At 43.9% G+C, this 144,179-nt stretch overlaps 4 protein-coding genes across 4 annotated transcripts; all 4 read left to right on the top strand.

Annotated features, from left to right (window-relative positions):
* The first annotated feature begins 13,978 nt into the window (after window positions 1-13,978).
* Window positions 13,979-49,782, top strand: LOC137346215 (zinc-binding protein A33-like). Its single transcript, XM_068009638.1, has 6 exons — window positions 13,979-14,411; window positions 29,787-29,882; window positions 29,975-30,208; window positions 41,678-41,700; window positions 41,799-41,914; window positions 48,186-49,782. Exons 1-6 carry the CDS (start codon window positions 14,004-14,006, stop codon window positions 48,734-48,736), a joined length of 1,428 nt encoding a protein of 475 aa, XP_067865739.1. The 5' UTR covers window positions 13,979-14,003; the 3' UTR covers window positions 48,737-49,782.
* A 7,803-nt stretch (window positions 49,783-57,585) lies between these two features.
* Window positions 57,586-81,017, top strand: LOC137346214 (zinc-binding protein A33-like). Its single transcript, XM_068009637.1, has 6 exons — window positions 57,586-58,016; window positions 65,729-65,824; window positions 65,917-66,150; window positions 71,204-71,226; window positions 71,324-71,439; window positions 73,632-81,017. The coding sequence occupies exons 1-6, from the start codon at window positions 57,606-57,608 to the stop codon at window positions 74,180-74,182; spliced, it is 1,431 nt and encodes a 476-aa protein (XP_067865738.1). The 5' UTR covers window positions 57,586-57,605; the 3' UTR covers window positions 74,183-81,017.
* A 6,445-nt stretch (window positions 81,018-87,462) lies between these two features.
* Window positions 87,463-111,685, top strand: LOC137346213 (zinc-binding protein A33-like). Its single transcript, XM_068009635.1, has 6 exons — window positions 87,463-87,919; window positions 96,611-96,706; window positions 96,799-97,032; window positions 102,092-102,114; window positions 102,212-102,327; window positions 104,529-111,685. The coding sequence occupies exons 1-6, from the start codon at window positions 87,512-87,514 to the stop codon at window positions 105,077-105,079; spliced, it is 1,428 nt and encodes a 475-aa protein (XP_067865736.1). The 5' UTR covers window positions 87,463-87,511; the 3' UTR covers window positions 105,080-111,685.
* Window positions 111,686-118,395: 6,710 nt separating this feature from the next.
* LOC137346212 (zinc-binding protein A33-like) lies at window positions 118,396-142,635 on the top strand. The gene is made up of 6 exons (XM_068009634.1): window positions 118,396-118,817; window positions 127,565-127,660; window positions 127,753-127,986; window positions 133,067-133,089; window positions 133,187-133,302; window positions 135,498-142,635. The coding sequence occupies exons 1-6, from the start codon at window positions 118,410-118,412 to the stop codon at window positions 136,046-136,048; spliced, it is 1,428 nt and encodes a 475-aa protein (XP_067865735.1). The 5' UTR covers window positions 118,396-118,409; the 3' UTR covers window positions 136,049-142,635.
* Window positions 142,636-144,179: the final 1,544 nt, after the last annotated feature.

The following is a 144,179-nucleotide window of genomic DNA, read 5'->3' as shown; positions in this document are numbered from 1 at the left end:
CTGCGATTTCTGCCCTCACGTCCCTCAGTATCCTTGGATGCATCTCATCTGGTCTGGGTTTTTTATCCACTTTAGGTACAGACAGCCTATCTAATACTTCATCTTTATCAATTTTAAACCCTTCTAGTGTCTGACTTAACTCCTCTTTCAACATCTTCCTTGGTAAAGACAGATGCAAAGTATTTAATTAATACCTCAGCTATGTCCTCTACCTCCATGTGTAAATCCGCTTTCTAGTCCATAATCAGCACCACTCCTTCTTTTACCATCCTTTACTCTTTATAAGCCTATACAAAACTTTAGGATTTCCTTTAATGCTAGCTGCCAGTCTCTTTTCATGCTCTCTCTTTGCTTCTCTTATTTGCCTTTTCACTTCCACTCTGGACCTGCTATATTTAGCCTGGTTCTCAATAGTATTTTCTAACTGGCATCTGTCATAAGCACACTTTTTCTTCCTTATCTTAATCTCTACTGCTTTTGGCATCCAGGGAGCCCTGGATTTGTTAAACCTACTTTTCCCCTAGAGGGAACATACCTTGACTGTGCCCGAACTATCTCTTCTTTGAAGGTAGCCCATTGTTCACATACATGTCTTTCTGCCAGCTTTTGACTCCAATTTATTAGCCCCAGCTCCATTCTTACCCAATTGAAGTTGGCCTTCCACAGTTAGTTATTCTTACCCTGGATTGCGCTTTGTCCTTTTCCATAGTCTGTCTAAACCGTATGATACAATGATCACTGTCCCCTAAAGGCTCTCCTGCTGGTTCTTAATCCACTTAACCCACCTCATTCCCAAGAACCAGATCTAGCAGTGCCTTCTTTCTCATTGAAGTAGCAACATACTGTTGTGGAAACTTTTCCTGAACACACGATCAGAACTCTTTCCCCTTACTGTCCTTTACATTACAGTTATCCCAGTATATGTTTAGATAATTAAAATCCCCTCCACACAGATTCCCTCTGCACGTTGACATTTTCATTGGCTGCTGCTTCCTACAGCTGGGGCATCTTTCATGTCAGGTCCATTCATAAACTTCCAGTGATTGGTCGGTCCTTAAGCTCTGGAAGACCCAGCACAGATGCTCTCGCCGAGAAGGACACATAAGCCGAGCCGTGAGACCTCGAGCCTGCACTTGTGCAGATTAAAATACTCAAGTTATTTTAAGGTGACCAAGACAACAATATATTAATAAGGGGGTGAGGATTGTCTCAGTGTGGTCTATCATAAACCCCTTCATGATTTCCTCTGGTCCTAGCGAAATCCTAAAGCCAATTGAAATACAGGCTACAAAGTATCTTCCGTGGCTCATTTAACATGTCATGACAGATGAATGTACCCTCCTCCCAACCTTCCGAGGTTTAATAGGGAGTTTGGCGCTGAAACTGCAACGAGACCAGCAATAAGTGAACGATTTTGTGATTTCCTCCTTTGCCTCCAAATTAACAACATTGTCAAAGAGTTAGAACACTCAACAGATGTGGAACAAATCCCCTTGAAACTGGGGTGAGAGATTTTATGCCTTGTCAACAATCTGAATTATTTATTAAATGCATTTTTGGGAGAATCACCGCCAAAATTAAATCTTTGCTGATTAACATGGTGTGGACAAGAATCTCAATAACTGGGGGTGGGAGGGAAAGTTTAGTCTGGTTGAATTGGATCTAGTAGATCGTGTACACAGGGATACATTCTCCTGCTTGCTGTGGGTAATGGATAATGGTCCAAAATGTGCACCAACAGAATTTGCTATTTGCTGAGAAAGATGTGGATGGAGACTGGTGACCTCATCACACCACTACCCACAATCCAATGCCAAAACCGAGAATGCCATCAGAAATATAAAACGGCTCTTCACAAAGTGCCAGGAGTCTGATTAAACTGTATTTCTAGCTCTATTAGATTGGTGCAACGTGATTGATAGTTCTGGGGAAAGACAGTCATTTCTATCACCGCCATTATGTGTCCCGCATTGTGTGTTACATCTCTGGTGCCAGGGCAAAGGGCATCATGGAGAGGGTGCAGAATATTCATGTCGGTACCAGTGACACGGTGAGGGCAGGTATTGGTCAGATTTTCACGAACTAGGAGGGAGGTTAAAATGTGGGACCTCATAAGTAGTAATCTCTGGATTAGTCCCAGTGCTGCGCGTTAGCAAGTAGGAATAGGAAGACAGGGAGGATCAATGCTCAACTTGAAGCATGTCACAGGAGGGATGTCTTCAGATTCTTGGGGCACTGTGACGAGTTCTGGGGCAGGTGGCACCTATTCAAAATGGACTGGTCGCACCTCCAAAAGGACTGAGGCCAATGTCCTCATGGGGAGGTCCACACGTATGATTGAGGACGGTTCGAAGTAAATTGGAAGTGGGATGAGTAGTGGGATATAGAAGTAGAGAAGAGGATAGTAGCAGAGAAGGATGTAGTACCATATTAGATAGGAAAAGACTAAGAAGGACAATGAGGAATCCAAAGTCAGGTTTAAAATGTATGTATGTAAACACAGAAAGTGTGGTGAATAAGGCTGGTGAGTTACAAGCAAAAATGGCCATGCGGGAAAATCATGTAATGGTACTAACGGAAAACTAACTTTAAAATGGTGAGGACTGGGTGCTTAATATTCAACGATACAAAGGTTTCAGAAAGGATTTGGAAGGAGAAAGGGGAGGTGGGGTGGCTGTACTGATTAGGAAAGTGAGGATGTCCTTGAGAGTGCAAGGACAGAATCCTCTTGGTTCGAGTTGAGTCGAAGCAAGGGATGATCTTGCGACAAGTGGCAGATGGAATTTAATACAGAGAAATGTGATGTGATGTATTTTGGCAGGAGGGCGTGGGAGAGGCAATATCGGCTTAATAGAACAGTTCTAAAGAGTTTGCAGTGGCCGGGGAGAGAGCGAGAGAGAGAGAAAGAGAGCGAGAGCGGGCAAACTTGAGGCTGCAATCGCCCAAGCGGAGACCAGCTCAACATACCGTGCCAAGCAGCAAGAGGCGGGGTAAATAGGGAACCCGAAAACCTCCTCAGAGTCCCGGGAGCGACCGGCTTTAGAAAACCCGAAGGCTCCAAAATCTGTCAAGGTTTCGGTTGCCACCGGGGGAACTTTCTCAATAACCAGTCCGCCTCTGGGGGCCGGAAGTTTGACACCCCTGATCTCGAGCCCTACGAAAGGGGATAAAGGGTCTCATAATGGGGATGTTTGACGAAATCTCTGGTAGCTCAGGGTCTACGAATATTCCGTTTACCAGATGATGTCACATCTCTTTCATTTACTTACTTTTTCAATCTATTTAATTACATTTCTATAAACGTAACTATCAGGTTGAACTTTATTTTTGCATGCTTTGCAAACAACATTTCTTATCAAAGTATTCAGTTAAACTAATCCAAACATATCTCAATCAACGCGTTTCACCAGCAGAAAACGAGGAAAGTATATATTCCAGCAAACAATTGTGACCAGTGAGGGGCCACCTTTCACTTTCGTTTCTTTGTGCTATAATTATATCTGACCGGAGAGTTGAGCGATAACCTCATTGCACTGCGCACGGGACTTGTGCTGTGGTTGACTGAAAATTGCCAAGTCCAAGACCAAACAGCCTCCATTGGTCACCGAACTGCAGCTTTGGCTGTTCTGTTATCTTTTGGATTTCCAAAAGTGCCGAACAAAGGCCCAACAGTACATCAATGCCCATATTATTTTAAACAGTTGTTCACCAATTAGAAACAGCAGTCGGCCATTCAGAGGCTGGAGTCTATTCAGCCGTTCAATTAAAACACGAGTCTCTTTGGCCTCCTTATCTCGAGAGACAATGGGTAAGCGCCTGGAGGTGGTCAGTGGTGTGTCGAGCAGCGCCTGGAGTGGCTATAAAGGCCAATTCTAGAGTGACAGACTCTTCCACAGGTGCTGCAGAAAAATTTGTTTGTCGGGGCTGTTACACAGTTGGCTCTCCTGTTGCGCTTCTGTCTTTTTTCCTGCCAACTGCTAAGTCTCTTCGACTCGCCACAATTTAGCCCTGTCTTTATGGCTGTCCGCCAGCTCTGGCGATCACTGGCAACTGACTCCCACGACTTGTGATCAATGTCACAGGACTTCATGTCGCGTTTGCAGACGTCTTTAAAGCGGAGACATGGACGGCCGGTGTGTCTGATACCAGTGGCGAGCTCGCTGTACAATGTGTCTTTGGGGATCCTGCCATCTTCCATGCGGCTCACATGGCCAAGCCATCTCAAGTGCCGCTGACTCAGTAGTGAGTGATCTAAGTATTAAATCCATATATCCGGACTATCAAACTCAGGATGCGTGTGTCTTATTTCTCGTATATACTGGTTTTAAAATCAGAAATTGTGCTTGATTTGCAGTAAACATATAAAAGCCATGTTTCAAACGCAGACTCCCATCGCCCTGCGGCCAAGAGCTCAGGAGAAAACCGTCCAAATCATTCGCTAACATTCGGTTCATGTGGAGTAGATTGTCTAGCAATGTTCTGGGCAGATAATTGCGGCCTGTTGGGTTGTAAGGAACACAGACCAGGATATGCACAGAGATGCAGTCATTCGGGGATTAACGGAGGGCACTCAGCAAATGCAGGAAATTGATATAAATGTTCTACTTACTGGAGTACTTGCAGGATATCAATAGCTGCAAGGTTAACGATGGGGGCAGAGATCGAGATGTCGGAAGCACAGACCAACATGATACCAGGGATGGACCAGGATGATAACAGGAACTCGGGTCTTCAGTTACGTGGAGATTGAAGAAACTGAGATTGCTCTTCACAGAATCACAGAGAATCACAGGATTATTACAGTGCAGAAGGGCATGTCTACACCGGCTCTCCGAAAAAGCAATTTAATTATTCCATTCCCCCACCTTCTCTCCGTATGCCTGCACATTCTTCCTTTTTGTACAATTTTATAATTCGTTTTTGAATGCTTCAATCGAATCTGCCTCCACCACACTCTCAGGTAGCGCATTCCAGACCTTAACCACCCGCTGCGTGAAAACGTTTTTCCTTATGTCACTTTTGCTTCTCTTACCCATTACTTTAAATCTGTGCCCTCTCATTCCTGATCCTTTCATGAGTGGCAACAGTCTCTTTCTGGACCCCTCATGATTTTGAACACCTCTATCAAATCACCTCTCAGCCTTCTCTTCTCCAAGGAAAACAGTTCGAACTTCTCCAAACTATCTTCATAACTGAAGTTCCCCATCCCTGGCAACATTCTCGTGAATCTTTTCTGTACTCTCTCCAATGCCCTCACATCTTTCCTGAAGTATGGTGCACAGAACTGGATGCAATACTCCTGCTGAGGCTGAACTAATGTCTTATGTATGTTCAAGATAATTTCCTTGCTCTTGTACTCTATGCCCCTATTAATAAAGCCCATGATACTGTATGCTTTATTAACTGCTTTTCTCAACCTGTTCTGACACCTTCAATGACTTATGCACAGATACGCCTCTGATCCTGCACCCCCTTTAGAATTGTACCCTTTATTTTATATTGTCTCTCCATGTTCTTCCTACCAAATTCACATTTCTCTGCATTGAACTTCATCTGCCACCTGTCTGCCCATTCCGCCAACTTGTCTATGTCCTTTTGCAGTTCGACACTATCCTCCTCACAGTTCACAATGCTTCCAAGTTTCATATCATCTGCAAACTTTGAAATTGTGTACATTAATATGTATCAAGAAAACAAGGGTCCCAACACTGACCCCTGTTGAACTCCAGTAGAAACCTTCCTCTAGCACAAAAAAACATCCATTAACCACAACACTTTGTTTCCTGTCATGCAGCAAATTCCGTATCCATGTTGCTACTGTCCCTTTTATTCCATGAACTATTTGCTCACAAGTCTGTTTGACTGGCACTACAGCAAACGCCCTTTGAAAGTCCGTGTACATCACATCAGCAGCATTGCCCTCAAGAACCCTTCCTGTTAACTCCTCAAAACACTCTAGCAAGTTAATTAAGCATGATTTTCCCCGAAGAAATCCATGCTGGCTTTCTTTAACTAACCCGCATTTGTTCATGTGACTATTAATTTTGTCCCGAATTATTCTTTAATGAAGTTTTCCCACCACCGAAGTTAAACTGACTGGCCTGTCATTGCTAGGCTTATCTAAACACCCTTTTTGAACAAGGGTGTAACGTTTGCAATTCTCCAGTCCTCTGGCACCACCTCTGAGTCTAAGGAAGACTGAAAAATTATGGCCAGTGCCTCCATGATTTCCCCTCTCACTTCAGCAGTATCCTTAGATGCATCTCATTCGGCCCTGGTACTTTATCCACTTTAAGTACAGACAGTCTATCTAATACATCCTCCTTATCAATTTTAAAACTTTTTAGTGTCTGAATTACCTCCTCTTTCACCATTGCCTGGGTTGCATCTTCTTCCTTGGTAAAGACATATGCGAAGTATTCAGTTAACACCTCAGCTATGCCCTCTATCTCCATGAGTAAATTCCCTTTCTTGTCCCCAATCGGCCCCACTCCTCCTTTTTCCATCCTTTTACTATTCATATGTCTACAGAAAACTCTCCCCTTAATGCTAGCTGCCAATCTCTTTTCATGCTCTCTCTTTGCTTCTCTTATTTGCTATTTCAGTTGCATTCCGGACCTTCTATATTCAGCCTGGTTCTCAATAGTATTTTCGACATGGCATCTGTCATAAGTACACGTTTTCTTCTTTATCTTCATCTCTACCTCTTTTGTCATTCAGGGAGCTCTGGATTTGTTTACTCTACCTTTCCCCTTCCAGAGAACATACCTTGACTATGCCGAAACCTTGACTGGGCGGCACAGTGGCGCAGGGGTTAGCACCGCAGCCTCACAGCTCCAGCAACCCAGGTTCAATTCTGGGTACTGCCTGTATGGAGTTTGCAAGTTCTCCCTGTGACCGTGTGGGTTTTCGTCGGGTGCTCCGGTTTCCTCCCACAGTCAAAGACTTGCAGGTTGATAGCTAAATTGGCTATTGTAAATTGCCCCTAGTGTAGGTAGGTGGTAGGGGCAGTGTGGGAATGTGGTAGGAGTATGGGATTAATATAGGATTAGTATAAATGGGTGGTTGATGGTCAGCACAGACTTGGTGGGCCGAAGGGCCTGTTTCAGTGCTGTATCTCTAAAATAATAAACTATCTCTTCTTTGACTCCAATTCGTTCACCCCAGCTCTGTTCTCACCCCATTGAAGTGGGCTTTCCCCCAGTTAATTATTCTTACTCTGGATTGTTCTTTGTCCTTTTCAATAGTCAGCCTAAACCTTATGATACAATGATCACTGTCACCTAAATGCTCTCCTACTGCGCCTTGGTCTACTTGGACCATCTCATTCTCAAACACCAGGTTTAGCAATGCCTCCTTTCTCGCTGGACTCCTGTAGAAAATTTTCCTGAACACACTCGAGGAACTCTCATTCCTCACCACCCTTTCCACTACTTCTGTAATTTCCTTGCAAGTTTGTTCCTCCACATACTTCCCACCTGTTGGTGGTCTATAGACAGGGAAAAAGTGGGTCCCTTTAGGGATCAAAGAGGCAATCTGTGTGTGGAGCTGGAGGACATCGGTGAGGTTTTGAATGATTACTTTTTATCTCTGTTCACTATGGAGAGGGACGATGTAGGTGTAGTGATCAGGGAAGGGGATTGTGATATACTTGATCAAATTAGCATTGAAAAGGAGGAAGTATTAGCTGTTTTAGTGGGCTTAAAGGTGGATAAATCCCTGGGCCCAGATGAGATGTAACACAGGCTGCTATGTTAAGCAAGGGAGGAGATAGCAGGGGCTCTGACACAAATTTTCAGATCCTCTCTGGGCACAGGAGAGGTACCAGAGGATTGGAGGACAGTGAATGTGGTACCATTATTCAAGAAGGGTAGCAGGGATAAACCAGGTAATTACAGGCCGGTGAGTCTAACATCAGTGGTAGGGAAATTATTGGAAAAAATCCTGTGGCCTGGCTCCAGCATCACTCATGGGCCTCCCGTAGGTGCTGTTCTGGCAGCAGCCACTGCCTCAGCACTGCTCAGTCGAAGAGCGAGCAGTCTCTGACTGGCTGGCAGCTCTCCAGGGGTGGGAACTTTGGTGATGGGGTCCTCCATCCTGTGGAAGGCCCACCAGTGTCCACTTAAGTGCCTGATTGGCACTAGATTCAGCAGACCTTCCGAGAAGAGGCTATGTGAGGTTCTCAGCATCATTTTTTTCCGGAACTCGAGATCCCTGTCACCAGATAACATCCCGGCCTGTTTTTCTATCAATTAAGCCAAGAATCCCATCTGCATTTTCAACAACCTTCTCAACTTTCAAAGCTTTATGTACATACACCTTCAGGACTCTCTGCTCCTGAAGCCTCCTTGAAAATTGTGACATTCAGTTTGTATTGCCTCCTTATTCTTCCCACCAAAATGTTTCACTTCACACTCATCTGTGTGAAATTTCATCTGCCACTTCACCAGTCTGTCTATGTCCTCCTGGAATTGGTTATTACCTGTACTAGTTTCTACACAGCAAAGTTTCATGTCATCTGATCAAGAAAGTTCTCTTGTATACATAGCAGGATTTCCTCCCCTCTTTGCTGTATACACTGTTACTATCCCAGTCTATATTAGGACAATATGAAGTCCCTCACTGCCATTACTTTATAGATCTTGCATCCATCTGTAATTTGCCTGCATATTTGTACCTCTATCTCATTCCCACTACATGGTGGTGTATAGTATGTTTCCAGCAGCCAGGAATTTTAAATTCCCAATCTTCCACTTCTTTGAGTGAGGTCTCTGTCATTGCCACTTGAGCACAGTCCCATGATGGAAAGGCTTAAAATGATGAAATGATGGGAGAGAGTAGAAGAAGCAGAATGTTGCCAGTGGCTGAGGGGTCAAGAACAAAGGGCAATCGATCAAAGATTAAATGCAATATATTTAGAGCAGGTAAGAGGAGAAACCCCTTTACACAGAGAGCCATGAGGCTGGAGAATTCACTTCCAGGGACAGTGACTGAGGAAACAACTATGTCAACATTCAAGATTAGTTTGAAGAGAGAGATAAAGAAGTGTTGAAGGGATATGGGAAAAGGTGGGTTAAATGTGAATAGAATTACTTGTTTTGGTGGAGCGTGAATTCAGATATTGACTGATTTTGTCAAAAGGCCTGTGTCCATGTTGTAATGTCTATGTTTTTCTCTGTATACTCACTCAGGCTCTGTACACTTGGAAACATGTTGTGCTCAGTGTGTGGCCCAATACAAAAAAGGTGAAGTGTGTGAGGTGATGAGAAATTCTGTTATTTGTGGTAAGTGTCTGGTTATTCCCAGCAATAGACAACTCCTTCCTGTTCACAAAGTGCTGAGATGCAAATAAATAAAGTGGAGAGAGAAAGATTAATGGTTCATTAACAATCCAGTGCAGTTATTTTGACAGAATGATATTGGGCCCACAACTTAGCATTGTCTGCAATACTGCCTGTTTAACTCCACTTTCATTTATAATCTTCAATGATTTTACCTTTGAGGTAAATCTTGGGTGTGGAAATAAATAGAGCGAAATTGGCACTTGGAATTCATGGGCTAAGTATGGAAAATGCATGTCTGAGAGCAGTATAGATCAATTAGGTACCGGATATCTTCAGATATATTCAGGGATCAGTCCGTGTCGGGGGAATGGGTAGAGAGGTTGGTGTTTGGGTTGGGGTAAATCTTTGGTCAGACCACAGAGCTGACAGAGGTGGACTGTGCCTTCCCTATTCACCTGTTCTGTCTCTTCACTGGTCTTCTTTCGTGCACTTTTTTTATTCACACTTGCTCTCCAGATGTTTTCTGTTTCCCATTCCGACCATTTTCTCACATTTGTTTTCGGGCTGTCGCCTCTCACTGCCTGAGTTTTATATGTCCTTCGTTCATTTTGTGCCCTGAAGTTTTCTTTTGGTGTTTCCAATGTATGCAAATGAATTTGAGCAGAAACTTGAAATGAAAAGAATTCTTGTTTCGCCACGGTCATCGGTTGTGTCAAAAATGCGAAAGTTTGGGCAATGTATTTTATTTAATTCTATTATTTGTCTGAGGTGATACTTCCATCATCCAGCAACCACTCCATGTGAAACTATTCCACCCATCGGGAAAGTGACAGGGTCCGAGGTAATGCTGGTTTTATACTCACCGGATATTACTCTCCAATTGATTCAACAGATAATAGTATTCGGCGAGGTGTAAAACCTGTGTTCCACCCAACCCCATGGGTTTCATGACCAGTAAATTAGGTTAAAGGCACCCCCAAGATTCTGCGATAAGTATCGGGATGATGGGATGAACATCATATGGTCAGCAGGTGTGGCCACAACCGAGAACACATTCATTGGAGAGAGAGGGAAAAAGCCAGTCTTGCATCTCAGCCAATGAAATACTTTTTGAAGTGTGCTCACTGTTGCAATGTAGGAAACGTGGCAGACAATGTGCACACAGCAAGGCCCCACGAATAGCCATGTGATAAATGGCCAGATAATGTGCCTTTTTAATTATGTTAGTTGAGGAATAAATATTGACCAGGACAGTAGGGAGAACTGCCCTGCTCTTCTTTGAAATTGTGGCCATGGCATCTTTTATGGGACCCGAGAAGGCAAGCCCGGCTTGGTTTAACTGAAAGACAGCACCTCTGACAGTGCAGCACTCCCTCAGTACTGCAATGGAGTGCCTGCCTCGATTTTGAGCTCATGTCCTTGGAGTGGGATTTGAACCCAATACTTTCTGATTCAAAGGAGAGAGTGTTAACACTGATTTAGCAACTTCACTGGAAAGCTTTCCCACCACATTTATAATGTTGCCGGCACATTAAGGCCAGAGAAAGTCCTGTCCCCTATTGTTTAGCTCACAATTCAGACTCTCTTGCTAATCAGTGTGTTATTAATCAGGACATAACTGCAGTAAAAACTACAAAGTACTGGAACAGAATATACAGAAACATTTTATTATAAATACATCCTTGCTAATTACACTGAGAGGGGTGTTAAAGTCATCCGTGCATCTTGACAGTTCAAATTCTAATCGGTTTGTGCAATGTACAATATAGAATGATCACCATTCACTTTCCAACATAACAGAACAAAACGGGTCTAATCCACTACACACTCTAAAGTAACAGTTTGTACAATCTGACACAGCATGAGTCAAGTGGCAAATAAGACTCTTTCAGAATGATACAGACAAGACAGTCATAACATTCTCTAAATTATAATGTGTGGGGGATAATGGTTTGATTTGCCGTTGTAATCGGACAACAGGCCCACACAGATCAAGAAGGCAGAGAGGAGCAGTGGAACTGTGATAGCTGCAGCTCCCATCCTTTGTTAAATAGACCACAGGGTGAAATTGGACTTGGGCTGGGGACGGGCGCAAATCAGACAGAATTGCATTTGGTGCAGTTCTACCGCTCGGCTGAAATTCAGTGACATTGAAGTCAACGGAATTGAATATCCGGCTGGGCACATGACGGGTGACAGACGCCAGACCGCCCGTTTTACGCCTCCGCCCACATTTCAATTTCCATCCCGCCAACGGCTGGATCTTATTCAAGTGGTTTAAATAACGCCGCTTCAGTTCTGAAGACCTGTGTTGCATTAGCAATGGATTCCCTCCGCATGTTAACATTTACATTGGCTGGTGCTTCCTCCAGCTGGGGCATCTTTCACCTCCAGTGATTGGTCGGTCCCCGGCGCTGGAAGACCCGGCACAGATGCCCTCGCCGAGAAGGACACATCAGCCGAGCCGTGAGACCTCGGGCCTGCACCTGTGCTAACTAAAATACTCAAGTTATTTTAAGGTGACCAAGACAACAATATATTAATAAGGGGGTGAGGATTGTCTCAGTGTAGTCTATCATAAACCCCTTCATGATTTCCTCTGGTCCGAGTGAAAGCCTAAAGAGATTCTGTTTTGAAGGTGTTGGCAATGCCAATTGAAATACAGGTTCCAAAGTATCTTCCGTGGCCCATTTATCACATCACGACAGGACAATGTACCCTCCTCCCAACCTTCCGAGGTTTAACAGAGAAATTGGAGCTGAAACTGGATCGAGACTAGCAATAAGTGAACGAGTTTGTAAATCCCTCCATTACCTCTAAATTAACAACATTTTCAAGGAGCTCGAACACTCAACAGATTGGAACAATTACTCTTGAAACTGTGGCGAGAGATTTTATGCATTGAGAAACTTCCCTTGTCGACAACATGAATCATTTACTAAATGCATTTTTGGGGGAACAAATGAACCAAATGTCTATGGGAGAATACCTGTGTCGGAATGATCATCGTATCATAAGGTTCAGATTAGTAATGGAGAAGGGAAAGGAACAATCCAAAATCGAATGTTTAAATTGGAAGAGGGTTAACTTGAATGGGATGCGAAGAGATTTAGCCAGGGTAAAATGGAACTGAAGACTGACAGGACGAACTGTAACAGCAAAAGGTGTGATCTTTAAAGGGAGGCATGTGTCAGGTACAGATGAGATACATTGCAACGAGGGAGAAAGGTAAGCGAATCGAAGCCAGGTCTCCTTGGATGACGAGGGAGATACAGAATATGATGGAACAAAAAAGAGCATTGATGATGCATGTCAGATGAATTTCTCAAGCAAGAACCAGACCAAATACAATAAGTTGAGAGGGGAAGTGAAAGGGAAAATAATACTGGTGAAGAGAGAATGAAAATCAAATGGCATTTAGCATAAAAGTAAACCCAAAAATATTCTAATGGCACGTAAATAGTAAGCGGAGAGTAAGAGGTGGGGTGGGACATATTCGGGCCAGAGAGGGAAACACATGCTTAGAGGCGTAGGGCAAGACTCGAATACTCAATGAGTATGTTGTATTGGTGTTTAATAAGGAATAGGATGCTAACATGATATTGGTAGAAGTGGTGATGATCGAGGTAATGGACGGGGTGAAAATTGATAGACAACCAATCCAGTACATCCTATCTATGCTTAGAGTGGTTAAATTGCCTGATGTGGATGGTTTACATCCCAGGTTGATAATGGAGATTGGGGTGGAGATAGTGGAATGGATTACCATAATCTTCCAAGCTTCCCTAGATATGGGGGAGGTGCCAGATCTTGGGCTTCATCAAAAGCAGGGAGGTTAAACTGAGCTCTGGTTAGCCCAAACTGGAGTATTGCATCCAGTTCCGGTCACCACAGTTTCGGAAGGATGTGAGGATGCAGAGGAGATTTACCAGAAGGGTGCTTGTGGGATTTGATTGTTTGAGGACTGTCCAAGCGCTGTTGTAGCGCGGCGGTGCCGGTGCACCTTCAGTTACAGTGAATCAGCACAAGCAGTTTGGAATTTGCTTTCCAGCCCACCCGATGCTTCCTCCTCCCTGGCAATTCACCAAAACCCCTCCAGGTCTGCCCGGCTCTCACTCTCAAATTGTCAGAAAGTGAAATATGACCAGAACTGTCTCCCAATCGGAAAACCCGCACTGAAAATGTTGAACAACATAACGTCACATCTGCTCGAAATTTATATATTAGTATATTATGTCACAATTATAAATAAAATATTATAAAATAATTTCAAAGTGTGAAGGATAGTGCAATAAATATTTTAACAAATCCACAATAATTGTCACAAATAGTTTCTGACATATTCACTCTGCTGGAAAACATTTGAGATCAGAGCAATTATTTCAGCACTTTTTGAGCGTGTTTCCTGGCTCCAGACAACATTAAACTGATACACGGAGTAAATCGGTTTGTTTAATGCAGTCCTTCACTGAACATAAAGTAAACACACGGGGTTCCCGGAACAAGAGCTTTTACAGAAAACCGACAAAAATACCTGGTTCAGAAATATTGTCCTGTAGTGACATCTATTGATGGAATCCAGCAGGAGTTTAAAGGAGGGAGTGAATTCCCTGAGTATTGCAGTTTACCTGATCGGGAAATCACTGAACCGAATGTGTTCGGCAGCACTCGGATATCGAAACTGAAAGCGGTTTGAATCAGGAAGTGCTGAGTGTGAACATGACTTCCAGACAGCAGCCCGAGAGTTGGACCGAGGAGGTAACTTGTCCCATTTGTCTTGATTTCTTCACCGATCCGGTTTCACTGGATTGTGGACACAACTTCTGCCGCTCCTGTATCACACAGTGTTGGGAAAAGGAGAGAAACTCCTGCCCGGAATGTAGAGAGGAATTTCCGGACAGAAACTTGAGGATCAGTCGGGCCTTAGCGAGTCTGGCGGAGAAAGCTCGGAAATTAAACCTGAATCCGAAAGAGAAGGAAAGTAAACTTCAGTGTGAGGAACATCAGGAAGAACTGAAGCTGTTTTGTGAAACTGACAAGAAACTGATCTGTGTGATTTGTAGAGATGCGCGGGAACACAAATCTCACAACTTCATACCGATTAAAGAAGCTGTTGTGATCTACAAGGTAAAGTGGAACAGATTTTATCACCTGATTATTTTAACGTATTTCTACAGTTTACAACAACACCAAGTTATTTTAATATAGCACCTGTCAAATTATAAAAACGTCCCCCTTACAGGACCGTTATAAAACAAAATTAGACACGGAGCCACACAAGAGGACAGTAGGGGAGATGCTCAAAAGCTTGGTTAAAGAGATAGATTTTAAGGAGGATCTTAAAGAGGGAAATAGAGGTCGAGTCTCGGAGAGGTTTCAGGATGGAATTCCAGAGTTTGGGGCCCAGGCAAATGAAGGCACGGCCACCAATGGTTTAACAATTCAAATCGGGGATGTTCAATCGGTCAGAATTAGAGGAGCACAGATGTCTCGGAGAGTTGTGGTGCTGGTGGGGATACCAGAGATAGGGAGGGGCGAGGCCATGGAGAGAATAGAAAACAAGGATGCAATTTTTAAAATCAATTAATTTGCCACCCTATAAAGCCTTTCAAAATCTTATGTGTCTCAATTAGATTGCCTCTCATTCTTTTAAACTCCAGAGAATATAGGCACAATTTACTCAGCCTCTCATCATAGGAAAACCCCCTCGTCCCAGGGACCAATCTAGTAAATATTAGCTGCACTGCCTTCTTAAATGTGGAGACCAAAACTGCACACACTATTCCAGGTGCAGTCTCACCAAAGCCTGTACAATTTTAGTAAGACTTCTTTATTCCTGTACTCCAATCCCCTTGCAATAAGGGCCAACATGCCACTTGCCTTTCTAATAGCCTACTGCACCTGCATATATGAGTACCCTCAAGTCTCTCTGAATACCAACACTTACCAGTTTCACAGCTTGAAAAAATATTCTGCTTTTCTACTTTTACGACCAAAATCACACTTCTCCACATTATACTCCATTTGCCATCTTGTTGCCCACTCACTTAACCTGTCTATATTTCTTTGCAGCCTCTCTACATCCTCCCCACAGCTTACCTTTCCACTGAGCTTTGTATCATCAGCAAACTTAGATGCATTAGTCTCTGTCTCTTCATCCAAGTCATTAATATAAAGTGTAAATAGCTGAGGCCTCAGCACTGATCCTTGCGGCACTCCACTACTCACTGCCTGCCAATTCGAAAATGCCCCATTTACGCCAACTCGCTGCTTTCTGTCTTAATCAGTCCTCTGTCCACGCTAATATATTACCCCCAACACCATGAGCCCTTATCTTGTCTAGTAATCTTTTATGTGGCACTTTATCGAATGCCTTTTGAAAATCCAGGTATACAACATTTACTGGTTACCCTTTATCTATCCTACTAGTCACATCCTCAAAAAACTCTAATAAATTTGTCAAACAGGATCTCCCTTTAGTAAAACCATGCTGACTTGTTCTGATCATATTATGTTTCTCCAAGTGCAAGTTAAGACTTTTTAAATAATTGTTTCCAGCATCTTCCCAATGACTGATGTCAGGCTAACTGGCCTGTAGTTCCTTGTTTTCTCTCTACCTCCTTTCTTGAAAGGCAGCATAACATTTGTCAACTTCCAATCTGAAGGGACCATTCCTGAATCTAAGGAATTCTGGAAAATCATAGACAGTGCATCCACTATTTCTGCAGCTATCTCTTTTAGAACCCTCGCATGTAGGCCATCTGGTCCCGGGGACTTGTCAGATTTTAGTCCCTCAAATTTCTCCAATATTTTTTCTCAATTGATATCAATATATGCTAGATGGATAAAGAACTGGCTGGGCAACAGGAGACAGAGAGTAACAGTGGAAGGGAGTTTCTCAAAATGGAGACGTGTGACCAGTGGTGTTCCACAGGGATCCGTGCTGGGACCACTGTTGTTTGTGATATACATAAATGATTTGGAGGAAAGTATAGGCGGTCTGATTAGCAAGTTTGCAGACGACACTAAGATTGGTGGAGTAACAGATAGTGAAGGGGACTGTCAGAGAATACAGCAGAATATAGATAGACTGGAGAGTTGGGCAGAGAAATGGCAGATGGAGTTCAATCAGGGCAAATGCGAGGTGATGCATTTTGGAAGATCCAATTCAAGAGTGAACTATACAGTAAATGGAAAAGTCCTGGGGAAAATTGATGTACAGAGAGATTTGGGTGTTCAGGTCCATTGTTCCCTGAAGGTGGCAACGCAGGTCAATAGAGTGGTCAAGAAGGCATACGGCATGCTTTCCTTCATCGGACGGGGTATCGAGTACAAGAGTTGGCAGGTCATGTTACAGTTGTATAGGACTTTGGTTCGGCCACATTTGGAATACTGCGTGCAGTTCTGGTCGCCACATTACCAAAAGGATGTGGATGCTTTGGAGAGGGTGCAGAGGAGGTTCACCAGGATGTTGCCTGGTATGGAGGGCGCTAGCTATGAAGAGAGGTTGAGTAGATTAGTATTATTTTCATTAGAAAGACGGAGGTTGAGGGGGGACCTGATTGAGGTGTACAAAATCATGAGAGGTATAGACAGGGTGGATAGCAAGAAGCTTTTTCCCAGAGTGGGGGATTCAATTACAAGGGGACACGAGTTCAAAGTGAAAGGGGAAAAGTTTAGGGGGGATATGCGTGGAAAGTTCTTTACGCAGAGGGTGGTGGGTGCATGGAACGCATTGCCAGCGGAGGTGGTAGACGCGGGCACGATAGCGTCTTTTAAGATGTATCTAGACAGATACATGAATGGGCAGGAAGTAGAGATACAGACCCTTAGAAAATAGGCGACAGGTTTAGATAGAGGATCTGGATCGGCGCAGGCTTGGAGGGCTGAAGGGCCTGTTCCTGTGCTGTAATTTTCTTTGTTCTTTGTTCTATATCCTTAATATCCTCACTCTTATTATGATCACTCTTTCCCAGTGGATCTTTTACTATGACATTGCTTATTAACCCTACTTCATTACACAATATGAGATCTAAGATAATTTTATCCCTAGTCAGTTCTAAAACATATTGCTCCAAGAAACTGTCATGAAAGCATTCTAAAAATTCATCTTCGAGACCATTGTTGCCAATTTGATTGTCACAGTCTATATGCAGATTAAAGTCTCTCACAATTAATACATTACCTTTTTTACATGCTCCAATAATTTCCCATTTAATGTTCTGTCCAATAATATAACTACTTTTAGGGGGCCTGTAAACTACTCCCGTCAGTGTTTTCTGACTCCTGCTATTCCTAATTTCCACCCAAACTGATTCTACGACATGATCTTCTGAGACCAGATCCCTTCTTTGTAATGTCCTATGCCATCCTGCACTATCAGGGCTCCTCCTCCTCCTTTGTTATTCTGTCTGTCTGAAATATTGTATACCCTGCAATATTCATTTCCCGGCCTTGATCTCCTTGTAACCATGTCTCGGTAATAACAATTAGATCCAGATCATTTATCTCTATTCCTGCAACTAGTTCATTTATCTTATTACAGATGCTTCATGCATTCAGATAAAGGAACTTCAGTTTCATTTTTTACCTCTATTCCTGCAATGACCTTTTTTGCAATTTTTGTTAAACTCTCTGTCCCTTCCTGTCTGATTTTGTTGGGAGTCAGCAACATCACCATCCTGCTCCGATGCCCTGACTCCTCTCTTTAGATTTCTAAATTTCTCTTTATCCAAACCCTTCCCCCCCCCAACCCCAATCCCCTCCCGACCACTCCCCCCCCCACCCCCCACTCCCCTCCCGACCACTCCCCCCCCAACCCCCCACCGTTAGTTTAAGCCCTGTCCACAGCCCTAGTTATGTGATTGGCCAGGACACTGGTTCCAGCCTGATTTCAGTGAAGCCCATACCAACTGAATAGCTTCCTATTCCCTGAATACTGATACCAGCTTCTTCCCACACCATTCTTTGAGCCGCGCATTTAGTTCTCCAATCTGCTTGACCCTGTGCCAATTTATGCATGGCTCAGGTAACAATCCAGAGATGATTACCTTTGATACTCTGTGTTTTAGTTTGGACTCTAACTCCTCAAATTCTCTAAGCAGAACACCATCTCTCTTTCTACCAATGTCATTGGTTCCCACATGGACCACGACAACTGGATCCTCAAGCTAATATCTGAACAGTAGTATCAAAGCACAACAGCATTACCATTACGCCCTGGGTAGAATTGTGCTCTCAAAGACGGTTGCACAGTGGTAATGTCACTGGGTTAGTAATCTAAAGTCCAGACTAATGCTCTGGGGGCATGGGTTCGAATCCCACCACAGCAAATGAAATTTGAATTCAATTAATAAATTTAGATTTAAAACATCGTCTAATGGTGGCCATGAAACCATTGTCGATTGTTGGAAAAACCCACTCAGTTCAAGGGCAATTAGGGATGCCCTGCCACGCCCACATCCCACAAAACAAATAAAAAAAGTGACTACATTGATACCTGGAATGAGCCTGTGATCTTATGATGAATGGTTGGACAGACTGGGCATGTTCTCACTGGAGTTCAGGAGAGCGAGGGGAGATTTGATTGAAGTTCATAAGATGCTGAACGGGGGGGGGGGGGCGGTCTTGACACGGTGAATGTGGAAACGATGTTTCTTCTTGTGAGTGAGTCCAGAACTAGGGGGCACTGTTTTAAAATTAGGGGTCACCCTTTGAGGACAGAGATGAGAAGAATTTTTTTCTCTGAGAGTTGTGCGACTTTGGAACTCTCTGCCTCAGAAGGTGGTGGAGGCAGGGTCATTGAATATTTTTAAGGTGGAGGTAGATAGATTCTTGTTAGGCAAGGGAATCAAAGCTTATCAGGGGTAGGTGGGAGTGCGGAATTTGAGGCACAACCAAATGAGCTATGATCTTGTTGAATGTTGCAGCAGGCTAGAGGGGCCAAACGGCCTACTTATGCTCCTGATTCGTATGTTCATATGTTTGTTCGTATGCACCCAATGGTCGTGCCCCTGGTACCAGCACATTAGTCAATGTGCCATTACACCTCTGGTTCCTCCACTATCCCATTATTCCTTCCACAAGTGTTCGTCTGTGGGATGACACCAAACCTATTTTGGCCAAATACTTCGATACCTCACGTTCTTAGATCACCCTTTCTTGTTATCTTGCTGCAGCAGAGCCTATAGAGATCAATTTGAACTGGTTAATTAATGTCCATTAGGGAAGGTAATCTGCCATCCATACCTGGTCTGGCCTACATGTGACTCAAAACCCTCAGCAATGCGGTTGACTCTTGAATGCCCTCTGAAATGGCCTAGCAAGCCACTCAGTTGTACCAAACTACTGGGGAAAAATGTAAAAGGCATGAAACTGGACAGAGCGCCTGGCATAGACCTAGGCACCATAACCGACAATGGCAAACCCAGCCCTGTGGACCCTGCAAAGTCCTCTTGAATAATATACAGTCATACAGTCGTACAGCATAGAAACAGGTCCTTAGGCCCACCACGTCCATGCTGACCATAATGCCTATCTATACTAATCCCACCTGCCTGCATTAATTTCATATCCCTCTATGCCTTGCTCTTTCAAGTACCTGTCCAGATGCCTCTTAAATGTTGCTACTGTTCCTGCCTCCACCACCTCCTCTGGCAGCTCATTCCAGATACCCACTATTCTTTGTGTGATCCCCTTTAAACCTCTTCCCTCTCACCTTAAATCTATGGCCTCTAGTTTTAGTCACCCCTACCATGGGAAACAGACTCTAGCTATCTACCCTATCTCTGCCTCTCATAATTTTATATACCTCTATCATGTCCCCTCTCAGCCTCCTTTGCTCCACTGAAAACAGACCCAGCCGATCCAATCTCTCTTTATAACTCAAACCCTCCAAACCAGGCAACATCCTTGTGAATCTTTTCTGCACCCTCTCTACCTTAATCACATCTTTCCTGTAGTGCGGTGACCAGAACTGCACACAGTACTCCAAGTGCAGACTAACCAACGTTATGTACAACTGTAACATGACGTCCCAACTCTTGTATTCAATGCCTTCTTCACCACCCTGTCTACCTGTTTTGCCACTTTCAGGGAACTATGTACTTGCACCCCAAGGTCTCTCTGCTCATCAACACTCCCCAGGGCCCTGCCATTCACTGTATATGTCCTGCCCTGGTTTAACTTCCCTAAATGCATGACTTTGGACTTGTCTGCATTAAATTCCATTTGCCAATCCCTTGCCCACTTTCCCAGTTGATCTATATCCTGTTGTAACCTTAGACAACCTTCTTCACTGTCCACTATACCACCAATTTTGGTGTCATCTGCAAACTTACTAAACATGCCTCTTACGTTCTCATCCAAGTCATTAATATATATGACAAACAACAGAGGGCCCAGCACCGATCCCTGCGGCACACCACTGGTCACCGGCCTCCAATCTGAAAAACAACCCTCCACTACCACCCTCTGCCTCCTATCACCAAGCCAATTTTGTATCCAGTTGGCTAGCTCACCCTGGATCCCATGTGTTCGAACCTTCTGGACCAGCCTACCATGTGGGAGGCCTTGTCAAAGGCCTTGCTAAAGTCCAGATAGACAATGTCCATCGCCCTGCCCTTGTCAGTCCTCTTGGTCACCTCCTCAAAAAACTCAATCAAATTTGTGAGACATGATTTCCCACGCACAAAGCCATGCTGACTATCCCTAATCAGACCTTGCCTTTCCAAATGCATATAAATCCTGTCTCTCAGAATCCCTTCCAATAACTTTCCCACCACTGATGTAAGGCTCACTGGCCTGTAGTTCCCTGGCTTATCCCTGCTGCCCTTTTTAAATAAAGGCACAACATTATCTATCCTCCAGTCTTCCGGTACCTCACCCGTGGCTAACGATGATACAAAAATCTCTGCCAAGGCCCCAGCAATCTCTTCCCTTGCTTCCCATAGCATCCTAGGATACACCTGGTCAGGCCCTGGGGATTTATCCACCTTAATGCACTTCAAAACCTCCAACACCTCCTCCTTTGGAATGTTGATATGCTCCAAGATATCGCTGGTCCGTCCCTTGAACTCACTAGCTTCCATAACCTTCACCACGGTAAATACAGACGAGAAGTATTCATTTAAGACCTCGCCCATTTCCCATGGCTGTACATATAGATTACACACTGATCTTTACGGGGACCTACTCTCTCCCTAGCTACCCTTTTACTCCTAATATACTTATAGAATCTTTTCGGATTCTCCTTTATCTCATCTGCCAGGGAAATCCAATGGCCCTTTTTCGCCCTCCTACTTTCCTTCTTAAGTGTACTCCTACATCCCCTATACTCCTCGAGGGACTCACTTGATCCCAGCTGCCTATACCTGACATATGCCTCCTTTTTTGTCCTGACCAGACCCTCAATATCCCTTGTCAACCAAGGTTCCCTAAAATTGCCAGCCTTGCCCTTCCATCTAACAGGAACATGCTGGCCCTGAACTCTTCCTATTTCACTTTTAAAAGCCTCCCACTTGCCAGACGTCCCTTTACCTGTAAACAGCCTCTTCCATTCAACTTTTGAGAGTTCCTGTCTGATGCCATCGAAATTAGTCTTCCCCCAATTTAGGACTTCAACCTGAGGACCAGTCCTGTCCTTTTCCATAACTATCTTGAAGCTAATAGAGTTATGGTCACTGGTCCCAAAATGCTCCCCCACTGACACATCAACCACCTGCCCAGCCTCATTTCCTAAGAGAAGGTCGAGTGTAACCCTTTCTCTCGTAGGGCCATCCACATACTGCTTCAGAAAACTATCCTGAACACACTTAACAAATTCTTCCCCATCTGATCCCTTAGCACTAAGGCAGTCCCAGTCAATATTAGGGATGTTAAAATCACCTACTATTACAATCCTATAATTCCTACACCTATCTGTGATTTCCCTACATATATGCTCCTCCAATTCCCTCTGACTATTGGGGGGGCCTATCGTATAATCCCATCAAAGTGATCACCCCGTTCTTATTTCTAAGTTCTACCCATATGGCCTCTCTGGACATTCCCCCTGGGATATCCTCTCTAAGTACTGCCGTGATGTCCTCCTTAATCAATAGTGCAACTCCCTCTCCTCTCTTACCTCCACCTCTGTCACGCCAGAAACATCGCTACCCTGGAACATTGAGCTGCCAGTCCTGCCCATCCTCAACCACGTTTCCATAATAGCTATAATATCACAATGCCATGTACCAATCCATGCTCTGAGTTCATCTGCCTTACCTGTAAGGCTTCTTGCATTAAATTAAATGCAGCTTAACCTAGCAGACCTTCCACGCTCCCTGTCCTGCCCCTGCCCGGCCTGACTACTGGACTTGGTTGCTTTAACCTCTACATTTGCCTCAACTATCTCATCGGAGAGACTACTACTTTGGGTCCCACCCCTCTGCCGGACTAGTTTAAACCCTCCCGAGTAGTACTAGCAAACCTCCCCGCAAGGATATTGGTCCCCTTCCAGTTCAGATGCAACCCGTCCTTCTTGTACAGGTCACCTCTGCACCAGAAGAGATCCCAATGATCCATGTAGCTGAAGCCCTCCCGCCTACACCAGCTCTTCAGCCACGCATTAATTTGCCTTATCCTCCTATTCCTACCCTCACTAGCAAGTGATTACAACCCCTGAGGTCCTGCTTTTAAAACCTCTGCCTAACTCCCGATATTCACTTTGCAGGACCTCATCTCTCTTCCTGCCTATGTCGTTAGTACCAATATGGACCACAACCTCTGGCTGCTCACCCTCCCCTTTCAGAATGCCCTGTGCCCGCTCAGGGACATCCTTGACCCTGGCACCAGGGAGACAACACACCATCCTGGATTCTCGCTCACGGCCACAGAAATGCCTATCTGTGCCCCTGACTATAGAGTCCCCTATCACTACCGCTCACCTACACTTTGACCTTCCCTGCTGTACAACAGAGCCAGTCATGGTGCCACTGACCTGGCTGCTGCTGCTGCTTTCCCCTGAGAGGTCATTGCCCCCCAACAGTATCCAAAATAGCATACTTGTTATTGAGGGGAATAGCCACAGGGGACTCCTGCACTACCTGCCTGCCCCTCCTGGTGGTCACCCATCTATCTGGCTGAACCTGCGGTGTGACCATCTCCCTGAACCTCCTATTTATGATACTTTCTGACTCCTGTATGCTCCTCAGTGAGTCCAACTGCCGCTCCAACTGATCCATGTGATCTGAAAGGAGCTGCAGCTGGACACACTTCCTGCAAACGTAGTCGTCAGGGACATTTGACTTCTCCCTGATCTCCCACATTTCACAGGAGGAGCATACTACCCCACTGACTGCCATTTCCACCCCTCGCATTACTTCTGGCTTAAAAGAAAGAAAGACAGAAATTGGGAATTAAAAACAAACTAAGCCTTACCTGGTCAATATTCACCCTCCTCACCGAAACCCGACGTACACCAAAGCCTGCACGTTGACCTTACCAGCAGCACTGCGACCTCGTAGCCCCTCCCAAAGATGGGCGCTCTTGATTCTTTAATCGCGCTTTCGGATTTTACCTCAGGGAAGAAGTCGCTGTCGATGCTGATGTCGATGTGAGTCGCTGACTCCGGGAATCTCCAGTTCGGGGCTCCGCCGATCCCGGGCCTGTAACCAGTCCTCGGGCCCACACACCCGTCCCACCCCTCTGCGATGCCTCTGGATGCGCAGCACTGGGCTAATCTCCGACTGCAGCCCCGCGCTGTGTTCCGGCCGGGGCGGGTAGGCCTCTCCGCGGGCACCAGCAACTGCTGCTGTTGGTGTAGCTCAACTACTGGCTGTCTGCAGGTAGTCCGATGCCGCTTCTCTAGTACTGAAGGTATTGTAAGTGCAGGAAGCCTCTCCGCTATGCCAGGGACCAGAGCCTGGAGACGGCACCGGGGCTGCTCCGAGCGGTGGACAATCCCAAACTTCCGGTGACAGGAAGCGAACATCTGGGGGTATGTGCCAAAATTGGGAGTGCTGTGCCACAGACCAGTTATGCCTGACATAGTCATACTCACAGAGTCATAATTTTCAGGCAATGTCCCAGACACCACCATCACCAAGCCTGGGTATGTCCTGTGCCACCAACAGGACAGAACCACCAGAGGTGGCTGCATGGTGGTATACAGTCAGGAGGGAGTTGCTCTTGGAGCACTCAGCATTGACTCCGGACCCCATAAATTCTCATGGCATCAGGTCAAACCTGGGCACGGAAACCTTCTACTGATAATCACCTACTGCCCTCCCTCAGCTGATGAATCAGTACGATGTTGAACACCAGTTGGAAGATGCACTGAGGATGGCAAATGCACAGATGTACTCTGGGTGGGGGACTTCAATGTCCATCACCAAGAGTGTCTCGGTAGCACCAGTACTGACCGAGTTGGATGAGTCCTAAAGGACATAGCTGCTAGACTGAGTCTGTGGCAGGTGGTGAGGGAGCCCACAAGAGGGAAATACTTACTTACCTCATCCTCGCCAATCTACCTACCATCCCCATATTGAGAATGCCCTCCACCCTGTTGTGTGGCACTACGACCGTGCAAAATGGGATAGATATAAACAGATCCAGAAACTCAAAACTGGGCAGCCATGAGGCGCTGTGGCCCATCAGCAGCAGCAGAATTGTATTCAACCACAATCTGTTACCTCATGGTCTGGCATATCTCCCACTCTACCATTACCATCAAGCCAGGAGATCAACCCTGGTTCAATGAGGAGTGCAGGAGAGCATGCCAGGAACAGTACCAGGTATACCTAAAAATGAGGTGTCAACCTAGTAAAGCTACAAGACAGGTCTACATGCATGCCAAACAATGCAAGCAGCATGTCATAGACAGAGCTAAGTGATCCCACAACCAACGGATCAGATCTAAGCTCTGCAGTCCTGCCACATCCAGTCGTGAATGGTGGTGGACAATTAATTAACAAACCGGAGGATGAGGCTCCACAAATATCCCCATCCTTAATGACAGGAGAAGCCCAGCACATCAGTGCAAAAGACAAGGCTGAAGCTTTTGCAACCATCTTCAGCCAGAGGGGCCAAGTGGATGAAACATCTCAGCCTCCTCCTGAGGTCCCCAACATCACAGATGCCAGTCTTTAGCAATTCCATTTACTCCACATGATGTTAAGAAACAGCTGAAGGCACTGGATACTGCAAAGGCTATGGGCCCTGACAACATTCCAGCAATAGAACTGAAGACTCATGCTGCAGAACTGGCCGCGCCCCTAGCCAAGCTGTTCCAGTACAGCTACAACACTGGCATCTACCTGACAATGTAAAAATTGCCCCGGTATCTCCTGTACACAAAAAGCAGGACAAATCCAACCCCGTCAATTGCCAACCCATCTCTCTACTCTCGATCAACAGCAAAGTGATGGAAAGTGTCGTTGACAGTGCTATCAAAAAGCAGTTACATAGCAATAATCTGCTCACTGATGCTCAGTTTGTGTTACACCAGGGTCATTCAGTTCCTGACTTCATTACAGTCTTGGACTAAACATGGACAAAAGAGCTGAACTGAAGGGGTGAGGTGGAAGTGACTGCCCTTGACATCAAGGCAGGATTTGTGTGGCATCAAGGAGCCCTAGGAAAACTGGAGTCAATGTAAATCAGGGGAAAACTATCCACTGGTTGGAGTCATACTTGGCAGAAAGGAAGATGGTTGTGGTTGTTGGAGGTCAATCATCTGAGCTCCAGGACATCACTGCAGGTGTTCCACAGGGTAGTGTCCTGGGCCCAACCATCTTCAGCTGCTTCATCAATGTCCTTCCTTCAATCATAAGGACAGAAGTGGGGATGTTGTTGATGATTGCACAATGTTCAGCACCATTCACGACTCCTCAGATACTGAAGCAGTCTGTGTCCATGTGCAATTAGACCTGGACAACATTCATGCTTGGACTGATAAGTGGCAAGTTACATTCGCACCACACAAGTGCCAGGCAATGACCAGTGCCAACAAAAGAGCATCCAACCATCGTCCCTTGACATTCAATGGCATTATCATTACTGAATGCCTCACTATCAACATCCTTGGGGTTACCATTGAGCAGACTTTGAACTGGAACAACCATATTAGTACTGTGTCTGCAAGAGCACGTCAAAGTTTGGAATTCTGTAGCGAGTAACTCATCTCCTGACTCCCCAAAGTCTGCCAACTATCTACAAGGTACAAGCCAGGAATGTGATTGAATAGTGTGCACTTGCCTGAAGAAGCTCAACACCATCCATGAAGAAAAATGGCCCGCTTGATTGGCACCCCATCCACCACCTTCAACGTTCACTTTGTTCACCTCTGACACACAGTGGCAGCAGTGTGTACCATCTACAAGATGCACTGCAGTAACTCAACAAGGCTCCTTCAACAGCACTTTCCAAATCTGCAACCTCTCCCACCTGGACGGACAAGGGCAGCAGATGCATGGGAATGCCACCACCTGAAAGTTCCCCTCCAAGGCAGAAGCCATCCTGACTTGGAGCTATATTACGGTTACGTCACTGCTGCTAGGTCAACATCCTGGAACTCCATTCCCAACAGCACTATGGGTGTACCTACACCACATTGACTGCAACGGTTCAAGAAGGCGGTTCACTGACAACTTCCCAAGTGCAATTAGGGATGGGCACAAAATGCTGGACGTGCCAGCAATGCCTGTGAAAGAATAAATAATTTCAAAAAATAGCCCTATCATTGCCTTGTTATGATTTGAGATGCCCAATTGCAAGAGACGTCATGTACGCATCTGCCCACCCAGGCCAGGTCAGTGTCTCATGATCCCTGACGTCATCTGTTTTTTTCACTCTCGGACTCTTATTAGCCCATTGACATTTCAATGCTAGTGCTTGGTCAATGCAGGAAAACATACTGGGCGTGATACTCAGTTGACTTGTTTGGGATTCAAGGCACTATTGTTTTCACTTCCCTCTATCTAGATTTGTGGGAACCTTTTAGTTGTCACGTTTGGTCAAGGGAGGCGCAAAGCACAGTTTTCCATCAAGTCACATCTCAGCCATTTTAAGTAGGAATAAAAATATAGTTCAGTATAAGCATTATGATCTCACCTCGTGAAAACTCTAATTTACAATAAGTTAGCATAGTTTTTAAGTTGGCTCTAATAAATTCACAAGAAAACCTGATGTAAGCACTTCCCAGGATTCTTACACAGGGGTAATTGTTAAATGGGACTGGGTGTGAGTCAGGTCATGGGAAGTTTTGAATGACCTCAAGTTTTAGAAGTGTGGAATGTGGGAGACCAGCCAGGAGTACATTGAACAGTCACATCTAGAGGTAATAAAGGCCAACAAGAGCAGGACCTGTTAATGCTTTATGTGGTCCGGCCAAATATGGCAGTGAATGGTTAAAACAGTTGTCCATCATAATCTTTCAAGTCTGTGTCCTTTGAACTTAAAGGAGTGGAGATGAGGGCTGTACCAGGAGAATAGGCAAGGTTTCATTGGACACTAGAGAACCAAAGGTGGAGCTGAGGGTACAGTTGAGCAAATCAGTAGCTCCAGAAATTCTGTGGTAAATGGAGGGCAAAAGGCTAGATAGTTGGGATTTCGAAGTACAGTGAATTGCAGATAGTTTTTTTCCAGGGCAGAATACTGATGTAGATAGGCTAGGGCATGTAAACAGGATGTAGGAGGAGCATGATACAAGGAAATGATCAGAGATGGCCTTGTCTGTGAGTGATACAATGGGAATAGCACGAACATGTGAGATGGCAAGGTCAAGGGAATGGCTGTGAATATGGGTTGGGGAGTATTCATGGAGGGAGAGCTGTAAGGAGAATAAGAGGGAAGTGAACATCGAAGAGAGAGATCAAGATGAGTTGAGATGGAGGTTGAAATCATCGAGGATGAGAAGTTGTTCACTGCAGAGAGTGAGAGAGGAAAGTAGTGAAGATACCATGGTGAGAATTTTTTTTTAACATACTTAGGAATGCAATAGGAATGAGGATTTTAAATGAGAGGTGAAAGGGATGGAAGAAGGTGAAATGTTTAAGGAGGAGAAAGTGTCAGAGGAGTTGGGGAGTGGAGCCAAGGTGTGACTTGCTGATAATCACCACAGCGCCACAGTGACGGTCTTGATGGGGCAAGTGATTGAACACATGGACATTGCAAAAGTCTTCATTTAGGGAGAAGGCGTCATCACCCCTTCGTGAAGTTCCTATTAAGGCCATTATGTCAATGCAGTCACCCACAATAAATTCATGGATGGCAAGAGCTTCGATCACTAGTGAACAGACATTTTGGAAGTTGATGTGTAGAGGGGTGGTAAGGGCTTGTTAGAGTCCACAGGGTCAGCAGTGGAAGGGGCAAGTTGAATGGGAAGGTAATTGCCAAGATTGGTTCCCAGCAGATGCACTGAGCAGGAAGTTCGGTGAGAGAGAGGATAGGGCAATTGGAGTAGCTGCTTGTAAGGAACCAGCACCGAGTGCCTCAGTGAGCCCATCGGAGGATGCTGAGAGAGAGAGACAGAAAGACGATGTAGACTTATTGAAGAGCGAGTCACACCTGGAATGGCAGTAAGAGAGCAGGAAGGTCGAGGAGTACTGAAGGGTTGGTGAAGGGAATTGGGAGGACAGAATACCTGAGACTGCAGAAGTCAAAGGAGGCATGACAACATGAGATAGCGGTGTAGGAGGGGTAAAGAGAAAATAAATAATAATGAGAAAGAATTGGAAATAGAGTGACAGTCTCGGATCCGGAGTGGCAGGTATAATGTTCACACAAAGCTCAAGTTACATAGGCCTCTTTACACAAAAATTAAATACATAAAAACCTGATCGTAAATGCGACATTGGAAATAGATCAGAGATAATAGGACGGAGTCCAGAGTTACAGTGAGCAGTCTTGTGGTGGAATAATGATGTTACAGGTAGGGTAGAGTCAGCATCGATAAACTGTTGTGTGTGCTTGGAGGCAGATGTTGTGAGTGAAATCCAGAGGCTGTGTGAGGGTCGAGTATCAGCATTGATGGAGGTATTTTCCTGGGAACGAGGATGCAGGGGGTGTACAGAGTCAGCTGCAGGTTCAAAAATATAATGGCGAAGATGGAGGACAACATAAAACCCAGAAGTAGATGTTTGCTCCATCCCAGGAGAGTGTGTTTCTGGTCAGTAGCAGACAAAAGCTGAAAAAAACAGTTTAACTAGTGGGCATTCACAGACTCAGCAGGACAGCCAAGACTCTCAATCACAACACTGGTGGGGGAAGGGCAGTAAACTGATCAAAGTTACTTTAAATATCACAAAAGAGCAGCAAATCAGAGACATAAGCTGCCAGTTTGGTCCAGAGCAGAAGCGAGGTCTTGATGTCGAGAGAAGTCTGGGAATTTGAAGCCAAGTTTAAGAGATTTAGATCTAGACTTTTTCCGAATCTTTTCCACAGCTCACAAAGTAAATAAAGCAGGAGATCAGAGACAGAAACAGAGTCTAACCCTTTCATTCTGTGATTTCCTATCCCTCTCAGGATCAGCTGAAAATATCTTTCAAATCTCTCACAGAGAAGAAATCGGTGTTTCTAGAAACCGAACTGAACCAGAAGCTGAAGATTTCTGAAGTTAGGGTAAGTTTTCCCTGTGCTGATTCTCTGGGATCTCAGTTAGTTTTGTTCCCTTTATCACGGTACATGATTATTTTTCACATTTCATTTGTTAGGAACAGTCGAGCAGTCTGCAAACCCACATCACATCTGAGTTTGCTAAAATGCATCAGATTCTCACTGAGAAAGAGCAGCGTTTAATCAGAGATCTCAGGGAACAAGAGGAGAGGATTCTCGATACAATGGAGAAAAACCTTCGAGAAATTCAAAAGAATTTAAATTCTATTGAGGAGGAGCTTTCAAAGTTGCTGAAACAGATGGAACAAGAAGACGGGCTGATATTTCTGAAGGTGAGGATTATATTGCGGCTTTGTTGCAAAATAAGCACCGACAATGTTGAAATAGAACCAGACAATCCAGTAATGGTGACAGTATGGAGGGAGGCCATTCAGCCAGCCATGAAAGTGTTGGCTCTCTGCAACCACAACTCAGCTCGTCCCACTCCCTCGTCTTTTCCCTGCAGCCCCGCTATTTTTTTTCTATTTAGATAATAATCCAATTCTGCTTTGAAAGCCATGGTTGAATCTGCTCCCACCACACTCTCAGGCAGTGCATTCCCAGTCCGAATCACTCACTGCATAAGAAAGCTTTTCCTTATGTCACCTTTGGTTCCTTTACCAATCCAGTTCAATCAAGGTCCTCTGCTTCTCAACACTTCTGCCAATAGAAGCAGTTTCTGCCTATCTACTCTGTCCTTTTTTTTTTAACTCATTCATGGGATGTGGGGGTCACTGGCTAGGCCAGCATTTATTGCCCATCCCTAATTGCCCTTGAGAAGGTGGTGGTGAACTGCCTTCTTGAACCGCTGCTGTCCATGTGAGGTAAGTACACCCACAGTGCTGTTAGGAAGGGAGTTCCAGGATTTTGACCCAGTGACAATGAAGGAACGGCGATATAGTTCCAAGTCAGGATTGTGTGTGACTTGGAGGGAAACTTGCAGGTGGTGGTTTTCCCTGCATTTGCTGCCCTTGTCCTTCTAGGTGGTGGATGTCGCAAGTTTGAAATGTGCTATTTAAGGAGTCTTGGTGCGTTGCTGCTGTGCATATTGTAGATGGTACACACTGCTGCCACTTTGTGTTGGTGATGGAGGGAGTGCCAATCAAGCGGGCTGCTCTCTACTGGATGGTGTTGAGCTTCTTGAGTGTTGTTGGAGCTGCACCCATCCAGGCAAGTGGAGAGTATTCCATCACACTCCTGACTCGTGCTTTGTAGATGGTGGATAGACTTTAGGGAGTTGATAGTGGGGGATTCAGCGATTGTAATGTCATGAATGTCAAGGGGAGATGGTTAGATTCTTGTTGGAGATGGTCATTGCCTGGCACTTGTGTGGCACGAATGTTACTTGCCACTTATCAGCACAAGATATTGTCCAGGTCTTGCTGCACTTCTACATGGACTGCTTCAGTATCTGAGGAGTCGTGAATGGTGCTGAACATTGTGCAATCATCAGCGAACATATCCACTTCTGACCTTATTATTGAAGCAAGGTCATTGATGAAGCAGCTGAAGATGGTTGGGCCTAGGACACTACCCCGAGGAACTCCTGCAGTGATGTCCTGGGACTGATATGATTGACCTCCAACAACCACAGCTATCTCCCTTTGTGCTAGATATGACTCCAATAGCAGAGAGTTTTCCCCATGATTCACATTGACTCCAGTTTTGTGAGGGCTCCAAGATGCCATACTCGGTCAAATGCTGCCTTGATGTCAACGGCATTCACTCTTATGTCACCTTTTGAGTTCAACTCTTTTTTTTCATGTTTGAACCAAGGCTGCAATGCGGTCAGGAACTGCGTGGCCCTGGCAGAACTCAAACTGAGCACCAGTGAGCAGGTTATTGCTAACTAAGTTCTCTTTGATAGCACTGTCGACAATACCATCACATTACTGGTAATTGAGAGTAGACTGATGGGTGGTAATTGGCCAGGTTGGACTTGTCCTGCTCTTTGTGTATGGGACATACCTGAGCAATTTTCCACATTGCTGGCTAGATGCCAGTGGTGTAGATGTAGTAGAACAGCTCGGTTAGGGGCGCAGCAAGTTCTGGAGCACAGGTCTTCAGTACTATTGCCGGAATATTGTCCACACCTCGATCAAATATGCTCTCAACCTTCTCTTTTTCAAGATTCCCAGCTTCTGCAATCTATCCCTGTGACTGAAGCCCCTCATCTCTAGAAACATAACATTCTCATAAATCTTTTCTGCACCCCTCTACTACCTTCACATCCTTCAGAAAGTGCAGTGCCCAGTTTGGGCACAAAACTCCAGTTGAGGTCGAACCAGTGTTTTACAAAGGCTCACCATAACTTCCTTGCTTTTGTACTCTATTCCTTGTATTCCTTGTTCAAACACACCCAAGACTCTTTGAACATCAACAATTACAAGTTTCACCCCTTTTCAAATTCTGCAGTGTGGAGCCAATTAGTTCAGGCGCAACAGCGGATCCGTCCCAGAATATATAAATTTATTTTTATAAATATTATATTTTTATAAATTATATAATTTATAAATATTTTTTATAATATTTATAAACCCCAGGATCCCATATGCCTTGTTAACCGCTTTCTCAACCTGTCCTGCCATCTGCACTGATTTGTGCAGATATACTCCCAGGTCCCTCCTGTACCCACTCTCGAATTATATAAGCTATTTTATATTGCTGTCCTTGTTCTTCCACCAGAATGTATCACTTCACACTTCTCCACATTAAATTTCATCTGTCACATGTTTGCCCATTCCCCCACGCTCTCTAAGTCCTCTTGAAGTCTATTATCATGCTTCTCACAGTTCACAATACTTCCAAGTTTTGTGTCATCTGCAAATTTTGAAACTGTGCCCTGCACACCCAAGTCAATGTCATCAATATAGATCAGGAAAAGTAGTGATCCTAATACTGATCCCTGGGGTCACTATATACCTACCTCCAGAAGGAAATCAACCATTCACCACTATTCCCTGTTTCCTGTCACTCAGCCAACTTCATATCCAACTTCGTAGCCCTTTTATTCCATGGGCTTTAACTTTGCTGAGGAGCCCGTTACGTTACACTTTATCAAATGCCTTTTGGAAGTCCATGTACACCACATCAACCTTCCGTTACCTCATCAAAAAACTCAAGCAAGTTAGTTAAATGTGATTTGCTTTTAACAAATCCCTGTTAGCTTTTCTTAATTAATCCACATTTGTCCAATAAATAGAGGATTTTTTGAAAAATTTGAATCAATTAGTTTATATATTCTGGGACGGATCCGCTGTTGCGCCTGAACTAATTGGCTCCACACTGCAGAATTTGAAAAGGGGTGAAATCTGTAATTGTTGATGTTCAAAGAGTCTTGGGTGTGTTTGAACAAGGAATACAAAGTTACCATGCAGTTACAGCAAAAAATTAGGAAGGCAAATGGCATGTTGGCCTTTATTAAAAGGGGATTGGAGTACAGGAAAAAAGAAGTCTTGCTACAATTGTACAGGGTTTTGGTGAGACCACATCTGGAGTACTGTGTGCAGTTTTGATCTCCATATTGAAGAAAGGATGTATGTGCATTGGAGGCATTGCAGCAAAGGTTCAGTAAATTGGTCCCTGGGATGAGAGGGTTGTCCTATGATGAGAGGCTGAGTAAATTGGGTCTGTATTCTCTGGAGTTTAGAAGAATGAGAGACAATCTTATTGAAACATACAAGATTCTGAAGAGGCTGTATAGGGTTTGTTGCTGAGCGATTATTTCCACTGATTGAAGAATCTAAAACATAGGGGCCATAGTCTCAGGATAACATGCTGATCGTTTAAGGCAGAGATGAGGAGACATTACTTCACTTAAAGGGTTGTGAATCTTTGAAATTCCCTATCCCAGAGCGTTGTGGCTGCTCCATCATTGAATATATATAAAGCTGGAATAGACAGATGTTTAGTCTCTCAGGGAATCAAGGGATGTGGTGAGCTGGTGGGAAAGTGGAGTTGAAGCCTAAGATCAGCCATGATTGTATTGAATGGTGGAGCAGGCTCGATGGGACATATGGCCTACTCTTGCTCTTATTTTTTGTGTTCTCATGCCATGTAGAGTCAGAGTCAATGCAAAAGAGGAGGCCATTCGACCCATGAAGTCCATGCCATCTCTCTGTAGAGCAATCCAATCCGTCCTGCTCCCCTGCTCTATTCCCGTAGCCCTGCAAGTTTATTTCCCTCAAGTGCCTATCAAATTTCCTTTTGAAATCATTCATCATCTCTGCTTCAACCACCCTCATAGGCAGCGAGTTGCTGCAACAAAATTTCTTCCTCACATTCCCCCATATGGGATTAGTGTAGGATTAGTATAAATGGGTGGTTGATGTTCGGCACAGACTCGGTGGGCCGAAGGGCCTGTTTCAGTGCTGTATCTCTAATCATATCTCTTACCCAAAATCTTAAACCTGTGTCTCCTAGTCCTTGTACGATCAACTAATAGGAACAGCTTTTCTTTGTCTACTTCATTTGAACCTGTCATAATCTTGTACATCTCTATCAAATCTCCTTTGCTCCAGTGAGAACAACCCCAACTTCTCCAAACTAACCTTGTACCTAAGGTCCCTCATCCATGGAACCATTCTGGTAAATCTCCTCTGCACCCTCTGGGACCCTCACATCTTTCCTAACATGTGTTGACCAGAACTGGATGCAGTTCTCGAGTTGTGGCCTAACAGAGCTTTTGAAAGTTCAGCATACCTTCCCTCCTTTTGTACTCAATGCCCTTATTTCTGAAGCCCAAATTTCCATATGCTTTGCTAACTAATCTCTCAATTTGTCCTGGCAACTTCAAAGATCTTTGCACGTGAAAGCCCGGGTCTCTGATCCTGCACAGTCTTTAGAAGTGTGCCATTAAGTTTATATTGCCTCTGCCTCTCCCTTCTGCCCAAATGCATCACCTAAGATTTGCCTGTAGACATTCCATCTGCCACTTGTCTGCCCATTCTGCTAGTTTATCTAAGCCCTGTGCAATTGATTTGCATCATCCTCACTGTCTGCTGCACCAAGCTTGGTATCATCGGCAAATTTTGAAATTTTAATTTGTACTCCAATATCCAAGTCATTTATACATATCAAGAAACAGTGGTTCGAGCACAGACCCTTGGGAAATACTACTGTCTACTATTCTCCAGTCTTTAACCCATTTATTTTTATCCAAGCTGACACTGATGCTCCTATTCCATGAGCTTGAAATTTGCCAACCAGTCTTTTATGTGGTGCTTTAGTCAAAATTCCTGAACATCCATATAGACAACATTCACTGCATTCCGGTCATCAACCTTCATCTTGCTCCATTAAAAAATGTTATTCGCTTAGTCAAGTACGATCTGCCATTTACAAATCCGTGCTGGCTCTCCTTAATTAATACAAACCACTCCAAGTGCTGGTTGACTTTTTCCCTTATTATTGTTTCTAACCTTACTCACCACTGGCGTTAAGCTGACTGCCTATAGTTACTAGGGGTGTCCTTACACCCTTACTTGAAAAAGCATGCCACATTTTCCAATCTCCACTCCTCTGGCACCTCTTCCCACTTCGGGAATATCGGAAGATTATGGCAAACCCTTCCACTATCTCCACTCCTACTTCATTTAGCAACCCGTGTTGCAAGCCATCCAGACCAGGCGAAATATCCACTCTTAAGATAGCCAGCCTTTCCAGTACATTTTTCCTACCAATTTGCACCCCATCCATTACCCCACTATCTCCACTTCTATGATATTTTGTCAGCATCTACTTTCTTAGTAAACACCAATACAAAGTACTCATTAATTCTATCCTTATGAACATATGAACTAGGAGCAGAGCTAGGCCATTCAGCCCCTCCAGCCTGCTCTGCCATTCACAAAGATCATGGCTGATCCGTTTGTGTCTCGAATTCCATATTCCCATGTACCCCTGATAACCTTTGATTCCCTTGCCTAACAAGAATCTATCTAACGCCATCTTAAAATTATTCAATGACCCTGCCTCCACCACTTTCTGAGGCAGAGAGTTCCAAAGTTGCACAACGCGCTGAGCGAAAAAAAAATTCTCCTCATCTCTGTCCTAAAAGGGCGACCCCTAATTTTAAAACCGTAACCTCTAGTTCAGGACTCCCCCCACGAGAAGAAACATCCTTTCCACAGCCACCTTGTCAAAACTGTTCAAGGTCTTATATACTTCAATCAAGTCTCCCCTCAGTCTTCTAAAACCCAGTGAAAACAAACCCAGTCTGTCCAACCTTTCCTCATAAGACAAGCCGCTTATTCTTGGTATCAATCTAGTAAACCTCCTCTGAACTGCCTCCAAAGCATTCACATTTATGCTTAAATAAGGAGACCAAAACTGGACACAGTGTTCGAGATGTGGTCTCACCAATGCTGAAGCACAACATCCTTACTTTTATTTTCAATTCTTCTTGTAATAATGGATAGGATTCCATTAGCCTTCTTTATTACTTGCTGTACATGCTTACTAACTTTTTGTGACTCATGCACCAGAACACCTAAATCCCTCTGCACTTCGGAATTCTGCAGTCGTTCTCCATTTCAGTAATATTCTGTTTTTTTTATTCTTCCTGCCCAAGTGAAAACTTCCCACTTTCCCACATTATACTCCATCTGCCAGATTTTGGCCCACACACATAAGCTATCTATATCAGTTTGCAAGCTCCTTATGTCCTCTTCACAACATACTTTCCTACCTATCTTTGTGTCATCTGCAAATTTAGCTACTATACCATTGCTCCCCTCATCTAAGTCATTGATATAAATTATAACAAGTTGAGACCCCAGCACAGACCACTGCGGGACTCCACTCGTCGTATCCTGCCAATCAGAAAAGGACCCATTTATGCATACTCTCTGTTTTCTGCCAGCCAGCCAATCTTCTATCCATGCTAATATCTTACCCACTACACTATGAGTTCCTACTTTACGTAATAACCTTTTATGTGGCACCTTGTCAAATGCCTTCTGGAAATAAAAGTACAATACATCACCGGGCTCCCCTTTATCCACAGCACATGTTACTCCTTCAAAGAACTCCAATAAATTAGTTAAACATGATCTCTCTTTCACAATGCCATGCTGACTCTTCCCGATTACCTTGAGTTTTTCTAAGTGCCCAGCTATAGCCTCCCTAATGATCATTTCTAACACCTTTTCCACCACAGACGTCAAGCTAAATGGCCTATAATTACCCATTTTCTGTATCCCCCACCACCCCCTCCCTTCTTGGAAAGAGGGATTATATTTGCTATTTTCCAGTCTATGAAACCTTTCCAGAATCTAGCAACTTTTGTAAAATTAACACCAATGCATCTACTACCTCATTGGCCATCTATTTTAAGACCCTAGGATGAAGCCCATCAGGGCGCAGAGACTTTTCAGCCTGCAGCTCCATCAGTTTGGTCAGGACCACTTCCCTGGTGATTGTAATTTCACCAAGTTCCTCTCTTCCTTCCAGCTGATAGCTGATTTACAGCTATCACCGGAATGTAGTTTGTATCCTCTGTAGTGAAGACAGAGCAAATTATTTGTTCATTTCATCCACCATTTCCTTATTATCTACCATTAACTCCCCATTCTCACTCTCTAGTGAACCAACACTCACTTTATTTACTCATTTCCTTTATCAATACCTGCAGAAACTCTTGCTACCCATTTTTACAATTCTAGCTAACTTCTTCTCATACTCTAATTTCTTTCTCCTTATTAACCTTTTCATCACTCTGCCGTTCTTTATATTCTGACTGACCATCTGACCTGCCACTCATCTTTGCGTCATTATATACCTTTTCCTTAAGTTTGATGCTTTCTTTAACTCCTTTAGTTAACCACGGATGGTGGGTCCTTCTCTTAGGATTTTTCTTTATAGTAGGAATATACTTATCCTGAATATTCTGAAATATCCCTTTGAATGTCTGTGACTGCTTCTCTATTGATCTATCCCCTATCCTTGCCCTGCGTCTCTAATCCTATATCATCTTCTTTATCCCTAAAAGGGTTCACCCAACCTCTTACTTACTATTTACATGCTTTTAGAAGATTTTGGTTCCCTTTTATGTTAATTGCCATTCCATTCCCATATTCTTTCTTTGCCAGTCTTATCTTGCTCTTCACTTCCCCCCTCAACTTATTGTAATTGGCCGGTCTGCTTGCACCATGCACCCTCTTTTTTATTTTATCATATTCTTTATCTGCCTCGTCATCCAAAGAGGTCTCGCTTTGGTTTCCTTACCTTTCACCCTTGTTGGAATGTATCTACCCTGTACCTGAAACATCTCCTTAAAAATAACCCATTGTTCTGTTACAGTTTTTCTTGTCAATCTTTGGTTCCACTTTACCCTGGCTAGATTGCCCCTCATCCCATTGAAGTTAACCCTTTTCCAATTTAGAAGTTCTACTTTGATTGTTCTTTGATCTTCTCCATTACTCAATTAAACACTGGGCGGCACAGTGGCGCAGTGGTTAGCACTGCAGCCTCACAGCTCCAGGGACCTGGGATCGATTCTGGGTACTGCCTGTGCGGAGTTTGCAAGTTCTCCCTGTGTCTGCATGGGTTTCCTCCGGGTGCTCCGGTTTCCTCCCACATGCCAAAGACTTGCAGGTTGGTAGGTTAATTGGCCATTATAAATTGCCCCTAGTATAGGTAGGTGGTAGGGAAATATATAGGGACCGGTGGGGATGTTATTGGAATATGGGATTCGTGTAGGATTAGTATAAATGGTTGGTTGATGGTCGGCACAGACTCGGTGGGCCGAAGGGCCTGTTTCAGTGCTGTATCTCTAAACTAAACTAAACTAAACTAAACCTTATGATACAATGATCAGTTTTGCTCAATTAAACTCCTGCAAGCACTTGGTCCACGTGACCCACTTCATTCCCCAGCACCAGATCCAGCAGTGCCTCCCTCCTAGTTGGATCAAGAATATGCTGGTAAAGGAAGTTCTCCTAAACACACTTCAGAAATTTATCCCCCTCCTTACACTTTACTCTAATAATATCATAATTGATATTTGGAGAATTAAAGTCCCCAAATATCACCACTTGCACATCTCAATGACTGCCCTGTAGATTTTCTCCTCTATCTCTCTCTCTCCCTATTTGGAGAAATATAAAATACTCCCAGTAGAGTGACTATACCCTTTCTTCTTCTTAACTCTAACCAAATGGGTTCTCTCTTTGTCCCCTCAAGAACACTACACTACAATGTCGCCACTGATCAGTCCTGCCACCGCTCCTCCCTTTTTTACTTTCCTATCTATTCTGAACACTTTGTATCCTTGAATATTAAGCTCCCAGTCCTCACCATTTTAAGCCACCTTTCTGTTATTGCTACGACATCATTTTACAACACAGCTATTTGTGCTTGTAGCTCAGCAACCTTACTCACCATTCTTTGCACTTTTACATACATGCATTGTAAATCTGTCTTTTTATTCCGTGTAGTCCTTCTTTGTCTGCTCCTATCTATTATGATGGTACTTCCTTTTCTAGTCCTACCCTAAACTTTCACAGCTTATGCACCTTATTCCTCTTTTCTACATCTATATGCTGGTGCCCAACCCCCTACTAATTTAGTTCAAACCCTCTCCAACCACACTCGTGAACCTCCCACAAGGACATTACTCCCAGTCCTGTTGAGGTGCAAAGTATCCCTTTTGAATAGGTGTCTCCTGCCCGAGGACTGGTCCAAATATCCCAAGAATCTGAAGCCCTTCCTCCTGCACATCTCCTCAGACCACACATTGCACCTCCCTACCTTCTTATTTCCACTTTTGCTAGTGCGTGGCACTGGGAGTAACCCAGACACTACTATCTTTGATGTCCGACGTTTTAACTTCCTTCCTAGCTCCTGACTTTCGGACCTCAATACCCTCTTTTGACTCTCTCTTGGTCATTGGTACTGACGTGTACCACAACGTCTGGTTCACTCCTTTTCCCCTGCAGAATATTCTGCACTCTCTCCGTGATGTCCTTACACTAGCACCAGGGAGTCAACACACCATGTGAGATTCACAATGACAGTTACAGAAATATCTGTCTGTCTGTCCCCTTAACTATGGAATCTCCTATAATGACTGTTCCTTTGCCCATTGGTGCCATGGTCTAGACTGCATTCCTTCAAGGCACCATCACTCCAGCAGTCTCCAAAGCTGAGTACCGGTTTGACAGTGGCCCGAAGACTCCTGTAACTCCTGCCTCTTCCTACTCTTCCGGATGGCCACCCATCAGCTACCCTGAACTCTCACTGTCTCTGGGGTGACCACCTCCTGCAACGTATGATCCAAAAACTCTCATCTTCCCTGAAGCTCTGTTTGGAAATGCTGAACTCTAGCTCAAGCAGCCAGGGTCATTTCCACATAAAGTGTCCTGAAGTTCCCACATGGGTCAAGAATTACAATTCAACAGGTCTCAAGTGCCAATCTGTGATTTAAGAAAAAAGTCTCTAATCCCTCTCTTAGAATCTAGTTACTACCTTGTTTAAACTATTCATTTTAATTAATAACTCTAGACCTGCTCAGCCCTAATACTCTTCATACTAATTCCCTTACTATTGGACATACCCCTTGACATTTTATGAATTAGTTTAAGCTGTTAAGCTCTAAATTTAATACAATACTTCATTGCTTCCCAGTCCTTGTTTGAACCACTGCCCTCATTGTTATTTTTTAAAAACCTAATACTCATCAAACAATTACCTACCTGCTGTTCTCTGACATCAGTCCTTGCTTTTGTGTCATCAAACTTTAATTTACTGAATAATTTTGAACCCTTTAGTGTTATTTAATTTCAATTTTATCCCCTAGATCTGATTAATTAATTGAACATTCGTTATAATTATATAAATTATTAAATTGCCTTTAGTTTCTACTAATTAATTGATCTAGTCTTATTTTATAGTTGATTCATGATGATTAAAAGTTTACCAGTATATTCACTCCACGTGACTCATCGACCTGTGACATAACCTCATGATTTATTTCCCTCCCATGTAATTCAGTCTCACAGTCAGTTCACCGATCACAATGCTGCTCCGCTCCTCTCTTGTACTACTTTTACGACTCCGCTCCATTCTTACCCAATTGAAGTTGGCATTACATTGCTCCGCTCGCAGCCTCCATTTATGCTGCTCCGCTCCTCTCCCTCATGCACTCGCCTGCTCTTGTCCTCGATACATAGTTTGTAATTATTGCAGTGTTCCCCAAGAGGATTTTGTTGTCCTGGAAATCATATTACATTCCAGTTACATTGTGTGAGCGAGCTTCTGTCTCAGGTATAGTGAACATGAGAGTCACTGGGCTGGATTTGAGTCACCCAAAATGGCAGCCCCACACTGATGCTCATTTCCAGAAGCCAGCAACACTTATTACATTTTTCATCTGCATCCTCACTCTAACAGATTTTTAATAAGGGTGCATGAAATTTCTGCAGTCTGATTTTGAAACATATCCTCCTCATATCTAAGTGGTTGTTATCTGTGTGACAATCCGATTCACAACAAGGGAGAATTTTCAAAGTTAACTAGTCACAGCAGCAGTGAATGGCAGTGAAATAACACACACAGATGAAGTGTTTTACTGAAATGAAACAACACAGATTAACCCTATTGAGTGCTGAATGTCTGCACGTTTCTTACCTGTCAAAATAATTATTTCATTCAATGTGAATTCTGAATTCTCAGCAGCTTGTAATAATGTGGGTCTAATTTCTGCTGTCCAGATATAACTGGTCAGTCTCTGTCAACTCAGATTTGTGTTTTATTTATTTCAGGAGGAAACGTGTCAGAGGAGGAGGTAGGACAAGATACTTAATGAAACCTGCACAATTTAGTGAAATTGTCTGGCAATCTGTCTACAGTCAATTTATAACATCAACTGTTTAATATTTACAGGACCAGTAAGAACTATAATAAACTAGCATTAGCAGATGACAAGCTGTCAATCCGATATTGCAATGGCCTTTTACAGTATACAGCCTGGAGAGAAATGATAGACGCCATTAACCCTGGTAAAACTCTTATATTACTTTTCCTGATCTATACACCCAGATGAGAAGATCCTACACTGACTGCCAGTCCTCAGATTAAATGATGACTGATAACCTTGTCTAGCCTAGTGATCAGGATCTTGGACAATACTTTATAGTCATCATTATGGAGTGTGTATTGTGACCAAGTGGGGATAATCTTACTGTTTATTGTCTCCAGTACATGTTGTATGAGATTCAGTTGGAGGGGAGAAAGTTCTGCTATTATAGCTTTGTAAAACTTGGTAGCGTGGCCTCGCCTGATGTGTTTGTCCTCGTTCTGTCATGTGTTTTCCATCCTCGGGTATCTGTGAGGAGATGAGCTTCACCTAGAGGTTGGCAGGAACTCTGAGGCATGTAAGAGGACAGGTTTGAAGCTCTGAGGTCTGAGTGGATGATAATTGGTACAAATCCTGTTGATCACATTTTACAACAGTTTAGGTGGGAAAGGCGATGCTGCTTCAGGAAGGAATATTCTATCCGGGAGTCTGTCTTCTGTAGGTTCATGTGGAAAGTCAATTCCTTCACATTGGGGTGTGTGCCTGTCATACATCCTGTAGGCCCAGGGCACTACTTTGATCTCGGATTGCTCCGGCTGTTTGTGTTCATGTCCAGTGGGAGCTTTGGGAACTTTGGGAATGAAGAGAACAGTTTATGTCTTCACTCATGTTTCCAGTGCCGTTCACAGAGAAAGTGTGAGGAATGTTCATGTGGGGAATTCTCATTCTGGACATGGAGCTGAAGCGTCGCTTTTGGTTCTGCTGTTTTTCAAATGTCATTCGATGGACCGAGCTCCTTCTCCAGGAATGTCTGTCTCCAGAGTAATGGGAAGGTTCCTGTTGATTAATGTGACTGTTCTCTACTCTTGGCTGAGGAGGAGGTGGTCAGCTTTTGTCCCACTCACTCACTCATAAACTTGCTGTGTTCTGAGGACGGTGAGGAGAGTGTTCTGTAGAAATGTCTCTTCCATCTGTACTTTAATGAAGAACAGTTTGGTTTTGTCTGATTGTGTGTTGGAGTCTATTGAGATTTCTGGATATAATGATGTGGGTTTGCTGTGTCCAGGCTGTTTGTTTCATGTTGTGTCTCTGAATCTGGTGACTACCCGGTTGTTTCAGTGTTTGTTGTGATCCTGGTCAGGTTGTTGGACAGATTGAGTTGTGGTTGTAGCCTCTTTGTCCATTTCTCTCATTCTCTTACTTCTACTTTTCTGTTTTCCCCCTCCTTGAATTCTTTCTCTCTCTTTCTTTTCCCCTGTGAATCTCATTTCCTCCCTTCCTCTGCTGAATTTCTTCTTTCTCTTCCTCTCCTGAGATGTTATTTTCATGTTAATTCCCCTCCTCCTCCTGGTTCTCTCTTCCCCTCTGCAGCAATTTCCCTGCTTTTGACTCATTGTATCACAGAAAGGGTAAGGCACAGAAAGAGACCACTTGGCCCACGTGTCTGTGCCGGCTGAAAAATGATCCCCCTATTCTAATCCCACCTTCTAGCATTTGGTCCGTAGCCCTGCAGATTACTGTACTTGAGGTGCACATCCAGACTCCTTTTGAATGAGTTAAGGGTCTCTGCCTCAACTACTCCTTCAGGCAGTGAGTTCCAGACCCCATCAGCCTCTGGGTGAAAACATTTTCCTCAACTGCCCTCTAATGTTTCTAACAATCACTTTAAATCTATTCCCTCTCATCACTGACCTCGCTGCAAAGGTAAATAGACCCTTCACCTCCACTCTATCCAGGCCCCTAAAAATTTTGTACATTTCAATCAGATCTCTCCTCAGCTTTCTCTGTTCCAAGGAGAATAACCCCAGTCTATCCAATCTTTCCTCATAGCTTCATTTTTCCAGTCCTGGCAACATTCTCGTAAATCTCCTCTGTACCCTCTCTAGTGTAATTACATCATTTCTGTTATGAGGTGACCAGAACTGCACACAGTACTCTAGTTGTGGCCTAACCAATGAGTTATACAGTTCCAGCAATAACCTCCCTGCTCTTGTATTCTATACCTCGACTAATAAAGGAAAGGATTCCATATACCTTCTTAACCACCTTATTTACCTGGCCTGCTACCTTCAGGGATCTGTGGACGTTCACTCCAAGGTCCCTCACTTCCTCTGCACTTCTCAGTATTTTCCCATTAATTGTATATTCCTTTGCCTTGTTTGACCTCCCCAAATGCATCACTTCTCCCAGTTGAATTCCATTTGTCACTTTTCTGCCCATCTGACCAGACCATCAATGTCTTCCAGCAGCCTACAGATATCCTCCTCGCTATCTACCACACGGCCAATCTTTGTGTCATCTGCAAACCTCTTGATCATGCCCCCTACATTTACGTCCGAATTGTTAACATACATCACAAAAAGCAGGGAACTTAGTACTGAGCCCTGCGGAACAACACTGGAAATATCCCTTCAGTCGCAAAACGACCCGTGAACAATTACCCTTTGTTTTCTGCCACTGAGCCAATTTTGTATCCACCTTGCTGCATTTCCCTGGATCCCCTTGTGGGACCTTGTCAAAAGCCACGCTAAAATCCATGTAGACCACATCAACTACACTACCCTCATCTATCTTCCTTGTTACTTCAAAAAATTCGATCAATTTCATCAGACAAGATCTTCCCTTAACAAATCCATGCTGATATTCTTGATTAACCTGTACCTTTATAAGTGAGAGTTTATCCTGTCTCTCAGAATAGATTCCAATAATTTGCCCACTACTGAGGTTAGACTGGCCTGTAAGTATTCGGTCTATCCCTCGGTCCCTTATTAAACAGAGGTACAATGTGAGCAGTTCTCCAATTCTCCAGCACTACACCTGTATCCAGTGAGGACTGGAAAATGATGGTCAGACCTTCCACTATTTCCTCTCTTGCTTCTTTTAACGGCATTTCATCCGGCCCTGGTGATTTATCTATTTCCAAGCATGCTAATCCCATTAATACTTCCTCTCTCCCTATATTTAGTACATCCAATACTTCAGACTACTCTTCCTTAACTACAATATTTGCATCGTCTCCTATTTCATGAAGGCAGATGCAAAGTATTCATTAAGAATAATACCAATATCTTCCACCCCCTACACGTAGGTTACCTTTTGGTCTTTATGGGCCCGACTCTCTCCTTAGTTATCCTCTTACTATTAATGTACTGACAAAACAGCTTTAGTTTCACCTTGGTTTTGCTTGTCAATATTCTTTCATGCCCTCTCTTTGCTTTCTCATTTCCTTTTTGATTTCACCCCTCCATTTCTATACTTCTCTCAGCTTCCTGTAGTATTGAATTCTCGGTGTCGGAATGGGCTTTCCTTTTCTGCCTTATCTTACCCTGTAGGCTCTTTGACATCCATGGGGCTCTAGATTTTGCTGTCTTACCCTTTTTCTTTGTGGGAACATGTTTATTCTGAACTCCTTGAATCTCCCCTTTGAATGCCTCCCACTGCTGTGACACTGATTGACAGTCAAGTAGCCGCTTCCAGTCCATTTTCGCTAAATCACTCCTCAGTTTAGTAAAATTGGCCTTGCCCCAGTTGAGAACTCTAACTCCTGCTCTATCTCTGTCCTTTTCCATAATTCTGTTAAAACTGACTGAGTTATGATCATTACCACCAAAATGCTCTCTCACTGCCACTCCTTCCACCTGCCCATCTTCATTTCCTAAAACTCCCTCAATTCCTTTCACACTAAAACTATCCCAGTTAATATTGGGGTAGTTAAAATCACCTACTATTATTGCCCTATTGTTCTTGACTTCTCAGAGATTTGCCTACATATCTGCTCTTCTATCTCCCTCTGACTGTTTGGGGGTCTATAGTACACTCCCAGCAGTGTGATTGCCCCTTTTTTGTTCCTTATCTCAATCCATATGGCCTAATTTCAAGAACCTGCCAGCATATCATCCCTCCTCACAGCTGTAATAGTTTCTTTGACCAAAATTGCCACTCCCCCGCCTTTCTTATCCTCCTCCCTATCGCATCTGAAAACCCTGTAACCAGGAACGTTGAGGTACCATTCCTGTCCCTCCTTAAGCCATGTATGATATCATACTGCCACGTGTCTATCTGTGCCCTGCGTTCATCTGCTTTATTTGCGATACTCTTTGCATTGAAATAAATACCCTTGAGCACTGCCAAAATCATTTTTAAAATTTTCTAACCTTTGCTTCTTTTGCCTTCCAGACTCAAACATTAATTTTCTGCCTTCCATTATCATTTCTGATTTTGTCCCAACTGAGTCTATCTTCAGGTCCCCAGCCCCCCTACCAAACTAGTTTAAACCGTCCCCAACAGCATTAGCAAAACGTCCCACATGGAACTCAGTCCTGGCTCTGTTCAGGTGCAACCCATTCAGCCTATACAGGTCCCATCTCCCCCACAGCTGGTCCCAATGTCCCAGGAATCTAAAGCCCTCCCTCCTGCACCATCTTTCCAGCCACGCATTCATCTGTCTTATCCTTCTATTTCTATACTTACTTGCACGTGGCACTGGGAGTAATCCAGAGATGACTACTATTGAGGTCCTGCCTGCTAATTTCTTACCTCGCTCCCTAAATTCTGACTGCAGAGCCACATCCCTCTTTCTACCTATGTCATTGGTTCCGATGTGGACCACGACTGCTGGCTGTTCACCCTCCCCCTTCAGGATGCCCTGTTTTCCCTGCTCTCTTTCCTTCTGATTTCTGTCTGTTTCCAAGCGACGCCGTAGCGTCTGGTGCCGATCCCTTGTGGATTTCTAAGATTCCAGAGGTCACTCTGCAGATGCTGAGAACAGCAGGAGACTGGGGGGGGAGGTCACAGAGTTCCTGATCGGGATCACAGGGTCAGAGCACCCCGGGAGGGTCAGAGAAGATTTCAATGACAGTCCGTCTCCGACACATCTGCTCTGATGATGCTACCTTCCATGACGGTGCTTCTGATATGTCTTCGCTTTTCCTCAACCGAGGATTTCCCCCCACTGTGGTTGACAGGGCCCTCAACTGTGTCCGGCCCATTTCCCGCACCTCTACTCTCACCCCTTCCCCTCCCTCCCAGAACTGTGACACGGTTCCCCTTGTCCTCACTTTCCACCCCACCAGCCTCCATATCCAAAGGATCATCCTCCGCCGTTTCCGCCACCTCCAGCGTGATGCCACGACCAAACACATCTACCTTCCCTTCCCCTGTCAGCATTCTGAAGGGATTGTTCACTCCGCGACACCCTGGTCCACTCCTCCATTACCCCCACCACCTCGTCCCCATCCCATGGCACCTTCCCCTGCAATCGCAGGAGGTGTAATACCTGCCCATTACCTCCTCTCTCCTCACTATCCCAGGCCCCAAACACTCCTTTCAGGTGAAGCAGCAATTTACTTGTACTTCTTTCAATACAGTAGTATACTGTATTCGCTGCTCACAGTGTGATCTCCTCTACATTGGGGAGACCAAGCGCAGGCTGGGTGACCGCTTTGCGGAACATCTCCGCTCAGTCCGCAAGCAGGACCCTGAGCTTCCGGTTGCTTGCCATTTCAACACACGCCCCTGCTCTCATGCTCACATCTCTATCCTGGGATTGCTGCAGTGTTCCAGTGAACATCAACGCAAGCTCGAGGAACAGCATCTCATTTACCGATTAGGCACACTACAGCCTGCCAGACTGAGCATTGAGTTCAATAATTTCAGAGCATGACAGCCCCCCATTTTACTTTCATTTTTAGTTTTTTTTCCTTTTTTCTTTCTTTTTTACATTTTTTACATTTTTTTGTATGTTTATTTTATTTCATCTTAGTTTGTTCAGTTTGCTTACCCACTGTGTTTTTTTCATGTCTGCACTTGCTGCTGTTCAATTTTCAGTCCAGTAACACCCTACCTGTACAAATGCGTTGTCTTTCAACACACCATTAACATATTGTTTGCCTTTGCTCCATGACCTTTTGGTCAGCTATTAAGTGGCCTTGTCCAGTTTACACCTACTCCTTTGTTATCCCTTGCCCCACCCCCGCTTTACTTGCTTATAACCTTTGCCAGTTCCGAAGAAGAGTCACTGATCCAAAACGTTAACTCTGCTTCTCTCTCCACAGATGCTGCCAGACCTGCTGAGTATTTCCAGCATTTCTTGTTTTTATTCCAATGACAGAACCTGGAGCCCTTTGAAAACACTGGAGTTCCCGGGGGGCCCCCGCATGTCCTCTTTAAGAAAGATTATTTGTTTTAAATATATTATTCAAACTAAATCACTGACTATGTTGTTATAACTTTCCCACTCCCCCATCCCCCACCAGCTCCAGCCTCTCTGACTCTCGATGTGAACACAGCCCATCCCCGGCTCATCGTGTCTGAGGACCGGACCAGTGTGAGAGACGGAGACAAACGGCAGGAGCTTCCAGACAGCCCGGAGAGGTTTGATTTCTTTCCCTTTGTCCTGGGATCAGAGGGATTCACATCAGGGAGACATTACTGGGAGGTGGAGGTGGAGAACAACACATGGTGGGGACTGGGAGTGACCCGAGAATCTGCCGAGAGGAAAGGGAGAATCGACCTGAGACCTGAGCTTGGATACTGGACTGTGTGGCTGGATCCTGATAGTGTTTATGTTGCCGCAACCTCTCCCTCTGACACCGTCCTCACCCTGAGTGCGAATCCCCGGAGGATCGGAGTATTCCTGGACTATGAGGCCGGACAGGTGTCATATTACAATGCGGACAACATGGCCCATCTCCACACTTTCGCCCACACTTTCACTGAGAAACTCTTTCCATTCTTCAGCCCGGGTCTGAATGACGGCGGGAAAAACTCAGCACCGCTGAACATCTGTGGGGTCAAAGGTCACTAACAGGACCATACCATAATTTCACACTATTTACCTGCCAGCTGTAAACTGTAAATTGCTTCAGCCCAAGTACTGATCCGTCCAATACCCAGTTAGCCTGTCAACCCAAAAATGTCCAGTTTATTCCTATTATCAGTTTATTGACCATTAATCAATCCCAAATCCATGAAAATCGATTACCTCCAATCCCATGATTGTGTGTAATTACCTTCTGTGTGGCACCTTATAATTTTTTTTTTGAGAATCCAAACACACTACATCTAATGCTCCCCCTTATCCATCTTACTTATTACATCCTCGACCATGAAGACAGATACAAAGTACCTGTTTAATGTCTCTGCCATTTTCTTTGTCCCCATTATAATTTCACCTGTCTCTGCCTTGAAAGGGCCCATGTTTACTTTCACTAATCTCTTCCGATGCACATACCTATGGAAACATTGAAAAATCTGTTTTTATGTCTCTCTCTACTCTCATATTCTCTTTTGTTTTTGTTTATCAATTCTTTGGTCCTCCTTTGCTGAATTCTAAAATCTTCCCAATCCTCGGATTTACTACTCTTTATGGTAACAATATACTATCCCGCATGCTGGTCTCTCCAGATAAGAGAAGTTCCTCATCCCTGGTAAAATTCAAGTAAATCTCTCCTGCACCCTCTCTCAGGCCTCAGCATCCTTCCTAAAGTTTGCTGTCCAGAATTGAACACAATATTGAAGCTGAGGTCCAACATGTGTTTTATGAAGGTTTAGCACAACTTCCTTGCTTTTGTACACTGTGGTGGAATTTTATGCTGTCTCCCGTGGCGGCTTTGGAGGCGGGGAGAGCATAAAGTTGGGTGGGATGTTGGCGGGGGTTCGTGCCATGTTCCCGCTTCTCCAAAAACTTAGTCCGGGGTGGGATGGCCTCTCAATTGAGGTCCCTGACTGGGCAATACATCCCTAATAAGGGCCTCATCCCACCACTATCGCAATTAGCCATGTGGCAGCATGGCACGAAAAACCATGCCTGCAGCTTCCTGGCTCTGGGGGAGGGGGAGGTGGTGGGGGGGTGGGGTGGTGGGGAGGTGGGGTCCCTCGTTAAAAGGCACTTAGTGCCTGAACAGGGGAAGCAGCATCACGAACGGGGGCCCACTGAGAGCCACCCCCTGTCCTTGCTAGCGATTGGCCGGCAGCTGTCCAAGGGCAGGACTTCCTGCAACGGGGTCCTTGATCCTGTGGAAAGCCCACTGCTGTCCACTTCAGTGCCTGATTGGCACTAGATTCAGTGGGCCTTCCAGGGAAGAGGCGACGCGGGGTTCTCAGCATCACTTTTTCCGGATTTCGAGACCCCCGTCACCAGCATAAAATCCTAACCAATGTTTCTATTACTAAAGCCAAGGATCCCATCTGCTTTTTCAACAGTCTGCTCAACTTGTCCATCCCCTTTCAAAGATTTAAATAAATACATCCCCAGGGCTCTCTGCTCCTGCAACACCCGTTAAAATTGGAGCATTTAGCTTGTATTGCCTCTCCTTATTCTTCCTACAGAAATGTATTACTTCACACTAACCTGTGTGAAATTTCATCCGGCGTTTCACCAGCCCTCCTGCAATCCATTAATAACTTTACCGGTTTCTACATTTCAAAGTTTCTTGTCTTCTGATCTTGTATACATTGCAGAAATTTCTCCCCTCTTTGCTGTATACACTGTTACTATCCCAGTCTATATTAGGATAGTTGGAAGTCCCTCACTGCCATTACTTTATAGTTCTTGCATCCACCTGTAGATTGTACCTCTATCTCATTCCCACTATTTGGTGGTGTTTAGTTTGCATCCAGCAGCCAGGAATATTAAGTTCCCAATCTTCCACTCCTTTGAGCGAGGTCTCTGTCATTGCCACCACAGCACAGTCCCATGATGGAACGGCTTAAAATGATGAAATGATGGGAGAGAGTAGGAGAAGCAGAATGTTGCCAGTGGCTGAGGGGTGAAGAACATAGGGCGATCGATCAAAGATTAAATGTAATAGATTTAGAGCAGGTAAGAGGAGAAACCCCTTTCCACAGAGAGTCATGAGGCTGGAGAATTCACTTCCAGGGACAGTGACTGAGGGAGAAACTGTGTCAACATTCAAGCTGAGTTTGAAGAGAGAGATAAAGAAAAGTGTTGAAGAGATATGGGAAAAGGAGGGTTCAATGTGAATAGAATTACTTGTTTTGGTTTTGGTGAATTCAGACATTGACTAGTTTTGTTCAAAAGACTATGTCCATATTGTAATGTCTATGTTTTTCTCTGTATACTCACTCAGACTCTGTACACTTGGGAATATTTTGTGCTCAATATGTGACCCAATACAAAAAATGATGAAATGTGTGAGGTGGTGAGAAATTCTGTTATTTGTGGTAAGTGTCTGGTTATTCCCAGCAATAGACAACTCCTTCCTGTTCACAAAGTGCTGAGATGCAAATAATTAAAGTGTACAAAGAAAGGTTAATGGTTCATTAACAATCTAGTGCATTCATTTTGATAGACTGATCATTTTTAAAAATTCATTCATGGGATGTGGGCGTCGCTGGCCAGGCCAGCATTTATTGCCCATCCCTAATTGCCCTTGAGAAGGTGGTGGTGAGCTGCCTTCTTGAACTGCTGCAGTCCACACTCATGGGCCCACACTCACCATTGTATACAACACTTCCCATTTAACCACTTTCATTGATAATCTCCCAATAATTTTACCTTTGGGGTAAATCCTGGGTGTGGAAAAAAATAGAGCAAAATTGGCACTTGGAATTCTTGGGCTAAGTATTGAAAATGCATGTTGGAGAGCAGTATAAATCAATTATCTTCAGATATATTCGAGGAGAAGGAGTGGGAGTGGGATTTGCCCATGTCGAGGGAAGGGGTGGAGAGGTTTAAGTTTCATGACGGGCAAACTGCGCTAAATTCAACCCCACGTTTCAGGGATAGGTATCGGAATGCTGGAATGAAGGTTGTATGGTCAGCAGGTGTGACCACAGCAGAGAACACAAAACAAACATGGACAAGGAAAAGGATGTTGCATTCATTGTTCCTCTTCGAAAGAGAGAGAGAAAGAAAGGAAGGGGGCGAGAGAGTGACAAAGCCAACAGTCTTTCATTTCAGCCAATGAAGTATTTTTGAAGTGTGCTCACTGGTGTAATGTAGGAAACGTGGCAGACAATGTGCACACAGCAAGGCCCCACTAATAGCCATGTGATAAATGGCCAGATAATGTTCCTTTTTCATGATGTTGGTTGAGGAATAAATATTGGCCAGGACAGCAGGGAGAAGTGCCCTGCTCTCCTATACAATTGTGGCCATGACACTTTTTATGGGACCCGAGAGAGCAGGTGCGGCCTTGGTTTAACTGAAAGACAGTGCCTCCGACAGTGCAACACTCCCTCAGTACTACAAGGCGTGCCTGCCTTTATTAGATCCTGTACACAGGGAATATTCTCCTACTTGCTGTGGGTAATGGATAATGGTCCACAATGTGAATGCACAGAATTTGCTGTTTGCGAAGAAAGGTGGGGATTGAGACGTGTGATGTCATCACATCACTACCCACAGTCCAATACCAAACACCGAGAATGCCATCAGAAGCATGAAGCGGTTCTTCACAAAGTGCCAGGAATCTGGTTAAACAACGTTCCTGACTCTATTAGATTGGTGTAACATGATTGATAGTTCAGGGGAAAGACAGGCATTTCTATAACCGTTATTATGTGTCCAGCATGGTGTGTTGCATCTCTGGTGCCAGGGTAAAGGGCATCATGGAGAGGGTGCGGAATATTCGCATCAGTACCAGTGACATGGAGAGGGCAGGTATTGAATCACAATATCACAGAATTGCAACAGTGCAGAAGGAGGCCATTCATCTGCACCAGCTCTCTGAAAGACAAATTCACTGAGTTCCACTCCCCCACCATCTCCCTATAACCTGCACATTCTTCCTTTTCATATAACAGTCTAATTTCCTTTTGCATGCTTCAATTGAACCTGCCTCCACCACACTCTCAGGCACTGCATTCCATACCTTAGCCCTAATCTGCGTGTAAAAGTATTTCCTCATGTCACTTTTGCATCTCTTACCAAATACTTGAAATCTGTGCCCTCTCACACCACCCCGAGTCTAAGGAAGACTGAAAAATTATGGCCTGTGCCTCCGTGATTTCCACCCTCACTTCCATCAGTATCCTTAGATGCATCTCATCTGGTTCTGGTGATTGTCCACTTTAAGTACAGGCAGCCTATCTAATACATCCTCGATCAATTTTAGACCCTTCTAGTGTCTGAATTACCTCCTCTTTCACCATTGCCTGAGTTTCATCTTCTTCCTGATAAAGACAGATGCAAAGTATTCATTTAATACCTCAGCCAAGCCTTCTGCCTCCATGCGTAAATCCCCTTTATGGTCCTTAATTGGCCTCACACCTCCTTTTACCACCCTATTACTATTTATATGTCTACACAAAACTTTGGGATTTCCTTTAATGCTAGCTGCCAGTCTCTTTTCATGCTCTCTCTTTGGTTATCTTATTGCTTTTTCACTTACACTCTGGACCTTCTATATTCAGCCTGGTTCTCAATAGTATTTTCTACCTGGCATCTGTCATAAGCACACTTTTTTTCCTTTATCTTAATCTCTATCTCTTTTGTCATCCAGGGAGCCCTGGATTTGTTTGCCCTCCCTTTCCCCTTTGAGGGAAAATACCTTGACTGTGCCCAAACTCTTTCTTCTTTGAAGGAAGCCCATTGTTCATCTCCTGGTTTACATACCAACATTTGACTCCAATTTATTTGCCCCAGCTCCATTCTTACCCCATTCAAGTGGGCTTTTCCCCAGTTAATTATTCTTACTCTGGATTATTCTTTGTCCTTTTCCATAGTCTAAACCTTCTGATACAATGATCACTGTCCCCTACATGCTCTCCTACTGATACTTGATCCACTTGGTCCACCTCATTCCAAGAACCAGGTCCAGTAGTGCCTCCTTTCTCATTGGACTAGCAACATACTGCTATCGGAAAATTTCCAGAACATAGTCTAGGAACTCTTGCCCCTCACTGCCCTTTACACTATGACTATCCCAGCCAATGTTTGGATAATTAAAGTCCCCCATTATAACTACCCTCTAAGTTTTGCACCTCTCTGTTATTTCCTTGCAAATGTGTTCCTCCATGTCCTTCCCACTAGCTGGTGGCCTATAGACAACATTGAGTAATGTAACTGCACCATTTATTGTTCCTTAGCTCTAGCCAGATTGATTCTGTCCTCAACTCCTCTGGGATATCCTTTTTCTCCAGCACTGCAATGTTCTCCTCAATCAATACCACCACCCTTCCCCCTTTTTCCCCTTTCCTATCTTTCCTGAACACCTTGTATCCAGGAATATTTACCACACAGTCCTGCCCTTCTTTGAGCCAGGTCTCTGTTGTAGCCACAACATCATATTTCCACGTGGCAATCTGCACCGGTACCTCACCAATCTTATTAACCAAACTCCATGCATTCACATACATGCACATGAACCCAGATTTAGACTTTATTACTTTCTCCCTTACTCTGACCCCAAATAATTTAATATTCCCTGCTCGACTGCCATCTATCTCCCCCAGTATTCTGTGCACTTTGGTATTGCTCTCTGATATTTTCTCCTGGTTCCCACACCCCAGCCAAGTTACCAGTTTTGCTTGCCTCCAATCTGTGCTCGTTCTCAGGTTCCCATCCTCCCACCAATCTAGTTTTAATCCTCCCCATCAAAACTAGCAAATCTCCTTGAGATATTGAGGTCATCTGGTCAGATTTTCAGGAACTAGAAGGAAGGTAAAATGTAGGACTTCAAAGGTAGTAATCTCTGGATTACTCCCAGTGCTACGCGTTAGCAAGTAGAAACACGGAGGATCGATGATCGACTTGAGGCATGGTGCAGGAGGGAGAGCTTCAGGCTCTTGGGGCAATGGGAGCAGTTCTGGGGCAGGATGCACCGATTCAAAATGGACGGGTTGCACCTCAAAAGGACTGGGGCCAATGTCCTCATGGGGATGTTCACTCATGTGATTGGCTTTGAAGTAAATTGACAGTGGGATCGGGATATAGAAGTAGAGAGGAATAAAGTGTCCAATGTGAGAGTATTGGATCATACTACAGAAGGATGCAGTATCATATTAGATTAGAAATGACTTTGAAGGACTATGAGGAATATAAAGACAGGTTTAAAAATGCATCTCTGTAAACACTCAAAATGTGGTGAATAAAGTTGGTGTCCGAAAAACACAAATGGGAAAATGATGTAATGGTAATAAGGAAAAGCTGACTTTAAAATGGTGAGGGCTAGGTGCTTAACATTCAAGGATACAAAGGGTTCAGAAAAGATAGGGAAGTAGAAAGGGGATTTTTGGTGGCTGTACTGATTAGGGAAGATATTGTCGTGATAGAAAGGGAGGATGTTCTTGAGAGGGCGAGGACAGAATCCTTTTGGTTAGCGTTGAGAAGCAAAAAGGGGATGGTCTTGCTACTGGGGTTATTCTCTAGGCCTCCAATTAATGAGAGAGTGATAGAGGAGCAAATCTGCAGGGAAATCACAGAGATGTGCCAGAATGAGAGTGGTGATATTGGGGGAATTTAATTACCCAAATATCAACTGGAATAGTATTAGGGTAAAGGGTAAAGAGGGGGATGAATTTCTGAAATGTATTCAGGAGACCTTCCTTGACCAGTATGTTCTTTGTCTCACTAGGAAGGAGGCATTTCTGTATCTGCTGCTGGGAAATGAGGTGGGACAAATTCAGAAAGTGTCTGTGGGGAAATACTTGCATAGGAGTGGACATTGTATCATAAGGTTTAGATTAGTAATGGAGAAGAGAAAGGAACAATCCAAAGTACAACTTCTAAATTGGAAGAGAGGGAATCTGGCCAGGGTAAAAAAAGAATTACAAACTGACAGGACAAACTGTAACAGACAAATGGGTTATCTTGAAGGAAAGTTATGTGCCAGGTACAGACTAGGTACATTCCAACAAGAGCGAAAGGTAAGAGAATCAAAGCCAGGTCTCCTTGGACGATGAGGGAGATAGTGAATATGATGAAACAAAAAAGAGCATCAATGATAAATGTCAGATGAATTTTTCAAGCAAGAACAAGACCAAATACAATAAGATGAGAGGGGAAGTGAAAAGGAAAATAAGACTGGTGAAGAGGGAATATGAGAATCAAATGGCAGTCAACATAAAAGGGAACCCAAAATTCTGCCAACAGCTTGTAAATAGCAAGCGGAGAGTAAGAATGGGGTGGGATCCATTAGGGCTAAAGAGGGGCATATATGCTTCGAGGCGCAGGGCAGGGCTGGAACACTTAATGAGTATGTTGGCTCAATATTTAATAAGGAATAGGATGCTAACATGATATTGGTTGAAGTGGAGATTGTCAAGGTAATGCAAACTGATAGACAGGATGTACTGGATTGGCTGGCTATACTTCGAGTGGGTAGGTTAGCTGGTCCAGATAAGTTGATCTGGTTGATAAAGGAGATGGGGTGGAGATAGCAGAATGGATTACCATAATCTTCCCTAGATATGGGAGAGGTGCCAGATCTTGGGCTTCATCAAAAGCAGGGAAGTTAAGCTGAGCTCTGGTTAGGCCACAACGAGAATGTTGCATCCAGTTCTGGTCACCACACTTTAGGGAGGATGTGAGGGTCCTTGAGTAGATGCAGAGGAGATTTACCAGAATGGTTCCAGGGATGAGGCAATTTAACTGCCAGGTTGGGGAAGATGGATGGGCTTGTTCTGCTTGGAGCAAAGGAGATTAAGAGATTTGATAGAGGTGTGCAAAATTAGGTTGAGATAAGGTAGATAAAGAAAAGTTGTTCCCATTAGCTGATGGGACAAGGACTGGGAGACACAGATTTAAGAGATGGGGGGATGTGAGAAAAAACTTTTTTACACAGTGAGTGGTAATGGTCTGGAAATCGTTGCCTCCCATGGTGTTGGAAGCAGAGACATTGAATGATTTCGAAAGGAAAGGGAAATTGAGGGAAATAAACTTTCAGATCTACGGGGATAGAGCCGGGGAATGGATGATAAGAGGGTTTTTTGGGGATTTGATTGTTTGAGAGCTGTTGTGGCGCGGCGATGCCGGAGCACCTTCAGTTACACTGAGAATCAGCACAAGAATGTTTTTTAAGCAGTTTGGAAGTTACCTTCCAGCCCACCCGATGCTTCCTCCTCCCTGGCAATTCACCAAGACCCCTCCAGGTCTGCCCGGCTCTCACTCTCAAATTGTCAGAAAGTGAAATATGACCAGAACTGTCTCCCAATCGGAAAACCCGCACTGAAAATGTTGAACAACATAACGTCACATCTGCTCGAAATTTATATATTAGTATATTATGTCACAATTATAAATAAACTGTTATAAAATAATTTTAAAGTGTGAAGGATGGTGTAATAAATATTTTAACAAATCCACAATAATTATCACAAATAGTTTCTGACATATTCACTCTACTGGAAAACATTTGAGATCAGAGCAATTATTTCAGCACTTTTTGAGCGTGTTTCCTGGCTCCAGACAACATTAAACTGATACACGGAGTAAATCGGTTTGTTTAATGCAGTCCTTCACTGAACATAAAGTAAACACACGGGGTTCCAGGAACAAGAGCTTTTACAGAAAACCGACAAAACTACCTGGTTGAGAAATATTGTCCTGTAGTGACACCTATTGATGGAATCCAGCTGGAGTTTAAAGGAGGGAGTGAATTCCCTGAGTATTGCAGTTTTCCTGATCGGGAAATCACTGAACCGAATGTGTTCGGCAGCACTCGGATATCGAAACTGAAAGCGGTCTGAATCAGGAAGTGCTGAGTGTGAACATGACTTCCAGACAGCAGCCCGAGAGTTGGACCGAGGAGGTAACTTGTCCCATTTGTCTTGAATTCTTCACCGATCCGGTTATACTGGATTGTGGACACAACTTCTGCCGTTCCTGTATCACACAGTGTTGGGAAAAGGAGGAGAGAAACTCCTGCCCGGAATGTAGAGAGGAATTTCCGGACAGAAACCTCAAGGTTAACCGGGCCTTAGCGAGTCTGGCGGAGAAAGCTCGGAAATTAAACCTGAATCCGAAAGAGAAGGAAAGTAAACTTAAGTGTGAGGAACATCAGGAAGAACTGAAGCTGTTTTGTGAAACTGACAAGAAACTCATCTGTTACACTTGTATTGATGCGCGGGAACACAGAGCCCACCGCTTCATACCGATTACAGAAGCTGTTGAAATCTACAAGGTAAAGAAGGACAGATTTTATCACCTGATTATTTTAACGAATTTGCATAATTTACAACAACACCAGGTCATTTTAATAGAGCGCCTTTAATATAATAAAACGTCCCAAGGCGCTTCACAGGCCTGTTAAAAATCAAAATTAGACACAGAGCCAGGAAAGAGGACAGTCGGGGAGATGCTGGAAAGCTTGGTCAGAGATAGATTTTAAGGAGGATATTCAAGGAGGAAAGCGAGATCGAGTGTCAGAGAGGTTTAGAGAGGGAATTACAGAGCTTCTGATGAAGGGTCACTAACCCGAAACATTAACTCTGCTTCTCTCTCCACAGATGCTGCCAGACCTGCTGAGTATTTCAAGCATTTCATGTTTTTATTTCCGATTTCCAGCATCTGCAGTATTTTGCTTTTATTACAGAGCTCGGGGCCTCGGCAACCAAGGCGCCTCGACCAATGGTTTATCAATTCAAATTGGGAATGCTCTGTCAGACAGAATTGGAGGAACACAGATGTATCAGAGGGTTGTGGTGCTGGAGGGGATTACAGAGATAGGGAGAGGTGAGGCCGTGGAGAGAATAGAAAACAAGGATGTGAATTTTAAAATCAAGGACCAACATGTGTCAGTGAACATAGACATTGGAATTCTACAGGCTGTCAGAGTCACTGAACCCTTTAACCCCTTCATTCTCAAATTTGAAATGATTGGTGACAATGGTGATATATTCAGTATAATTAAGACTGGACATAAGCTAATGTCTGAGCAGTAGAATCAAAGCACAACAGCATTACTATTACACCCTGGGTAGAAGTGTGATCTCCATGTGACTAATGCATTGGAGATGGTTCAGAGGAGATTTACTAGATTGATACGTGGAACGAGCAGGCTGTCTTATGAGGAAAGGTTGGACAGACTGGGCTTGTTCCACTGGAGTTTAGAAGAGTGAGGGGAGACTTGATTGAAGTTTATAAGATCCTGAACGGTGTTGACAAGGTGAATGTGGAAATTATGTTTCCTCTTGTGGTGGAGTCCAGAAATGGGGAGCACTGATTTAAAATTAGGGGTCACCCTTTTAGGACAGAGATGAGGAGAAATAATTTCTCTGAGGGTTGTGAGACCTTGGAACTCTCTGCCACAGAAGGTGGTCATTGAATATTTTGAAGGTGGAGTTGATAGGTTTTTCTTAGACCAGGGAATCAAAGATTATCGGGGGTTGATAGGAATGCAGAATTCGAGACACAACCAGATCAGCCATGATCTTATTGAATGGCAGAGCTGGCAAGAAGGGCCGAATGGCCTACTTCTGCCCCTAATTTGTATGTTTGTTCGGATGCACCCAACGGTCATGCCCTAGTGCCAGCACATCAGTCAATGTGCCGTGTACACTGCTGGTTCCTCCACCATTCCATAAGTGTTCATCTGCGGGATGGTCCCAAACCTCCTTTGGCCAAATACTTCAAACCTTAAGTGTTTAGATCACCCTTTTGTGAGGCAAAGCCTATGGAGACAGAATTGCTCTGGTTCACTAATGTTCTTTAGGGAAGGAAATCTGCTGTTCCTCACTGGTCTGGCCTACATGTGACTCCACATCCCTGGCAATGTGGTCGACTCGTAAATGCCCTCTGAAAGGGCAACTCAGTTGTACCAACCCACTTAGGAAAAATCTAAAAGGAATGAAACCGGACAGAGAGCCTGGCATAGACCAAAGTACCATAAATGACAGTGGCAAACCCAGCCCTATGGACCCTGCAAAGTCCTCTTTACTAACGTCTGGGGGTTTGTGCCTAAATTGGGAGAGCTGTGCTGCAGACTAGTGATGTAACAGGCTTACATAGTCATTCTCACGGAATCATACCTTAAAATGTCCCATGCACCAGCATCAGCATTCCTGGGTATGTCCGTTCCCACCGACAGGACAGACCCAGCAGAAGTGGCAGCACAGTGGTATACGGTTGGGAGGGAGTTGCCCTGGGAGTCCTCAACATTGACTCCGGACCCCATGAAGTCTCATGGCATCAGGTCAAACATGGGCACAGAAACCTCCTGCTGATTATCATCCACCGCCCTCCCTCAGCTGATGAATCAGTACTCCATAGAACCATAGAAAAATTTCAGTACAGAAGGAGGCCATTCAGCCCTTCATGTCTGTGCCAGCCAAAAACTAGCCACTCAATCTAATTCCACCTTCCAGCACCTGGTCCATAGCCTTGCAGGTTACAGCACTTCAGGTGCATGTCCATGTACGTTTTAAAAGAATTGAGGGTTTCTGCCTCCACCACCATTCCTGGCAGTGAATTCCAGACACCCATCACTACTCCATTTTGAACATGACTTTGAAGAAGCACTGACGAGGCAAATGGACAGAATATACTCTGGGTGGGGGACTTCAATGTCCATCACCAAGAGTGACTCGGTAGCATTATTACTGACTGAGCGAGCCTTGTCCTGAAGGACATATCTGCTAGACTGAGTATGTAGCAGGTGGTGAGGGAGACAACAAGAGAGAAAAACATACTGACCTTGTCCTCACCAATATACCTATGGCAGATGCATCTGTCCATGACAGTATTGGTAGGAGTGACCACCTCACAGTCTGTGGAGACCAAGTCCTGTCTCCACATTGAGGATACCCTCCGTCGTATTGTGTGGCACTACCGTGCTCAATGGCATAGATTTCAAACAGATCGAGCAACTCAAATCTCGGCAGCCATGAGGTGCTGTGGCCCATCAGCAGCAGCAGAATTGTATTCAACCACAATCTGCAACCTCATGGCCTGACATATCTCCCACTCTATCATCACCATCAAGCTGGGGGATCAACCCTGGTTCAATGAGGAGTGTAGTAGTGCATACCAGGGTCAGCACTGGATATACCTAAAATGAGGTGTCAACCTGGTGAAGCTACAACACAGGACTACATGCATGCCAAATAGCAGAAGCAGCATGTAACAGACAGAACTAAGTGATCCCACAGCCAATGGATCAGGAACAAGTTCTGCAGTCCTGCCACATCCAGTCATAAATGGTGGTGGACAATTAAACAACTAATAGGAGGAGGAGGCTCCACAAATATCGTTATCCTCAAAGATGGGGGAGCCCAGCACATCAATGCAAAAGACAAGGCTGAAACATTTGTAACCATCTTTACCCATAAGTGCTGAGTTGATGATCCATCTCGGCCTCCTCCTGAAGTCCCCAGCATCACAGATGCCAGTCTTCAACCAATTCGATTCACTCCGCATGATATCAAGAAATGACTGAAGGCACTGGATACCAATGGCATTACAATCACTGAATACCCCAATATGAACATCCTGGGGAGTACCATTGATGAGAAACTGTACTGGAGTAGCCATATAAATACCATGGCTACAAGAGCAGGTCAGAGGCACCCCACCTACAAACATTCACTCCCTCCACCAACGACTGACACACTGTGGCAGCAGTGTGTAGGATCTACAAGATGCTTTACAGCAACGTGCCAATGCTCCTTAAACAGCACCTTCCAAACCCGTGACCTCTACCACCTTAAAGGACAAGGGCAGCAGGTGTGTGGGAACACCACCACCAGCAAGTTCCTCTGCAAGTCACACACCATCCTGACTTGGAACTATATCACCATTCCTTCACTGTCACTGGATCAAAATCCTGGAACTCCCTTCCTAACAGCTCTGTGTGTGTACCTAACCCACATGGGCAGCAGCGGTTCAAGAGTGCAGCTCACCACCAAGTTCTCAAGGGCAGTTAGGGATGGGCAATAAATGCTGGCTTAGCTGATGCCCACATTCCACGAATGAATAAAAAAATGTATTGCAATGTACTGTAAATATTACCAGGGAATGGTAAGAGTCATGTGGCACCTCATGTTCAGTATTAAATGATAGAAGGATAATAGAAAGGTTATGGCACAGAAAGAGGCCACTTGGTCCATCGTGTCTGCACCAGCTGAAAAACAAGCCCCATCCTAATCTTATTTTCCAGCATTTGGTCTGTAGCCCTGTAGGTTACAGCACTTGAGGTGCATGTCCAGAAACCTTTTAAATGAGTTGAGGGTTTCTGCCTATATGATCCTTTCAGGCAGTGAGTTCCAGACCCCCAGCACCAGCTGAGAGAAAAAATGTTTCCTCATCTCCCATCTAATCTTTCTATCAATCACTTTAAATCTGTGCCCTATAGTCACTGACCTCTCCACTAAGGTAAATAGGCCCTTCACATCCACTCTATCCAGGCCCCTCACAATTTTATACACTTTAACCAAATCTCCCCTCAGCCTTCTCTATTCCAAGGAAAACAACTCCAAACTATCCAATCTTTCCTCATAGCTGCATTTTTCCAGTCCTGGCAACATCCTTGTAAATCTCCTTTGTACCCTCTCTAGTGCAATTACATCCTTTCTGTAATGAGGTGACCAGAACTGCACACAGTACTCAAGTTGTGGCCTAACCAATGATTTATACAGTTCCAGCATAACCTCCCTGCTCAGATATTATATACCTCGGCTATTAAAGGAAAGGATTCCATGTGGCTTCTTAACCACTTATCGACCTGTCCTGCTACCCTCAGGGATCTGTGGACATTCACTCCAACATCCCTCACTTCCTGTAAACCTCTCAGCATTCTTCCAGTAATTGTGTATTCCTTTGCCTCATTTAACCTCCCAAAATGCATCACATCACATTTTTCTGGGTTGAATTTCATTTGCCACATTTCTGTTTACCTGACCGGTCCATCAATGTCTTCCTGCAGCCTACAGCTATCCTCCTCGCTATCTACCACTGGGGCAATTTTTGTGCCATCTGCAAACTTCTTGATCATGCTCCCTACATTTACATCCAAATTGTTAATATATACCGCAAAATCAGGGAACCTAGTACCGAGCCCCGTGGAACACCACTGGAAACGGCCCTCCAGTCAGAAAAAAAGTCCATCAACAATTACCCTTTGTTTCCTGCCACTGAGCAAGTTTTGTATACATCTTGCTACAGTTCTTTGGAACCCATGGGCTTTTATTTTTTTTCAGACATGTGGAACCTTGTCAAAAGCCTTGCTAAAATCCATATAGACAACATCAACTGCACTACCCTCATCACCCTTCCTTGTTACTACTTCAAAAAATTCAATCATATTAGTCAGACAAGATCTTCGCTTATCAAATCCATTAATCATTGATTAATGTCACTTCTAAGTGACAGTTTATCCTGTCTCTCAGAATTGATTCCAATAATTTGTCCACTACTAAGGTTAGACTGACTGTCCTGTAATTATTCGATCAATCCCTCGCTCCCTTTTTAAACAAAAGTACATTAGCAGTTCTCCCATCCTCCAGCAACACACCTGTATCTAGTGAGGACTAGAAAATGATAGACAGACTTTCCGTTATTTCCTCCCTGGCTTCCTTTCGCAGGCTGGGGTGCATTTCATCTGGCCCTGGTGATTTATCCACTTTCAATGATGCTAATTCCATTAATACATCCTCTCTCCCTATGTTGATCACATCCAATACTTCACAGCCCTCTTTAACTACAATATCTGCATCACCCCCTCTTTTGTGAAGACCGATACTAAGTATTCATGAAGAACCATACCTACATCTTTCACCCCTAAACATAGGTTACCTTTTTGGTCTTTTATGGGACCTACTCTCTCATTAGTTATCCTCTTACTCTTAATGTATTGATAAAACATCTTTGGGTTCACCTTATTTTTGCTTGCCAACACTCTTTCGTGCCATTTCTTAGCTTTCATAATTTCCTTTTTGATTTCAGCCCTCCACTTTCTATACTCCTCTCGGCTTTCTGTAGTATTGAGTTCTCCATGCCAGACACAAGCTCTCCTTTTCTGCCTTATCTTACGCTGCAGGCTCCTTGACATCCATGGGGCTCTAGATTTGGCCGTCCCTCCCTTTATTTTTCCTTCTTTTCTTTTTCCTTTTTAAAAATTTTTTAGTGCATGTTATGACCAGGTGGGAAAGAGGTGTACGGGTTCCCTTTCAATCTTCACCTGGTCTTACTGTAACAGGGTTTAATTTTAAACATACCGTTTTTTTTCGCTCCTCCTTCGTGAATCCTGATTCACCACTTTCAAATGATAAGGCAAAGAAACCAGGTTTTCTCTGGTTTCAAGACGAAAAGTGCAATTTTATTAAACTTAAATCGTAATTCGGTTAACGCCTATGGATACACGACGTGCCCACGCTATCATGCACACGCGATACACACATGCAAATAGGGACAGAAAAGAGCAGACGCAAAATAAACTGAAAACTTCAGAGGCAATCTCTGAAGGGGGTTTCTTACTGTGCTTTGAGCTTGCTGTGTAGACTTGATTATAGGTAGTCTTGCTTTTCATTGGGGCCCAGTAGTCTTCTTAAACCGTGTTCAGTGTTGGAGCCTTTCCTCTCTTGGGGTTCATGTGTCTTTAGCGGGTTTTGGAGTTCCATGAGAAAGAGATGGGAGCAGGCAGAAGAGAGGTCTTCTCAGTCCAGGAGCAAACAGCTTTCCGAGTTCAAATTCTCTGTGGCAAGTTCAAAAAAACCTGCAACAGCCAGTTAGTCATGTGAGCAGCTGGCCTAACCAGTCCTGGTCCCTGTGAATTGTCTTGGCCTAGCAGACCTTGGAATGTCTCCTCTACACACAATATCTGGTGATCAAAGGTTCATTGTGGGATAAATTGGTGCAGGGAATAGCCTCTTTGTCCTTTCGAAGTACAGTCTGTTAATATGCAAAAATGTCTTTCCATTCACGATCCATTGTGGGTTTTTTTAACAAGTTCTTTGTTTACTCCAGTAACAGTTTAAAAATCAATGTTCGTATAATAAAAATTAATATGCCTCATTCTTGGCAGGTGGGAACCTGCATGACAGTACATTTTATAAAATGTCCAATTTGAATTGTTTTGTCACGTATTTTTAAAATTTTTATAATAATGTATATTTTTGGAAAAAACTCTCAAGGTGCAGCCACCAATGGTTTAGGAATTAAAATTCTCAATAGGCCAGAAATCGAGGAGTACAGATGTTCCAGGGATTACAGAGATGGGAGGGGTGAGGCCACGAGGGAATTGAAAACAGGATGCAAAATTTAAAATCAAGGCTTGCCTATGTGGGTCAGTGAGCATAAATTTTGGAAATCTAAGGGCTGTCAGAGTCAGTGAACCCCTTAACCCCTTCATTCTCAAGTTCCGAAATGATTCGAAGTAATATCCTTATTGGTGCCAGTGGTTATATATTATTCAGTATAATTAAGACTTGACACATGCTAATGTCTGAGCAGTCGTATCAAAGCACAACAGCATTACCATTATGCCCTGGGTAGAAGCATGTTCTCCATGTGACTGCACCCAATGGCCATGCCCCAGCTAGTTCAGTCAATATGCCATGTACACCTTTGGCCCCTCCACCATCCCATCCTTCCACAAAGGTTTCTGTGGGATGGTCCCAAAATGAAGTGCTTAGATCTCCCTTCCTTATAGTCTTGCTCCACAGTAAAGCCTTTCAATATCGCAAAAGAGCAGCAAATCAGAGGCATTAGTTGCCAGTGTACTCCAGAGCAGAAGTGAGGTCTTGATGTCGAAAGAAGTCGAGGAATTTAAAGCCAAGTTTGAGAGAATTAGTTCTAGACTTTTTCCACATCTTTTCACAGCTCATAGATTTAAAAAAGCAGGAGATCAGAGACAGAAACAGAATCTATCCTTTTCATTCTGTGATTTTCTATCCCGCCCAGGATCAGCTGAAAACCTCTTTCAAATCTCTCACAGAGAAGAAATCGGTGTCTCAAGAAACTGAACTGAAACAGAAGCTGAAGATTTCTGAAGTTAGGGTAAGTTCTTCCTGTGCTGATTCTCTGGGATCTCAGTTAGTTTTGTTCCCTTTATCACGGTACATGATTATTTTTCACATTTCATTTGTTAGGAACAGTCGAGCAGTCTGCAAACCCACATCACATCCGAGTTCACGAAAATGCATCAGATTCTCACTGAGAAAGAGCAGTGTTTAATCAGAGATCTCAGGGAACAAGAGGAGAGGATTCTAGATACAATGGAGAAAAACCTTCGAGAAATTCAAGAGAATTTAAATTCTATTGAGGAGGAGCTTTCAAAGTTGCAGAAACAGATGGAACAACAAGACGGGCTGATATTTCTGAAGGTGAGGATTATATTGTGATTCAGTTACAAAATAACCAATAACAATGCTGAAAAAGAACCAGAGAATCCTCGAATGGTTACCGTATGGAAAGATGCAATTCGGCCAGCTGTGTTTGTGCTGGCTCTCTGCAACAGCAGCTCAGCTAGTCCCATTCCCTCGCTTTTTCCCCGCAGTCCCACAATTGTTTTCTATTCAAATATCGAATTCCATTTTGAAAGCCATGATTCAACCCATCTCTACCACACATTCAGGCAGTGCATTCTAGATCCTAACCACTCACTGCATGGGAAGGTTTTGCCTCAAGTCTCCTTTGGTTCTTTTGCCAATCAAGTTAAATCAGTGTCCTCTGGTTCCCGACCCTTTTGCCACTGAGAACAGTTTCTCCTGATCTCCTCTGTTTAGACCCCTCATGATTTTGAACACCTCAATCACATCTCCTCTCAAATTTCTCTTGCCGAAGGAGAACAGACCCAGCTTCTTCAATCTATCCCTGTGACTGAAATCCCTCATCTCTGGAAATATTCTCCTAAATCTTTTCTGCACGATCTAGAATGGCTTCACTTCCTTCCTAAAGTGCAGTGCCCAGCATGGACACAATGTACTTGTTGAGGTCGAACCAGCATTTTACCAAGGCTCACCATAACCTCCTTGCTTTTGTACTCTATGCCTCTACTTATAAAACCCAAGATCCCATATGACTTAGTAACCACTGTCGTGCAGGGCTCCACCTGCCAAGAATGAGGCATATTAATTTTGCCACATGTAGGTTGATTTTTATAATGTTCCTGGAGTAAAGAAAGAACTTGTTATTTTAAAGAAAACACCAGATCCTTGACTGGAAAGACATTTGTATATTTACAGACAGTGCTTAAAAGGGACAAAAGTCCATTCCCTGACACATTCAATTCACAATGGACTTTTGATTACCAGCCATTGAAGGTGGAGGAGCTAGCATTCCAGGTTGACTGCTAAGATGGCCGAATACACAAACGGACGTGGTCACACTAGCTAGTCACATGACTAACCTGCTGGGCCACCTGAGTTTTTTAAAATTTGAACTTGCCACAGAGTTTTGAACTGGCAGAACGCTGGACTGAAAAGACCTCTCCTGGCTGGCTAGCCGCAGCTTCTCCTGCCTGCTTCTATCTCTTTCTCATGGAACTGAAACCTACTGAAGATACATGAACCACCAAGAGAGAAATGTCTCCGACAGTGAACAAGGTTTAAGAAGAATACTGGGCCCCAACCGACAAAAGGACTGTACAGTGAGCTCGAAGCACAGTAACAAAAAAAAACCCTCCTCAGAGATTGCCTTTATCTTTTCTTTTGTTCTTTTCTGTCTCTATTTGCATGTGCGTATTGCGTATGCATGCTAGCCTGGGGTGCGGCGTGTGTCCATAGGTGTTAACCGAATTAGAGTTTGTAGTTTAAGTTGAGGAAATTTCATCTTCTTTAAACCGAAGAAAGCCTGTTTGTGCTCATTTCTTTGCCTTATAATTGGAAAGCAGTGAACAAGGATTCACCAAAAGGGGAGCTCAAAACACAGTGTGTTTAGAAATTAAACCCTGTTACAGTATTACCAGGTGAAGGCTGAGAGGGACCCCTAGACACCTTTCTCATCTGGTTGTAACACCATTTTCTCAGTCTGTCCTGCCACCTTCATTGACTTGTGCACATATCTCCCCCGCAACCCCCTCCCCACACCCCAGGTCCCTCTGCTCCTGCACCCACTTTGGAATTATTTTCACTGTTTCATGTTGCCTCTCTTTGTTCTTCCTTGCAAAATGTAACACTTCATTCTCTGCATTAAATTTCATCTGTCATGTGTCTGCCCATTCCACAAGTCTGTCTCAGTCCTCTTGAAGTCTATCATAATGCTTCTCACTGCTCATAATATTTTCAAGTTTTGTGTCATCTGCAAATTTTGAAACTGTGCCCTGCACACCCAAGTGATGATTATCAATATAGATCAAGAAAAGCTGTGGTCCTAATACTGATCCCAGGCAAACCCAACTATGTGTTTGCCTCCAGATGGAAAACTGCCATTCACCACTATTCTCTGTTTCCTGTCACTCAGCCAATTTCATATCCAACTTCTTAGCCCTTTTATTTCATGGGCCTTAACTTTGCTCTTATGCCTGTTATGTGGCCCTTTATTTTTTTATTTAATTTAGAGATACAGCACTGAAACAGGCCCTTCAGCCCACTGAGTCTGTGCCAACCATCAACCACCCATTTATACTAATCCTACACTAATCCCATATTCCGAACCCATCCCCACCTTCCCTCAATTCTCCTACCACCTACTTATACTCGGAGTAATTTATAATGGCCAATTTACCTATCAACCTGCAAGTCTTTGGCTGTGGGAGGAAACCAGAGTAGCCGACGAAAACGCCACGCGGTTACGGGGAGAACTTGCAAACTCCGCACAGGCAGTACCCAGAATTGGACCTGGGTCGCTGGAGCTGTGAGGCTGCGGTGCTAACCACTGCACCACTGTGCTGCCTTTTGGAAGTCCATGCAAACCGCATCAACCACAATAGCCTCATCAACCCTTTATGTTGTCTCATCAAAAAAACTCAAGCAAGTTAGTTAAACACCTTTAACAAATCCATGCTAGCCTATCTTAATTCATTTACATTACTCCAATGGATACAGCATTTGCTGAAAAATGCAAGTTGATTGGTTCGTATATTCTGGGACGGATCTGCCATTGTGACTGAACTAATTGGCTCCCGCACTGTCTGAACAATTACATGAATGAGTTGGCATATAGCGTCAGAGAGTCATTGCAAACAGAGGGAGGCCATTCGACCCATCAAGTCCATGTCGTCTCTCAGTCCCATTCTCCTGTTGCACTCCCGTAGCCCTGCAAGTTTACTTCCATAAAATGCACATCCAATTTCCTTTTGAAATCATTCATCATCTCTGCCTCCACCACCCTCGTCGGCAGCGAGTTCCAGGTCATTAATATTTGCCGCAGAAAGAAGGTTCTTCCTCACATCCCCTCCATATCTCCTGCCCAAAACCTTAAATCTGTATCTCCGAATCCTTGTAACATCAACTAATAGAAACAGCTTTTCTTTGTCCACTTTATCTAAACCTGACATAATCTTGTACACCTCTACCAAATCTCCTCACAATCTTCTTTACTCCAAGGAGAACACCAGTTTCTCCAACCTAACCTTGCAGCTAAAATCCCTCATCCCTGAAACCATTCTGCTAAATCTCCTCTGCACCCTGTCAAGGACCCTCACATCCATCCTAAAGTGTGGTGACCAGAACTGGATACAGTTCTCTAGTTGTGGCCTAACCAGAGCTGTATAAAGGTTCAGCATAACTTCCCTGCTTTTGCACCAACTACCCTTATTTATGAAGCCCAAGATCCCATATGTTTTGCTCACTACTCTGTCAGTATGTCCTGCCACCTTCCCAGATCTATGCACATGAACACCCAGTTCTCTCTATCCCTGCGCACTCTTTAGATCTGTTTCATTAAGTCTATATTGCCTCTCTCTTTCCCTTCTGCCAAAATGCATCACCTCACACTTCTCAGTATTAAATTTCATCTGCCACTTGTCTTCCAATTCTGCTAGCTTATCTACTTCCTGTTGCAGTCGCTTGGTATCATCCTCACTGTCTGCCACATCTCCAAGTCTGGTATCATCTACAAAAACAGCAAAACTATCTACCATCCTCCAGTCTTTAAGCCATTTTTTTAATCCAAGCTGACACTGACAATCCTATTCCATAAGCCTCAAATTTGTTAACCAGCATTTTATGTGGTACCGTGTCAAACATTTCTTAAAATCCATGCAGACAATATTCACTGCACTCTCTTCATCAAAATTCTCTGTTACTTCATAAAAAAAATCAATTAGATTAGTCAAGCACAACAACTCTCCCCATTTTGGCACAAGCTCCCAGATGTTAGACAGGAGGACTTTGTAGGGTCGACAGGGCTTGTTTTGCCAATGTCGGTTCTGGTACCAAGGTCAATGTCAGGTGTTCCATCTGGTTTTATTCCTTTTCAACCTTTGTGTAGTGGGTTTTGTACTATTGAATGGCCTGCTAGGTTATTTTAGAGGGTCATTAAGAGTCAACCATATTCCTATGGGTCTGGAGCCATACGTTGGCCAGACTAGGTACAGAAGGTACCTTTCCTTCCCTAAAGGACATTACTGAACCAGATGGGCATTTATGACAATAGATGGTAGTTTTGTGGGCACTATGATTGAGACTAGCTTTTAATTCCAGAGTTCTTCAAAACTATTTAATGTATTAGTTAATTGAATTTAAATTCCACCAGGTGCCATGCTGCGATTTGAACCTGTGTCCCCAGAGTATTAGCCTGGGTCTCTGGATCACCTATCTGGACCACCAACCACCATTGTCTCCACAAGCGACCTCTCCTTTTATGCTCCTCCACCTCTCCCGGGCCTCTCCTTTTACGTCGTTCCACTCTTCCATCAGCCTCCACTTTTTTGCTGCTCCACTCCCCTCATTCATGTACTCACTTCCTCTCTTGTACTTGATACATAGTACATTATGTGAGCAAGTAGCTGTATCTGGTATGGTGGGCGAGAGAGTCACTGTGTCTCTGAGTGAGACTGATGCGAATTTCCAGAAGCGGACAACATAAATCACATTTTTCATCTGCATCCTCTCTCTATCAGAGGCTTTTTAATAAGGTTTAATGAAATTTCTGAAATCTGGTTTTCAAACATATCCTCTTTCTATCTGAGTGATTACTATCTGTGTGACAATCCGATTCACAGTCAGGGAGAATTTTCAAAGTTAACTAGTCACAGCAGCAGTGAATGGCAGTGAAATAACACACACAGATGAAGTGTTTTACTGAAATGTAACAGCACAGATTAACCCTATTGAGTGCTGAATGTCTACACGTTTCTTACCTGTCAAAATAATTATTGAATTCAATGTGAATTCTGAATTCTCAGCAACTTGTAATAATGTGAGTCTAATTTCTGCTGTCTGGATATAAATGGTCAGTCTCTGTCAACTCAGATTTGTGTTTTATTTATTTCAGGAGGAAACGTGTCAGAAGAGGAGGTAGGACAAGATATTTACTGAAGTCTGCATAATTTCATAAACAATTCAGCAATGTGTCGATGGTCAATCTATAACATCTGCTGTTTAATATTTACAGGACCAGTGAGGAATATTATAAACTATCATTAGCAGATGACAAGTTGTCAATCGGATATTTCAATGGTCCTTTACAATACACAGCCTGGAGAGAAATGATAGACACCATTAACCCCGGTAAATCTCTTATATTCCTTTTTATGATCTAAACACCCAGATGTGAAGATCTTAAACCAGCTGCCAGTCCTCAGATTAAATGATGACTGATATCCTTGTCTGGTCTATCAATCAGGACCTTGGAGAATACTTTATAGTCAGCATTAAGAGGTGTCAATGGTGACCATGTGGGGATAATCTTACTGTGCATCGTCTCCAGTACATAGTTTACGAGATTCAGTTGGAGGGGTGAAAGCTCTGCGATTATGGATTCATAAAACTTGGTAGTGTGGGTGTCAATTCATGTGTCTTGTTCCAGATCAGAGATCACCGTCAGAGACTCGTGCACACAGTGACCGTGTGAAATAGTTTTGATTTGATTTGATTTAGAGATACAGCACTGAAACAGGCCCTTCAGCCCACCGAGTCTGTGCCGACCATTAACCACCCATTTATACTAATCCTACACTAATCCCATATTCCTACCACATCCTCACCTGTCCCTATATTCCCCTACCACCTACCTACACTTGGGCAATTTATAATGGCCAATTTACCTATCAACCTGCAAGTCTTTTGGCTGTGGGAGGAAACCCGAGCACCCGGAGGAAACCCAAGCAGACACAGGGAGAACTTGCAAACTCCACACAGGCAGTACCCAGAATTGAACCCGGGTCGCTGGAGCTGTGAGGCTGTGGTGCTAACCACTGCGCCACTGAGCTGCCCCGTTCTGTCATGTTATTTCCTCCTCAGAGTATATATTAGAAGATGAGCTTCACCCAGAGGGAGGCAGAAACTCTCAGTCATGTAAGAGAGCAGGTTTGAGGCTCTGACATCTGAATGGAGGATAATTGGTACAAATCCTATTTATCTCATATTCCAACAGTTGAGTTGGGAATGGCGATGCTGCTTCAAGAAGGAATATTCTATCCGGGAGTGTGTCTTGTGTATGTTCAAGTAGAAGGTCTAATTCTTTCACATTACTGTGTGGGCCTGCCATACATCCTGTCGGCCCGCGGGCACTACTTTGATCTCGGATTGCCCCGGCTGCTGGTCCTTGTGTCCTGTGTCCAGTGAGACCTGGTCCCATTGTGAGTGAAGGAAACAATTTATGTCTCCACTCATGGTTCCAGTGTTATCCACACATGGGGTAAGTGTGAGGAATATTCATGCTCGGAATCTTCAGTCCGGACATGGAGCTGAAGCATCACTATCGGTTCTGCTGTTTTTCAAATGTCATTCGATGGACCGAGCACCTTCTCCAGGAATGTCTATCTCCAGAGTAATGGGAAGGTTCCTGTTGATTAATGTGACTGTTCTCTGCTCTTGGCTGAGGAGGAGGTGGTCAGCTTTTGTCCCACTCACTCACTCATAAACTTGCTGTGTTCTGAGGACGGTGAGGAGAGTGTTCTGTAGAAATGTCCCTTCCACCTGTACTTTAATGAAGAACAGTTTGGTTTTGTCTGATTGTGTGTTAGAGTCTATTGAGATTTCTGGATATAATGATGTGGGTTTGCTGTGTCCAGGCTGTTTGTTTCATGTTGTGTCTCTGAATCTGGGGACTACCCAGTTGTTTCAGTGTTTGTTGTGATCCTGGTCAGGTTGTTAGACAGATTGAGTTGTGGTTGTAGCCTCTTTGTCCATTTCTCTCATTCTCTTGCTTCCCCTTTACCATATTTTTCCCTCCTTGAATTCTTTAACTCTCTCTCTCTCTCTTTTCACCCTTTGGATCTCATTTCCTCCCTTCTTCTACCGAATCTCTTCTTCCTCCTTCTCTCCTGAGATTTTATTTTAATGTTAATTCCCCTCCTCCTCCTGGTTCTCTCTTCCCCTCTGCAGCAGTTTCCCTTCTTTTGCTTCTTTTTCCCTGTTTTTCCTTCTCTCTTTCCTTCTAGTATCTGTCTGTGTCCAAGTGACACTGTAGCCTTTGGTGCCGATTCCTTGTGGATTTCTAAGTTTCCGGAGAGGTCACTCTGCAGATGCTGAGAACAGCAGGAGACTGAGGGGAGGTCACAGAGTTCCTGATCGGGATCACAGAGTCAGAGTGATCCCAGGAGGGTAAACCCCCGGGTCAGAGCAGATACCAATAACACAACCTGGAGCCCTTTGAAAACACTGGAGTTCCCGGGAGGCCCCCGAATGGGGTCTTTTTTTGTTTATAAATAAATTATTCAAATTAAATCACTGACTGTGTTATTTTAATTTCCCCCCAGCTCCAGCCTCTCTGACTCTCGATGTGAACACAGCCCATCCCTGGCTCATCGTGTCTCAGGACCGGACCAGTGTGAGAGACAGAGTCAAACGGCAGCAGCTCCCTAATACCCCGGAGAGGTTTGATCGCGTTGCCTGCGTCCTGGGATCAGAGGGATTCACATCAGGGAGACATTACTGGGAAGTGGAGGTGGAGAACAAGACATGTTGGAGACTGGGAGTGGCCCGAGAATCTGTGAACAGGAAAGGGAGAATCGAGCTGAGACCTGAGGCCGGATACTGGATTGTGGGGCTGCTGCCTGACAGTGTTTATGTGGCCCTCTCATCCCCCTCTGACATCCCCCTCACCCTGAGTGTGAATCCCCGGAAGATCGGAGTGTTCCTGGACTATGAGGCCGGACAGGTGTCATTTTACAATGCGGACAACATGTCCCATCTCCACACTTTCACCCACACTTTCACTGAGAAACTCTTTCCATTCTTCTGTCTGGGTCGGAATGAGGACGGGAAAAACTCAGCACCGCTGAACATCTGTGGGGTGAAAGGTCACTAACAGGACCATCCCATAATTTCACACTATTTAGCTGTCAGCTGTAAACTGCTGGGCGCCCGTCTCAGTCTCAGGTGGTGTGGATGGTTCAAATGTCACTTCAGGTCAGAGCGGGTCCATCCGAGTGACAATGTCTTGTTGATAGTTTTTGGATAATTTGTGCAGAGAAACAAACTCGTGGCAAGGTAATGGCATCAGGGAAGAACATGTTGTGAGGTGTGAGTAGTAGAGGAGACTCCAGTAGTGAGAGGAGCAGGGTGGATCTCTGTTACAAAAGGAGGACAGAAGTCGTGGCCGGGTGAAGAAAGTTAAGGAAAGATCCTCAGTTGTGATATTTTCTGAAATACAGCCTGTGCCATGTACTAGTGAAGAGGCAGAGGTGAATTAGGCAGATCACTGTGTGACTTGGAGTTTGGTCTAGGGAATCAGTGTTTCTATTCTTCAAATAGTGGGACATACAGAATCCTAGAATGATAAAGCACAGAAAGAGGCCATTCACCCCATCCTGTTTGTGCCAGCCCTTGGTAGAGCTATTCAATTAGTCCCAATACACTGCTCTTTACTCATAGCTCTGTAAATTTTCACTTGTAAGTCTTGCAAGAATTTGGAAGTTACTATTGAATCTGCTTCCACCGTTTCAGTCAGTTCATAGCAAATCGCTCCGTGAATTTTCCTCCCTTCACATAGTCTGTGATTCTTTTATCAATTACCTGAAACTTGTGTCCTCTGGTCACTGATCCTTAAACCACTGGAAATAATTTCCCAACATTGACTCTCTCAAAACTGTGCATGATTTTAAACAGCACTGTCAAAACTCCTCCTAATTTTCTCTGCTCCAAGGAGCACAAGCCCAGCTTCTCCAGGTTCCCGATATAACTGAAGTCCCGCTTCCCTTCGACCATTCCAGTAAATCTCTTCTGCACGTAATCTAATACCTTGACATCCTTCCTAAAGATTGGTGTCCAGTATTCCAGCTGAGGCCTAACCAATGTTTTATAAATGTTTAGCATGACTTCCTTATTTTTCTACTCGATGACTCTAGTAATAAAGTGAAGGATCCCATATGATTTTTCAACAGCCTTCCCAACTTGTTCAAAGATACATCTCCAGGTCTCTCTGTTGCTGCAGACACTTGAAAATTTGGAGCATTTATTTTGCATTCCCCTTCTCATTCTTACAACCAAAGTGCATCACTTCACACTTCTCTGTGTTAAATTTCATTTGTCATTTCACCAGTCTGTCCATGTCCTGTTGAAGTCTGTTACTATCTTTCCAATTGCTTTCAACAATTGGAGTTTTGGTTCATCTGTAAACTTTGAAATGATGCCCTGTGTACCTGTCACAGTCATTAATATATTTCAAAAACAGAAGTGGTTCTCGGACCAAGTTCCAGGGAACAACACTGTCTGACATCCCTCCAGTCTGAAAACAACCATTCATCACTACTTTCAGCGTTGTGTCACTTAACCAATTTCATATCCACACTGCCATTGTCCCTTTGATCTGATGGGCTTTAATTTTGATAACAGGATATTTATGTGGTACATTATCAAACACTTTCTGAAAGTCCATATACACAAGATCAATCACAGTACCCTCATCAGCCCTTTCTATTACTTCATGAATGAACTAAATCAAGTTCGTAAAAATGATTTCCTTTAACAAATCCATGCTGATTTTCATTTATTAACCCATACTTTTCCCACTGACAATTAGGTTTGTGCCTGGTTGGTGTTTCTAAATGTTTCCCCACAACCACCTTTAGTCTGATTGGTCTCATTACCGAGCTGAGCCCTCTCCTCGATTTTGCACATTTACATTCCTCCAGTCCTCTGGCACCACCCCAATATCTAAGGAGGATTGGAAGATTGTGGCCAGAGCCCCTGCAGTTTCCACCCCTACCACCTTCAGTAAGATATATCCCAATCAGATTGCGTGCCTTTTATACTTTTGAGTACTGACAATTTTTATGTAGCTTTTTATTCTTCTTTTAATGCTATCCAACATCACCAGTACTTACTTCTTTACATTGACAGCATCCTATTCTCTAGTGAAGACAGATGCAAAGTAGATATGAACAGAAGAAATAGGAGCTGGAAGTGGCCATTTGGCCCTTTGAACCTGCTCCATCATTCAATTAGATCATGGCTAATCGTCTGACTCAACTCCACCTTCCTGCACCAGGCCAATATCCCTGAATTCTGAAACATCTATTGACCTCGAATATACTTAATGACTGAACTTCCACAGCTCCCTGGGATAAAGCCTGGCTTCCCGAGCCGAACCCGACTGTGTGTCACATTCAGGTTGGGTTGATGTTCTGAGTCCAGCATTCGGGCTCTGGTCGGGTTGGGTTGGACAGTGCAGCCTCCGGGAACAGGCTCACCCATGATTCCCCACAACTCCATCTGCAGGAATAGCCTGCTGCCAGAACAGATGAACAGGATCACCAGAGTCATAGAGAGATATATCACTGAAACAGGCCCTGCGGCCCACCGAGTCTGTGCTGACCAACAACCACCCATTTATACTAATCCTACATCAATCCCATATTCTCACCATTCTCCTACCACCTACCTACACTAGGGGCAATTTACAATGGCCAATTTACCTATCAACCTGCAAGTCTTTGGCTGTGGGAGGAAACCAGAGCACTCAGTGGAAACCCACACAGTCACAGGGAGAACTTGCAAACTCTGCACAGGCAATACCCAGAACCGAACCCAGGTCGCTGGAGCTGTGAGGCTGTGGTGCTAACCACTGCGCCATTAGTACCACCATTTGGACAAGGTAGAGCACAATAACATGTTTGATATCCTTACATTTATTGCAATATTCGTGTCGGAACGGGCCGAGTCGGGCACGAAAAACATTAATGGGCTCAGGCCCGGGTTAGGTTCGGGTTGGCTGTTTTCGGATCGGGCCGGGTCGTTTTAAATTATATACCCGAGCAGGCCTTTACCCTGGGGTACAGAATTCCAAAGATTCACAGCCTTTGAGTGAAGAAAATTCTCCTCATCCCAGTCCTAAATGATCGACCCCTTATTCTGAGACAGTGATCTCGTGGGCTAGATTCCCCAGCCAGGGCAATATTTTCTCAGAATCTACCCTGTCTCGCCTTTAAAGAATTTTAATTCTTTCCATTTGACCACCTCTCATTCTTCTAAACTCTAGAGAATATTTGCTTAATCAACTCACTCTCTCCTCAGAGTACAATCTCCTCATCTCAGCAGCCAGTCTAGTGAACATTTGTTGCACTCTTTAGGGAAAGTATGCCCTTCCTCAAGTGAGGAGATGAAAACTGACCCTAGTACTCCAGGTGTGGCCTCACCAATGCCTGAAAAATTGTAGGATAACCTCTTTCCTCTTGTTCTCCAACACTTTTGTAACAAAATCTAACATGACATTTGCCTCCCTCATTGCTTGTATTTGCATGTTAACTTTCTGTGATTTACGTACAAGGACACCCAGATCCCTCTGAATGCAAACATTTCCTATTCTCTACTATTTTGCATTTTATTTTTCCTACCAAAGTGTATAACTTCTTACTTCACCACATTGTCCTGCGTCTACCATGTTCTTGCCCACTCACACAACCTATCTAGATCCCTCTTAGCCTCACTTACTTTCCCACCTCATGTTGTATCATCAGCAAATTTGGATACATTTCATTCACTCTCCTCATCTAATTGATTGATATAGATTGTAAATAGCTTCAGCCCAAGTACTGATCCTTGTGATACCGTGCTAGTTACAGCCCGCCAACACAAAAATATCCTGTTTTTTCCCACAGTCTGTTTACTGCTCATTAACCAATCCTAAATCCATAAAAATCAGTTATCTCCAATCCCATGATTCCTCATTTTGTGTAATAACCATCTGTTTGGCACCTTATCAATGTTTTTTTGAAAATCCAAATACCCTACATCCACTGCACCCCCTTATCCATCTTCCTCATTACATCCCCAAAAAACTCCAACACATTTGTCAAACATTATTTCCCTTTCATAAATCCATATTGACTCTGCTTAATCATATTATAATTTTCTAAGTTTCCTGCTGCAATGTTCCTAATAATAGATTCGAGCATTTAGCCTAATACTGATGTTAGGTGAACTGGCCTGTAGTTCCCCATTTTCTCACTTCCTCCTTTCTTAAATAGTGGGATTATGTTTGTTACCTTACAATCCTTGGGATCTGTTCTAGAATCTGAGGACTTCAGGAAGATCAAAACCATATATCCAATATTTATGCAGCTAATTCTTATAAAACACTGGGATTCAGATCGTCAGGTGAAGGGGATTTTTCTCGCTCTGTCCCATTAATATTTCCAGATCATTTCTTTACTTACACGGATTTCTTTCAGTATCTCATTCTCACGAGACCATTGGTTCCCCATTATTTCCAGAATGTTTTGTGTATCTTCTACCATGAAGACAGATACAAAGTATTTGTTTAATGTCTCTGCCATTTTCATATTCCCTTTTATAATTTCACCTGTCTCTGCCTCCAAAGGGCCCATTTTACTTTTACTAATCTCTTCCCATACATATACACATGGAAACATTGAAAATCTGTTTTTCTGTCTCTTCCTACTCTCGTATTCTCTTTTGTCATTGTTTATGAATTTCTTGGTCCTCCATTTCTGAATTCTAAAATCTTCCCAATCTTCAGATCTTTTTGGCAAGATTATACTATCCAGCTTGCTAGTTTCTCCGGAAAACAGAAATCCCTCATCCCTGGTAAAATTCTAGTAAATCTATCCTGCACCCTCTCTCAGGCCTCAGCATCCTTCCTGAAGTTTGGTGCCCAGAGCTGAACACAATATTCCAGCTGTTGTCCAACAATTGTTTGATAAAGGTTAGGCACAACTTCCTTGCTTTTGTACTCTATGGGGGTATTTTATACCCGCCTCTGCCAAAATTACACCCCAATTAAGGGCCTCATTCCACCACCATCGCAATTAGCCAATGGCGGGCAGCCCTGTCACCACACAGGAAGCACAGCAGAGAAAACCGTGGGGGCTGCTTCCCACCTCTGGGGGATTGGAGGGAAAGCAGAGGTTCACTTGTTAAAAGATACTTAGTGCCTGAACGAGTGACCCTGCATCGGGAAGTGATTGCCCACAGAGAGCCACACCCCGCCCGTTCCAGCAACACTCCTCTCCCCACAACCCCCACTCAGTGAGACCCCTCCTGCCCTGATCTACCTGTGGCCTGGGACCAGCGCCACTCCTGGTCCTCCAGTTGGTACCCCTCTGGAAGCAGCCACGAACTCTGCATTGGCGCTGCCAGTGGAAGAGCCACTGACCTCTGATTCGCCGGCAGCTCTCCAAGGGCAATGGGGTCCTTGATCCTGTGGAAGGCCGGCTGTTGTCCTCTTCAGTGCCTGATTTTCACTAGAATCAGCAGGCCTTCCGGAGGACAGGCGATGCGGGGGTCTCAGCATCACCTTTACCAGATATCGAGACCCCCATTACCAGCATAAAATCCCTGTCTATATTTCTATTAATAAAGCCAAGGAGCCCATCTGTTTTTTTTAACAGCCTTCTCAATTTGTCCTTCCCCTTTCAAAGATTTATATATATACACCCCCAGGACACTCTGCTCCTGCAGCCTCCTTTCAAATTGTAGCATTTAATTTGTTTTGCCTCTCCTTATTCCTCCACCCAAAATGAATCACTTCACACTAACCTGTGTGAAATTTCATCTGCAGTTTCACCAGTCTGTCTATGTCCCCCTGCAATCCGTTAATAACTTTACTGCTTTCTACATTTAATAGTTTCATGTCATCTGATCCAGTAAGATCTTGTGCAAATTGCAGAAATCCCTCTTCTTTTTGCTGTATTCACTGTTACTATCCCAGTCTTTATTAGGATAATTGGAAGTCCCTCACTACCATTAATTTATAGTTCTTGCATCCACCTGTAATGTGTCTGCAGATTTGTGCCTCTATCTCCTTGTCACTACATGGTGGTGTATTGTATGTATCCAGCTGCCAGGAATATTAAATTCCCAATCTTCCACTCCTTTGAGCGAGGTCTCTGTCATTGCCACTACAGCACAGTCCCATGATGGAAAGGCTTAAAATCATGAAATGATGGGAGAGAGTAGGAGAAGCAGAATGTTGCCAGTGGCTGAGCGGTGAAGAACAAAGGGCTTCGATCAAAGATTAAATGTAATAGATTTAGAGCAGGTTAGAGGAGAAACCCTTTTCCACAGAGAGTCATGAGGCTGGAGAATTCACTTCCAGGGCCAGTGACTGAGGGAGAAACTATGTCAACATTCAAGCTTAGTTTGAAGAGAGAGATAAAGGAAGGTGTTGAAGGGATATGGGAAAAGGAGGGTTCAATGTGAATAGAATTACTTGTTTTGGTGGAGCGTGAATTCAGACATTGACTCGTTTTGTCAAAAGGCCTTTGTCCATGTTGTAATGTCTATGTTTTTATCTGTATACTCACTCAGACTCTGTACACTTGGAAACATGTTGTGCTCAGTGTGTGACCCAATACAAAAAAGGTGAAGTGTGTGAGGTGATGAGAAATTCTGTTATTTGTGGTAATTTTCCTGTTATTCCTACCGATAGACAACTCCTTCCTTTCACAAAAAGCTGAGATGCAAATAAATAATTAAAGTGGAGAGAAAGGTTAATGGTTCATTAACAATCCAGTGCAGTCATTTTGACAGAATGATACTGGGCCCACAACTTAGCATTGTATGCAATACTGCCTGTTTAACTCCACTTTCATTTATAATCTTCAATGATTTTACCTTTGAGGTAAATCTTGAGTGTGGAAATAAATAGAGTGAAATTGGCACTTCTGAGAGCAGTATAGATCAATTAGGTACCGGATATCATCAGATATATTCAGGGAGCAGTGAAGTGGAGTGGGATCTGTCCGTGTAGGGGGAAGGGGTAGGGAGGTTGGTGTTTGGGTTGGGTAAATCTTTGGTCAGACCACAGAGCTGACAGAGGTGGACTGTGCCCTCCCTATTGAGCGGTTCTGTCTCTTCACTGGTCTCCTTTCATGCACTTGTTTTATTCAAACTTCCTCTCCGGATGTTTTCTGTTTCCCATTCCTACCATTTTCTCCCATTTTCCTGAGGGTTCTGCTCCTCTAGTTTTGTCTGTCCTTTGTTCATTTTGTGTCCTGGAGGTTCCCCTTGGTTGAGCAGTTTTTTTCAATATATGAAAATTTGTTTGAGCAGAAACTTGAGATGAAAAGACTTCTCATTGCACCCTCGATGGTCAATCGAACCAAAAGCAGGAACTCTGGGCAATGTATTTAATTTAATTCTATTATTTGTCTGAGGTGATACTTCCATCATCCAGCAATCACTCCATGTGAAACTATTCCACCCATCGGGAAAGTGACAGGGTCAGAGGTAATGCTGGTTTTATACTCACCCGATTTTATTCTGTATTAAACTCAGATAGTAATATTCAGCGGGCTGTAAAACCTCTGTTCCACCCAATCTCACGGTTTCATGACCAGTAAATTAAGTTAAATTGACCCCCAAGTTTCAGGGGAATGATGGGACAAATTTTGTATGGTCAGCAGGTGTGACCACAACCGAGAACAGGAAACAAGGAATCCAAGGAAAAGGATGGTGCATTAATGTTCCTCTTGCAAAGAGAAAGAGAGTGGGTGGGATGGGTGGTGGGAAACCAGAGAGTCTTTCATCTCAGCCAATGAAGTCACTGGTGTAATGTAGGAAATGTGGCAGACAATGTGCACACAGCAAGGTCCCACTAATAGCCATGTGATAAATGGCCAGATAATGTGCCTTTTTAATGATGTTAGTTGAGGAATAACTATTGACCAGGACAGCAGGTAGAACTGTCCTGCTCTTCCTTGAAATTGTAGCCGTGAGATCTTTTATGGGACCCGAGAGGGCAAATGGGGCCTTGGTTTAACTGAAAGACAGTGCCTCTGACAGTGCAGCACTCCCTCAGTACTGCATTGGAGTGCCTGCCTCGATTTTGGGCTCATGTCCTTGGAGTGGGATTTGAACCCAATACTTTCTGATTCAAAGGAGAGAGTGTTAACACTGATTTAGCAACTTCACTGGAAAGCTTTCCCACCACATTTATAATGTTGCCGGCACATTAAGGCCAGAGAAAGTTAGGTCCCCTATTGTTTAGCTCACAATTCAGACTCTCTTGCTAATCAGTGTGTTATTAATCAGGACATAACTGCAGTAAAAACTACAAAGTACTGGAACAGAATACACAGAAACATTTTATTATAAATACATCCTTGCTAATTACACTGAGAGGGGTGTTAAAGTCATCCGTGCATCTTGACAGTTCAAATTCTAATCGGTTTGTGCAATGTACAATTTAGAATGATCACCATTCACTTTCCAACATAACAGAACAAAACGGGTCTAATCCACTACACACTCTAAAGTAACAGTTTGTACAATCTGACACAGCGTGAGTCAAAAGGGAAATAAGACTCTTTCAGAATGATCCAGACAAGACAGTCACAACATTCTCTCAGTAACAATGTATGAGTGATAATGGTTTGATTTGCTGTTGTAATCGGACAACAGTCCCACACAGATCAAGAAGGCAGAGAGGAGCAGTGGAACTGTGATAGCTGCAGCTCCCATCCTTTGTTAAATAGACCACAGGGTGAAATTGGACTTGGGCTGGGGGCGGGTGCAAATCAGACAGAATTGCATTTGGTGCAGTTCTACCGCTCGGCTGAAATTCAGTGAACTTGAAGTCAACGGAACTGAATATCCGGCTGGTCACATAACGGGTGACAGACGCCAGACCGCCCGTTTTGCACCTCCGCCCACATTTCAATTTCCATCCCGCCAACAGCTGGATCTTATTCAAGTGGTTTAAATAACGCCTCCTCAGTTCTAAAGACCTGTGTTGTATTAGCAATGGATTCCCTCCGCATGTTAACATTTACATTGGCTGGTGCTTCCTCCAGCTGGGGCATCTTTCACCTCCAGTGATTGGTCGGTCCCCAGCGCTGGAAGACCCGGCATAGATGCCCTCGCCGAGAAGGACACATCAGCCGAGCCGTGAGACCTCGAGCCTGCACCTGTGCAAACTTATTGTCAGGTGACCAAGACAACAATATATTAATAAGGGGGTGAGGATTGTCTCAGTGCAGTCTATCATAAACCCCTTCATGATTTCCTCTGGTCCGAGTGAAAGCCTAAAGAGATTCTGTTTTGAAGGTGTTGGCAATGCCAATTGAAATACAGGTTACAAAGTATCTTCCGTGGCCCATTTATCACATCACGACAGGATAATGTACCCTCCTCCCAACCTTCCGAGGTTTAACAGAGAAGTTGGGGCTGAAACTGGATCGAGACCAGCAATAAGTGAACGAGTTTGTAAATCCCTCCATTACCTCTAAATTAACAACATTGTCAAGGAGCTCGAAGACTCAACAGATTTGGAACAATTGCTCTTGACACTGTGGCGAGAGATTTTATGCATTGAGAAACTTCCCTTGTCGACAACATGAATTATTTACTAAATGTATTATTGGGTGAATCACCTCTAAAATTAAATTTTTGCTGATTAACATGGGAGGGGCAAGAATCTCAATAACTGGGGGTGGGAGGAATGGTTTAGTCTGGTTGATGTGGATTTATTAGATCTTGTACACAGGGACATATTCTCCTACTTGCTGTGGGTAATGGATAATGGTCCAAAATGTGAATACACAGAATCCCATCACTACCCAAAATGCAATGCCACACCCGAGAATGCCATCAGAAGCATAAAACGGCTCTTCACAAAGTGCCAGGAATCTGGTTAAACAGTATTTCTGGCTCTATTAGATTGCTGCAACGTGATTCCATAGTTCAGGAGAAAGACAGGCATTTCTATAACCATCATCATGAGTCCTGCATGGTGTGTTGCATCCCTGGTACCTGGGTAAAAAGCATCATGGATGCAGAATGTTCACGTCGGTAGCAGTGACATGGTGAGGACAGGTATTGAGATCCTCTGGTCCGATATTCAGGAACAAGGAAGAAAGTTAAAATGTAGGACCTCCAAGGTAGTAATCTCTGGATGACTCCCAGAGTTGCGCGTGAGCGAGTAGAAATGGGGAGGATCAATGCGCGACTTGAGGCATGGTACAGGAGAGATATCTTCAGATTATTGGGACACTGGGACCTGTTCTGGGGTAGGAGGCACCTATTCAAAATGGATGGGTTGCACCTCAAAAGGTTTGAAGCCAATGTCCTCATGGGGAGGTTCATTCGTGTGATTGGAGATGGTTTGAAGTAAATTGGCAGTGGGATGTGTAGTGGGATATAGAAGTAGAGAAGAGGATAATACTAGAGAAGGATGTAGTACCATATTAGATAGGAAAAGACTAAGGAGGACAATGAGGAATACAAAGTCAGGTTTAAAATGCATGGATGTAAACATACAAAGTGGTGAACAAGGCTGGTGAGCTACAAGTTAAATGGCCATGTGGGAAAATGATGCAATGGTAATAATGGAAAGCTAACTTGAAAATGGTGAGGACTGGGTGCTTAATATTCAAGGATACAAGGGGCTCAGAAAGGATATGGAAGGAGAAAAGGCAGGTGTGGTGCCTGTATTGATTAGGGAAGACATTGTTGTGTTGGAAAGGGAGGATGTCCTTGAGAAGACAAATATCAATTGGGATAGTATTAGAGTAAAGGGTAAAGAGAGGAAAGGAATTTCTGACATGTTCAGGAGAACTTCCTTGACCAGTATGTTCTTGGTCCAATTAGGAAGGAGGTACTGCTGGATCTGGTGCTGGGGAATGAGGTGGGACAAATGGACCAAGTGTCCATGGGGGAATACTTGCACAGTATCATTGTATCATAACATTTAGATAATCAACGGAGAAGGGAAAGGAACAATGCAAAGTAGAACTTCTAAATTGGAAGAGGGTTAACTTAAATGGGATCTAGCCAGGATAAAATGGAACTAAAGACTGACAGGAAGAACTGTAACAGAAAAATGGGTGATCTTTAAGGAAGGTACAGACTAGATACATTGCAACAAGGGTGAAAGGTAAGGAAACAAAAGCCAGGACTCCTTGGATGACAAGGGAGGTAGAGAATATGATGAAACAAAAAAGAGCATTGATTATGCATGTCAGATGAATTTCCCAAGTATGAACCAGACCAAATGCAATAAGTTGAGAGGTGAAGTGAAAAGGAAAATAAGACTGGTGAAGAGAGAATATGAGAATGGAATGTCAGTTAACATAAAAGTGAACCCCAAAATCTTCTAACAGCTCGTAAATAGTAAGCGGAGAGTAAGAGATGAGGTGGGACCAATTAAGGTCAAAGAGGGGAATATAACTTAGGGGTGCAGGGCAAGACTAGAATACTTAATGATGATGTTGTAATGGGGTTTAATAAGGAATAGGATGCTGACATGATATTGGTAGAAGTGGAGATGATAGAGGTGATGGATGGGGTGAAAATTGATAGATAGGATGTACTGAATTGGTTGGCTATACTTAGAGTGGATAAGTCACCTGATCCAGATGGCTTGCATCCCAGCTTGATAAAGGAGACTAGGGTGGAGATAGTGGAATGGATTACCATAATCTCCAATCTTCCCGAGATATGGCGGCGGTGCCAGATCTTGGGCTTCATCAAAAGTAGGGAAGTTAAGCTGAGCTCTGGTTCGGCCACAACTAGAGTATTGTGTCCAGTTCTGGTCACCACACTTTCGGAAGGATGTGAGGGTCCTTGAGAAGTTGCAGAGGAGATTTACCAGAATGATTCCAGGGATGAGGGAATTTAACTGCAAGGTTGGGAAGGTGGGCTTGTTCTCCTTGGAGCAAAGGAGATTAAGAGATTTGATAGAGGTGTGCAAGATTAGGTTGAGATGAGGTAGATAAAGAAAAGTTGTTCCCATTAGCTGATGGTACAAGGACTGGGAGACACAGATTTAAGAGATGGGGGGATGTGAGGAAGAACTTTTGTACACAGTGAGTGGTAATGGTCTGGAAATCGTTGCCTCCCATGGTGTTGGAAGCAGAGACATTGAATGATTTCAAAAGGGAAGGGAAATTAATGGAAATAAACTTTCAGATCTACGGGGATAGAGCCGGGGAATGGATGATAAGAGGGTTTTTGGGGATTTGATTGTTTGAGGTCTGTACGAGAGCTGTTGTGGCGCGGCGATGCCGGAGCACCTTCAGTTACACTGAGAATCAGCACAAGAATGTTTTTTAAGCAGTTTGGAAGTTACCTTCCAGCCCACCCGATGCTTCCTCCTCCCTGGCAATTCACCAAGACCCCTCCAGGTCTGCCCGGCTCTCACTCTCAAATTGTCAGAAAGTGAAATATGATCAGAACTGTCTCCCAATCGAAAAACCCGCACTGAAAATGTTGAACAACATAACGTCACATCTGCTCGAAATTTATATTTCTTTTGGGCCTCCTTATCTCGAGAGACAATGGATACGCGCCTGGAGGTGGTCAGTGGTTTGTGAAGCAGCGCCTGGAGTGGCTATAAAGGCCAATTCTGGAGTGACAGGCTCTTCCACAGGTGCTGCAGAGAAATTTGTTTGTTGGGGCTGTTGCACAGTTGGCTCTCCCCTTGCGCCTCTGTCTTTTTTCCTGCCAACTACTAAGTCTCTTCGACTCGCCACAATTTAGCCCTGTCTTTATGGCTGCCCGCCAGCTCTGGCGAATGCTGGCAACTGACTCCCACGACTTGTGATCAATGTCACACGATTTCATGTCGCGTTTGCAGACGTCTTTATAACGGAGACATGGACGGCCGGTGGGTCTGATACCAGTGGCGAGCTCGCTGTACAATGTGTCTTTGGGGATCCTGCCATCTTCCATGCGGCTCACATGGCTATATATTAGTATATTATGTCACAATTATAAATAAATTATAAAATAATTTCAAAGTGTGAAGGATAGTGCAATTAAATATTTTAACCAATCCACAATAATTGTCACAAATAGTTTCTGACATATTCACTCTGCTGGAAAACATTTGAGATCAGAGCAATTATTTCAGCACTTTTGGAGCGTGTTTCCTGGCTCCAGACAACATTAAACTGATACACGGAGTAAATCGGTTTGTTTAATGCAGTCCTTCACTGAACATAAAGTAAACACACGGGGTTCCCGGAACAAGAGCTTTTACAGAAAACCTACAAAAATACCTGGTTCAGAAATATTGTCCTGTAGTGACACCTATTGATGGAATCCAGCTGGAGTTTAAAGGAGGGAGTGAATTCCCTGAGTATTGCAGTTTTCCTGATTGGGAAATCACTGTGTTCGGGAACACACGGGCAGCGAAACTGAAAGCGGTTTGAATCGGGAAGTGCTGAGTGTGAACATGACTTCCAGACAGCAGCCCGAGAGTTGGACCGAGGAGGTAACTTGTCCCATTTGTCTTGATTTCTTCACCGATCCGGTTTCACTGGATTGTGGACACAACTTCTGCCGTTCCTGTATCACACGGTATTGGGAAAAGGAGAGAAACTCCTGCCCGGAATGTAGAGAGGAATTTCCGGAAAGAAACCTCAAGGTTAACCGGGCCTTAGCGAGTCTGGCGGAGAAAGCTCGGAAATTAAACCTGAATCGGAAAGAGAAGGAAAGTAAACTTCAGTGTGAGGAACATCAGGAAGAACTGAAGCTGTTTTGTGAAACTGACAAGAAACTGATCTGTTACACTTGTAGAGATGCGCGGGAACACAAATCTCACAACTTCATACCGATTAAAGAAGCTGTTGAAATCTACAAGGTAAAGTGGAACAGATTTTATCACCTGATTATTTTAACGAATTTGCATAATTTACAACGACACCAAGTTATTTTAATATAGCGCCTTTAATATAATAAAACGTCCCAAGGCGCTTCGGACTTGAGGTTGTTTTCGTTGGAGAGAAGGAGGAGGAGAGGTGACTTAATAGAGACATATAAGATAATCAGAGGGTGGATAGTGAGAGTCTTTTTCCTCGGATGGTGATGGCAAACACGAGGGGACATAGCTTTAAGTTGAGGGGTGATAGATATAGGACAGATGTCAGAGGTAGTTTCTTTACTCAGAGAGTAGTAGGGGCGTGGAACGCCCTGCCTGCAGCTGTAGTTGACTCGCCAACTTTAAGGGCATTTAAGTGGTCATTGGATAGACATATGGATGAAAATGGAATAGTGTTGGTCAGATGGTTTCACAGGTCGGCGCAACATCGAGGGCCGAAGGGCCTGTACGGCGCTGTAATGTTCTAATTCTAAAAAAAAAGCCTGTATAAATCAAAATTAGACACAGAGCCAGGTCAGAGGACAGTCCGGGAGATGCTGGAAAGCTTGGTCAGAGATAGATTTTAAGGAGGATATTCAAGGAGGAAAGCCAGATCGAGTGTCAGAGAGATTCAGAGAGGGAATTACAGAGCTTCTGATGAAGGGTCACTAACCCGAAACATTAACTCTGCTTCTGTCTCCACAGATGCTGCCAGACCTGCTGAGTATTTCTAGCATTTCTTGTTTTTATTTCCGATTTCCAGCATCTGCAGTATTTTGCTTTTATTACAGAGCTCGGGCCTCGGTAACCAAGGCGCCTCTACCAATGGTTTATCAATTCAAATTGGGAATGCTCTGTCAGACAGAATTGGAGGAACACAGATGTATCAGAGGGTTGTGTTGCTGGAGGGGATTACAGAGATAGGGAGAGGTGAGGCCGTGGAGAGAATAGAAAACAAGGATGTGAATTTTAAAATCAAGGACCAACATGTGTCAGTGAACATAGACATTGGAATTCTACAGGCTGTCAGAGTCACTGAACCCTTTAACCCCTTCATTCTCAAATTTGAAATGATTGGTGACAGTGGTGATATATTCAGTATAATTAAGACTGGACATAAGCTAATGTCTGAGCAGTAGAATCAAAGCACAACAGCATTACTATTACACCCTGGGTAGAAGTGTGATCTCCATGTGACTAATGCATTGGAGACAATTCAGAGGAGATTTACTAGATTGATACGTGGAACGAGCAGGCTGTCTTATGAGGAAAGGTTGGACAGACTGGGCTTGTTCCACTGGAGTTTAGAAGAGTGAGGGGAGACTTGATTGAAGTTTATAAGATCCTGAACGGTGTTGACAAGGTGAATGTGGAAATGATGTTTCCGCTTGTGGTGGAGTCCAGAAATAGGGAGCACTGATTTAAAATTAGGGGTCACCCTTTTAGGACAGAGATGAGGAGAAATATTTTCTCTGAGGGTTGTGAGACCTTGGAACTCTCTGCCTCAGAAGGTGGTGGAGGCAGGGTCATTGAATATTTTGAAGGTGGAGTTGATAGGTTGTTCTTAGACCAGGGAATCAAAGGTTATCGGGGGTAGATAGGAATGCAGAATTCAAGACACAAACAGATCAGCCATGATCTTATTGAATGGCAGAGCTGGCTAGAAGGGCCGAATGGCCTACTTCTGCCCCTAATTTGTATGTTTGTTCGGATGCATCCAACGGTCATGCCCTTGTGCCAGCACATCAGTCAATGTGCCGTGTACACTGCTGGTTCCTCCACCATTCCATAAGTGTTCATCTGCGGGATGGTCCCAAACCTCCTTTGGCCAAATACTTCAAACCTTAAGTGTTTAGATCATCCTTTTGTGAGGCAAAGCCTATGGAGACAGAATTGATCTGGTTCACTAATGTTCTTTAGGGAAGGAAATCTGCTGTTCCTCACTGGTCTGGCCTACATGTGACTCCACATCTCTGGCAATGTGGTCGACTCGTAAATGCCCTCTGAAATGGCCACTGAGTTGTACCAACCCACTTAGGAAAAATCTAAAAGGAATGAAACCGGACAGAGAGCCTGGCATAGACCAAAGTACCATAAATGACAGTGGCAAACCCAGCCCTATGGACCCTGCAAAGTCCTCTTTACTAACGTCTGGGGGTTTGTGCCTAACTTGGGAGAGCTGTGCTACAGACTAGTGATGTAACAGGCTTACATAGTCATTCTCACAGAATCATACCTTAAAATGTCCTGGCCACCAGCATCAGCATCCCTGGGTATGTCTGTTCCCACCGACAGGACAGACCCAGCAGAAGTGGCAGAACAGTGGTATACGGTTGGGAGGGAGTTGCCCTGGGAGTCCTCAACATTGACTCCGGACCCCATGAAGTCTCATGGCATCAGGTCAAACATGGGCACAGAAACCTCCTGCTGATTATCATCCACCGCCCTCCCTCAGCTGATGAATCAGTACTCCATAGAACCATAGAAAAATTTCAGTACAGAAGGAGGCCATTCAGCCCTTCATGTCTGTGCCAGCCAAAAACTAGCCACTCAATCTAATTCCACCTTCCAGCACCTGGTCCATAGCCTTGCAGGTTACAGCACTTCAGGTGCATGTCCATGTACGTTTTAAAAGAATTGAGGGTTTCTGCCTCCACCACCATTCCTGGCAGTGAATTCCAGACACCCATCACTACTCCATTTTGAACACGACTTTGAAGAAGCACTGACGAGGCAAATGGATAGAATGTACTCTGGGTGGGGGACTTCAATGTCCATCACCAAGAGTGACTCGGTAGCATTATTACTCACCGAGCTAGACTTGTCCTAAAGGACATATCTGCTAGACTGAGTATGTAGCAGGTGGTGAGGGAGACAACAAGAGAGAAAAACATACTGACCTTGTCCTCACCAATATACCTATGGCAGATGCATCTGTCCATGACAGTATTGGTAGGAGTGACCACCTCACAGTCTGTGGAGACCAAGTTCTGTCTCCACATTGAAGATACCCTCCGTCGTATTGTGTGGCACTACCGTGCTCAATGGCATAGATTTCAAACAGATCGAGCAACTCAAATCTGGGCAGCCATGAGGTGCTGTGGCCCATCAGCAGCAGCAGAATTGTATTCAACCACAATCTGCAACCTCATGGCCTGACATATCTCCCACTCTATCATCACCATCAAGCTGGGGGATCAACCCTGGTTCTGTGAGGAGTGTAGGAGTGCATGCCAGGGTCAGCACTAGTTATACCTAAAATGAGGTGTCAACCTGGTGAAGCTACAACAGAACTAAGAGATTCCACACCCAACGGATCAGATACAAGCTCTGCAGTCCTGCCACATCCAGCCATAAATGGTGGTGGACAATTAAACAACTAACAGGAGGAGGAGGCTCCACAAATATCGTCATCCTCAAAGATGGGGGAGCCCAGCACATCAATGCAAAAGACAAGGCTGAAACATTTGTAACCAACTTTAGCCAGAAGTGCTGAGTTGATGATCCATCTCGGCCTCCTCCTGAAGTCCCCAGCATCACAGATGCCAGTCTTCAACCAATTCGATTCACTCCGCATGATATCAAGAAATGACTGAAGGCATTGGATACCGCAAAGGCTATGGGCCCTGACAATATTCCGGCAATAGTACTGAAGATCTGTGCTCCAGAACTTGCCGCCCAAGAGCCAAGCTGATCCAGTATAGTTACAACACTGGCAGCTACCTGGCAATGTGGAAAAGTGCCCAGGTAAATTCTATACACAAAAAGCAGGACAAATCTAATGCAGCCAATTCCCGCCCCACCAGTCTGTCTCATCAATAAAGTGACGGAAGGTGTCGTTGACAGTGCTATCAAGCAGCATTTGCTTAGCAATAACCCGCTCAGTGACGCTCAGTTTGGGTTCCACCAGGGCTACTCAGCTTCTGACTGCATTATAGCCTTGGTCCAAACATGGACAAAAGAGCTGAAGACAAGAGGTGAGGTGAAAAATGACTGTCTTTGACATCAAGGCAGTATTTGACTGAGTATGGCATCAAGGAGCCCTTGCAAATCTGGAGACAATAGGAATCGGGCAAAAACTCCATGCTGGTTGGAGTCATACCGAGCACAAAGGAAGATGGTTGTGGTTGTTGGAGGTGCCCTAGTACCAGCACATCAGTCAATGTGCCATGTACATTCATGCCATGCAAGTGCCAGGCAATGACCGTCTCCAACAACAGATAATCTCACCATCTCCCTTTGATATTCAATGGCATTACAATCACTGAATACCCCAATATGAACATCCTGGGGAGTACCATTGATGAGAAACTGTACTGGAGTAGCCACATAAATACCATGGCTACAAGAGCAGGTCAGAGGCACCCCACCTACAAACATTCACTCCCTCCACCAACGACTGACACACTGTGGCAGCAGTGTGTAGGATCTACAAGATGCTTTACAGCAACGTGCCAATGCTCCTTAAACAGCACCTTCCAAACCCGTGACCTCTACCACCTTAAAGGACAAGGGCAGCAGATGTCTGGGAACACCACCACCAGCAAGTTCCTCTGCAAGTCACACACCATCCTGACTTGGAACTATATCACCATTCCTTCACTGTCACTGGGTCAAAATCCTGGAACTCCCTTCCTAACAGCTCTGTGGGTGCACCTAACCCACATGGGCAGCAGCGGTTCAAGAGTGCAGCTCAACACCAAGTTCTCAAGGGCAGTTAGGGATGGGCAATAAATGCTGGCTTAGCTGACGCCCACATTCCACGAATGAATAAAAAAATGTATTGCAATGTCCTGTAAATATTACCAGGGAATGGTAAGAGTCATGTGGCACCTCATGTTCAGTATTAAATGATAGAAGGATAATAGAAAGGTTATGGCACAGAACGAGGCCACTTGGTCCATCGTGTCTGCCCCAGCTGAAAAACAAGCCCCATCCTAATCTTATTTTCCAGCATTTGGTCTGTAGCCCTGTAGGTTACGGCACTTGAGGTGCATGTCCAGAAACCTTTTAAATGAGTTGAGGGTTTCTGCCTATATGATCCTTTCAGGCAGTGAGTTCCAGACCCCCAGCACCAGCTGAGAGAAAAAATGTTTCCTCATCTCCCATCTAATCTTTCTACCAATTACTTTAAATCTGTGCCCTATAGTCACTGACCTCTCCACTAAGGTAAATAGGCCCTTCACATCCACTCTATCCAGGCCCCTCACAATTTTGTACACTTTAACCAAATCTCACCTCAGCCTTCTCTATTCCAAGGAAAACAATTCCAAACTTTCTAATCTTTCCTCATAGCTGCATTTTTCCAGTCCTGGCAACATCCTTGTAAATCTCCTTTGTACCCTCTCTCGTGCAATTACATCCTTTCTGTAACGAGGTGACCAGAACTGCACACAGTACTCAAGTTGTGGACTAACCAATGATTTATACAGTTCCAGCATAACCTCCCTGCTCAGATATTATATACCACGGCTAATAAAGGAAAGGATTCCATGTGGCTTCTTAACCACTTATCGACCTGTCCTGCTACCCTCAGGGATCTGTGGACATTCACTCCAACATCCCTCACTTCCTGTAAACCTCTCAGCATTCTTCCAGTAATTGTGTATTCCTTTGCCTCATTTAACCTCCCAAAATGCATCACATCACATTTTTCTGGGTTGAATTTCATTTGCCACATTTCTGTTTACCTGACCGGTCCATCAATGTCTTCCTGCAGCCTACAGCTATCCTCCTCGCTATCTACCACTGGGGCAATTTTTGTGCCATCTGCAAACTTCTTGATCATGCTCCCTACATTTACATCCAAATTGTTAATATATACCGCAAAATCAGGGAACCTAGTACCGAGCCCCGTGGAACACCACTGGAAACGGCCCTCCAGTCAGAAAAAAAGTCCGTCAACAATTACCCTTTGTTTCCTGCCACTGAGCAAGTTTTGTATACATCTTGCTACAGTTCTTTGGAACCCATGGGCTTTTATTTTTTTTCAGACATGTGGAACCTTGTCAAAAGCCTTGCTAAAATCCATATAGACAACATCAACTGCACTACCCTCATCACCCTTCCTTGTTACTACTTCAAAAAATTCAATCATATTAGTCAGACAAGATCTTCGCTTATCAAATCCATTAATCATTGATTAATGTCACTTCTAAGTGACAGTTTATCCTGTCTCTCAGAATTGATTCCAATAATTTGTCCACTACTAAGGTTAGACTGACTGTCCTGTAATTATTCGATCAATCCCTCGCTCCCTTTTTAAACAAAAGTACATTAGCAGTTCTCCCATCCTCCAGCAACACACCTGTATCTAGTGAGGACTAGAAAATGATAGACAGACTTTCCGTTATTTCCTCCCTGGCTTCCTTTCGCAGGCTGGGGTGCATTTCATCTGGCCCTGGTGATTTATCCACTTTCAATGATGCTAATTCCATTAATACATCCTCTCTCCCTATGTTGATCACATCCAATACTTCACAGCCCTCTTTAACTACAATATCTGCATCACCCCCTCTTTTGTGAAGACCGATACTAAGTATTCATGAAGAACCATACCTACATCTTTCACCCCTAAACATAGGTTACCTTTTTGGTCTTTTATGGGACCTACTCTCTCATTAGTTATCCTCTTACTCTTAATGTATTGATAAAACATCTTTGGGTTCACCTTATTTTTGCTTGCCAACACTCTTTCGTGCCATTTCTTAGCTTTCATAATTTCCTTTTTGATTTCAGCCCTCCACTTTCTATACTCCTCTCGGCTTTCTGTAGTATTGAGTTCTCCATGCCAGACACAAGCTCTCCTTTTCTGCCTTATCTTACGCTGCAGGCTCCTTGACATCCATGGGGCTCTAGATTTGGCCGTCCCTCCCTTTATTTTTCCTTCTTTTCTTTTTCCTTTTTAAAAATTTTTTAGTGCATGTTATGACCAGGTGGGAAAGAGGTGTACGGGTTCCCTTTCAATCTTCACCTGGTCTTACTGTAACAGGGTTTAATTTTAAACATACCGTTTTTTTTCGCTCCTCCTTCGTGAATCCTGATTCACCACTTTCAAATGATAAGGCAAAGAAACCAGGTTTTCTCTGGTTTCAAGACGAAAAGTGCAATTTTATTAAACTTAAATCGTAATTCGGTTAACGCCTATGGATACACGACGTGCCCACGCTATCATGCACACGCGATACACACATGCAAATAGGGACAGAAAAGAGCAGACGCAAAATAAACTGAAAACTTCAGAGGCAATCTCTGAAGGGGGTTTCTTACTGTGCTTTGAGCTTGCTGTGTAGACTTGATTATAGGTAGTCTTGCTTTTCATTGGGGCCCAGTAGTCTTCTTAAACCGTGTTCAGTGTTGGAGCCTTTCCTCTCTTGGGGTTCATGTGTCTTTAGCGGGTTTTGGAGTTCCATGAGAAAGAGATGGGAGCAGGCAGAAGAGAGGTCTTCTCAGTCCAGGAGCAAACAGCTTTCCGAGTTCAAATTCTCTGTGGCAAGTTCAAAAAAACCTGCAACAGCCAGTTAGTCATGTGAGCAGCTGGCCTAACCAGTCCTGGTCCCTGTGAATTGTCTTGGCCTAGCAGACCTTGGAATGTCTCCTCTACACACAATATCTGGTGATCAAAGGTTCATTGTGGGATAAATTGGTGCAGGGAATAGCCTCTTTGTCCTTTCGAAGTACAGTCTGTTAATATGCAAAAATGTCTTTCCATTCACGATCCATTGTGGGTTTTTTTAACAAGTTCTTTGTTTACTCCAGTAACAGTTTAAAAATCAATGTTCGTATAATAAAAATTAATATGCCTCATTCTTGGCAGGTGGGAACCTGCATGACAGTACATTTTATAAAATGTCCAATTTGAATTGTTTTGTCACGTATTTTTAAAATTTTTATAATAATGTATATTTTTGGAAAAAACTCTCAAGGTGCAGCCACCAATGGTTTAGGAATTAAAATTCTCAATAGGCCAGAAATCGAGGAGTACAGATGTTCCAGGGATTACAGAGATGGGAGGGGTGAGGCCACGAGGGAATTGAAAACAGGATGCAAAATTTAAAATCAAGGCTTGCCTATGTGGGTCAGTGAGCATAAATTTTGGAAATCTAAGGGCTGTCAGAGTCAGTGAACCCCTTAACCCCTTCATTCTCAAGTTCCGAAATGATTCGAAGTAATATCCTTATTGGTGCCAGTGGTTATATATTATTCAGTATAATTAAGACTTGACACATGCTAATGTCTGAGCAGTCGTATCAAAGCACAACAGCATTACCATTATGCCCTGGGTAGAAGCATGTTCTCCATGTGACTGCACCCAATGGCCATGCCCCAGCTAGTTCAGTCAATATGCCATGTACACCTTTGGCCCCTCCACCATCCCATCCTTCCACAAAGGTTTCTGTGGGATGGTCCCAAAATGAAGTGCTTAGATCTCCCTTCCTTATAGTCTTGCTCCACAGTAAAGCCTTTCAATATCGCAAAAGAGCAGCAAATCAGAGGCATTAGTTGCCAGTGTACTCCAGAGCAGAAGTGAGGTCTTGATGTCGAAAGAAGTCGAGGAATTTAAAGCCAAGTTTGAGAGAATTAGTTCTAGACTTTTTCCACATCTTTTCACAGCTCATAGATTTAAAAAAGCAGGAGATCAGAGACAGAAACAGAATCTATCCTTTTCATTCTGTGATTTTCTATCCCTCCCAGGATCAGCTGAAAACCTCTTTCAAATCTCTCACAGAGAAGAAATCGGTGTCTCAAGAAACTGAACTGAAACAGAAGCTGAAGATTTCTGAAGTTAGGGTAAGTTCTTCCTGTGCTGATTCTCTGGGATCTCAGTTAGTTTTGTTCCCTTTATCACGGTACATGATTATTTTTCACATTTCATTTGTTAGGAACAGTCGAGCAGTCTGCAAAGCCACATCACATCCGAGTTCACGAAAATGCATCAGATTCTCACTGAGAAAGAGCAGTGTTTAATCAGAGATCTCAGGGAACAAGAGGAGAGGATTCTAGATACAATGGAGAAAAACCTTCGAGAAATTCAAGAGAATTTAAATTCTATTGAGGAGGAGCTTTCAAAGTTGCAGAAACAGATGGAACAACAAGACGGGCTGATATTTCTGAAGGTGAGGATTATATTGTGATTCAGTTACAAAATAACCAATAACAATGCTGAAAAAGAACCAGAGAATCCTCGAATGGTTACCGTATGGAAAGATGCAATTCGGCCAGCTGTGTTTGTGCTGGCTCTCTGCAACAGCAGCTCAGCTAGTCCCATTCCCTCGCTTTTTCCCCGCAGTCCCACAATTGTTTTCTATTCAAATATCGAATTCCATTTTGAAAGCCATGATTCAACCCATCTCTACCACACATTCAGGCAGTGCATTCTAGATCCTAACCACTCACTGCATGGGAAGGTTTTGCCTCAAGTCTCCTTTGGTTCTTTTGCCAATCAAGTTAAATCAGTGTCCTCTGGTTCCCGACCCTTTTGCCACTGAGAACAGTTTCTCCTGATCTCCTCTGTTTAGACCCCTCATGATTTTGAACACCTCAATCACATCTCCTCTCAAATTTCTCTTGCCGAAGGAGAACAGACCCAGCTTCTTCAATCTATCCCTGTGACTGAAATCCCTCATCTCTGGAAATATTCTCCTAAATCTTTTCTGCACGATCTAGAATGGCTTCACTTCCTTCCTAAAGTGCAGTGCCCAGCATGGACACAATGTACTTGTTGAGGTCGAACCAGCATTTTACCAAGGCTCACCATAACCTCCTTGCTTTTGTACTCTATGCCTCTACTTATAAAACCCAAGATCCCATATGACTTAGTAACCACTGTCGTGCAGGGCTCCACCTGCCAAGAATGAGGCATATTAATTTTGCCACATGTAGGTTGATTTTTATAATGTTCCTGGAGTAAAGAAAGAACTTGTTATTTTAAAGAAAACACCAGATCCTTGACTGGAAAGACATTTGTATATTTACAGACAGTGCTTAAAAGGGACAAAAGTCCATTCCCTGACACATTCAATTCACAATGGACTTTTGATTACCAGCCATTGAAGGTGGAGGAGCTAGCATTCCAGGTTGACTGCTAAGATGGCCGAATACACAAACGGACGTGGTCACACTAGCTAGTCACATGACTAACCTGCTGGGCCACCTGAGTTTTTTAAAATTTGAACTTGCCACAGAGTTTTGAACTGGCAGAACGCTGGACTGAAAAGACCTCTCCTGGCTGGCTAGCCGCAGCTTCTCCTGCCTGCTTCTATCTCTTTCTCATGGAACTGAAACCCACTGAAGATACATGAACCACCAAGAGAGAAATGTCTCCGACAGTGAACAAGGTTTAAGAAGAATACTGGGCCCCAACCGACAAAAGGACTGTACAGTGAGCTCGAAGCACAGTAACAAAAAAAAACCCTCCTCAGAGATTGCCTTTATCTTTTCTTTTGTTCTTTTCTGTCTCTATTTGCATGTGCGTATTGCGTATGCATGCTAGCCTGGGGTGCGGCGTGTGTCCATAGGTGTTAACCGAATTAGAGTTTGTAGTTTAAGTTGAGGAAATTTCATCTTCTTTAAACCGAAGAAAGCCTGTTTGTGCTCATTTCTTTGCCTTATAATTGGAAAGCAGTGAACAAGGATTCACCAAAAGGGGAGCTCAAAACACAGTGTGTTTAGAAATTAAACCCTGTTACAGTATTACCAGGTGAAGGCTGAGAGGGACCCCTAGACACCTTTCTCATCTGGTTGTAACACCATTTTCTCAGTCTGTCCTGCCACCTTCATTGACTTGTGCACATATCTCCCCCGCAACCCCCTCCCCACACCCCAGGTCCCTCTGCTCCTGCACCCACTTTGGAATTATTTTCACTGTTTCATGTTGCCTCTCTTTGTTCTTCCTTGCAAAATGTAACACTTCATTCTCTGCATTAAATTTCATCTGTCATGTGTCTGCCCATTCCACAAGTCTGTCTCAGTCCTCTTGAAGTCTATCATAATGCTTCTCACTGCTCATAATATTTTCAAGTTTTGTGTCATCTGCAAATTTTGAAACTGTGCCCTGCACACCCAAGTGATGATTATCAATATAGATCAAGAAAAGCTGTGGTCCTAATACTGATCCCAGGCAAACCCAACTATGTGTTTGCCTCCAGATGGAAAACTGCCATTCACCACTATTCTCTGTTTCCTGTCACTCAGCCAATTTCATATCCAACTTCTTAGCCCTTTTATTTCATGGGCCTTAACTTTGCTCTTATGCCTGTTATGTGGCCCTTTATTTTTTTATTTAATTTAGAGATACAGCACTGAAACAGGCCCTTCAGCCCACTGAGTCTGTGCCAACCATCAACCACCCATTTATACTAATCCTACACTAATCCCATATTCCGAACCCATCCCCACCTTCCCTCAATTCTCCTACCACCTACTTATACTCGGAGTAATTTATAATGGCCAATTTACCTATCAACCTGCAAGTCTTTGGCTGTGGGAGGAAACCAGAGTAGCCGACGAAAACGCCACGCGGTTACGGGGAGAACTTGCAAACTCCGCACAGGCAGTACCCAGAATTGGACCTGGGTCGCTGGAGCTGTGAGGCTGCGGTGCTAACCACTGCACCACTGTGCTGCCTTTTGGAAGTCCATGTAAACCGCATCAACCACAATAGCCTCATCAACCCTTTATGTTGTCTCATCAAAAAAACTCAAGCAAGTTAGTTAAACACCATTTGCCTTTAACAAATCCATGCTAGCCTATCTTAATTCATTTACATTACTCCAATGGATACAGCATTTGCTGAAAAATGCAAGTTGATTGGTTCGTATATTCTGGGACGGATCTGCCATTGTGACTGAACTAATTGGCTCCCGCACTGTCTGAACAATTACATGAATGAGTTGGCATATAGCGTCAGAGAGTCATTGCAAACAGAGGGAGGCCATTCGACCCATCAAGTCCATGTCGTCTCTCAGTCCCATTCTCCTGTTGCACTCCCGTAGCCCTGCAAGTTTACTTCCATAAAATGCACATCCAATTTCCTTTTGAAATCATTCATCATCTCTGCCTCCACCACCCTCGTCGGCAGCGAGTTCCAGGTCATTAATATTTGCCGCAGAAAGAAGGTTCTTCCTCACATCCCCTCCATATCTCCTGCCCAAAACCTTAAATCTGTATCTCCGAATCCTTGTAACATCAACTAATAGGAACAGCTTTTCTTTGTCCACTTTATCTAAACCTGACATAATCTTGTACACCTCTACCAAATCTCCTCACAATCTTCTTCGCTCCAAGGAGAACACCAGTTTCTCCAACCTAACCTTGCAGCTAAAATCCCTCATCCCTGAAACCATTCTGCTAAATCTCCTCTGCACCCTGTCAAGGACCCTCACATCCATCCTAAAGTGTGGTGACCAGAACTGGATACAGTTCTCTAGTTGTGGCCTAACCAGAGCTGTATAAAGGTTCAGCATAACTTCCCTGCTTTTGCACCAACTACCCTTATTTATGAAGCCCAAGATCCCATATGTTTTGCTCACTACTCTGTCAGTATGTCCTGCCACCTTCCCAGATCTATGCACATGAACACCCAGTTCTCTCTATCCCTGCGCACTCTTTAGATCTGTTTCATTAAGTCTATATTGCCTCTCTCTTTCCCTTCTGCCAAAATGCATCACCTCACACTTCTCAGTATTAAATATCATCTGCCACTTGTCTTCCAATTCTGCTAGCTTATCTACTTCCTGTTGCAGTCGCTTGGTATCATCCTCACTGTCTGCCACATCTCCAAGTCTGGTATCATCTACAAAAACAGCAAAACTATCTACCATCCTCCAGTCTTTAAGCCATTTTTTTATCCAAGCTGACACTGACAATCCTATTCCATAAGCCTCAAATTTGTTAACCAGCATTTTATGTGGTACCGTGTCAAACATTTCTTAAAATCCATGCAGACAATATTCACTACACTCTCTTCATCAAAATTCTCTGTTACTTCATAAAAAAAATCAATTAGATTAGTCAAGCACAACAACTCTCCCCATTTTGGCACAAGCTCCCAGATGTTAGACAGGAGGACTTTGTAGGGTCGACAGGGCTTGTTTTGCCAATGTCGGTTCTGGTACCAAGGTCAATGTCAGGTGTTCCATCTGGTTTTATTCCTTTTCAACCTTTGTGTAGTGGGTTTTGTACTATTGAATGGCCTGCTAGGTTATTTTAGAGGGTCATTAAGAGTCAACCATATTCCTATGGGTCTGGAGCCACACGTTGGCCAGACTAGGTACAGAAGGTACCTTTCCTTCCCTAAAGGACATTACTGAACCAGATGGGCATTTATGACAATAGATGGTAGTTTTGTGGGCACTATGATTGAGACTAGCTTTTAATTCCAGATTTCTTCAAAACTATTTAATGTATTAGTTAATTGAATTTAAATTCCACCAGGTGCCATGCTGCGATTTGAACCTGTGTCCCCAGAGTATTAGCCTGGGTCTCTGGATCACCTATCTGGACCACCAACCACCATTGTCTCCACAAGCGACCTCTCCTTTTATGCTCCTCCACCTCTCCCGGGCCTCTCCTTTTACGTCGTTCCACTCTTCCATCAGCCTCCACTTTTTTGCTGCTCCACTCCCCTCATTCATGTACTCACTTCCTCTCTTGTACTTGATACATAGTACATTATGTGAGCAAGTAGCTGTATCTGGTATGGTGGGCGAGAGAGTCACTGTGTCTCTGAGTGAGACTGATGCGAATTTCCAGAAGCGGACAACATAAATCACATTTTTCATCTGCATCCTCTCTCTATCAGAGGCTTTTTAATAAGGTTTAATGAAATTTCTGAAATCTGGTTTTCAAACATATCCTCTTTCTATCTGAGTGATTACTATCTGTGTGACAATCCAATTCACAGTCAGGGAGAATTTTCAAAGTTAACTAGTCACAGCAGCAGTGAATGGCAGTGAAATAACACACACAGATGAAGTGTTTTACTGAAATGAAACAGCACAGATTAACTCTATTGAGTGCTGAATGTCTGCACGTTTCTTACCTGTCAAAATAATTATTTGATTCAATGTGAATTCTGAATTCTCAGCAACTTGTAATAATGTGAGTCTAATTTCTGCTGTCTGGATATAACTGGTCAGTCTCCGTCAACTCAGATTTGTGTTTTATTTATTTCAGGAGGAAACGTGTCAGAAGAGGAGGTAGGACAAGATATTTACTGAAGTCTGCATAATTTCATAAACAATTCAGCAATGTGTCTATGGTCAATCTATAACATCTGCTGTTTAATATTTACAGGACCAGTGAGGAATATTATAAACTATCATTAGCAGATGACAAGTTGTCAATCGGATATTTCAATGGCCCTTTACAATACACAGCCTGGAGAGAAATGATAGACACCATTAACCCCGGTAAATCTCTTATATTCCTTTTTATGATCTAAACACCCAGATGTGAAGATCTTAAACCAGCTGCCAGTCCTCAGATTAAATGATGACTGATATCCTTGTCTGGTCTATCGATCAGGACCTTGGAGAATACTTTATAGTCAGCATTAAGAGGTGTCAATGGTGACCATGTGGGGATAATCTTACTGTGCATCGTCTCCAGTACATAGTTTACGAGATTCAGTTGGAGGGGTGAAAGCTCTGCGATTATGGATTCATAAAACTTGGTAGTGTGGGTGTCAATTCATGTGTCTTGTTCCAGATCAGAGATCACCGTCAGAGACTCGTGCACACAGTGACCATGTGAAATAGTTTTGATTTGATTTGATTTAGAGATACAGCACTGAAACAGGCCCTTCAGCCCACCGAGTCTGTGCCGACCATTAACCACCCTAATTAACCATACTAATCCTCCACTTATCCCATATTCCTACCACATCCTCACCTGTCCCTATATTCCCCCACCACCTACCGACACTAGGGCAATTTATAATGGCCAATTTACCTATCAACCTGCAAGTCTTTTGGCTGTGGGAGGAAACCCGAGCACCCGGAGGAAACCCAAGCAGACACAGGGAGAACTTGCAAACTCCACACAGGCAGTACCCAGAATTGAACCCGGGTCGCTGGAGCTGTGAGGCTGTGGTGCTAACCACTGCGCCACTGTGCTGCCCCGTTCTGTCATGTTATTTCCTCCTCAGAGTATATATTAGAAGATGAGCTTCACCCAGAAGGAGGCAGAAACTCTCAGTCATGTAAGAGAGCAGGTTTGAGGCTCTGACATCTGAATGGAGGATAATTGGTACAAATCCTATTTATCTCATATTCCAACAGTTGAGTTGGGAATGGCGATGCTGCTTCAAGAAGGAATATTCTATCCAGGAGTGTGTCTTGTGTAGGTTCAAGTAGAAGGTCTAATTCTTTCACATTACTGTCTGGGCTTGTCATACAACCTGTCGGCCCAGGGCACTACTTTGATCTCGGATTGCCCCGGCTGCTGGTCCTTGTGTCCTGTGTCCAGTGAGACCTGGTCCCGTTGTGAGTGAAGGAAACAATTTATGTCTCCACTCATGGTTCCAGTGTTGTCCACACATGGGGTAAGTGTGAGGAATATTCATGCTCGGAATCTTCAGTCCGGACATGGAGCTGAAGCATCTCGATCGGTTCTGCTGTTTTTCAAATGTCATTCGATGGACCGAGCACCTTCTCCAGGAATGTCTATCTCCAGAGTAATGGGAAGGTTCTTGATGATTAGTGTGACTGTTCTCTGCTCTTGGCTGAGGAGGAGGTGGTCAGCTTTTGTCCCACTCACTCACTCATAAACTTGCTGTGTTCTGAGGACGGTGAGGAGAGTGTTCTGTAGAAATGTCCCTTCCACCTGTACTTTAATGAAGAACAGTTTGGTTTTGTCTGATTGTGTGTTGGAGTCTATTGAGATTTCTGGATATAATGATGTGGGTTTGCTGTGTCCAGGCTGTTTGTTTCATGTTGTGTCTCTGAATCTGGGGACTACCCGGTTGTTTCAGTGTTTGTTGTGATCCTGATCAGGTTGTTGGACAGATTGAGTTGTGGTTGTAGCCTCTTTGTCCATTTCTCTCATTCTCTTGCTTCTCCTTTACCATATTTTTCCCTCCTTGAATTCTTGAACTCTCTCTCTCTCTTTTCACCCTTTGGATCTCATTTCCTCCCTTCTTCTACCGAATCTCTTCTTCCTCCTTCTCTCCTGAGATTTTATTTTAATGTTAATTCCCCTCCTCCTCCTGGTTCTCTCTTCCCCTCTGCAGCAGTATCCCTTCTTTTGCTTGTTTTGGCCTGTTTTTCCTTCTCTCTTTCCTTCTAGTATCTGTCTGTTTCCAAGTGACACTGTAGCCTTTGGTGCCGATTTCTTGTGGATTTCTAAGTTTCCGGAGAGGTCACTCTGCAGATGCTGAGAACAGCAGGAGACTGTGCAGGGGTGGGGGGTCACAGAGTTCCTGATCGGGATCACAGAGTCAGAGTGATCCCATGAGGGTAAACCCCCGGGTCAGAGCAGATACCAATAACACAACCTGGAGCCCTTTGAAAACACTGGAGTTCCCGGGAGGCCCCCGAATGGCGTCTTTTTTTGTTTATAAATAAATTATTCAAATGAAGTCACTGACTGTGTTATTTTAATTTCCCCCCAGCTCCAGCCTCTCTGACTCTCGATGTGAACACAGCCCATCCCCAGCTCATCGTGTCTGAGGACCGGACCAGTGTGAGACTCGGAGACAAACGGCAGGAGCTTCCTGATACCCCGGAGAGGTTTGATCGCGTTGTCTGTGTCCTGGGATCAGAGGGATTCACATCAGGGAGACATTACTGGGAAGTGGAGGTGGAGAACAAGACATGGTGGGGACTGGGAGTGGCCCGAGAATCTGTGAACAGGAAAGGGAGAATCGACCCGAGACCTGAGACCGGATACTGGATTGTGTGGCTGTTGCCTGACAGTGTTTATGTTGCCATCACATCCCCCTCTGACATCCCCCTCACCCTGAGTGTGAATCCCCGGAAGATCGGAGTGTTCCTGGACTATGAGGTCGGACAGGTGTCATTTTACAATGCGGACAACATGTCCCATCTCCACACTTTCACCCACACTTTCACTGAGAAACTCTTTCCATTCTTCAGCCCGGGTCCGAAATATGGCGGGAAAAACTCAGCACCGCTGAACATCTGTGGGGTGAAAGGTCACTAACAGGACCATCCCATAATTTCACACTATTTATCTGTCAGCTGTAAACTGCTGGGCGCCCGTCTCAGTCTCAGGTGGTGTGGATGGTTCAAATGTCACTTCAGGTCAGAGCGGGTCCATCCGAGTGACAATGTCTTGTTGATAGTTTTTGGATAATTTGTGCAGAGAAACAAACTCGTGGCAAGGTAATGGCATCAGGGAAGAACATGTTGTGAGGTGTGAGTAGTAGAGGAGACTCCAGTAGTGAGAGGAGCAGGGTGGATCTCTGTTACAAAAGGAGGACAGAAGTCGTGGCCGGGTGAAGAAAGTTAAGGAAAGATCCTCAGTTGTGATATTTTCTGAAATACAGCCTGTGCCATGTACTAGTGAAGAGGCAGAGGTGAATTAGGCAGATCACTGTGTGACTTGGAGTTTGGTCTAGGGAATCAGTGTTTCTATTCTTCAAATAGTGGGACATACAGAATCATAGAATGATAAAGCACAGAAAGAGGCCATTCACCCCATCCTGTTTGTGCCAGCCCTTGGTAGAGCTATTCAATTAGTCCCAATACACTGCTCTTTACTCATAGCTCTGTAAATTTTCACTTGTAAGTCTTGCAAGAATTTGGAAGTTACTATTGAATCTGCTTCCACCGTTTCAGTCAGTTCATAGCAAATCGCTCCGTGAATTTTCCTCCCTTCACATAGTCTGTGATTCTTTTGTCAATTACCTGAAACTTGTGTCCTCTGGTCACTGATCCTTAAACCACTGGAAATAATTTCCCAACATTGACTCTCTCAAAACTCTGCATGATTTTAAACAGCACTGTCAAAACTCCTCCTAATTTTCTCTGCTCCAAGGAGCACAAGCCCAGCTTCTCCAGGTTCCCGATATAACTGAAGTCCCGCTTCCCTTCGACCATTCCAGTAAATCTCTTCTGCACGTAATCTAATACCTTGACATCCTTCCTAAAGATTGGTGTCCAGTATTCCAGCTGAGGCCTAACCAATGTTTTATAAATGTTTAGCATGACTTCCTTATTTTTCTACTCGATGACTCTAGTAATAAAGTGAAGGATCCCATATGATTTTTCAACAGCCTTCCCAACTTGTTCAAAGATACATCTCCAGGTCTCTCTGTTGCTGCAGACACTTGAAAATTTGGAGCATTTATTTTGCATTCCCCTTCTCATTCTTACAACCAAAGTGCATCACTTCACACTTCTCTGTGTTAAATTTCATTTGTCATTTCACCAGTCTGTCCATGTCCTGTTGAAGTCTGTTACTATCTTTCCAATTGCTTTCAACAATTGGAGTTTTGGTTCATCTGTAAACTTTGAAATGATGCCCTGTGTACCTGTCACAGTCATTAATATATTTCAAAAACAGAAGTGGTTCTCGGACCAAGTTCCAGGGAACAACACTGTATGACATCCCTCCAGTCTGAAAACAACCATCCATCACTACTTTCAGCTTTGTGTCACTTAACCAATTTCATATCCACACTGCCATTGTCCCTTTGATCTGATGGGCTTTAATTTTGCTAACAGGTCATTTATGTGGTACATTATCAAACACTTTCTGAAAGTCCATATACAAAAGATCAATCACAGTACCCTCATCAGCCCTTTCTATTACTTCATGAATGAACTAAATCAAGTTAGTAAAAATGATTTCCTTTAATAAATCCATGCTGATTTTCATTTATTAACCCATACTTTTCCCGCTGACAATTAGGTTTGTGCCTGGTTGGTGTTTCTAAATGTTTCCCCATAACCACCTTTAGTCTGATTGGTCTCATTACCGAGCTGAGCCCTCTCCTTGATTTTGCACATTTACATTCCTCCAGTCCTCTGGCACCACCCCAATATCTAAGGAGGATTGGAAGATTGTGGCCAGAGCCCCTGCAGTTTCCACCCCTACCACCTTCAGTAAGATATATCCCAATCAGATTGCGTGCCTTTTATACTTTTGAGTACTGACAATTTTTATGTAGCTTTTTATTCTTCTTTTAATGCTATCCAACATCACCAGTACTTACTTCTTTACATTGACAGCATCCTATTCTCTAGTGAAGACAGATGCAAAGTAGATATGAACAGAAGAAATAGGAGCTGGAAGTGGCCATTTGGCCCTTTGAACCTGCTCCATCATTCAATTAGATCATGGCTAATCGTCTGACTCAACTCCACCTTCCTGCACCAGGCCAATATCCCTGAATTCCGAAACATCTATTGACCTCGAATATACTTAATGACTGAACTTCCACAGCTCCCTGGGATAAAGCCTGGCTTCCCGAGCCGAACCCGACTGTGTGTCACATTCAGGTTGGGTTGATGTTCTGAGTCCAGCATTCGGGCTCTGGTCGGGTTGGGTTGGACAGTGCAGCCTCCGGGAACAGGCTCACCCATGATTCCCCACAACTCCATCTGCAGGAATAGCCTGCTGCCAGAACAGATGAACAGGATCACCAGAGTCATAGAGAGATATATCACTGAAACAGGCCCTGCGGCCCACCGAGTCTGTGCTGACCAACAACCACCCATTTATACTAATCCTACATCAATCCCATATTCTCACCATTCTCCTACCACCTACCTACACTAGGGGCAATTTACAATGGCCAATTTACCTATCAACCTGCATGTCTTTGGCTGTGGGAGGAAACCAGAGCACTCAGTGGAAATCCACACAGTCACAGGGAGAACTTGCAAACTCTGCACAGGCAATACCCAGAACCGAACCCAGGTCGCTGGAGCTGTGAGGCTGTGGTGCTAACCACTGCGCCATTGGTACCACCATTTGGACAAGGTAGAGCACAATAACATGTTTGATATCCTTACATTTATTGCAATATTCGTGTCGGAACGGGCCGAGTCGGGCACGAAAAACATTAATGGACTCAGGCCCGGGTTAGGTTCGGGTTGGCTGTTTTCGGATCGGGCCGGGTCGTTTTAAATTATATACCCGAGCAGGCCTTTACCCTGGGGTACAGAATTCCAAAGATTCACATCCTTTGAGTGAAGAAAATTCTCCTCATCCCAGTCCTAAATGATCGACCCCTTATTCTGAGACAGTGATCTCGTGGGCTAGATTCCCCAGCCAGGGCAATATTTTCTCAGAATCTACCCTGTCTCGCCTTTAAAGAATTTTAATTCTTTCCATTTGACCACCTCTCATTCTTCTAAACTCTAGAGAATATTTGCTTAATCAACTCACTCTCTCCTCAGAGTACAATCTCCTCATCTCAGCAGCCAGTCTAGTGAACATTTGTTGCACTCTTTAGGGCAAGTATGCCCTTCCTCAGGTGAGGAGATGAAAACTGCCCCTAGTACTCCAGGTGTGGCCTCACCAATGCCTGAAAAATTGTAGGATAACCTCTTTACTCTTGTTCTCCAACACTTTTGTAACAAAATCTAACATGCCATTTGCCTCCCTCATTACTTCTATTTGCATGTTAGCTTTCTGTGATTTACGTAAAAGGACACCCAGATCCCTCTGAATGCAAACATTTCCTATTCTCTACTATTTTGCATTTTATTTTTCCTACCAAAGTGTATAACTTCTTACTTCACCACATTGTCCTGCGTCTACCATGTTCTTGCCCACTCACACAACCTATCTAGATCCCTCTTAGCCTCACTTACTTTCCCACCTCATGTTGTATCATCAGCAAATTTGGATACATTTCACTCACTCTCCTCATCTAATTGATTGATATAGATTGTAAATAGCTTCAGCCCAAGTACTGATCCTTGTGATACCGTGCTAGTTACAGCCCGCAAACTCAAAAATATCCTGTTTTTTCCCACAGTCTGTTTACTGCTCATTAACCAATCCTAAATCCATGAAAATCAGTTATCTCCAATCCCATGATTCCTCATTTTGTGTAATAACCATCTGTTTGGCACCTTATCAATGTTTTTTTGAAAATCCAAATACCCTCCATCCACTGCTCCCCCTTACCCATCTTCCTCATTACATCCCCAAAAAACTCCAACACATTTGTCAAACATTATTTCCCTTTCATAAATCCATATTGACTCTGCTTAATCATATTATAATTTTCTAAGTTTCCTGTTGCAATGTTCCTAATAATAGATTCGAGCATTTAGCCTAATACTGATGTTAGGTGAACTGGCCTGTAGTTCCCCGTTTTCTCACTTCCTCCTTTCTTAAATAGTGGGATTATGTTTGTTGCCTGACAATCCTTGGGATCTGTTCTAGAATCTGAGGACTTCAGGAAGATCAAAACCATATATCCAATATTTCTGCAGCTAATTCTTATAAAACACTGGGATTCAGATCGTCAGGTGAAGGGGATTTTTCTCACTCTGTCCCATTAATTTTTCCAGATCATTTCTTTACTTACACGGATTTCTTTCAGTATCTCATTCTCACTAGACCATTGGTTCCCCGTTATTTCCAGAATGTTTTGTGTATCTTCTACCATGAAGACAGATACAAAAGTATTTGTTTAATGTCTCTGCCATTTTCATATTCCCTTTTATAATTTCACCTGTCTCTGCCTCCAAAGGGCCCATTTTACTTTCACTAATCTCTTCCCATACATATACACATGGAAACATTGAAAATCTGTTTTTCTGTCTCTTCCTACTCTCGTATTCTCTTTTGTCATTGTTTATGAATTTCTTGGTCCTCCATTTCTGAATTCTAAAATCTTCCCAATCTTCAGATCTTTTTGGCAAGATTATACTATCCAGCTTGCTAGTTTCTCCGGAAAACAGAAATCCCTCAGCCCTGGTAAAATTCTAGTAAATCTATCCTGCACCCTCTCTCAGGCCTCAGCATCCTTCCTGAAGTTTGGTGCCCAGAGCTGAACACAATATTCCAGCTGTTGTCCAACAATTGTTTGATAAAGGTTAGGCACAACTTCCTTGCTTTTGTACTCTATGGGGGTATTTTATACCCGCCTCTGCCAAAATTAAACCCCAATTAAGGGCCTCATTCCACCACCATCGCAATTAGCCAATGGCGGGCAGCCCTGTCACCGCACAGGAAGCACAGCAGAGAAAACCGTGGGGGCTGCATCCCACCTCTGGGGGATTGGAGGGAAAGCAGAGGTTCACTTGTTAAACGATACTTAGTGCCTGAACGAGTGACCCTGCATCGGGAAGTGAGTGCCCACAGAGTGCCACACCCCGCCCGTTCCAGCAACACTCCTCTCCCCACAACCCCCACTCAGTGAGACCCCTCCTGCCCTGATCTACCTGTGGCCTGGGACCAGCGCCACTCCTGGTCCTCCAGTTGGTACCCCTCTGGAAGCAGCCACGAACTCTGCATTGGCGCTGCCAGTGGAAGAGCCACTGACCTCTGATTCGCCGGCAGCTCTCCAAGGGCAATGGGGTCCTTGATCCTGTGGAAGGCCGGCTGTTGTCCTCTTCAGTGCCTGATTTTCACTAGAATCAGCAGGCCTTCCGGAGCACAGGCGATGCGGGGGTCTCAGCATCACCTTTACCAGATATCGAGACCCCCATTACCAGCATAAAATCCCTGTCTATATTTCTATTAATAAAGCCAAGGAGCCCATCTGGTTTTTTAACAGCCTTCTCAATTTGTCCTTCCCCTTTCAAAGATTTATATATATACACCCCCAGGACACTCTGCTCCTGCAGCCTCCTTTCAAATTGTAGCATTTAATTTGTTTTGCCTCTCCTTATTCCTCCACCCAAAATGAATCACTTCACACTAACCTGTGTGAAATTTCATCTGCAGTTTCACCAGTCTGTCTATGTCCCCCTGCAATCCGTTAATAACTTTACTGCTTTCTACATTTAATAGTTTCATGTCATCTGATCCAGTAAGATCTTGTGCAAATTGCAGAAATCCCTCTTCTTTTTGCTGTATTCACTGTTACTATCCCAGTCTTTATTAGGATAATTGGAAGTCCCTCACTACCATTAATTTATAGTTCTTGCATCCACCTGTAATGTGTCTGCAGATTTGTGCCTCTATCTCCTTGTCACTACATGGTGGTGTATTGTATGTATCCAGCTGCCAGGAATATTAAGTTCCCAATCTTCCACTCCTTTGAGCGAGGTCTCTGTCATTGCCACTACAGCACAGTCCCATGATGGAAAGGCTTAAAATCATGAAATGATGGGAGAGAGTAGGAGAAGCAGAATGTTGCCAGTGGCTGAGCGGTGAAGAACAAAGGGCTTCGATCAAAGATTAAATGTAATAGATTTAGAGCAGGTTAGAGGAGAAACCCTTTTCCACAGAGAGTCATGAGGCTGGAGAATTCACTTCCAGGGCCAGTGACTGAGGGAGAAACTATGTCAACATTCAAGCTTAGTTTGAAGAGAGAGATAAAGGAAGGTGTTGAAGGGATATGGGAAAAGGAGGGTTCAATGTGAATAGAATTACTTGTTTTGGTGGAGCGTGAATTCAGACATTGACTCGTTTTGTCAAAAGGCCTTTGTCCATGTTGTAATGTCTATGTTTTTATCTGTATACTCACTCAGACTCTGTACACTTGGAAACATGTTGTGCTCAGTGTGTGACCCAATACAAAAAAGGTGAAGTGTGTGAGGTGATGAGAAATTCTGTTATTTGTGGTAATTTTCCTGTTATTCCTACCGATAGACAACTCCTTCCTTTCACAAAAAGCTGAGATGCAAATACATAATTAAAGTGGAGAGAAAGGTTAATGGTTCATTAACAATCCAGTGCAGTCATTTTGACAGAATGATACTGGGCCCACAACTTAGCATTGTATGCAATACTGCCTGTTTAACTCCACTTTCATTTATAATCTTCAATGATTTTACCTTTGAGGTAAATCTTGAGTGTGGAAATAAATAGAGTGAAATTGGCACTTCTGAGAGCAGTATAGATCAATTAGGTACCGGATATCATCAGATATATTCAGGGAGCAGTGAAGTGGAGTGGGATCTGTCCATGTCGGGGGAAGGGGTAGAGAGGTTGGTGTTTGGGTTGGGGTAAATCTTTGGTCAGACCACAGAGCTGACAGAGGTGGACTGTGCCCTCCCTATTGAGCGGTTCTGTCTCTTCACTGGTCTCCTTTCATGCACTTGTTTTATTCAAACTTCCTCTCCGGATGTTTTCTGTTTCCCATTCCTACCATTTTCTCCCATTTTCCTGAGGGTTCTGCTCCTCTAGTTTTGTCTGTCCTTTGTTCATTTTGTGTCCTGGAGGTTCCCCTTGGTTGAGCAGTTTTTTTCAATATATGAAAATTTGTTTGAGCAGAAACTTGAGATGAAAAGACTTCTCATTGCACCCTCGATGGTCAATCGAACCAAAAGCAGGAACTCTGGGCAATGTATTTTATTTAATTCTATTATTTGTCTGAGGTGATACTTCCATCATCCAGCAATCACTCCATGTGAAACTATTCCACCCATCGGGAAAGTGACAGGGTCAGAGGTAATGCTGGTTTTATACTCACCCGATTTTATTCTGTATTAAACTCAGATAGTAATATTCAGCGGGCTGTAAAACCTCTGTTCCACCCAATCTCACGGTTTCATGACCAGTAAATTAAGTTAAATTGACCCCCAAGTTTCAGGGGAATGATGGGACAAATTTTGTATGGTCAGCAGGTGTGACCACAACCGAGAACAGGAAACAAGGAATCCAAGGAAAAGGATGGTGCATTAATGTTCCTCTTGCAAAGAGAAAGAGAGTGGGTGGGATGGGTGGTGGGAAACCAGAGAGTCTTTCATCTCAGCCAATGAAGTCACTGTTGTAATGTAGGAAATGTGGCAGACAATGTGCACACAGCAAGGTCCCACTAATAGCCATGTGATAAATGGCCAGATAATGTGCCTTTTTAATGATGTTAGTTGAGGAATAACTATTGACCAGGACAGCAGGTAGAACTGTCCTGCTCTTCTTTGAAATTGTAGCCGTGAGATCTTTTATGGGACCCGAGAGGGCAAATGGGGCCTTGGTTTAACTGAAAGACAGTGCCTCTGACAGTGCAGCACTCCCTCAGTACTGCAATGGAGTGCCTGCCTCGATTTTGGGCTCATGTCCTTGGAGTGGGATTTGAACCCAATACTTTCTGATTCAAAGGAGAGAGTGTTAACACTGATTTAGCAACTTCACTGGAAAGCTTTCCCACCACATTTATAATGTTGCCGGCACATTAAGGCCAGAGAACGTCATGTCCCCTATTGTTTAGCTCACAATTCAGACTCTCTTGCTAATCAGTGTGTTATTAATCAGGACATAACTGCAGTAAAAACTACAAAGTACTGGAACAGAATATACAGAAACATTTTATTATAAATACATCCTTGCTAATTACACTGAGAGGGGTGATAAAGTCATCCGTGCATCTTGACAGTTCAAATTCTAATCGGTTTGTGCAATGTACAATATAGAATGATCACCATTCACTTTCCAACAGAACAGAACAAAACAGGTCTAATCCACTACACACTCTAAAGTAACAGTTTGTACAATCTGACACAGCATGAGTCAAAAGGGAAATAAGACTCTTTCAGAATGATCCAGACAAGACAGTCACAACATTCTCTCAGTAACAATGTATGAGTGATAATGGTTTGATTTGCTGTTGTAATCGGACAACAGTCCCACACAGATCAAGAAGGCAGAGAGGAGCAGTGGAACTGTGATAGCTGCAGCTCCCATCCTTTGTTAAATAGACCACAGGGTGAAATTGGACTTGGGCTGGGGGCGGGTGCAAATCAGACAGAATTGCATTTGGTGCAGTTCTACCGCTCGGCTGAAATTCAGTGAACTTGAAGTCAACGGAACTGAATATCCGGCTGGTCACATAACGGGTGACAGACGCCAGGCCGCCCGTTTTGCACCTCCGCCCACATTTCAATTTCCATCCCGCCAACAGCTGGATCTTATTCAAGTGGTTTAAATAACGCCGCCTCAGTTCTAAAGACCTGTGTTGTATTAGCAATGGATTCCCTCCGCATGTTAACATTTACATTGGCTGGTGCTTCCTCCAGCTGGGGCATCTTTCACCTCCAGTGATTGGTCGGTCCCCAGCGCTGGAAGACCCGGCATAGATGCCCTCGCCGAGAAGGACACATCAGCCGAGCCGTGAGACCTCGAGCCTGCACCTGTGCAAACTTATTGTAAGGTGACCAAGACAACAATATATTAATAAGGGGGTGAGGATTGTCTCAGTGCAGTCTATCATAAACCCCTTCATGATTTCCTCTAGTCCGAGTGAAAGCCTAAAGAGATTCTGTTTTGAAGGTGTTGGCAATGCCAATTGAAATACAGGTTACAAAGTATCTTCCGTGGCCCATTTATCACATCACGACAGGATAATGTACCCTCCTCCCAACCTTCCGAGGTTTAACAGAGAAGTTGGGGCTGAAACTGGATCGAGACCAGCAATAAGTGAACGAGTTTGTAAATCCCTCCATTACCTCTAAATTAACAACATTGTCAAGGAACTCGAAGACTCAACAGATTTGGAACAATTGCTCTTGACACTGTGGCGAGAGATTTTATGCATTGAGAAACTTCCCTTGTCGACAACATGAATTATTTACTAAATGTATTATTGGGTGAATCACCTCTAAAATTAAATTTTTGCTGATTAACATGGGAGGGGCAAGAATCTCAATAACTGGGGGTGGGAGGAATGGTTTAGTCTGGTTGATGTGGATTTATTAGATCTTGTACACAGGGACATATTCTCCTACTTGCTGTGGGTAATGGATAATGGTCCAAAATGTGAATACACAGAATCCCATCACTACCCAAAATGCAATGCCACACCCGAGAATGCCATCAGAAGCATAAAACGGCTCTTCACAAAGTGCCAGGAATCTAGTTAAACAGTATTTCTGGCTCTATTAGATTGCTGCAACGTGATTCCATAGTTCAGGAGAAAGACAGGCATTTCTATAACCATCATCATGAGTCCTGCATGGTGTGTTGCATCCCTGGTACCTGGGTAAAAAGCATCATGGATGCAGAATGTTCACGTCGGTAGCAGTGACATGGTGAGGACAGGTATTGAGATCCTCTGGTCCGATATTCAGGAACAAGGAAGAAAGTTAAAATGTAGGACCTCCAAGGTAGTAATCTCTGGATGACTCCCAGAGTTGCGCGTGAGCGAGTAGAAATGGGGAGGATCAATGCGCGACTTGAGGCATGGTACAGGAGAGATATCTTCAGATTATTGGGACACTGGGACCTGTTCTGGGGTAGGAGGCACCTATTCAAAATGGATGGGTTGCACCTCAAAAGGTTTGAAGCCAATGTCCTCATGGGGAGGTTCATTCGTGTGATTGGAGATGGTTTGAAGTAAATTGGCAGTGGGATGTGTAGTGGGATATAGAAGTAGAGAAGAGGATAATACTAGAGAAGGATGTAGTACCATATTAGATAGGAAAAGACTAAGGAGGACAATGAGGAATACAAAGTCAGGTTTAAAATGCATGGATGTAAACATACAAAGTGGTGAACAAGGCTGGTGAGCTACAAGTTAAATGGCCATGTGGGAAAATGATGCAATGGTAATAATGGAAAGCTAACTTGAAAATGGTGAGGACTGGGTGCTTAATATTCAAGGATACAAGGGGCTCAGAAAGGATATGGAAGGAGAAAAGGCAGGTGTGGTGCCTGTATTGATTAGGGAAGACATTGTTGTGTTGGAAAGGGAGGATGTCCTTGAGAAGACAAATATCAATTGGGATAGTATTAGAGTAAAGGGTAAAGAGAGGAAAGGAATTTCTGACATGTTCAGGAGAACTTCCTTGACCAGTATGTTCTTGGTCCAATTAGGAAGGAGGTACTGCTGGATCTGGTGCTGGGGAATGAGGTGGGACAAATGGACCAAGTGTCCATGGGGGAATACTTGCACAGTATCATTGTATCATAACATTTAGATAACCAATGGAGAAGGGAAAGGAACAATGCAAAGTAGAACTTCTAAATTGGAAGAGGGTTAACTTAAATGGGATCTAGCCAGGATAAAATGGAACTAAAGACTGACAGGAAGAACTGTAACAGAAAAATGGGTGATCTTTAAGGAAGGTACAGACTAGATACATTGCAACAAGGGTGAAAGGTAAGGAAACAAAAGCCAGGACTCCTTGGATGACAAGGGAGGTAGAGAATATGATGAAACAAAAAAGAGCATTGATTATGCATGTCAGATGAATTTCCCAAGTATGAACCAGACCAAATGCAATAAGTTGAGAGGTGAAGTGAAAAGGAAAATAAGACTGGTGAAGAGAGAATATGAGAATGGAATGTCAGTTAACATAAAAGTGAACCCCAAAATCTTCTAACAGCTCGTAAATAGTAAGCGGAGAGTAAGAGATGAGGTGGGACCAATTAAGGTCAAAGAGGGGAATATAACTTAGGGGTGCAGGGCAAGACTAGAATACTTAATGACGATGTTGTAATGGGGTTTAATAAGGAATAGGATGCTGACATGATATTGGTAGAAGTGGAGATGATAGAGGTGATGGATGGGGTGAAAATTGATAGATAGGATGTACTGAATTGGTTGGCTATACTTAGAGTGGATAAGTCACCTGATCCAGATGGCTTGCATCCCAGCTTGATAAAGGAGACTAGGGTGGAGATAGTGGAATGGATTACCATAATCTCCAATCTTCCCGAGATATGGCGGCGGTGCCAGATCTTGGGCTTCATCAAAAGTAGGGAAGTTAAGCTGAGCTCTGGTTCGGCCACAACTAGAGTATTGTGTCCAGTTCTGGTCACCACACTTTCGGAAGGATGTGAGGGTCCTTGAGAAGTTGCAGAGGAGATTTACCAGAATGATTCCAGGGATGAGGGAATTTAACTGCAAGGTTGGGAAGGTGGGCTTGTTCTCCTTGGAGCAAAGGAGATTAAGAGATTTGATAGAGGTGTGCAAGATTAGGTTGAGATAAGGTAGATAAAGAAAAGTTGTTCCCATTAGCTGATGGTACAAGGACTGGGAGACACAGATTTAAGAGATGGGGGGATGTGAGGAAGAACTTTTGTACACAGTGAGTGGTAATGGTCTGGAAATCGTTGCCTCCCATGGTGTTGGAAGCAGAGACATTGAATGATTTCAAAAGGGAAGGGAAATTAATGGAAATAAACTTTCAGATCTCCGGGGATAGAGCCGGGGAACGGATGATAAGAGGGTTTTTGGGGATTTGATTGTTTGAGGTCTGTACGAGAGCTGTTGTAGCGCGGCGATGCCGGAGCACCTTCAGTTACACTGAGAATCAGCACAAGAATGTTTTTCCTGCAGTTTGGAAGTTACCTTCCAGCCCACCCGATGCTTCCTCCTCCCTGGCAATTCACCAAGACCCCTCCAGGTCTGCCCGGCTCTCACTCTCAAATTGTCAGAAAGTGAAATATGATCAGAACTGTCTCCCAATCGAAAAACCCGCACTGAAAATGTTGAACAACATAACGTCATATCTGCTCGAAATTTATATTTCTTTTGGGCCTCCTAATCTCGAGAGACAATGGATACGCGCCTGGAGGTGGTCAGTGGTTTGTGAAGCAGCGCCTGGAGTGGCTATAAAGGCCAATTCTGGAGTGACAGGCTCTTCCACAGGTGCTGCAGAGAAATTTGTTTGTTGGGGCTGTTGCACAGTTGGCTCTCCCCTTGCGCCTCTGTCTTTTTTCCTGCCAACTACTAAGTCTCTTCGACTCGCCACAATTTAGCCCTGTCTTTATGGCTGCCCGCCAGCTCTGGCGAATGCTGGCAACTGACTCCCACGACTTGTGATCAATGTCACACGATTTCATGTCGCGTTTGCAGACGTCTTTATAACGGAGACATGGACGGCCGATGGGTCTGATACCAGTGGCGAGCTCGCTGTCCAATGTGTCTTTGGGGATCCTGCCATCTTCCATGCGGCTCACATGGCTATATATTAGTATATTTTGTCACAATTATAAATAAATTATAAAATAATTTCAAAGTGTGAAGGATAGTGCAATTAAATATTTTAACCAATCCACAATAATTGTCACAAATAGTTTCTGACATATTCACTCTGCTGGAAAACATTTGAGATCAGAGCAATTATTTCAGCACTTTTGGAGCGTGTTTCCTGGCTCCAGACAACATTAAACTGATACACGGAGTAAATCGGTTTGTTTAATGCAGTCCTTCACTGAACATAAAGTAAACACACGGGGTTCCCGGAACAAGAGCTTTTACAGAAAACCTACAAAAATACCTGGTTCAGAAATATTGTCCTGTAGTGACACCTATTGATGGAATCCAGCTGGAGTTTAAAGGAGGGAGTGAATTCCCTGAGTATTGCAGTTTTCCTGATTGGGAAATCAATGTGTTCGGGAACACACGGGCAGCGAAACTGAAAGCGGTTTGAATCAGGAAGTGCTGAGTGTGAACATGACTTCCAGACAGCAGCCCGAGAGTTGGACCGAGGAGGTAACTTGTCCCATTTGTCTTGATTTCTTCACCGATCCGGTTTCACTGGATTGTGGACACAACTTCTGCCGTTCCTGTATCACACGGTATTGGGAAAAGGAGAGAAACTCCTGCCCGGAATGTAGAGAGGAATTTCCGGAAAGAAACCTCAAGGTTAACCGGGCCTTAGCGAGTCTGGCGGAGAAAGCTCGGGAATTAAACCTGAATCCGAAAGAGAAGGAAAGTAAACTTCAGTGTGAGGAACATCAGGAAGAACTGAAGCTGTTTTGTGAAACTGACAAGAAACTGATCTGTTACACTTGTAGAGATGCGCGGGAACACAAATCTCACAACTTCATACCGATTAAAGAAGCTGTTGAAATCTACAAGGTAAAGTGGAACAGATTTTATCACCTGATTATTTTAACGAATTTGCATAATTTACAACGACACCAAGTTATTTTAATATAGCGCCTTTAATATAATAAAACGTCCCAAGGCGCTTCGGACTTGAGGTTGTTTTCGTTGGAGAGAAGGAGGAGGAGAGGTGACTTAATAGAGACATATAAGATAATCAGAGGGTGGATAGTGAGAGTCTTTTTCCTCGGATGGTGATGGCAAACACGAGGGGACATAGTTTTAAGTTGAGGGGTGATAGATATAGGACAGATGTCAGAGGTAGTTTCTTTACTCAGAGAGTAGTAGGGGCGTGGAACGCCCTGCCTGCAGCTGTAGTTGACTCGCCAACTTTAAGGGCATTTAAGTGGTCATTGGATAGACATATGGATGAAAATGGAATAGTGTTGGTCAGATGGTTTCACAGGTCGGCGCAACATCGAGGGCCGAAGGGCCTGTACGGCGCTGTAATGTTCTAATTCTAAAAAAAAAGCCTGTATAAATCAAAATTAGACACAGAGCCAGGTCAGAGGACAGTCCGGGAGATGCTGGAAAGCTTGGTCAGAGATAGATTTTAAGGAGGATATTCAAGGAGGAAAGCCAGATCGAGTGTCAGAGAGATTCAGAGAGGGAATTACAGAGCTTCTGATGAAGGGTCACTAACCCGAAACATTAACTCTGCTTCTGTCTCCACAGATGCTGCCAGACCTGCTGAGTATTTTTAGCATTTCTTGTTTTTATTTCCGATTTCCAGCATCTGCAGTATTTTGCTTTTATTACAGAGCTCGGGGCCTCGGTAACCAAGGCGCCTCTACCAATGGTTTATCAATTCAAATTGGGAATGCTCTGTCAGACAGAATTGGAGGAACACAGATGTATCAGAGGGTTGTGTTGCTGGAGGGGATTACAGAGATAGGGAGAGGTGAGGCCGTGGAGAGAATAGAAAACAAGGATGTGAATTTTAAAATCAAGGACCAACATGTGTCAGTGAACATAGACATTGGAATTCTACAGGCTGTCAGAGTCACTGAACCCTTTAACCCCTTCATTCTCAAATTTGAAATGATTGGTGACAGTGGTGATATATTCAGTATAATTAAGACTGGACATAAGCTAATGTCTGAGCAGTAGAATCAAAGCACAACAGCATTACTATTACACCCTGGGTAGAAGTGTGATCTCCATGTGACTAATGCATTGGAGACAATTCAGAGGAGATTTCCTAGATTGATACGTGGAACGAGCAGGCTGTCTTATGAGGAAAGGTTGGACAGACTGGGCTTGTTCCACTGGAGTTTAGAAGAGTGAGGGGAGACTTGATTGAAGTTTATAAGATCCTGAACGGTGTTGACAAGGTGAATGTGGAAATGATGTTTCCGCTTGTGGTGGAGTCCAGAAATAGGGAGCACTGATTTAAAATTAGGGGTCACCCTTTTAGGACAGAGATGAGGAGAAATATTTTCTCTGAGGGTTGTGAGACCTTGGAACTCTCTGCCTCAGAAGGTGGTGGAGGCAGGGTCATTGAATATTTTGAAGGTGGAGTTGATAGGTTGTTCTTAGACCAGGGAATCAAAGGTTATCGGGGGTAGATAGGAATGCAGAATTCAAGACACAAACAGATCAGCCATGATCTTATTGAATGGCAGAGCTGGCTAGAAGGGCCGAATGGCCTACTTCTGCCCCTAATTTGTATGTTTGTTCGGATGCATCCAACGGTCATGCCCTAGTGCCAGCACATCAGTCAATGTGCCGTGTACACTGCTGGTTCCTCCACCATTCCATAAGTGTTCATCTGCGGGATGGTCCCAAACCTCCTTTGGCCAAATACTTCAAACCTTAAGTGTTTAGATCATCCTTTTGTGAGGCAAAGCCTATGGAGACAGAATTGATCTGGTTCACTAATGTTCTTTAGGGAAGGAAATCTGCTGTTCCTCACTGGTCTGGCCTACATGTGACTCCACATCTCTGGCAATGTGGTCGACTCGTAAATGCCCTCTGAAATGGCCACTGAGTTGTACCAACCCACTTAGGAAAAATCTAAAAGGAATGAAACCGGACAGAGAGCCTGGCATAGACCAAAGTACCATAAATGACAGTGGCAAACCCAGCCCTATGGACCCTGCAAAGTCCTCTTTACTAACGTCTGGGGGTTTGTGCCTAACTTGGGAGAGCTGTGCTACAGACTAGTGATGTAACAGGCTTACATAGTCATTCTCACAGAATCATACCTTAAAATGTCCTGGCCACCAGCATCAGCATCCCTGGGTATGTCTGTTCCCACCGACAGGACAGACCCAGCAGAAGTGGCAGAACAGTGGTATACGGTTGGGAGGGAGTTGCCCTGGGAGTCCTCAACATTGACTCCGGACCCCATGAAGTCTCATGGCATCAGGTCAAACATGGGCACAGAAACCTCCTGCTGATTATCATCCACCGCCTTCCCTCAGCTGATGAATCAGTACTCCATAGAACCATAGAAAAATTTCAGTACAGAAGGAGGCCATTCAGCCCTTCATGTCTGTGCCAGCCAAAAACTAGCCACTCAATCTAATTCCACCTTCCAGCACCTGGTCCATAGCCTTGCAGGTTACAGCACTTCAGGTGCGTGTCCATGTACGTTTTAAAAGAATTGAGGGTTTCTGCCTCCACCACCATTCCTGGCAGTGAATTCCAGACACCCATCACTACTCCATTTTGAACACGACTTTGAAGAAGCACTGACGAGGCAAATGGATAGAATGTACTCTGGGTGGGGGACTTCAATGTCCATCACCAAGAGTGACTCGGTAGCATTATTACTCACCGAGCTAGACTTGTCCTAAAGGACATATCTGCTAGACTGAGTATGTAGCAGGTGGTGAGGGAGACAACAAGAGAGAAAAACATACTGACCTTGTCCTCACCAATATACCTATGGCAGATGCATCTGTCCATGACAGTATTGGTAGGAGTGACCACCTCACAGTCTGTGGAGACCAAGTTCTGTCTCCACATTGAAGATACCCTCCATCGTATTGTGTGGCACTACCGTGCTCAATGGCATAGATTTCAAACAGATCGAGCAACTCAAATCTGGGCAGCCATGAGGTGCTGTGGCCCATCAGCAGCAGCAGAATTGTATTCAACCACAATCTGCAACCTCATGGCCTGACATATCTCCCACTCTATCATCACCATCAAGCTGGGGGATCAACCCTGGTTCTATGAGGAGTGTAGGAGTGCATACCAGGGTCAGCACTAGGTATACCTAAAATGAGGTGTCAACCTGGTGAAGCTACAACACAGGACTACATGCATGCCAAATAGTGGAAGCAGCATGTAATAGACAGAACTAAGTGATCCCAGAGCCAACAGATCAAATACAAGCTCTGCAGTCCTGCCTCATCCAGCCATAAATGGTGGTGGACAATTAAACAACTAACAGGAGGAGGAGGCTCCACAAATATCGTCATCCTCAAAGATGGGGGAGCCCAGCACATCAATGCAAAAGACAAGGCTGAAACATTTGTAACCAACTTTAGCCAGAAGTGCTGAGTTGATGATCCATCTCGGCCTCCTCCTGAAGTCCCCAGCATCACAGATGCCAGTCTTCAACCAATTCGATTCACTCCGCATGATATCAAGAAATGACTGAAGGCATTGGATGCCGCAAAGGCTATGGGCCCTGACAATATTCCGGCAATAGTACTGAAGATCTGTGCTCCAGAACTTGCCGCCCAAGAGCCAAGCTGATCCAGTATAGTTACAACACTGGCAGCTACCTGGCAATGTGGAAAAGTGCCCAGGTAAATTCTATACACAAAAAGCAGGACAAATCTAATGCAGCCAATTCCCGCCCCACCAGTCTGTCTCATCAATAAAGTGACGGAAGGTGTCGTTGACAGTGCTATCAAGCAGCATTTGCTTAGCAATAACCCGCTCAGTGACGCTCAGTTTGGGTTCCACCAGGGCTACTCAGCTTCTGACTGCATTATAGCCTTGGTCCAAACATGGACAAAAGAGCTGAAGACAAGAGGTGAGGTGAAAAATGACTGTCTTTGACATCAAGGCAGTATTTGACTGAGTATGGCATCAAGGAGCCCTTGCAAATCTGGAGACAATAGGAATCGGGCAAAAACTCCATGCTGGTTGGAGTCATACCGAGCACAAAGGAAGATGGTTGTGGTTGTTGGAGGTGCCCTAGTACCAGCACATCAGTCAATGTGCCATGTACATTCATGCCATGCAAGTGCCAGGCAATGACCGTCTCCAACAACAGATAATCTCACCATCTCCCTTTGATATTCAATGGCATTACAATCACTGAATACCCCAATATGAACATCCTGGGGAGTACCATTGATGAGAAACTGTACTGGAGTAGCCACATAAATACCATGGCTACAAGAGCAGGTCAGAGGCACCCCACCTACAAACATTCACTCCCTCCACCAACGACTGACACACTGTGGCAGCAGTGTGTAGGATCTACAAGATGCTTTACAGCAACGTGCCAATGCTCCTTAAACAGCACCTTCCAAACCCGTGACCTCTACCACCTTAAAGGACAAGGGCAGCAGATGTGTGGGAACACCACCACCAGCAAGTTCCTCTGCAAGTCACACACCATCCTGACTTGGAACTATATCACCATTCCTTCACTGTCACTGGGTCAAAATCCTGGAACTCCCTTCCTAACAGCTCTGTGGGTGCACCTAACCCACATGGGCAGCAGCGGTTCAAGAGTGCAGCTCACCACCAAGTTCTCAAGGGCAGTTAGGGATGGGCAATAAATGCTGGCTGAGCTGACGCCCACATTCCACGAATGAATAAAAAAATGTTTTGCAATGTCCTGTAAATATTACCGGAGAATGGTAAGAGTCATGTGGCACCTCATGTTCAGTATTAAATGATAGAAGGATAATAGAAAGGTTATGGCACAGAACGAGGCCACTTGGTCCATCGTGTCTGCCCCAGCTGAAAAACAAGCCCCATCCTAATCTTATTTTCCAGCATTTGGTCTGTAGCCCTGTAGGTTACGGCACTTGAGGTGCATGTCCAGAAACCTTTTAAATGAGTTGAGGGTTTCTGCCTATATGATCCTTTCAGGCAGTGAGTTCCAGACCCCCAGCACCAGCTGAGAGAAAAAATGTTTCCTCATCTCCCATCTAATCTTTCTATCAATCACTTTAAATCTGTGCCCTATAGTCACTGACCTCTCCACTAAGGTAAATAGGCCCTTCACATCCACTCTATCCAGGCCCCTCACAATTTTGTACACTTTAACCAAATCTCACCTCAGCCTTCTCTATTCCAAGGAAAACAATTCCAAACTTTCTAATCTTTCCTCATAGCTGCATTTTTCCAGTCCTGGCAACATCCTTGTAAATCTCCTTTGTACCCTCTCTCGTGCAATTACATCCTTTCTGTAACGAGGTGACCAGAACTGCACACAGTACTCAAGTTGTGGCCGAACCAATCATTTATACAGTTCCAGCATAACCTCCCTGCTCAGATATTATATACCACGGCTAATAAAGGAAAGGATTCCATGTGGCTTCTTAACCACTTATCGACCTGTCCTGCTACCCTCAGGGATCTGTGGACATTCACTCCAACATCCCTCACTTCCTGTAAACCTCTCAGCATTCTTCCAGTAATTGTGTATTCCTTTGCCTCATTTAACCTCCCAAAATGCATCACATCACATTTTTCTGGGTTGAATTTCATTTGCCACATTTCTGTTTACCTGACCGGTCCATCAATGTCTTCCTGCAGCCTACAGCTATCCTCCTCGCTATCTACCACTGGGGCAATTTTTGTGCCATCTGCAAACTTCTTGATCATGCTCCCTACATTTACATCCAAATTGTTAATATATACCGCAAAATCAGGGAACCTAGTACCGAGCCCCGTGGAACACCACTGGAAACGGCCCTCCAGTCAGAAAAAAAGTCCGTCAACAATTACCCTTTGTTTCCTGCCACTGAGCAAGTTTTGTATACATCTTGCTACAGTTCTTTGGAACCCATGGGCTTTTATTTTTTTTCAGACATGTGGAACCTTGTCAAAAGCCTTGCTAAAATCCATATAGACAACATCAACTGCACTACCCTCATCACCCTTCCTTGTTACTACTTCAAAAAATTCAATCATATTAGTCAGACAAGATCTTCGCTTATCAAATCCATTAATCATTGATTAATGTCACTTCTAAGTGACAGTTTATCCTGTCTCTCAGAATTGATTCCAATAATTTGTCCACTACTAAGGTTAGACTGACTGTCCTGTAATTATTCGATCAATCCCTCGCTCCCTTTTTAAACAAAAGTACATTAGCAGTCCTCCCATCCTCCAGCAACACACCTGTATCTAGTGAGGACTAGAAAATGATAGACAGACTTTCCGTTATTTCCTCCCTGGCTTCCTTTCGCAAGCTGGGGTGCATTTCATCTGGCCCTGGTGATTTATCCACTTTCAATGATGCTAATTCCATTAATACTTCCTCTCTCCCTATGTTGATCACATCCAATACTTCACAGCCCTCTTTAACTACAATATCTGCATCACCCCCTCTTTTGTGAAGACCGATACTAAGTATTCATGAAGAACCATACCTACATCTTTCACCCCTAAACATAGGTTACCTTTTTGGTCTTTTATGGGACCTACTCTCTCATTAGTTATCCTCTTACTCTTAATGTATTGATAAAACATCTTTGGGTTCACCTTATTTTTGCTTGCCAATACTCTTTCATGCCATTTCTTAGCTTTCATAATTTCCTTTTTGATTTCAGCCCTCCACTTTCTATACTCCTCTCGGCTTTCTGTAGTATTGTGTTCTCCATGCCAGACACAAGCTCTCCTTTTCTGCCTTATCTTATGCTGCAGGCTCCTTGACATCCATGGGGCTCTAGATTTGGCCGTCCCTCCCTTTATTTTTCCTTCTTTTCTTTTTCCTTTTTAAAAATTTTTTAGTGCATGTTATGACCAGGTGGGAAAGAGGTGTACGGGTTCCCTTTCAACCTTCACCTGGTCTTACTGTAACAGGGTTTAATTTTAAACATACCGTTTTTTTTCGCTCCTCCTTCGTGAATCCTTATTCACCACTTTCAAATGATAAGGCAAAGAAACCAGCACACCAGGCTTTCTCTGGTTTCAAGAAGAAAAGTGCAATTTTATTAAACTTAAACCGTAATTCGGTTAACGCCTATGGATACATGACGTGCCCACGCTAGCATGCACACGCGATACACACATGCAAATAGGGACAGAAAAGAGCAGACGCAAAATAAACTGAAAACTTCAGAGGCAATCTCTGAAGGGGGTTTCTTACTGTGCTTTGAGCTTGCTGTGTAGACTTGATTATAGGTAGTCTTGCTTTTCATTGGGGCCCAGTAGTCTTCTTAAACCGTGTTCAGTGTTGGAGCCTTTCCTCTCTTGGGGTTCATGTGTCTTCAGCGGGTTTTGGAGTTCCATGAGAAAGAGATGGGAGCAGGCAGAAGAGAGGTCTTCTCAGTCCAGGAGCAAACAGCTTTCCGAGTTCAAATTCTCTGTGGCAAGTTCAAAAAAACCTGCTACAGCCAGTTAGTCATGTGAGCAGCTGGCCTAACCAGTCCTGGTCCCTGTGAATTGTCTTGGCCTAGCAGACCTTGGAATGTCTCCTCTACACACAATATCTGGTGATCAAAGGTTCATTGTGGGATAAATTGGTGCAGGGAATAGCCTCTTTGTCCTTTCGAAGTACAGTCTGTTAATATGCAAAAATGTCTTTCCATTCACGATCCATTGTTGGTTTTTTTCACAAGTTCTTTGTTTACTCCAGTAACAGTTTAAAAATCAATGTTCGTATAATAAAAATTAATATGCCTCATTCTTGGCAGGTGGGAACCTGCATGACAGTACATTTTATAAAATGTCCAATTTGAATTGTTTTGTCACGTATTTTTAAAATTTTTATAATAATGTATATTTTTGGAAAAAAACTCTCAAGGTGCAGCCACCAATGGTTTAGGAATTAAAATTCTCAATAGGCCAGAAATCGAGGAGTACAGATGTTCCAGGGATTACAGAGATGGGAGGGGTGAGGCCACGAGGGAATTGAAAACAGGATGCAAAATTTAAAATCAAGGCTTGCCTATGTGGGTCAGTGAGCATAAATTTTGGAAATCGAAGGGCTGTCAGAGTCAGTGAACCCCTTAACCCCTTCATTCTCAAGTTCCGAAATGATTCGAAGTAATACCCTTATTGGTGCCAGTGGTTATATATTATTCAGTATAATTAAGACTTGACACATGCTAATGTCTGAGGAGTCGTATCAAAGCACAACAGCATTACCATTATGACCCGGGTAGAAGCATGTTCTCCATGTGACTGCACCCAATGGCCATGCCCCAGCTAGTTCAGTCAATATGCCATGTACACCTTTGGCCCCTCCACCATCCCATCCTTCCACAAAGGTTTCTGTGGGATGGTCCCAAAATGAAGTGCTTAGATCTCCCTTCCTTATAGTCTTGCTCCACAGTAAAGCCTTTCAATATCGCAAAAGAGCAGCAAATCAGAGGCATTAGTTGCCAGTGTACTCCAGAGCAGAAGTGAGGTCTTGATGTCGAAAGAAGTCGAGGAATTTAAAGCCAAGTTTGAGAGAATTAGTTCTTGACTTTTTCCACATCTTTTCACAGCTCATAGATTTAAAAAAGCAGGAGATCAGAGACAGAAACAGAATCTATCCTTTTCATTCTGTGATTTTCTATCCCTCCCAGGATCAGCTGAAAACCTCTTTCAAATCTCTCACAGAGAAGAAATCGGTGTCTCAAGAAACTGAACTGAAACAGAAGCTGAAGATTTCTGAAGTTAGGGTAAGTTCTTCCTGTGCTGATTCTCTGGGATCTCAGTTAGTTTTGTTCCCTTTATCACGGTACATGATTATTTTTCACATTTCATTTGTTAGGAACAGTCGAGCAGTCTGCAAACCCACATCACATCCGAGTTCACGAAAATGCATCAGATTCTCACTGAGAAAGAGCAGTGTTTAATCAGAGATCTCAGGGAACAAGAGGAGAGGATTCTAGATACAATGGAGAAAAACCTTCGAGAAATTCAAGAGAATTTAAATTCTATTGAGGAGGAGCTTTCAAAGTTGCAGAAACAGATGGAACAACAAGACAGGCTGATATTTCTGAAGGTGAGGATTATATTGTGATTCAGTTACAAAATAACCAATAACAATGCTGAAAAAGAACCAGAGAATCCTAGAATGGTTACCGTATGGAAAGATGCCATTCGGCCAGCTGTGTTTGTGCTGGCTCTCTGCAACAGCAGCTCAGCTAGTCCCATTCCCTCGCTTTTTCCCCGCAGTCCCACAATTGTTTTCTATTCAAATATCGAATTCCATTTTGAAAGCCATGATTCAACCCATCTCTACCACACATTCAGGCAGTGCATTCTAGATCCTAACCACTCACTGCATGGGAAGGTTTTGCCTCAAGTCTCCTTTGGTTCTTTTGCCAATCAAGTTAAATCAGTGTCCTTTGGTTCCCGACCCTTTTGCCACTGAGAACAGTTTCTCTCAATCTCCTCTGTTTAGACCCCTCATGATTTTGAACACCTCAAGCACATCTCCTCTCAAATTTCCCTTGCCAAAGGAGAACAGCCCCAGCTTCTTCAATCTATCCCTGTGACTGAAATCCCTCATCTCTGGAAATATTCTCCTAAATCTTTTCTGCACGATCTAGAATGGCTTCACTTCCTTCCTAAAGTGCAGTGCCCAGCATGGACACAATGTTCTTGTTGAGGTCAAACCAGCATTTTACCAAGGCTCACCATAACCTCCTTGCTTTTGTACTCTATGCCTCTACTTATAAAACCCAAGATCCCATATGACTTAGTAACCACTGTCGTGCAGGGCTCCACCTGCCAAGAATGAGGCATATTAATTTTGCCACATGTAGGTTGATTTTTAAAATGTTCCTGGAGTAAAGAAAGAACTTGTTATTTTAAAGAAAACACCAGATCCTTGACTGGAAAGACATTTGTATATTTACAGACAGTGCTTAAAAGGGACAAAAGTCCATTCCCTGACACATTCAATTCACAATGGACTTTTGATTACCAGCCATTGAAGGTGGAGGAGCTAGCATTCCAGGTTGACTGCTAAGATGGCCGAATACACAAACGGACGTGGTCACACTAGCTAGTCACATGACTAACCTGCTGGGCCACCTGAGTTTTTTAAAATTTGAACTTGCCACAGAGTTTTGAACTGGCAGAAAGCTGGACTGAAAAGACCTCTCCTGGCTGGCTAGCCGCAGCTTCTCCTGCCTGCTTCTATCTCTTTCTCATGGAACTGAAACCTACTGAAGATACATGAACCACCAAGAGAGAAATGTCTCCGACAGTGAACAAGGTTTAAGAAGAATACTGGGCCCTAACGAAAGGCAAGATCAACCGACAAAAGGACTGTACAGTGAGCTCGAAGCACAGTAACAAAAAAAAACCCTCCTCAGAGATTGCCTTTATCTTTTCTTTTGTTCTTTTCTGTCTCTATTTGCATGTGCGTATTGCGTATGCATGCTAGCCTGGAGTGCGGCGTGTATCCATAGCTGTTAACCGAATTAGAGTTTGTAGTTTAAGTTGAGGAAATGTCATCTTCTTTAAACCTAAGAAAGCCTGTTTGTGCTCATTTCTTTGCCTTATAATTGGAAAGCAGTGAACAAGGATTCACCAAAAGGGGAGCTCAAAACACAGTGTGTTTATAAATTAAACCCTGTTACAGTATTACCAGGTGAAGGCTGAGAGGGACCCCTGGACACCTTTCTCATCTGGTTGTAACACCGTTTTCTCAATCTGTCCTGCCACCTTCATTGACTTGTGCACATATCTCCCCCGCAACCCCCTCCCCACACCCCAGGTCCCTCTGCTCCTGCACTCACTTTGGAATTATTTTCACCGTTTTATGTTGCTTCTCTTTGTTCCTCCTTCCAAAACTTAAAACTTCATACTTCTCTGCATTAAATTTCATCTGTCATGTGTTTGCCCATTCCACAAGTCTGTCTCAGTCCTCTTGAAGTCTATCATATTGCTTCTCAGAGTTCACAATTATTTCAAGTTTTGTTTTCATCTGCAAATTTTGAAACTGTGCCCTGCACACCCAAGTGATGATCATCAATATAGATCAAGAAAAGCTGTGGTCCTAATACTGATCCCAGGCAAACCCAACTATGTGTTTGCCTCCAGATGGAAAACTGCCATTCACCACTATTCTCTGTTTCCTGTCACTCAGCCAATTTCATATCCAACTTCTTAGCCCTTTTATTTCATGGGCCTTAACTTTGCTCTTATGCCTGTTATGTGGCCCTTTATTTTTTTATTTAATTTAGAGATACAGCACTGAAACAGGCCCTTCAGCCCACTGAGTCTGTGCCAACCATCAACCACCCATTTATACTAATCCTACACTAATCCCATATTCCGAACCCATCCCCACCTTCCCTCAATTCTCCTACCACCTACCTATTCTCGGAGCAATTTATAATGGCCAATTTACCTATCAACCTGCAAGTCTTTGGCTGTGGGAGGAAACCAGAGTAGCCGACGAAAACGCCACGCGGTTACGGGGAGAACTTGCAAACTCCGCACAGGCAGTACCCAGAATTGGACCTGGGTCGCTGGAGCTGTGAGGCTGCGGTGCGAACCACTGCACCACTGTGCTGCCTTTTGGAAGTCCATGCAAACCGCATCAACCACAATAGCCTCATCAACCCTTTATGTTGTCTCATCAAAAAAACTCAAGCAAGTTAGTTAAACACCATTTGCCTTTAACAAATCCATGCTAGCCTATCTTAATTCATTTACATTACTCCAATGGATACAGCATTTGCTGAAAAATGCAAGTTGATTGGTTCGTATATTCTGGGACGGATCTGCCATTGTGACTGAACTAATTGGCTCCCGCACTGTCTGAACAATTACATGAATGAGTTGGCATATAGCGTCAGAGAGTCATTGCAAACAGAGGGAGGCCATTCGACCCATCAAGTCCATGTCGTCTCTCAGTCCCATTCTCCTGTTGCACTCCCGTAGCCCTGCAAGTTTACTTCCATAAAATGCACATCCAATTTCCTTTTGAAATCATTCATCATCTCTGCCTCCACCACCCTCGTCGGCAGCGAGTTCCAGGTCATTAATATTTGCCGCAGAAAGAAGGTTCTTCCTCACATCCCCTCCATATCTCCTGCCCAAAACCTTAAATCTGTATCTCCGAATCCTTGTAACATCAACTAATAGAAACAGCTTTTCTTTGTCCACTTTATCTAAACCTGACATAATCTTGTACACCTCTACCAAATCTCCTCACAATCTTCTTCGCTCCAAGGAGAACACCAGTTTCTCCAACCTAACCTTGCAGCTAAAATCCCTCATCCCTGAAACCATTCTGCTAAATCTCCTCTGCACCCTGTCAAGGACCCTCACATCCATCCTAAAGTGTGGTGACCAGAACTGGATACAGTTCTCTAGTTGTGGCCTAACCAGAGCTGTATAAAGGTTCAGCATAACTTCCCTGCTTTTGCACCAACTACCCTTATTTATGAAGCCCAAGATCCCATATGTTTTGCTCACTACTCTGTCAGTATGTCCTGCCACCTTCCCAGATCTATGCACATGAACACCCAGTTCTCTCTATCCCTGCGCACTCTTTAGATCTGTTTCATTAAGTCTATATTGCCTCTCTCTTTCCCTTCTGCCAAAATGCATCACCTCACACTTCTCAGTATTAAATTTCATCTGCCACTTGTCTTCCAATTCTGCTAGCTTATCTACTTCCTGTTGCAGTCGCTTGGTATCATCCTCACTGTCTGCCACATCTCCAAGTCTGGTATCATCTACAAAAACAGCAAAACTATCTACCATCCTCCAGTCTTTAAGCCATTTTTTTAATCCAAGCTGACACTGACAATCCTATTCCATAAGCCTCAAATTTGTTAACCAGCATTTTATGTGGTACCGTGTCAAACATTTCTTAAAATCCATGCAGACAATATTCACTGCACTCTCTTCATCAAAATTCTCTGTTACTTCATAAAAAAAATCAATTAGATTAGTCAAGCACAACAACTCTCCCCATTTTGGCACAAGCTCCCAGATGTTAGACAGGAGGACTTTGTAGGGTCGACAGGGCTTGTTTTGCCAATGTCGGTTCTGGTACCAAGGTCAATGTCAGGTGTTCCATCTGGTTTTATTCCTTTTCAACCTTTGTGTAGTGGGTTTTGTACTATTGAATGGCCTGCTAGGTTATTTTAGAGGGTCATTAAGAGTCAACCATATTCCTATGGGTCTGGAGCCACACGTTGGCCAGACTAGGTACAGAAGGTACCTTTCCTTCCCTAAAGGACATTACTGAACCAGATGGGCATTTATGACAATAGATGGTAGTTTTGTGGGCACTATGATTGAGACTAGCTTTTAATTCCAGATTTCTTCAAAACTATTTAATGTATTAGTTAATTGAATTTAAATTCCACCAGGTGCCATGCTGCGATTTGAACCTGTGTCCCCAGAGTATTAGCCTGGGTCTCTGGATCACCTATCTGGACCACCAACCACCATTGTCTCCACAAGCGACCTCTCCTTTTATGCTCCTCCACCTCTCCCGGGCCTCTCCTTTTACGTCGTTCCACTCTTCCATCAGCCTCCACTTTTTTGCTGCTCCACTCCCCTCATTCATGTACTCACTTCCTCTCTTGTACTTGATACATAGTACATTATGTGAGCAAGTAGCTGTATCTGGTATGGTGGGCGAGAGAGTCACTGTGTCTCTGAGTGAGACTGATGCGAATTTCCAGAAGCGGACAACATAAATCACATTTTTCATCTGCATCCTCTCTCTATCAGAGGCTTTTTAATAAGGTTTAATGAAATTTCTGAAATCTGGTTTTCAAACATATCCTCTTTCTATCTGAGTGATTACTATCTGTGTGACAATCCGATTCACAGTCAGGGAGAATTTTCAAAGTTAACTAGTCACAGCAGCAGTGAATGGCAGTGAAATAACACACACAGATGAAGTGTTTTACTGAAATGTAACAGCACAGATTAACCCTATTGAGTGCTGAATGTCTACACGTTTCTTACCTGTCAAAATAATTATTGAATTCAATGTGAATTCTGAATTCTCAGCAACTTGTAATAATGTGAGTCTAATTTCTGCTGTCTGGATATAAATGGTCAGTCTCCGTCAACTCAGATTTGTGTTTTATTTATTTCAGGAGGAAACGTGTCAGAGGAGGAGGTAGGACAAGATATTTACTGAAGTCTGCATAATTTCATAAACAATTCAGCAATGTGTCGATGGTCAATCTATAACATCTGCTGTTTAATATTTACAGGACCAGTGAGGAATATTATAAACTATCATTAGCAGATGACAAGTTGTCAATCGGATATTTCAATGGTCCTTTACAATACACAGCCTGGAGAGAAATGATAGACACCATTAACCCCGGTAAATCTCTTATATTCCTTTTTATGATCTAAACACCCAGATGTGAAGATCTTAAACCAGCTGCCAGTCCTCAGATTAAATGATGACTGATATCCTTGTCTGGTCTATCGATCAGGACCTTGGAGAATACTTTATAGTCAGCATTAAGAGGTGTCAATGGTGACCATGTGGGGATAATCTTACTGTGCATCGTCTCCAGTACATAGTTTACGAGATTCAGTTGGAGGGGAGAAAGCTCTGCGATTATGGATTCATAAAACTTGGTAGTGTGGGTGTCAATTCATGTGTCTTGTTCCAGATCAGAGATCACCGTCAGAGACTCGTGCACACAGTGACCATGTGAAATAGTTTTGATTTGATTTGATTTAGAGATACAGCACTGAAACAGGCCCTTCAGCCCACCGAGTCTGTGCCGACCATTAACCACCCTAATTAACCATACTAATCCTCCACTTATCCCATATTCCTACCACATCCTCACCTGTCCCTATATTCCCCCACCACCTACCGACACTAGGGCAATTTATAATGGCCAATTTACCTATCAACCTGCAAGTCTTTTGGCTGTGGGAGGAAACTCGAGCACCCGGAGGAAACCCAAGCAGACACAGGGAGAACTTGCAAACTCCACACAGGCAGTATCCAGAATTGAACCCGGGTCGCTGGAGCTGTGAGGCTGTGGTGCTAACCACTGCGCCACTGTGCTGCCCCGTTCTGTCATGTTATTTCCTCCTCAGAGTATATATTAGAAGATGAGCTTCACCCAGAAGGAGGCAGAAACTCTCAGTCATGTAAGAGAGCAGGTTTGAGGCTCTGACATCTGAATGGAGGATAATTGGTACAAATCCTATTTATCTCATATTCCAACAGTTGAGTTGGGAATGGCGATGCTGCTTCAAGAAGGAATATTCTATCCAGGAGTGTGTCTTGTGTAGGTTCAAGTAGAAGGTCTAATTCTTTCACATTACTGTCTGGGCTTGTCATACAACCTGTCGGCCCAGGGCACTACTTTGATCTCGGATTGCCCCGGCTGCTGGTCCTTGTGTCCTGTGTCCAGTGAGACCTGGTCCCGTTGTGAGTGAAGGAAACAATTTATGTCTCCACTCATGGTTCCAGTGTTGTCCACACATGGGGTAAGTGTGAGGAATATTCATGCTCGGAATCTTCAGTCCGGACATGGAGCTGAAGCATCACTATCGGTTCTGCTGTTTTTCAAATGTCATTCGATGGACCGAGCACCTTCTCCAGGAATGTCTATCTCCAGAGTAATGGGAAGGTTCTTGATGATTAGTGTGACTGTTCTCTGCTCTTGACTGAGGAGGAGGTGGTCAGCTTTTGTCCCACTCACTCACTCATAAACTTGCTGTGTTCTGAGGGGGGTGAGGAGAGTGTTCTGTAAAAATGTCTCTTCCACCTGTACTTTAATGAAGAACAGTTTGGTTTTGTCTGATTGTGTGTTAGAGTCTATTGAGATTTCTGGATATAATGATGTGGGTTTGCTGTGTCCAGGCTGCTTGTTTCATGTTGTGTCTCTGAATCTGGGGACTACCCGGTTCTTTCAGTGTTTGTTGTGATCCTGGTCAGGTTGTTAGACAGATTGAGTTGTGGTTGTATCCTCTTTGTCCATTTCTCTCATTCTCTTGCTTCCCCTTTACCATATTTTTCCCTCCTTGAATTCTTTAACTCTCTCTCTCTCTCTTTTCACCCTTTGGATCTCATTTCCTCCCTTCTTCTACCGAATCTCTTCTTCCTCCTTCTCTCCTGAGATTTTATTTTAATGTTAATTCCCCTCCTCCTCCTGGTTCTCTCTTCCCCTCTGCAGCAGATTCGCTTCTTTTGCTTGTTTTGGCCTGTTTCTCCTTCTCTCTTTCCTTCTAGTATCTGTCTGTGTCCAAGCGACACTGTAGCCTTTGGTGCTGATTCCTTGTGGATTTCTAAGTTTCCGGAGAGGTCACTCTGCAGATGCTGAGAACAGCAGGAGACTGGGGGGGGTCACAGAGTTCCTGATCGGGATCACAGAGTCAGAGTGATCCCAGGAGGGTAAACCCCCGGGTCAGAGCAGATACCAATAACACAACCTGGAGCCCTTTGAAAACACTGGCGTTCCCGGGAGGCCCCCGAATGGCGTCTTTTTTTGTTTATAAATAAATTATTCAAATTAAATCACTGACTGTGTTATTTTAATTTCCCCCCAGCTCCAGCCTCTCTGACTCTCGATGTGAACACAGCCCATCCCCAGCTCATCGTGTCTGAGGACCGGACCAGTGTGAGAGACGGAGCCAAACGGCAGCAGCTCCCTAATACCCCGGAGAGGTTTGATCGCGTTGTCTGTGTCCTGGGATCAGAGGGATTCACATCAGGGAGACATTACTGGGAAGTGGAGGTGGAGAACAAGACATGTTGGAGACTGGGAGTGGCCCGAGAATCTGTGAACAGGAAAGGGAGAATCGACCCGAGACCTGAGACCGGATACTGGATTGTGTGGCTGTTGCCTGACAGTGTTTATGTGGCCCTCTCATCCCCCTCTGACATCCTCCTCACCCTGAGTGTGAATCCCCGGAAGATCGGAGTGTTCCTGGACTATGAGGTCGGACAGGTGTCATTTTACAATGCGGACAACATGTCCCATCTCCACACTTTCACCCACACTTTCACTGAGAAACTCTTTCCATTCTTCAGCCCGGGTCTGAATGATGGCGGGAAAAACTCAGCACCGCTGAACATCTGTAGGGTGAAAGGTCACTAACAGGACCATCCCATAATTTCACACTATTTATCTGTCAGCTGTAAACTGCTGGGCGCCCGTCTCAGTCTCAGGTGGTGTGGATGGTTCAAATGTCACTTCAGGTCAGAGCGGGTCCATCCGAGTGACAATGTCTTGTTGATAGTTTTTGGATAATTTGTGCAGAGAAACAAACTCGTGGCAAGGTAATGGCATCAGGGAAGAACATGTTGTGAGGTGTGAGTAGTGGAGGAGACTCCAGTAGTGAGAGGAGCAGGGTGGATCTCTGTTACAAAAGGAGGACAGAAGTCGTGGCCGGGTGAAGAAAGTTAAGGAAAGATCCTCAGTTGTGATATTTTCTGAAATACAGCCTGTGCCATGTACTAGTGAAGAGGCAGAGGTGAATTAGGCAGATCACTGTGTGACTTGGAGTTTGGTCTAGGGAATCAGTGTTTCTATTCTTCAAATAGTGGGACATACAGAATCCTAGAATGATAAAGCACAGAAAGAGGCCATTCACCCCATCCTGTTTGTGCCAGCCCTTGGTAGAGCTATTCAATTAGTCCCAATACACTGCTCTTTACTCATAGCTCTGTAAATTTTCACTTGTAAGTCTTGCAAGAATTTGGAAGTTACTATTGAATCTGCTTCCACCGTTTCAGTCAGTTCATAGCAAATCACTCCGTGAATTTTCCTCCCTTCACATAGTCTGTGATTCTTTTGTCAATTACCTGAAACTTGTGTCCTCTGGTCACTGATCCTTAAACCACTGGAAATAATTTCCCAACATTGACTCTCTCAAAACTCTGCATGATTTTAAACAGCACTGTCAAAACTCCTCCTAATTTTCTCTGCTCCAAGGAGCACAAGCCCAGCTTCTCCAGGTTCCCGATATAACTGAAGTCCCGCTTCCCTTCGACCATTCCAGTAAATCTCTTCTGCACGTAATCTAATACCTTGACATCCTTCCTAAAGATTGGTGTCCAGTATTCCAGCTGAGGCCTAACCAATGTTTTATAAATGTTTAGCATGACTTCCTTACTTTTCTACTCTATGACTCTAGTAATAAAGTGAAGGATCCCATATGGTTTTTCAACAGCCTTCCCAACTTGTTCAAAGATACATCTCCAGGTCTCTCTGTTGCTGCAGACAGTTGAAAATTTGTAGCATTTAATTTGCATTCCCCTTCTCATTCTTACAACCAAAGTGCATCACTTCACACTTCTCTGTGTTAAATTTCATTTGTCATTTCACCAGTCTGTCCATGTCCTGTTGAAGTCTGTTACTATCTTTCCAATTGCTTTCAACAATTGGAGTTTTGGTTCATCTGTAAACTTTGAAATGATGCCCTGTGTACCTGTCACAGTCATTAATATATTTCAAAAACAGAAGTGGTTCTCGGACCAAGTTCCAGGGAACAACACTGTATGACATCCCTCCAGTCTGAAAACAACCATTCATCACTACTTTCAGCTTTGTGTCACTTAACCAATTTCATATCCACACTGCCATTGTCCCTTTGATCTGATGGGCTTTAATTTTGCTAACAGGTCATTTATGTGGTACATTATCAAACACTTTCTAAAAGTCCATATACACAAGATCAATCACAGTACCCTCATCAGCCCTTTCTATTACTTCATGAATGAACTAAATCAAGTTCGTAAAAATGATTTCCTTTAATAAATCCATGCTGATTTTCATTTATTAACCCATACTTTTCCCACTGACAATTAGGTTTGTGCCTGGTTGGTGTTTCTAAATGTTTCCCCACAACCACCTTTAGTCTGATTGGTCTCATTACCGAGCTGAGCCCTCTCCTTGATTTTGCACATTTACATTCCTCCAGTCCTCTGGCACCACCCCAATATCTAAGGAGGATTGGAAGATTGTGGCCAGAGCCCCTGCAGTTTCCACCCCTACCACCTTCAGTAAGATATATCCCAATCAGATTGCGTGCCTTTTATACTTTTGAGTACTGACAATTTTTATGTAGCTTTTTATTCTTCTTTTAATGCTATCCAACATCACCAGTACTTACTTCTTTACATTGACAGCATCCTATTCTCCAGTGAAGACAGATGCAAAGTAGATATGAACAGAAGAAATAGGAGCTGGAAGTGGCCATTTGGCCCTTTGAACCTGCTCCATCATTCAATTAGATCATGGCTAATCGTCTGACTCAACTCCACCTTCCTGCACCAGGCCAATATCCCTTAATTCTGAAACATCTATTGACCTCGAATATACTTAATGACTGAACTTCCACAGCTCCCTGGGATAAAGCCTGGCTTCCCGAGCCGAACCCGACTGTGTGTCACATTCAGGTTGGGTTGATGTTCTCAGTCCAGCATTCGGGCTCTGGTCGGGTTGGGTTGGACAGTGCAGCCTCCGGGAACAGGCTCACCCATGATTCCCCACAACTCCATCTGCAGGAATAGCCTGCTGCCAGAACAGATGAACAGGATCACCAGAGTCATAGAGAGATATATCACTGAAACAGGCCCTGCGGCCCACCGAGTCTGTGCTGACCAACAACCACCCATTTATACTAATCCTACATCAATCCCATATTCTCACCATTCTCCTACCACCTACCTACACTAGGGGCAATTTACAATGGCCAATTTACCTATCAACCTGCATGTCTTTGGCTGTGGGAGGAAACCAGAGCACTCAGTGGAAACCCACACAGTCACAGGGGGAACTTGCAAACTCTGCACAGGCAATACCCAGAACCGAACCCAGGTCGCTGGAGCTGTGAGGCTGTAGTGCTAACCACTGCGCCATTAGTACCACCATTTGGACAAGGTAGAGCACAATAACATGTTTGATATCCTTACATTTATTGCAATATTCGTGTCGGAACGGGCCGAGTCGGGCACGAAAAACATAAATGGACTCAGGCCCGGGTTAGGTTCGGGTTGGCTGTTTTCGGATCGGGCCGGGTCGTTTTAAATTATATACCCGAGCAGGCCTTTACCCTGGGGTACAGAATTCCAAAGATTCACAGCCTTTGAGTGAAGAAAATTCTCCTCATCCCAGTCCTAAATGATCGACCCCTTATTCTGAGACAGTGATCTCGTGGGCTAGATTCCCCAGCCAGGGCAATATTTTCTCAGAATCTACCCTGTCTCGCCTTTAAAGAATTTTAATTCTTTCCATTTGACCACCTCTCATTCTTCTAAACTCTAGAGAATATTTGCTTAATCAACTCACTCTCTCCTCAGAGTACAATCTCCTCATCTCAGCAGCCAGTCTAGTGAACATTTGTTGCACTCTTTAGGGCAAGTATGCCCTTCCTCAGGTGAGGAGATGAAAACTGCCCCTAGTACTCCAGGTGTGGCCTCACCAATGCCTGAAAAATTGTAGGATAACCTCTTTACTCTTGTTCTCCAACACTTTTGTAACAAAATCTAACATGCCATTTGCCTCCCTCATTGCTTCTATTTGCATGTTAGCTTTCTGTGATTTACGTAAAAGGACACCCAGATCCCTCTGAATGCAAACATTTCCTATTCTCTACTATTTTGCATTTTATTTTTCCTACCAAACTGTATAACTTCTTACTTCACCACATTGTCCTGCGTCTACCATGTTCTTGCCCCCTCACACAACCTATCTAGATCCCTCTTAGCCTCACTTACTTTCCCACCTCATGTTGTATCATCAGCAAATTTGGATACATTTCACTCACTCTCCTCATCTAATTGATTGATATAGATTGTAAATAGTTTCAGCCCAAGTACTGATCCTTGTGATACCGTGCTAGTAACAGCCCGCAAACTCAAAAATATCCTGTTTTTTCCCACAGTCTGTTTACTGCTCATTAACCAATCCTAAATCCATGAAAATCAGTTATCTCCAATCCCATGATTCCTCATTTTGTGTAATAACCATCTGTTTGGCACCTTATCAATGTTTTTTTGAAAATCCAAATACCCTCCATCCACTGCTCCCCCTTACCCATCTTCCTCATTACATCCCCAAAAAACTCCAACACATTTGTCAAACATTATTTCCCTTTCATAAATCCATATTGACTCTGCTTAATCATATTATAATTTTCTAAGTTTCCTGTTGCAATGTTCCTAATAATAGATTCGAGCATTTAGCCTAATACTGATGTTAGGTGAACTGGCCTGTAGTTCCCCGTTTTCTCACTTCCTCCTTTCTTAAATAGTGGGATTATGTTTGTTGCCTGACAATCCTTGGGATCTGTTCTAGAATCTGAAGACTTCAGGAAGATCAAAACCATATATCCAATATTTCTGCAGCTAATTCTTATAAATCACTAGGATTCAGATCGTCAGGTGAAGGGGATTTTTCTCGCTCTGTCCCATGAATTTTTCCAGATCATTTCTTTACTTACACGGATTTCTTTCAGTATCTCATTCTCACTAGACCATTGGTTCCCCGTTATTTCCAGAATGTTTTGTGTATCTTCTACCATGAAGACAGATACAAAAGTATTTGTTTAATGTCTCTGCCATTTTCATATTCCCTTTTATAATTTCACCTGTCTCTGCCTCCAAAGGGCCCATTTTACTTTCACTAATCTCTTCCCATACATATACACATGGAAACATTGAAAATCTGTTTTTCTGTCTCTTCCTACTCTCGTATTCTCTTTTGTCATTGTTTATGAATTTCTTGGTCCTCCATTTCTGAAGTCTAAAATCTTCCCAATCTTCAGATCTTTTTGGCAAGATTATACTATCCAGCTTGCTAGTTTCTCCGGAAAACAGAAATCCCTCATCCCTGGTAAAATTCTAGTAAATCTATCCTGCACCCTCTCTCAGGCCTCAGCATCCTTCCTGAAGTTTGGTGCCCAGAGCTGAACACAATATTCCAGCTGTTGTCCAACAATTGTTTGATACAGGTTAGGCACAACTTCCTTGCTTTTGTACTCTATGGGGGTATTTTATACCCGCCTCTGCCAAAATTAAACCCCAATTAAGGGCCTCATTCCACCACCATCGCAATTAGCCAATGGCGGGCAGCCCTGTCACCACACAGGAAGCACAGCAGAGAAAACCGTGGGGGCTGCTTCCCACCTCTGGGGGATTGGAGGGAAAGCAGAGGTTCACTTGTTAAACGATACTTAGTGCCTGAACGAGTGACCCTGCATCGGGAAGTGATTGCCCACAGAGTGCCACACCCCGCCCGTTCCAGCAACACTCCTCTCCCCACAACCCCCACTCAGTGAGACCCCTCCTGCCCAGATCTACCTGTGGCCTGGGACCAGCGCCACTCCTGGTCCTCCAGTTGGTACCCCTCTGGAAGCAGCCACGAACTCTGCATTGGCGCTGCCAGTGGAAGAGCCACTGACCTCTGATTCGCCGGCAGCTCTCCAAGGGCAATGGGGTCCTTGATCCTGTGGAAGGCCGGCTGTTGTCCTCTTCAGTGCCTGATTTTCACTAGAATCAGCAGGCCTTCCGGAGGACAGGCGATGCGGGGGTCTCAGCATCACCTTTACCAGATATCGAGACCCCCATTACCAGCATAAAATCCCTGTCTATATTTCTATTAATAAAGCCAAGGAGCCCATCTGTTTTTTTAACAGCCTTCTCAATTTGTCCTTCCCCTTTCAAAGATTTATATATATACACCCCCAGGACACTCTGCTCCTGCAGCCTCCTTTCAAATTGTAGCATTTAATTTGTTTTGCCTCTCCTTATTCCTCCACCCAAAATGAATCACTTCACACTAACCTGTGTGAAATTTCATCTGCAGTTTCACCAGTCTGTCTATGTCCCCCTGCAATCCGTTAATAACTTTACTGCTTTCTACATTTAATAGTTTCATGTCATCTGATCCAGTAAGATCTTGTGCAAATTGCAGAAATCCCTCTTCTTTTTGCTGTATTCACTGTTACTATCCCAGTCTTTATTAGGATAATTGGAAGTCCCTCACTACCATTAATTTATAGTTCTTGCATCCACCTGTAATGTGTCTGCAGATTTGTGCCTCTATCTCCTTGTCACTACATGGTGGTGTATTGTATGTATCCAGCTGCCAGGAATATTAAATTCCCAATCTTCCACTCCTTTGAGCGAGGTCTCTGTCATTGCCACTACAGCACAGTCCCATGATGGAAAGGCTTAAAATCATGAAATGATGGGAGAGAGTAGGAGAAGCAGAATGTTGCCAGTGGCTGAGCGGTGAAGAACAAAGGGCTTCGATCAAAGATTAAATGATTTAGAGCAGGTTAGAGGAGAAACCCTTTTCCACAGAGAGTCATGAGGCTGGAGAATTCACTTCCAGGGCCAGTGACTGAGGGAGAAACTATGTCAACATTCAAGCTTAGTTTGAAGAGAGAGATAAAGGAAGGTGTTGAAGGGATATGGGAAAAGGAGGGTTCAATGTGAATAGAATTATTTGTTTTGGTGGAGCGTGAATTCAGACATTGACTCGTTTTGTCAAAAGGCCTTTGTCCATGTTGTAATGTCTATGTTTTTATCTGTATACTCACTCAGACTCTGTACACTTGGAAACATGTTGTGCTCAGTGTGTGACCCAATACAAAAAAGGTGAAGTGTGTGAGGTGGTGAGAAATTCTGTTATTTGTGGTAATTTTCCTGTTATTCCTACCGATAGACAACTTCTTCCTTTCACAAAAAGCTGAGATGCAAATACATAATTAAAGTGGAGAGAAAGGTTAATGGTTCATTAACAATCCAGTGCAGTCATTTTGACAGAATGATACTGGGCCCACAACTTAGCATTGTATGCAATACTGCCTGTTTAACTCCACTTTCATTTATAATCTTCAATGATTTTACCTTTGAGGTAAATCTTGAGTGTGGAAATAAATAGAGTGAAATTGGCACTTCTGAGAGCAGTATAGATCAATTAGGTACCGGATATCATCAGATATATTCAGGGAGCAGTGAAGTGGAGTGGGATCTGTCCGTGTAGGGGGAAGGGGTAGAGAGGTTGGTGTTTGGGTTGGGGTAAATCTTTGGTCAGACCACAGAGCTGACAGAGGTGGACTGTGCCCTCCCTATTCACCTGTTCTGTCTCTTCACTGGTCTTCTTTCATGCACTTGTTTCATTCAAACTTCCTCTCCGGATGTTTTCTGTTTCCCATTCCTACCATTTTCTCCCATTTTCCTGAGGGTTCTGCTCCTCTAGTTTTGTCTGTCCTTTGTTCATTTTGTGTCCTGGAGGTTCCCCTTGGTTGAGCAGTTTTTTTCAATATATGAAAATTCGTTTGAGCAGAAACTTGAGATGAAAAGACTTCTCATTGCACCCTCGATGGTCAATCGAACCAAAAGCAGGAACTCTGGGCAATGTATTTTATTTAATTCTAATATTTGTCTGAGGTGATACTTCCATCATCCAGCAACCACTCCATGTGAAACTATTCCACCCATCGGGAAAGTGACAGGGTCAGAGGTAATGCTGGTTTGAGACTCACCTGATTTTATTCTGTATTAAACTCAGATAGTAATATTCAGCGGGCTGTAAAACCTCTGTTCCACCCAATCTCACGGTTTCATGACCAGTAAGTTAGGTTAAATTGACGTCCAAGTTTCAGGGGAATGATGGGACAAATTTTGTATGGTCAGCAAGTGTGACCACAACCGAGAACAGGAAACAAGGAATCCAAGGAAAAGGATGGTGCATTAATGTTCCTCTTGCAAAGAGAAAGAGAGTGGGTGGGATGGGTGGTGGGAAACCAGAGAGTCTTTCATCTCAGCCAATGAAGTCACTGTTGTAATGTAAGAAACGTGGCAGATAATGTGCACACAGCAAGGTCCCACAAATAGCCATGTGATAAATGGCCAGATAATGTGCCTTTTTAATGATGTTAGTTGAGGAATAACTGTTGACCAGGACAGCAGGTAGAACTGTCCTGCTCTTCCTTGAAATTGTAGCCGTGAGATCTTTTATGGGACCCGAGAGGGCAAATGGGGCCTTGGTTTAACTGAAAGACAGTGCCTCTGACAGTGCAGCACTCCCTCAGTACTGCAATGGAGTACCAGCCTCGACTTTGAGCTCATGTCCTTGGAGTGGGATTTGAACCCAATACTTTCTGATTCAAAGGCGAGAGTGTTAACACTGATTTAGCAACTTTACTGGAAAGCTTTCCCACCACATTTATAATGTTGCCGGCACATTAAGGCCAGAGAAAGTCATGTCCCCTATT

The sequence above is a fragment of the Heterodontus francisci genome, chromosome 29 (genome assembly GCF_036365525.1).
Source record: "Heterodontus francisci isolate sHetFra1 chromosome 29, sHetFra1.hap1, whole genome shotgun sequence".
Lineage (NCBI taxonomy): Eukaryota > Metazoa > Chordata > Chondrichthyes > Heterodontiformes > Heterodontidae > Heterodontus > Heterodontus francisci.
This window is presented reverse-complemented; position numbering and strand designations above follow the sequence as displayed.

Excerpts from the sequence above, each read along its gene's own strand:
- LOC137346214 (XM_068009637.1), top strand. The coding sequence starts at position 57,606 with ATGACTTCCAGACAGCAGCCCGAGAGTTGGACCGAGGAGGTAACTTGT. Across the intron at positions 65,825-65,916 it reads TGAAGATTTCTGAAGTTAGG|GAACAGTCGAGCAGTCTGCA; the intron begins GTAAGTTCTTCC and ends TTCATTTGTTAG. Across the intron at positions 71,440-73,631 it reads GATAGACACCATTAACCCCG|CTCCAGCCTCTCTGACTCTC; the intron begins GTAAATCTCTTA and ends ATTTCCCCCCAG.
- LOC137346213 (XM_068009635.1), top strand. The coding sequence starts at position 87,512 with ATGACTTCCAGACAGCAGCCCGAGAGTTGGACCGAGGAGGTAACTTGT. Across the intron at positions 102,115-102,211 it reads GAAACGTGTCAGAAGAGGAG|GACCAGTGAGGAATATTATA; the intron begins GTAGGACAAGAT and ends TAATATTTACAG. Across the intron at positions 102,328-104,528 it reads GATAGACACCATTAACCCCG|CTCCAGCCTCTCTGACTCTC; the intron begins GTAAATCTCTTA and ends ATTTCCCCCCAG.
- LOC137346212 (XM_068009634.1), top strand. The coding sequence starts at position 118,410 with ATGACTTCCAGACAGCAGCCCGAGAGTTGGACCGAGGAGGTAACTTGT. Across the intron at positions 127,661-127,752 it reads TGAAGATTTCTGAAGTTAGG|GAACAGTCGAGCAGTCTGCA; the intron begins GTAAGTTCTTCC and ends TTCATTTGTTAG. Across the intron at positions 133,090-133,186 it reads GAAACGTGTCAGAGGAGGAG|GACCAGTGAGGAATATTATA; the intron begins GTAGGACAAGAT and ends TAATATTTACAG.
- LOC137346215 (XM_068009638.1), top strand. The coding sequence starts at position 14,004 with ATGACTTCCAGACAGCAGCCCGAGAGTTGGACCGAGGAGGTAACTTGT. Across the intron at positions 30,209-41,677 it reads ACGGGCTGATATTTCTGAAG|GAGGAAACGTGTCAGAGGAG; the intron begins GTGAGGATTATA and ends TATTTATTTCAG. Across the intron at positions 41,915-48,185 it reads GATAGACGCCATTAACCCTG|CTCCAGCCTCTCTGACTCTC; the intron begins GTAAAACTCTTA and ends ATCCCCCACCAG.